The sequence below is a fragment of the Artemia sp. Qi Xiang Cuo genome, chromosome 19 (genome assembly GCF_049724085.1).
Source record: "Artemia sp. Qi Xiang Cuo chromosome 19, ASM4972408v1, whole genome shotgun sequence".
In the NCBI taxonomy this organism is placed as follows: Eukaryota; Metazoa; Arthropoda; class Branchiopoda; order Anostraca; family Artemiidae; genus Artemia; species Artemia sp. Qi Xiang Cuo.
In genome coordinates, this window is record NC_142812.1 from 32,395,227 (window position 1) to 32,539,405 (window position 144,179).

Below are 144,179 nucleotides of genomic sequence, written 5' to 3' on the forward strand. Positions count from 1 at the left end.
CTGCCTAGAGTCTCAGGCATACTACCATGTGAGCTATTTTAGAACTGGACTGGGTTCCTAAGTTAAAGTTTTGAAGAAATCCCTGTTCCCAAAATGGTGACTTTCTTTCATCAATAGATGAAAATCTTGAAAACCATTTCTGTAATTTCCTTCATAAAGTTTGTCAAGTTTATAATTAAAATGAGCCTCGCCTAGTTTTTTTTAAGAAGAATTAAAGCTAATTGTCATATTAGATTGATACTTCTCATGTTTTTTTTTGGTGATCTGTATAAACTTTTTGTGATTAATGTCACTTGACTCTCAATCAGTGAAGACATAATTGTGCTAGTTCTAATTTAATTCAGTAAAAGCTAACAAGAGCATACTAGACCACAGCTAAGCCAACCAATCCTTCTGATCAAAATAGTGAAATATCAGCTCAAATTAAAGTCAAGAAGGTTGCTATACGATTATTTAAACATGGTTCTTGTACAAAAAACAGGTTATTTTTTGTGAACTTTATTCAACAGCTTTTATTCTTTCAAGAGCGATTATTTGTTTTAAGTTTTTAAGGCATATCTGCAAATTGATGGTTCTTTTATCTAGTAAAATAAGAACAAGACTGGTATTCTCATAACCACTTACTTTTTTGATGCAACTAATATCACAAATTGGACATGTTTTGTGGTCTTTTATTGTTAATTCATTTTTGGAAGCATTAAACAGGCTAGATCTGAACTAACAAATTGTTACATTTCAGCTGAGGGATGTGCATGGTTTTTATGCAGCTTTGACCCAGGAAATGGACAAAATAGATCCAGACCTCTTCTTTGCCACTTACCGTATGACCTCAGAGCAAATTAACTTTGTGTTATTGAAAACAAAATAACTAAAGAGGACACTGTGATGCATCCAGCCATTCAGGTTAAAGCACGCCTGGCATTAACTCTAAGGTATACTTTTTATTTTTTGCATGTTGTTAACTCTAGCATTGATATTAGGTCATTTAGCAACTTTCATGCTAGGATAAATTGAACACTGATCAATTGAATGTTGGTGAAGAAAAATACAAAACACACTAAAAAAAAAAATAGGAGAATCTGGGTATATTCCCCCCTCCACCTTGTTTGAGACCTAGAATTTTATTCAATATCTTAGGTGCAAACTAAAGAATCACAACTTTAGGTTTTAGACCAACCCCTAATGAGGGAACAAGAAGTCATGCCAGTTTAGAACTTGCATTGCTGGATTTTGCAGACTAAGTAGATAATATTCCTATTTTTCTCATTGCATTGTAAGTAAGGATTCAAATATTTTTTTTTCATTGTTGGTTGTTAGGTTTCCTTAGTGGAAGACACAGTGGTACTTAATAAGCCTATTAGAAAGTTTATATTTACAAGCCATGATGTAGCCAAAGGAGGGGGAGGGCTACCAAAAAGATGTAAAGACATAACTTCCAGGAAAATTTATGCTGTATGCATTTGCATATATATGTTTGTGAAAAATTCCAAAAAAAAAATCACAAGGCTTTTTTTTTAGAAATTTTCCAATTCATTATTGTTTTGTGAACTTTATTCAACACCTTTTATTCTTTCAAGAGTGATTATTTGTTTTAAGTTTTCAAACCATATCTGCCAATTGATTATTGTTTTATCTAGTATTTTTTTTTAACAAGACTGGCATTCTCATAACCACTTCCTTTGTTGATGCAAGTAATATCACACATGGCACACGTTTTGTGGTCTTTTATTGTGAATTCATTTTTGTAGGCATTGATCAGGCTAGCTCTGTTGAGATAAATTTGACCTGCTGTAAGACCTGCTATATACATTTGACAAGGGTAAGGAAAACAATATCTGTTCTCCAAAACACTTGCTAGTTTGTAGTATGTATCAAACAATTTATGGCAATGAACTTTAAGTAAGAAGCAACTCTTGCTAATAGTAGCCAAATTTCTATTAAGGAGTTTCGATAACTGTTTGTACATCAAAAGAATTGTATTTTTACTATAATAAACACATAATATTTATAAGTTTAAAGACAACCATCAGAAGTTTAAAGCCTGATAATTTCTTTCTTAAAGCTATGTAAGGTTTAATGAAAGCTTTGCAGAAGAAACAATTAAATATGTGAATCTTTGATTACAATATGAGCAAGTGCAGAATCTTTTATTTATGCTTATTCAAAATATTAAAATTTTATTCATTTTAAAGTTGATTATCAAAAGCCATTACAAATAAGTTTTGTAACTTTAGAAAAATGGATTAAACTTTCCCTAAAAGAGTGCCAAAGGGTTGGCAACATTTTTCACAGTCCCTTAATAATAAAAGAGCTTGCTGAATACTCATTTGCTTTGAACAACATTGTAAAAAAAAAACATGGAAAGATTACGTTATTTATGATTAGAAATGCATAAAAAAGAGCACAACTTTTTATTTCTTGACCTAGCCTTCTCTCTGTCCTTAAATACTTTTTCAACTTTTCTCAATACTTTGAAAACTTTTATTAAAAATGAACTTTTACTCTCCTACTTTCCAAAATGCAATTCTAGTTATTCAGTAGCTTTTAGGCGGCTCTTTTAACATAAACTTGTATTTTTTTTAGGTATCTTGCAAGTGGTGAAAGTATGGCAAGCATTTTTTTGGCTTACAGAGTTGGATGATCAACAGTTTCTGGAATAATCAGAGAAACCTGCAAGGCAATTTGGAATCAGCTTCAGCCTTTGTACATGAAACCACCTGAGCTTGATGATTTTCAGGTCATAGCCAAAGAGTTTCAGGATCTGTGGCAGTTTCCTAATTGCATAGGGGCAGTAGATGGGAAGCATTGTGAAATCCAGTCTCCCTAATAGTGGGTCTGACTTTTTCAATTTTAATGAGTTTTTCAGTATAGTTTTGCTAGCTGTTGTTGATGCCCGCTATCGGTTTATCTATATTGATGTTGGAGCAAAGGGCAAAGAAAATGACAGCACAGTTTTTTCTCGATCTGGATTTGGCAAGGCTCTAAATCATGGTAGATTGCCTATCCCACTTCCCAAAGCATTACCTTATTCTGACACTGAAGTTCCTCATGTGTTTGTTGGAGATGAAGCATTTCCGCTGAAGGAAAATTTTACGAGGACTTTTCCACGCTATGGGGGCCTTTCATATGAACAAAAGTTTTCAATTATAGATTATCCAGAGCCAGACACATTGTGGAGAATGCATTTAACATTTTAACAGCCAGATTCCGAATTTTAAGGGGTCGTTTACAAGCCTCAGTAACAACTGTTGATGAAATTGTGAAAGCTGTTTGTGTTTTGAACAATTACTTAATTACTTCAGACCTTAGCAGAAGATATGTCTGTCAAAGAACTATTGATTGTGAGGTTAATGACTGCATAATTCAGGGGACATGGCGAAACACTCCAACGCTTCCTAGTGTTGGAAGGCTTTCGAGTAACAATGCAACAGCAAGTGCAGTAAGCATAAGAGACAAATTTAAAGACTACTTTGTTGGAAATGGCGAGTTGTCATGGCAAAGGACTTCTGTTGAAAATTGGCTTTTCTAGACTTGTTTTTTCTGGTGTTTTAATCTTATGAAAAATTAAAGGTATCTTTACAGTTCCAAAATTAAATATATGTAGAGAGATTTAAGGAAGAAGGAGAGACAGAACAGCAATTTAAGAGGAAAATTTTAAGGAGCCTGTATAAGACAAATATATTCTTGTTTTTATGTAAACAAAAAAATTAAGTTAAAACATTCACAAGTAATTTTTACGTTCTAACATATTAGTTGTAGTTGCTTTAGAAGTTTCAATTACTACAGATTTTTTCAAAACAAATAACTTCCTTTAATATTGGATAAGATTAATAATATTATTTGGATGCAATTGTGGTTTGTGGATTAAGCCTTGACTCAGTTTGGTAAGTCTTGTGTACACACACGAAAATAAAAATACTATTAAGCAAGAAATAAAGCAGTGCTTTATGTACATATTTTTTAGGTATGTAAAAACAATTGCTGGATCTACTTTTCTTATAAGAAAGGTGTTGTCATATATATATAGCTTGTTAATGACATCTCATCTTGAAAAAAAAGAGGGATAGGTAACACTTAAAAACTATATTTAAGTTTGGCATTTTAATATTACCCTAAATACACGTTTTGTTTTTATGGTTACAATATAACTAGTTGATGGAGTAACAAATTTAAATTACCAAATAAAGACTACAAGAGAGGTATTGAAACAAGTCTGACAAGTGATAAAAAATAACAATTCAAAGAATTTTTGCAAATTTAAGACTGTTGTATGGAAAGTTTTACCCTTTCACCAGACCATCCTGATTAGGAATTATTCATATTGGTTTAACAAGACGCATGACAAATATAGATATAATTTAACCTACCCATGACTCATCAGAATGCTTATTTGGATTTTCAGTAGGTCCACAACAAATATGATAATACAAACAAATGAAATATTACCTTTCTATCACTCTTTTAGTATATCAACAAATTTTAATAGGTATGTATACAATTTTTATACCAAAAATAAGTCACATAAAAATTTAAATCATCACACTGCAAGAGGTCAGAGAAGTTTCAAAATCATATGCACTGCTAAAACTAAAGTAAAAGCTCTTGATTGCTCAGACAGAAAAACTATAAAACGTCATTTTGGCAACATCTAAGAAACTATCTTTCAGATTGACATTTTTGACATTAGAGTTAGCCTTCTAGTGCGTGTGCAATCAGTCTTGAAATTTCTGCACTGAGTTTTGCTTGTTTGATCAATGGTAAAGAATCAAGGTCTTTGCACAAGGTCTCACAAAAACCGGCATTGTGGGAATCCCTACCTTTGGTGTTCTTTCCCTCTAGGATTTTATTCAGAGTACTGTTGGCTGTTTCCATCAGCTTAATTGCATTTTCTCTGGGCAATTGATCAGTAGTTCCCTTTCTTTTAACACCTGAATTAGTGGTTGACCTTGTAGGTGTAGGTGTCCTAATTATTGTAGATTCAATTGGGAAAACACTGTCAATCTGTCCTGTATGAAAATTTGGAGACAGACAAGTTGGTTGCACAGTAGCAGCTGTAGAAGTGCATGGTCCTGGAGCAAAGGTGGTGAAGTCAGGGTAAGTATTGCTGTCTTCAGCTATTAAATCTTTTTCTACTTCTATGTCAATCACATATTCTTCTTCTAAATTTCCAGAAGTCCTATAAAAGAAAGTTTATTGAAGAAAAGAAATGACCAATCAGTCAGATGGGTTTTCCAGACATAACTATTGACCACATCACTATCATGCATGAATTGGAAGAAATAGTAAGAGATTCTTGGACCATTTGAAGAAAAATGTTACTTTTAAAGGCATTTGTTTCTGTAAAATAATTATTCAAGTTGCAAATATAGGAAACAATACATATCTTGGTGACATTCAGGTGTAAAAACTCCTTTTAAAATGGTATTTTCACCATTTTTTTGCGAATTGCAAATTTTCAGCATAAATTTGGTCTTTCAAAACATTTATGTCATCCTTTCCAAAAGAAAATGGCGGGGGGGGGGGGTAAAAACATAATTCTGTTGCTACGATTATTGTTATTTTTTAATTACCTTAAATTGCAGCTAGGAGCAATGTAAGGATTTCTCATTTACTTCTATAATAATCCCCTCCTCAAACACAAATTGTGGCTACAGCATTGCTAGTCTCTTACCACCTACTATCGGCTAAGGGTGGTTTTATATTAAAATAAGTAGAAATCTATACATCAACTTTGTTTTGGAGAAAACAAACTTAGCTAAAGGGCTAGAGAATCATTCAAAATTCTAAGGGTTTCTAAGCTCATATCATAGAATTCATATCTCTTTTAATTTAGTTATTTTGATGATACAAAATGAGAGAACATAATAACATCAATCTCAAATTAAAACAAAAATTATTGAATGTGAAAATTAATTTTCAAAATTTACAATCTTATTCAAAAAAGAAAAAGTTAAAAGATGACTAAAGCAAAAAAAGAGTAAATAACAATAATAAAACAAACTCTAAGTGATTAATTTCAATAAAACAGTAGTATTACCAACAATGGGAACAGGGCAGTACTGCTGGTTGACCCATCTTACAATATATAGGTCTTTCATTTATATCCTTTCACATGTTTTAATTTCTGTCAACAATTGTAGTCCCTACCTTTTGACTTTTGTGAGTCTTTTGAGAATTTCAAACCTATTGCTAGAGTTCTCATTTAAGATAATATATTACTTACAGTCGGGGTTTATGGTACTTGATCAAAAATCGCAGTGCACTAAAATGTGGCCATTTTATGTAGATGTTGTCTCCTCCTCCATCACCACTCCTTTTTTTTTTCTGGCAGATAGTTTCTTAAAAAACTCTCTCCTCAGGTAACCCCATGTTTCTCTGCACCATTCCACTGCAAATGAAATAATTTCAAGATGACAACTCATGTGAAAAAAAAGATGTTCAAACAACCATTAGATTACAACAGTGTTAGGCTCATATCAAGGCACAAGACAAAAATTAGGGTCCATTATGAATAGAAAAAATTAGAGAGACAAATAAATAATAATTTTGTTTATAAAGAAGATCTCTATGATGTAATTTTTTAACAAGTTAAAAAAGAAATTGCAGCCTATTTAAAGCAGGTCAACAGCAAATGCAAACCCATCCTTAAAGAAGTTTAAACATACTTTGTTCCCATATTTAAGTGGCATAGCCAAGGCAAGACAATACCATTTCCATGGAAAAATATTACCAATTAAAAACATACTGTGACCTTGGATAAACAACATAAACAATTTACTGTGCTGTATGCTTTTTATATTGAACATCATTGCATTTAGTAGTGCTCCAATTTTATCCACTAATAGTAACACTGCCTCCTCTAAATGAAGCACTTTTAGCAGTTATTGCGCCTGACTATATCATATCAAGAATTCACCCCTACCTTTTAAAAACCAATATAATACAATTGTTCTAATCTGGCAACTCTTCTCTTCTTCATTTTTATACACCAAACACTAATCGAATGGCAGGAAACAAAGAGTTATGCTACAGTAAAATATTTTAAGAATATACTTTGCTGCATTGTGGGGGGGGGGGTGTATTACACTACTAAGAATGAGATAAGTAATTTATTTCTGGTTTTTTTAATGTAGTATTCACAATTATGGAAGTTTTTTTTTCAAAAGAGTCCCAGTGTTATACTGTTGTCTCTTAGACAACAGTGTTATACTGTTTCTTGATTAGAAAAAAGTAGCAATACAAAATTATGCAAACCAACAGAACAGCAAAAGTTTTGTATATAGACCATGGCTATATCTGGCAAATTAGAGGAAGAGGAAAAACAATTTTTGCAGTAACAACCATTATATTTGCAAATGATTTTGAATGGCACAACTCTTCTGTAAAACTGTAGATAAGGGGCCTTTTGTCTATCTTGGAAAGTGGTTGAGGAAGGTGGGTAAAACTACCAAGTATAAATGCAAAGCCTTTTGGATATTTCCTAGGGAGTTATTTTGACGTCCATGTCCCCCCTGTAAAGAGCACTAATCTTTGATGATGCTTTATAAATTTATTGTTATAAAAGTGAATATTGGGAGATAGATGAACTTCTCAAATAAGGCACAAGAAAAACGTTTTGAGCACAGTACCTTTGCCTAGTCCTGATTTTTATGGTTTTATAAAGTGAAAATCCATTTTGAACAAGAGGGAAAGAGCCTTGAAATGACTTTAATTTTAGGCTAAAAAATAGAAACTGCACTTTCAAAAGAAAAGCCACTAAAAAAAACAGGAAAACCAAAAGAAGATAACACTTTTTTTCAAAATTTAGAAATGGGTCCTATAGGACCTGTCATTGTACAATCTTCTATGCCCAAGAAACAAGGGAAAGGGAGAGTTGTCAGATTGGTATAACTTTCCCATAAATATTTTAGGCTCTGTATTCATTACTGAATGTATCATTTACCTAGCTCAGCTACTTCAAAAGTTAGCAAGAATCTCCTCAACTAGAACTATACCCCAGACTAAGGTATGAAGTAGTTAAACAGCTAATCACAGCTTCAATAATTAAATTACTGTTAAATCTCTTGTCAGGTGACTTTGAAATTGGATTATTTCATCATTGAATTTGTCTAAGTTCTTCTTAATAAATGTGATTAACTTGAATACCTAGTAAATTTCTAGGTGGCCCTATAATTCAGCTAGGATGAAAGTGAAAACGTCATTTGATGCCTTTTTTATGCTCCTTCATAATACAATAGTTGTTTCTGTTGTAAATTGCATCTTGAGCCCTTAAAGAGGCCCAAAAGGTATATCATTTTTGTAACCCCACAAAGAAGTTATCAACAATAGTTAAGTTATTGAAAAGTGGTTAAAAACTTGTTACTATTTTATAAATAAGTTATTCAAGAGTAATATACTTATTCATAACAATTTAAATCTCATTTATTAGGCAACTCAAATATAAAACGTTTTCCTACTGTTTCAAGTTTTTCAAATGAATCCATAAAAAGTGCTGAATTTTACAATTTTAAACTTTCCCATCAACAATTCAGGGTATATGTTTGCACATTAGGGGGCTAAAGTTCTAGGTAAATTTGCAGTGGGCCATATAATTTAGCTAGGATGAAAGTGAAAACATCATTTGATGCTTTTTCTATGCTCTTTCATAATTCATATAAAATACCTTTGGGGCCCCTCTAAGTGGTCAAGATGCAATTTGCAACAGAAGCAATTATTGTATTATGAAAGAGGATTATGAAAAAGGATCAAATCATGTTTTCACTTTCATCCTAGCTAAATTACAGTATCACCTAGAAATTTACTGAATATCTTATCAAAAGGCCTATACATTTTGGAATTTTCCATATACAGCAACAGTCAAAAGTTGAGCTTTATCTTGGACATACATTTAAAGTTAGAGCTTAAATTTGAAAAATGTTGCCAAACCTTGGACATTTAATCTTAAACTGAGAGCAAAGTAATGTAGATCAGAGACACATTCAATCTTGGATATATTTAATCAAAGATAACTGTCTTGTAAAGCTGAATAATTGTACTTAATAAATAAGTAAGGCTGTAGGTTTAACTTTTGCCATAATTTTAATTTTGAACAAAAGCATTTTCTGACAATGTGGTCAGCCAATCCCAACTTGCCTAGGCCTATCTGTCTAAATTGATAGGTCTATACATCCAATCCAAGAGCAGGAACATTTTGTCTATACTTATGAAAGCTAGATTTTATCTAAAATATACACCTGAGTTTGTGCACTACCCAAGTAGGCTACTTGGGGTTTCACCCTAGGCGCTGACTATAGCCTACTTGTTAATATTGTCTAGCTTTTAGTAAAAAAATGGGAATTTTATGGCTTCTATTTACATGAAATCTTATTTACTTTAATTTAAAAAAAAGATATGTTAAATAAGCCTAGGTCAGGGCTAGGCCTATCATGAAACTTGGGCTAGGCTATTGTTATTCTTAAATTATTTTTACTTTCAATAGACTGAACTGGAAAAAAAAAACTCGGTAAAATTCTACTTTAGCTGCTTTCGGCTACCTTGGAAAGGGGTTAGGTTAGGAAAATGAAACTTTTAGAGATGGGACTACAGGCTAAAGTTTGTCCTGGGAAGGTATTTTGAAGTACCTACCTCCACTCCTTCTCCCTCTAGAGGGTCCTAAAATTTGCCTTCATGACAGGTCTATACCTATTGAAATTTTGACAAAACAACATTTTACATTAATTTTCAGTTATCAGTTTCTTTTTCCCTGGTTTTAGCTCTGAAAATGCAATTTCAGTTATTTGAGCAGAATTTTAAGCCATATAAATAGTTTATTTCAAAAATTTAGGAAATGTATTTGCATATCTTTAAAACCATATAAATTGGGATTGAGCAAAGTTGTGAAGCTGAAAAAAAATTTGTTGTACTTCATTTAAGCAGAAGATCTATTTTGCAAGGTTTCACTTCTAAAACTCACATATTTTTAAAGGTCATCAAAGGTCAGGACCCTCTAGAGGGAGAAAGAGTAGAGGTGGGTACTTCAAAATATCTTCCCGGGACATACTTTAGCCTGTAGACCCATCTCTGAAAGTTTAATTTTCTTAACCTAACCCCTTTCCAAGATAGTCAAAAGTAGCTAAAGTAGAATTTTACCAAAAACTCAAATCCAACTTCATCAGGCAAAAAATTGTGATGACTGATAAGTCTGTGCTTCCAGCAGGAATATAACCATTTGCTTATAGCCTAGAATGTTGAGCAAACCTACCTGGTTCATTGAGAAAAGCGATATTTCCTCCCATGTCTGCTGCTTTTTCTTTATGTTTTTATACTCTTTGTGACTGGTGTCAAATAAATACGGGTAACCTTCAACCATTGCTACATGATTATGAGTCTTTGAATGGTTTATTCTTGACATTATTTTAACTTTTAAATATTTCGCCTTGAAATTCCCATTAAAGGGGTTTTTCCGCCGTCCAGTTGTTAGCTAACAATGTTAGCTAACAAAAATTTGTTTGGACGGCGGAAACAGAATTGTTAGCTAACCGAAATTGTTAGCTAACAATTCGCGGAAACATGATATTAGGCGGGAAATTCAAACGAAAATTTTGATCAAGATAGTGTTGCAGTGAGTAACTGTTTAAAGCTTTTACATAAATTATCCCATGTATGAAGGAAGTGTAACGACCTGTTTAAAAATGGTAATTTGATTGCATAAACGAAACTGTCAGTTTTTTGATCATATCAAATTGCTATGACTTTTAAGTTGTCCACATTTCTTTTTACAACTTAATTTACATCTTTTTGACCCAGTAAAACTGAGGAATGAATTTAATTAAAGAAAAATTTATCTTCACTGAAGGTGCAAATCAAAGAAAATTCCAATTTAGGAGAAAAGTATCCATTGCCAATAAATTGGGGGGACTATAATGTTGGGAGGGTTTTTTCTCATATAGAGAGAAAATCAGACCAGTTCATCAAATGACAAAAAATTTATTTTCACTGAAGGTGCAAATCAAAGGAATTTTCAATTAAGGAGAGAAGTATCCATTACCAATGAAATGGGGGGGGGGGGGGCAACTAACGTGTAAAAAAAATTAGGCAGGTGGCATTTTCGTTGTTATTTCTATTTTTTAAGTGGAAGAATGTATTTTTTTTATATAATTAGATTACCAAAAAAAATGTCTCAAAATCTAGAGGGGGAGGGAAGAAAATCTTAGATGAGTCGTTGCCCTGTGCCCTAATTGATTCCGTTGCCAGTAAGTCTTAAAAATGTCTAGAAGGAGGAGGTAAAAATTATAGATGGGTGTTCCCCTCCCTCTATTGACACCACTGCCTGTAAGTCTCAATAATTAAATTGATAAGCAAAGAGATTGAATAGAAATAGCCAAACAGTGCGTGGTAACGAACTGTAAGTAAGCTTTGTATTTTTGCCAGAAAAAGAATCAAGAATGTGTGTTTTTTTTCTTTTCCCAGGGGTGATCGTATCAAAAAAATAGTCATAGAATATCAGGAAAGGACTTATTTGAATGGAAAGTAAAAGTTCTAATGCCTTTTTTAAGTGATCAAAAGGATTGGAGGGCAAATTACCCCCCTTTTCCCCTCGAAGTCAATCGATTACAATTTTTAAAATTTTGAGATATTCATTTTGTTTGGCATTGTTGAAAAGTCAAGTAACTACGCTTTTGGGGAAAACATTTTGCTTTTGGAGAATTTCCATGGGATATATTTTCCAGAGGGAGCTTTCTGCGGGAGCAACTTTCTACTAGGATATGGAGGGGGGGGGGGGGGTTAGAGAAACCAGTTCCAATGAGAGGGGATTACCGATATGATTTTAAAAAAATAACAAATTAGTCTTTTTCAAATGAAAGTGTGCTAAGAACAATTTTTCACCCAAGATCGTCCACAAGAAATTTTCTGAGTGGAATTTTTCTCTAGAATGAAATTGTTTGGGATGAATTTTCCTGGAAGGGGGGGGGCGTTATTTCACGTGAAAATAAATTTTTCCGGTGAAAAAACAGTGCTATTTAATTAAATTATCTTACTTACAATTAAAACTAAAAAAACTTACTGAAAAGTTATTAAAAATTACAAAACGCTCCTTACAGGCAAAATGGCAGGTACAGCTGACTCAGAGATGAGATGTATTCTAGAAGAGCTTCTTTCTTCCTCTGAAAGTGATGACTCAGATGTAGTCATGGAAGAGTACTCACGGGTGACAGTGGCTGCTTTTTCTAGCTTAAACCGTGAAATTCATGTGAGACAAGAAAATTACATCAAAGACGTGATCGCAAAGTATTCAGATACAGACTTTAAAAAGCACTTTAGAATGAGCCCAGATACATTCGAAAAGCTACTAGACTTTATTAATCTGCCTGAATCAGACTATTGTGGTGGTAATATGCCTATTCAGAAACATGAAATGCTATATATTACTCTGTGGTATATGGCTAACCAAGCTTGTACCCTCAGAGAGATTGGAGATAAATTCAATCGCTCAATAAAATGTGTCTGGGCTGTTGTTGGGAGGGTTTGTTCTCATATAGAGAGAAAATCAGACCAGTTCATTAAATGGCCAAGTACATTAAGTCTAAATACAGTAACTAGAAAATTTGCTGATCTCAGTGGTTTCCCGGGAGTCCTTGGTGCCATTGACGGCTGCCATATAAGAATAGTAGCACCATCTGAGCAACAAGCTACATATCTAAATAGAAAAATGTTTCATTCTATTGTGCTTCTTGCCGTATGTCTTCCGAATAGAGAATTTTCATTCATTCATGTGGGGTTTCCTGGTAGTGTACATGATAGTAGAGTACTGAGAAATTCGGGTCTCTACCACCAAGCATCCCAGGCAAATTCAACTCTATTTACTAGTGCTGATTATCACATTATTGGTGATAGTGCCTTCCCTGCACTTACATGGTTAATAACAGCATTAAAAGAAACTGAACTTATTGATGAAAAAAGAAAAAGATTTAATAAGAAGCTCTCAAAAACTAGGGTAGTAATTGAAAATGCATTTGGTGATCTACTCAATAGATGGCGAAGATTGAGATTTATACACAGTAAGGTACCTCGAGCAATTAGTATAGTCATAACTGCATGTTGCTTGCACAACTTTTGTGCATGGCAGAGTGACAATGTAATTGAAAATGAAGAAGAGCAAAATTTACAGGATATAGAGGAAGAATATCCTCCTACAAACTCATCCGATGTTTTACATACAAATGATGGTCAAGCAAAACGACTAAGTTATATTGATATGATAGGATAGTTTTATGCATTTATAATGTTATTATACTGTGATAAACAATTATTTGATCGATAAAAGTTGTAAAACCTCAAAAGTAACAAAAATCTCAACAATCTTAATTGAAATTGGAAGGCAAAGGCTGGTATTGATGACTATATGATGGACTCTTTAGTTCACCTGGTAAATTGTAAGTGCACAAGATTTTACTTAAGCCAAATATGAAAAATATTGTACAAATCATGATATTTGAGGAAGAATTGGTCAAAAGTGCTGCATGCCCAAGCCTGCTTTCCCAAAAATTCAAACCTAAAAGAAGTGCAATTTTATTGTTTTAGGAATACTTGAAACTGAACAAAATTAAGGTGCATTGTCATAAAATAAATATACTAAGAAATACTATAAAACAAGTTTCAGATATAAACACAAGCAAATATCAAAACTATAAAAATATAAAAAACCAAAAGAAAAATAAACAGTTAAACGATTTAGAAGGCAAAATAGAAACTTTATTTATCTTCACTACTCTCTCTCTTTTTTTTCCTATTTTTGTTTTAATGAGTTCATCTATTTTTTTCTTTTTTTCATCATGTCTCATCTGTCTTCCCTGCTCTTTTTTAATCAGTGCATTTTCAAAAGACTGCCTGAATAGTCTCATCTCTTTTAAAAGTTCATCAATTTGGTGATTTTGTTTTCTTTTTTAGAACTGCTAGATGCTTCATTTACTGTAACATTGCTTTCACTTATGATACTGGTGTTCAAATTTTGCAGTGTTCCAGGTTGAGCTTCATTTCCTGTAACATCATTTTCACTCATACTGGTGTTCAAATTTTGCAATGTTTTAGGTTGATTATCACTCCCAGTACTAGAAGTTCCAGGTTGAACATTAGGACTCACAATAGAATCATATATTTTGGGGGGATTGATATTGTGTTTGTCCCCCATAATTTATCCATCTCTTCAAAAAACCTTGGAGGCTTTTTATATTCTGATCCTGTGTTTTTGCAGGAATCAATATACTTTTTATAGGTGTGCTCCAGGGACCGAGCTTGTGCCCATACTTTGTTTTTCCCCACCTCCCCTTCAATAACTTCAAATCCCTTCAGTCTCTGATTGTTTGCCACTTCTGCCCACACCATTTTTTTTTTTATTAATTTACTTTGTAATTTTGCCTTAATGGCATCAGTTGCCAATATTTCAAATAAGGCAAGTTTTGCTTGATTGTCTCTTGCTTGCTGATCAGGGTCCTTTGAGTTGCACCACAGTCTAACGGTACTGGTACCTCCTGGACTTTCTTCAGAACCATGATCAAAAATACTGAGAAACTGCTCTTCACTGATACCATAGGCCGAGTAGTTTGACTGGCTCACAATAAATTTGTCTCCAGACATGTCAGCATCTGAAATAGAATAAATCCTCATTAAACTAAATGAGGAAGCTTAGTATGGTGCCTATGCTGAACCAGTGGCTACAATAATCATGATGACAATCATCATAGCCAAGATTTCACAGAATACTATGGAAAAAATTTTCAGAGGGATAGTCATAGCAAGAACTTGAAATTACAATGTATGAAACATAAGCTATTTTATAACAGGCATGCAGTAAAAAAAGAAAAAAAAACACTTGAGCAAAAAAGTGTAGCTCTGACCTTGGATCAAGACAATAGTAACATGTACTAAATTAATTTTTTTTTAATTAATTTGACAGGTTAAAATGAACTTGATACAAAAGTAAAGGAAAAATAAACCATACAAAAACCAAATTCAATCTATAATTTTAAAATTTATTCAACTGTAAACTTTTCTGTGAATATACAATCCTTTTTAAGCAACAGGGATTTAGCCTGCATGACAGCATGAGTGAGTAGGTAGACTATTATAAAGTGACTTTTTGATAGAACAAAATATTAATTTACAAAAACCCTCAAATTCAACAACATTTTTTTGGCAGATGCATCTGATTTATGATGCTTCTTTAAGTACCAGTTGGTACTATTTGTTAAGGGGAATGAACAAATAGTTTGACTGTTCTACACACAGGTCAATTTAGCTCTCAAGTATAGAGGCCAAATAGATATGCCCCCTTTCCAGTATTTGACTGCAACAAAAAAACACACAAATTATATAACTTGAAATTAAAAATTGAAAAAAGATCAAGTTTACAACTACATGCAAATATAAAAAACATTAGATTACAATCAAAAAGACAACAATACAATTCTTTTCCAGTTGATTTCTATAACACACCATTCAACTCCTTCTGATGACTAGTTAAAAATCTTAAGTTATCTACTATTAATGTATACATGTATTCTACATAAAAAAACGAGATTAAAATAGTCTTTTTTATTTCCTTTTATATATAAAAAATTATTTTCTAAATATAAAAACTAGAATCATAGCCCACCCATAATGTATTTAGTAGGCCCTAGATAAAATATAGGCTACTAGTTCAATTTATCAAGCACTTTCCCTTTAGAAGCTTTACAACTACAGTGATACCATATTTCCTGATAAATTATTTGTTCAGCCTAGAATAGCAACAGATATATAGCTAAGTCCATGTTCCTGTCAAAGAGTTGTGGCTAACACTTGTTGCAATAATGACCATAAGGCATGTTTCTTTTAAGACAACCCTAATGCTACACTGATACCATAGGTCCTGCCAAGTTATCTGTATAACTTAGAATAGCAAGGGATACATAGTCCTTTGGTCTCACTAAAGAGTTGTGGCTCACACTTGTTGTTATAATTACCCCAAGGCATGATTCCTATGGAAGAGCTGTAAATCTACACTGTTATCATACTTCCAGCCAAGTTATTTGTATAGTCTAGAATGCCAAGGGATAAATAGTTTATGGTCCCATGAAAGAGTTGTGGCTCACAATTGTTGAAATAATGACTGTATGGCTGTATTTGGAACAATTGTTTAATTGAACAGAAATTGACTGAATCTCTTACAATTTCAGTGTTTGATTTCCATACTGCAAACAAAGAGGTAGTTCCTGATAGTTTCATCTACCCAGCTGTGCTACTATTTTCATTTGCCTCAGATACCAATGCTTTAACATAGGCTAATAAAAAACGTACCCAACATAGGCTTCTTCAGTCCTCCATAACAAAAAGTAATTTAAGAGCTTAACCTCACTGACCTTAATAAAAGTGAATTTTGCAAAAAAAGGGCTTATTGCAAACTTTTGATAAAGTAAGATTTAGAGCTTAAACTAATCGTGTGATTAACTCCACAGCCAAGTAGGAAAACCTGGCTTTTAAGGAATATAACCAAAACAATTACATACAAATTTATAAACAACAGATTAAAATCAAAAAGATACTGATAAGAATCTTTTCCAGGTGAGGTTTGTCACAAACATACCAACTCCTTCTGATCACTGGTTAAACAATCTCAAATTGTTTTAACACAGGTTTTTAAAGGTCATCAAAGGTCAGGACCCTCTAGAGGGAGGAGTGGAGGTAGGTACTTCAAAATACCTTCCCGGGACATACTTTAGCCTGTAGGTCTATCCCTGAAAGTTTCAATTTCCTAACCAAACTCCTTCCCAAGATAGCCGAAAGTAGCTAAAATAGAATTTTACCGATCTTTGAATTACCAAGTACAATTTCATGAGGATACCCCAACCATACAATATGTAGTAGGGCTATATAAAATATAGGCTACTAATTTATTTAGCATTTTTCCTTTAAAAGTTCTGTAACTATACTGTTACCATATTTCCTACAAAAGTTATTTGTTTAGCATAGAATAGCAATAGATATAAAGGCCAAGTTCTCACTAAATAGTTGTGGCTATCAATTGTTGCAACAATGACCCTAAGGCTTGTTTCTTTTAGGAGAGCTGTAACTCTACACTGTTACCATATTTGCAACCAAATAATTTGTATAGCCTAGAATAGCAAGGGATAAAAAGTCCATGGTCCCACTAAAGAGCTGTGGCTCACACTTGTTGCAATAATAACTTTAAGGCTAGCCTATATCAAGAAAAATTATTGAATTTAAAACAAAACAACTAAAACTCTCTTATGACTTCTCATTAACTCTAAGGTCAAATAGGAAACCCTGGCTTTTAAGGAAACTAACTAAAGAATATACTAACTGTGAGAAACAGTTGCTGTCCTCGATTCTTTGTCAATATTATAAGCATAAAAAGTATCCATCTTTATTGTTTTTGAATATTTCGCTTTAAATTCCCCAACAATTTCCTTCAACAAGCATTCGATTTGTTAGAGAAATCTTCTAACAATGTTAGCTAACAATTTTTAGTTGGACGGCGGAAAAATTATTGTTGGGAAAAATGTTAGCTAACAATTCTCTGTTGGACGGCGGAAAAACCCCTTAAATCGATCTGTTTACAATGTAAAAAGTTGAAAAAAATCCAACCCAAAGACATGACGGGAAAACGGTCAATCCTGTAAGGAATTCCTTTGAGGATTGATGGGAATCCCATCCGTGTGAACTAACTATTAGTTTAAAGGTCCAAACATTCATTTTGAAACTATGGACTTATTTTGGAACTTAGAACTATGGACTCTTACTCATAAATCCTTAAAAGGCTTTCAAAGGACTTTCATTTACTACATAGAAAAGTATCCTCTTCAAAAATACTTTTTATTCTTAACTGAAAAATTTTACATTGTTACATAAATACGAATATTTGAATCTAACACTTCTGTATTTTACTTCGCCAGGGCCTGTATGGTTGAGTGGATACCATGTTGGAGCTCTAATCTAAAGGTCTCAGGTTCAATTCCTACAACTGTCAAATATACAGCAATCGCTTTAAAAATATAAAAGTAATGCAATAAAATATAATAACACAGTAGAAATACAAAAACATGACGAAAATCAATATGATGGCAAGGCAGAAGACCGTCACTTCATATGCCCCAAATCTACCTAAACTTCAACAATTGTTTGGTGTATCAGCATCTATCAATTCTACCATCTGAAAAGAAATAAAAAATCTACAAATAACGGTTCAATAAGGCCAAATCTTTTTATCCTTCTATCCAGATTGCAGTATTAAGTAAAAGCCAGAAAGTTTGGCAATTATAGGAAATCATGGAATTTAATGGAGACGATAAATAGATAGCAACAAGCCTCCATATACGTATGTGGCTGCAAAGAAAAAATAAATCAAGTATACACAAAAAGAAGTCATGTTTTTGCTGGAACTTAGTAGAGCTATTGACAACCATAATATTTTCTGAAACTACCATCTTTGCAAATGTAAAAAAAAAATTATTCCCTTTTATCTTAAGACATTTTAGCTAGATGTAATTATGTGATGTGGAATAACGTCGTAGTGATTTTTTGCAAAATGGGGAGCTTGAAACCTCCAGTACAGGGTTTCCAACTATAGTGACTCTATTCGTACGCTTTTTATTTATATCTGCTGTCATTGTGAAGGAGCTACAAGCTGTCTGTTAAAATATTTGCAAATTTACATTCTCAATCAAATTTAACTTTTAAGACAGGCATTTATAATAGTTATAGGTCGTGAATCACGCTTAAGTGAATTTTTTTATTGCTAGACAACTTTTTTTTTCAAAACGTGTCTTCAAATTTTCAGCTACTAGTATGCATCTACTGCTGCAACCATGCTCATGTTCTGGGATGCATATTACAGGGGTCTTCGTCCTGCTTAATGCCTCCGAATAATCCCAATACAGCTTCTGGATATAAATAAGCAACATTGAGTACGTATGAAGTGGGAAACCATCCGTATTTTTCATCGCTGCACCATCTTTTTCTTGTTTGGATTAGCACAGAGACGCTTTCGCTTAATCTCATCACCGGATTCAAATTCTGGGCCCTAAAGTGTGTTGCTCCAGCTAAGTTTGAACTCTGATTCCCTTATTACGGAGCTGAGATCAATCCCACTGTGCCACTATAGGACATCGCTGCACCAGTAGAAATACATCTAGTTTTTCTTCTTGGTTTTAAAGTTATTCAGCCTTTTGTAGTGGACAAAACCATTGGCTCCCTTTAGTGACGGAGCTAATTGATGCGAAGAATTGTTAACGCTAGAAGTAAAAAAGTTATCTTTTCATAAATAATGGCTTATACAAGATACACTTTTAATTGGAAAACTAAATGGCCTGCAAAGTAGCGAAAAACACAAGTGGAAAATTCAACTATTTTATCATATTTTGAAAAAAAAAAGCATTTTTGCACTTAGCTCTAGAAAGCGGGATTGAACCTCACTTTTCCTACAGCCTACTGTTGGAAATACGGTCAGTATACTACTACAACTACTAACAACTCACCGCAGCACCAAGCAGCCTGAGGCCAACACAGCTATGCATGCTCCTCCTCCATCCCAATCTATTTAAAACCTCCCTTTTTACACCCGCCCACAGAGTTCCCATTTCCTTTAAATCTTTCTTTATGACGTCCTCCCACCCCAGACGAGGACAACCTGCTTTCCATTTAGCCCCAGACGGTTGGCCGAAAAGAACAATCTTCGGCAATCTGTCATCTTTCATCCGGACAACGTGCCCTAGCCACCTCAACCTTTCTTTCATTATAGCCCTAGAGAACAGTATTGAACCGCATTTTTCGTATAGCCTATTATTTGAAATACGGCCAGTCGGCTGGGTACCCAGAGCAATCCGTAGGGATTTTCTCTGGAAAACATCTAGCAAATTTTCATCTGCTTTTCGGAGTACCTATGCTTCTGAGCCATATTTGGCCTCTGTTATCACTGTAGCTTCTTATATTCTAATTTTGGTTTGCAGACTCATCGTCCTATTCTTCCAAAATTTTTTTAACTGTGAAAAAACACCCTCAGCCTTGGCTATTCTACCTCTAACATCTTCACTGCTCCCACCATCTTTACTAATAATACTACCAATGTAAGTGAAGCTGCCCACCTGATCAATCTTTTCATTATCCAACATCACCTTTTCATCTTCTTATTCCTAGCCTTAGTGACAGAGTCTTTTTAACATTAATTTTCAAACCTATTCTTGCATTCTGGACTCGCAAAACCTCTAATACTTCATTCATTTTGCTCACATCTAGGATGCATAAATCATCAGCATAATCTAAGTCCAGGAGACAGTTTCCTCCCCATTTGATTCCGTGGTCTCCCATTACCTTTCCTGTGCTCCTCAAGACAAAGTCCATCAAAATAATCCATATAAAGGGGGATAGAACACAGCCCTTCTTAACTCCTGATTTAATACAAAACCAGCTGCTAACCTCATTTCCTGTCTTAACCGCAGCAGTTTTATTCTCGTACATAGCACTTATCACTTTAATGTATTTGTCTAGTATACCATACAGGGAAAAAACCTTTGCTAAAGCTCTTCTATCAACGGAATAGAACGCTTGCTCATAATCTATAAAACTGAGGACCACAGGTGTTTGACAACTCAGGCACTTCTCAATTATTAGCCTAAAAGTGAACATTTGGTCGACACATCCTCTACCTTTTCTAAAACCGCACTGTTCTTCTCTTAAAACTTTGTCTACGGCATCCCTCAGTGTAAAAAGCATCATATTACTAAGTAATTTACTACCTACAGATACCAGACTAATGCCTTAATAATTACCACACTCACTTTTATCACCTTTCTTATAAAGTGGCTTAATTAAGGTTTTCTTAAAATCGTTAGGTACTTCCCCTTTTTCAAAAATCATATTCATAATCTTCAGTAACTTATTTCTAACCTCAGAGCCGCCGTATTTCATAAACTCATTTACCACCCTATCAGCACCTGGAGCCTTATTATTTTTTAATCCTTTTAGTACTGTCGCTAATTCTTCCTCAAAAAAACAAAAATTCCTTCACATCCAAGGTATCACAAAATTTTTCATTTTCCTTTATATCTTTTCCTGCAACTCATCTCGGTTAAGCAAATTCTCAAAATGTTCGGCCCAAGTCTCTATAGTTCTTTCCTTATCACTAATTGTGGCCCCATTCCTATCTTTACTACTCCCTCTCAATTTATTAACACGCTAGTTCAATATTTTACTATTATGACTTCTAGCTGCATCTTCCAGATCCTCGGCAATTTTATCCATGGCCTCCATTTCACACCTCCTTAGCTCATATTTTAATGCTTTCTCCACTTTCCTTACATTCCTTTTGTTTTCATATGATCTATCACTCAGATAATTCTTGTACAAGTCCTTTCTCGTTTCTATTAAACATAAAGCTTTTTCACTTATATTCTTAGCTACAGTTCTAGCTTTCTTCCCTAATTCAGCAACTTCACAAATTATTTTTCCAAAATTATTCCAACCATCTACCACATTATCAAATTTTAAACTCTCAAGTTTAGTATTCAACTGTTCCTGGAAAGTTTCTCTCAAATTTTCATCCTGGAGTCTACCAGCATCATAACTTCCCGGGAGGTATTTACCCTTCCGATATTTAAGCTTTAAAATAACCCTTGACACTAGTAGATGGTGATCTTTACTTTTAACATCAATAACAGCACTCCTATATACCCTAGTATTTTGTATTGATCCTGCCAGTCTTCGGATTACTATAACATAATCAATAAGGTTTGCTGTCTTACCATCACGTGAATACCCTGTTAACTTATGAGCCATTTTATGACCATACACCGCATTGGTTATAACTAGATTGTTATACCTACAAAATTGCAAAAGTCTGTATCCATTACTGTTTTCTTTTCGAAAACCTAATAAACCTAGGCTAGGATACCATCTATCCCTATTTCTACCGACCTGGGCATTAAAATCTCCAAGTTAAAGTATCATACTTCTACCTTGGATCCTTTCTATTTGCTCCTTTAACAGTAAGTAAAATTCATCTAAGTCGCTAGTATCTCCGTCAGTCGGTTCTAGGGGTGCAAATACTACTATAATTGATACCATGAAGTTTTTAGTCGTAAAATGAGCACTTAGTATTCTATTATTAATACCTTCCCAGCCTAAACAAGACTTGGTAGCTTCCTTATTCATCATGAGCCCTACTCCCTGGCTATCTACCCCATCCTTCCTGCCTGAGGAAACAAATTCTATATCACCTAATTTCAAGCTTCCTACCCCTGGCATATGAGTTTCTGAAACTCCAAGTCCAGTTCAAATCGTCTAAATTCTTCAGTCAAAATGTCGAAATGTTCATTTTTTAACGTCGTAACATTCCGAGTTCCAATTTCATGTTCTTTAAATCATTGAAATTATTTTCGCCTCAGGAAAAGCAATGATCCCGGATACCAGTGCAGGAAGGGGATCACATATCTTCTCAAGTGTACACCAAAGTGCTTAACCCGGCTTAGAGCCTCAACTTGATTGTGATGTTGATATATTGATCGATTGCAAAACCCTGTACAAATTCTACCTTGATTCTCGGTAAATCAGAAAGAGAATTCACTGCCGATTTTCCTTAATTTTGTCCTGTTATTACTAAAATCTGAGTAGCTCAACAGTTTCTGCCTACTCAACAGTTGCTGCAGATAATTCATCTCTGTTTCGATAGCTTTCTTTATAACCTCTGTTCTTATGGATATCATGTCTGATTTATTACAGAAAACTAGTATCGGAGGGCACGCTTCTGAAATATGGTCATTGGTTAAAACTTCATACAAATATTCTGCAATATCTTTCAGTTTCTCTGAATAGGTTCTCGAATGAACAACAGAAACGATTGAAATGGCTGATTTTTTATGAGCGTCAAATTTTTTTTACAGAATCTGATATACTCAGGTGTATCAACAATATCAAGGCGTTTCTGTTCTTCAAGGACGAGGTCACCAATATTTTCTTTGACTGATGTTACAGTAAACAATGGTTTCTTTTGGACTAGTTGACTAAAAATCAGAGTCTTTCCACTTTCTGGAAGGCACAGAAGCAAAAAATATTTTCTCTTTGGCTCTCTTCCCAAAAACTACAAAATTTCAATGGAGATAAAGCATAAACAACACAAAATCGCAATCCAAAACAACAATCCTATAATATTGGTTTTTAATGAAAATTTTTTTTTATTAAGTTATTCCGAGCTCACAAAGAAAAGCTTGGCAGATATAATATTTGTCTTTTCAAAGGGAAGGGAAAGGGTTAAACTACAATTATAAATAGCAACAAAGACCACACTGCCTTTCCATCATAAACAACAAAATACAAGTAGAACAGTCAGGAATTTTTTTTTCTATATGACAGTGGAATGCAAACTTTAAATGTGAAATAAAAGTAATTAAACACAAGCTTTCAATGTTAATCTTGCCTTTTTGGCAGCTAGCCTCAAAGGCCTTTCCATAACAGCTGAAATGGTATTATTTATTGGTTTTGCAATATAATTTGTTAAATCGTTAGATAGTTAAATTTGTGAATAAGGCATTTAGTGAGTACTCCCCCAAATCCCTATTTAAAAATATGTTATTATTGTTTAGTTTGAGTCTTATTTCAATTGCTTCTTGAACAGCCTGTTTTATGACTGAATTATTGCTAATAAGGGAAGTTTCTTCAAAAAGTATTTTATGACTAGGGTTATCAAAAATATGACTGCTTTAAGCAGAATCAAAAGAAATACTATTACTATTAGAATAAAGCTTTAGTTATATTGTCTTTGTGCTTCTGTAGACATTTTTCTAAATTTTGATGGGTTCTACCAACATAGCAGTTGCCACAGTCATATGGTATTTGATAAACCCCTCTTTGGTGAGAAACTGAGGTTTCATCTTTACCAGAGTTTAGGAAGTTCATGATTTTAAAATTATTAGTAAATACTACATAGATTATTTTGTGTGCAACCTTTTTTAAACATTGAGAGCTTGTTTTTGACTACTTTCATTTCACTCAAAAGAATTGAATTTTTTCACCTTACTGGGTGTACCAATCCTGGTTAGACTTCCCTGAAGCAATGATGCTAGGACTGTTATTTTCAAAGATATATTTGCCTTTGTCCCAAGTGTGGCACCAATGCATATTATTCTTTATAAAGAAAGACCATTGCTTTACCTTTACAAGTGTCAAAAAACATCCTGGGATTTTGGTTCCCTCCTGATAACTTTTCTGTCATACCTATGACTGATGTCAATACCCTAAAAACATATAGACAAATAGTAAAACTTTAGATTTTACAAAAGATACTACTGAACAAAAAATACATTACTCGAAATATCATACTGAGCATTATTAAACATATATACTCTGAAGCTTTTTTATGCACATAATAGGAATTTGATGTTTCTAAACACAACCAATATAGAAAATATAGTATCATACCTATAACCAAAAGAGATATGCAATATAACTTTGCATGATTTACTCCATCTTATTTCAGAGTTCTATATATACCTCCAAATTGGAATCTAATAAGTTCATTTTTATGCTTAGTTTATCCCCTATTGAACAGAAAAGAACAAGAATGAAATTAAAATGGGGATGTAATAGCAGATTTAAGATATATTCCAATTAAATACCATTTAAAAATGAAGTCTTGGTGCTGACAGTTAATAAAGAAAACTACTCCTTTTAACTTTTTATTAGGGTACCCTCACAACTCAACACCCATAATCCAACAACTGCAAAACTCAACTCGACAGAAAAGAACTATTGAATTTTTGTCATATCTCCCATCCAGAATCACAGAGGTTTTGCATCTGCTTGTTTTGAGCCAATCAGGTCTATGGTAACCTGAATTTAAAGTTTTTGTAACTCCCAAATGTTAAGAAAAACTTCTAAGCTGGAGTATCAATTGGAGACAGAGTCCACAGTATTTGATAGGAAACTTATAGTCTCTCCAAACTGGGTATCATTAAGCTATGGTAGTTATTAAAAGCTGATATAGTAGGAAGGAGGAGGTTAATCTTGTTTTAAGATTCCCCTTCTAAACCAGCTATAATAAAACATAGGTAATATTTGGTTTGTCATTCAATGCTCTATTCAAATAAACAATTTTCAATGCCTACCATGACAATTCTGTCCCAATCCCCCCTTATAATGCCCAGATCTAGCCCTAGACTACATATAATTAATTAGGATGATTTTTATTTTCTGAAGATCTTACTTAACAGATTTTCTGTTACTCTGCTCATTATTTTTTTTTTCCTTTGCTTAATCATAGTGCTTAGATCTTAAGACACAAATAGCCCTAACCAAAGGTATTTAAACCTAATTTTGACACCCAATAGAAATTGAGCAGAGGACTTTGATGGTATGTTTTTCACTTTCCTTAAACAAAAGATCAGAGCAGAATGAACTTTGATTTTCAAATGAATAGCGTGAAAGAAATAAGATCAGTCCTAGAACTTTCCTTAAAAACATGTATTCTGTGAAAAACTTTTAAGGTTTTACCAGACCAATTTTGGAACAAGTATTGAATGGGGATTGAATGGCATTGCTCTTTTATTATTATTATTGTAATCTAGCTTATTTAGATGGGACTGTTGCAACATGATTGCTGAGAAGGGTATGTAAATCTATTTTGGTGAATTTGTTGATGGTTGGATTAATTTAAAAGCCTTAGTTTGAATGCCCTCAGACTTTCTTACAAATACTATTTTGGCTCAGACAGCCAAAAATGACTGTCAACCCCTGTACTAGTTGCTACTATTGTATATCCAAATTTCAGCTCTAAAATAGGTTTCAAAGGGTCAGTGACACACAGCTCCTCATGTTCAATAGAACTTAGAAAAAAATCTACCACCAAAGTTTTTTTCTTTAATATGATTAATCACTGCCATCAAAACCCCCCCCCCAGTGGCAAAAATTGAATATAGTCTAGGGCCATATTTGACAGTATTTTTTTCTGATCAAGGTGTCACTTTAAGGGCTTAAAATGGAATTTGTAGTGGTAGCAATTTGTGTATTCAGAAAGTCTTAAAATACATGTTTAGTATGTTTACCCACTAGCTAGCAAGCTAGCTTATCCATCAAATGCTGCTGTAATCTCAAAAGAAAAGAAATTCATGATAAATTTCCCCCTACAGAAATTTCTCCCATACATTAATAACAAATGTATTTTAAAATTGAAAGGTCTTTGAAAAATTCCCCTACAGATAACCCATCCTTCACAGAAAATTCTCCCCACTTGTAAAATAGCATTTGTATTTTTAAATTTAGATATATGTAAAAAATTATTGAAGGTTACTAACTAAACCATCAGGCATTGTTAGATAATTAACATCCAGAAAATGTGAACTTTTGTGTTCAGGGATCTCTAACTTCAGTCAGTGAAAAAAGTATTTGAAATATTTAGAGAGCCTTGAATGGTAGGGAGGGGGGATATATTATACCTAAAACCTTTGTAAGAATGTAATCAACAACTTCTTAAAGTTTCATGGCAATTGGATGAACATCTACTAAGACATACAGGACACACAGACAGACATACATTTTATTTTATTTACCAAAAAATTGAAAAAAGAATAGAACAGGGCATAATTGGGTATAAAAAAATTACCTTAAGATTGTCTATTCAATTTGCTTTCCAAACCTATTAATTGCTGCTGTTGTATTAAAAAGATAAAAAACAAACACAACATTAGATTCTCCATTCAATGTTTAATGTAGCTGACAACAAGTTTTCTGATAGTATGTGTTTGGTATTATATTTTGTGCCTATTTATCATGAACAGTTGGTTTATAATGCCAAATAAACCCAATAAAAAAAAAAACTTTTTATAATACCAAATTAGGGCGACTGGAATACAATTTCAACACCAGTAATTACTAAAAGTTTCAGCAGGAACAACTACTATATTTGGAAAAAGCACTAAACAGATAATTTGATAGTATACTCTTTCAGATCAAGATGTCACTTCAAGGGCTCAAAATGGAATTTGTATTGGTAACAATTCACATTTTCAGAGTATTAAAATGCAATTTGAATGATGTGTTTTTGTTTTAGCTAGCAATATTTGATGTGTTTAGTTAGCTGACAAAAAGTTTGCTCATTTTAGTCTTTTGTCCTTATTTCTGATCAGAAGTTGGTCTATAATGCCAAATCCAGCCAATTTGAAAAAAAAACACTGCATATAGCCTATGGCTATAATTGGCCCAATTAGGGATGTCAAGATGCAATTTCACCAGCAGAAGTTATGATATTTGGACATATCATTAAAAGAAAAGTCTAATGGCATATTTTTTCAGATTGTAACGATTTGTCTCTTCAAGCATATACTTCAAAAACCCAGGTCACAAAACCTGAAATAATACAAGCATAAGCAAAGCACAAGCAATACATAACAGCAAGCATAAGCAAAGCACAAGCAATACATAACAGCACATATACACAAAATACAAGCAACGCATGGCAAGTAAGTAAGGAATATTACATCTCCCTTCTTTTCGGAAGGGCTTGTCAATCATAGGTTTATTCTTGACGGTGGCTTGACTTGTCGACCACTCCTGGTAGTTACAGAACTTCTGAGACTGTTGTCGACTTTGGCCGCGGAAGGCAGGGAGACCACAGTGTTTTCCTGGCCAACGGCGACCGGGAATTCTGGCATGCTGGCTTGGCGAAAGTGCACGTCCTCTGTTTGGGGTAAGTCCGGAGAGTGATGCCTTGAATCGTGTACTGACGAGCTGCCAGTGTTTGAATCAGAATCAGAACTCTTCTCATCTGTAGTCACGACTTTCAAGTGCTTTCCATTCCGGCGGTATTGTCTGTTTGCTTTCGTCTGTACTACATACGATCGTGGCGCATCTGCTTCTCGGAGGACTGTTGCAGGTTGCCAGGTTTGATCGTTGGACCGTACTCGAACTTGTTGGCCTATCTGCAGTGGATTAAGGCTTTTGGTATGTTGATCATAGTAGCATCTCTGTCTTTCCCTTTCTTTATTCCTTGCGGACATGAATTCCTGCATAGGTACGACTTTTGGAGATAAGTGCTCAATGGTGCAGGGCACTAGGGATCTCAAGTTTCTACTCATTAGCAGTTGGGCTGGGGAAGCTATAACCATCGACTGGTGTGTTGCGGTACTCGAGGAGAGCTAGCTCGAGGTCAGTTTTCGATTTCTGTGTTTTCATGATCATGGCCTTAGCAATACCAACTGTTTTCTCAGTGAGTCCGTTGGACTGAGGATGGTTCGGGCTAGAGATGTTGTGTTGTATTCCCCACTGTCTCATGAAATCCTTGAACGTTTCTGAAGTGAATTGTGGGCAATTATCAGATGTAATCATCAAGGGTATCCCGAATCTAGATATGTAATATTTTAGATTCTGTATTATGTGTTTCGTTTATTTATTTATTCCCAGCTCAACAGATTAAAAAAATCAACTGTAATAATCCACTATGATCAGAGATTATCTTCCGGATATGTAAAACAGATCAATGCCAACATGCTCCCATGGGTAGCTGGGAATATTGTGATGAAGCAAAGGTTTTCTTGCATTTGCTTTAGAATAATTGCAGCATGCATCACACTTATTGACAAAATTTTCTATTGTCTGTCTCATATTTGGCCAGAAAATGACTGATCTGGCTGTGTGTTTTGTCTTCTCAATACCAAGATGTGAAGCATGGATGCTTTGCATTACAGCAATTTGCATGCTGTCTGGGATGACAAGACAGTCATCTTTCATGATGATGTCATCAACAACACTGAGATTACTTTTTACTGTCCAGAATTCAGCTATAGATGACGGAACCATTGATCTTTTTTTGGGCCAACCTTCTTCTACCATTTTCCTCAGAACCCTCAGCTGTGGATTTCTGAGCATTTCTTGTTTCAACTCAGATAGCTTTTCTTGACTGATTGGTAGTAGTTTCATAACAGAGTGTACATAGTATTCAATTTCTCTGTGAAGCAATGGTTCCTCAGTTTCTAAGTGGAGCCGGGAGAGGGTATCTGGGATCGGTATTTTGGTGCCTGGTCGATATGTTATACTGAAATCATAGGGTTGTAGATGTAACAGCATTCTTTGAAGTCTTGGCGACGACTTATTGATCGGCCGATTGAGGATTGTTTCCAGGGGTTTATGGTCACTGATGACTTGGAAGTGACGCCCATAGAGATACTGATGAAAATGGCGACATCCAAAAACAATGGCATACAGCTTCTTTTCGATTTGCGAGTATCTCTGCTCTGTTTCATTCAGCGATTTCGATGCAAATGAAACAATTTTATTCTCTTGAGGCAGGACAGCACCAAGTCCTGATTTGGAAGCTTCAACTTGGATATCTATTTGATTTTTGTCGGATTGATGAGCAAAAGAGTTGTTATGATCATTGCTTGAATTTTTCTGAGTGCGTCGTTGTGTTAATTCATACAGTTGCAGTGCTTCTGCTTATCTAAGGTCCTAAGAGGGTCATTTAGGCTTGACACATTTTAGATAGAGAGTGAGAGTTCGATTAGCATCCCAAGGGTTGTTGGTAGTTCTTCCTGGGATTTGGGTGATGGCATTTTCTCTATTGCTCGGATTTTCTCGGGATCTGGATGGATTCCGTTTTCGGAAATGATGCGTCCAAAGTAAGGTATCGAAACTGATTTGAAGATGCACTTATCTTTGTTAAGCTTGACTCCCTTTTCTATAGCTCTTAAAAGGGTTTTTTGAAGATTTCTGTCATGGTCCTCTTCAGATACACCAGAGATGATCATGTCATCCGAGATTACTGAGAATCTCTTGAGGTTGCTGAATGCCTCTTCCATGTGGCGTTGGAAATCATCTTGTGCAGACTTGAGTCCAAAGGGCATACGTCTAAATTTGTATCGCCCATATGGAGTTGAGAATGTAGTCAGTTCGGAAGATTCGTCATCAAGACATAAGTTCCAATATCCTGTTCGGGCATCTAGCTTGGAGAAGTACTTAGCGCCTACATGCTTTTGCACAGCTTCCTCAAAAGTTGGAATAGGATGGTGGGGTCTCTTTATGGCTTTGTTGAGATCGTGAGGATCTATACAGACTCTCAAGGTTCCATCTGGTTTCTCAACAACCACAGCTGAGTTCACCCAATCAGTTGGATGGGTCACCTCCTCGATGACTCCTAGGTTTTCCATACGATCTAGTTCTTCCTTGAATTTGGACTGGAGACTCAAGGGGATTCATCTCGTGGGTTGAATGGATGGCTGTGCACCTTCCTTGAGGATTATTTTACATTCACCTTCCAGTTTCCCAACTCCTTCAAATAGGTCGGAAAATTCGGTGAGTATCTTATCGGTGCTGAGCTGTCCAGATTGAAGACTAAGTATCAGCTTTATCAGGTTCAGCTTACAACTCGCACTGAAGCCAAGGATAGGAGTAGGGGCTGACTGCACTACAAAAAACTCTATGGGTTGACTATCATTTGATTTGTAGGCACAGTCGATCTTACATGTCCCCAGGACGGGAATAGTCTGACCGCAAAAGCCTGTTAAAATGTGGTTTTAGGGTGGATTGCAGGTTCTGGATTCAGTCTTTCCACCGTCTGTCTGGTAATGTTACTAGCTTGTGCCCCTATGTCAATCTTGATTTTCACACTGAACTGGTTGGCGATTCTTAGTTTAGCATATGGCTGGTCATCAGCTTTATCCATCATTAGTTGATGGATGAATAGTTCGTCAGTTTGTTGAGCTTCAGAACTGATGATGTTCACAGTCTTTTTGCTACCACGGTAGACACGTGCAAAATGGTTGGGTTTTTTGCAGTTACTGCAGATCTTCCCTTTTGCAGGGCACTGGTGATTCTGTGAATAGTCTCCGCCACAGAAGTAACATTCACGGTTTTCAATTCGGTCACGATTGGGTTTCCACAGTCTATTTTGATTCTTCTTGATGATATCAACTTCTTGTTTTCCATGACTAGTTGATTCTGCTGACATTGTCTTAAGTTGTACCTGGGTTTCTGTGTAGGATCTTGCTACTTTGATAGCATCTGAGAGAGCCAATTTGGATCCCGATTGCAGTAGTCTTTCACAAATCTTCTGGGATGATGTTCCGAAGATGAGGCGATCACGGACCATTTCGTCAACAATCGTAGCTCCATATGAGCAGTCTCGCACTAAGATTTTCAGTTCAGTTGCATATTGTTCAATAGTTTCGCCTTCCCTTTGGTCACGTTTGTGGAATGTATATTGGGAGAATATGGGGTTTGATTGTGGATTAAAGTAGTCATCAAATTTGGCAAGGTATACACAAATTTTGTCTTTTTCATCAGCTGCTAGCATCCAAGTGCTGAACACATCTCGTCCTTTTTCACCAAGCCAAATTAGCAGATATGCACACTTGATTTTCTCACTTTTTCTGCTCAAGGGTCCATCAAACATTAGATTAGCATGACTTTTGAATCTAGTCCAAGCCTCTTTTAGATTGTCCGATTCCCAGTTCAGCTCAGGATATGGGACGGTGGTATCCATCTTCTACTCTGACACCATGTAACGATGTGTCTCTGCAAGCATATACTTCAAAAACCCATGTCACAAAACCTGAAATAATACAAGCATAAGCAAAGCACAAGCAATACATAACAGCAAGCATAAGCAAAAGCACAAGCAATACATAACAGCACACATACACAAAATACAAGCAAAGCATGGCAAGTAAGTAAGGAATATTACAAGATCAAGACATCACTTTCAGAGCTAAAAATAGAATTTATAGTGTTATCAATTGGTATATCCAAAAAGTCTCTGCTAGAATAAAAACGCTGTTTCTAACTTGTGTTCAACCTGATTTTGTTGAATCTGGAATCCACTAAAATACTATGCTTGAATGACACTCAGGGTTCCATAATTTATGATGCAGATTCAAAAATTCACAGTTGATAAAATCTGCCTGGACAGGACACCGACTAAAAGTCAGAAAGGATATTGAATAAAAAACTTTGTTAAAATTCTAGTTGATGAGCTTCTTGCTATTTTCAAAAGTAGTTGAGTTAGGCAAATAAATCTTTCAGGAGTGAATCTAGAGCCAAAAATACACCCTGGAAGATAAACCCTTTCCCAATTTCCAGGGCTTAAAAGATTGCACCCATAACAGGTTTACACCAATATGAATTCTGACAAAAAATATTTTACCTCAATTTTAAATTACTGTTTCATTGGCTTTAATTTTTCAAAATGCAATTCTTGTCATTTCAGCAGAATTTTAAGTCACATCAAGAGTTTCTCCTTGTATTTAAGAAAGGGATTTACTGATCTATAAAATCTTACAAATACGGATTAAGCAAAGTTATAAGTCTAAAAACACTTTACTTGTGCCTCATTTGAGTAGAACATTTATTTTGAAAGCTTTCAATTTTATGACACAAAGATTCTTAAACTTCAACATGGATTAGGGTTCTCTGGAGTGACAACGAGAAGAGGTAGGTGTATCAAAATGTCTTCTCAGGAGATCATTAAGGTTCAGAATACATTCAGTGGTTTCATTCACCTAACCCAACTAATAGTAATGATATATAGTAATGAACTAATAGCAATGATACAAATGCAATACTGGTTGCATTTATTTGGGAAGAGCATAAAAAAGGGATTGAGCAAGGTGTTCACCTTCTCCCTATGTAAGTTAAAGAATATTGTCAATTTTTAACAATTCTGGCTCTAAGACCCATTATATTGGTAAGAGACCTCTTTTAGGGAAAGATGGCTTTTTATAGCATTCTGGAAAAATAGAGATGGGTTTTTGACCCCTATTTTGCTGGAGCATGATACAATGTGAGCATAGTAACGAGATCCCCACCTTCTTGGTGAAATTTTCACCAATAGCTTGTCATTGTAAATTCAGAATGTGGTCTATGTTTTGACAGGCAATTGAAATGAAAAAATTATATTTAGTATTTGTGATTTATAGCATAAATATCAAGCAGTAAAAGTTGCATTTTTAGAATCAGAATAGACAATCAGCTTTCTGTTAATATTTGAATAAAATTGAAACACTTAAAGCATATTTACATCAAAATATGATAACTAGTATTTCTAAAGAGGTCCTTCAGGGTAAATCAATAAACTAAAAGTTTCAAGTGTCTGATCTTAAATAATTTAAATAATAAACATATTGATGCATAGCTTAGATTTTTAACTATTCATTGATATATACATACAATTCTTCTCAATTCCTATTAGGTAAAAAGATGTGAGGGTTTGAGTTTTACATAATTTTGCTTAATTGCATACAGGTGTTTGGTAAAATTCTAGTTTAGCTACTTTTTGCTATCTTGGAAAGGGGGTTAGGTTAGGAAAATGAAACTTTCAGTATTGATTCCAGGGCCAAAAACATATTCTGAGAAAGTATTGAAAAGCTTCTATGCTAACCCTCTTCTGATTGCCAAGTCTTGGAAATTTGCCTACTTGACAGTCTGTGCCTATAGAAATTAAAAAAAAAAAAAAAACCTTTTACCTTAATTTTCAGTTATCAATTTCTTTTTCTATAGTTTTAGGATACTTGTCTATTATATAATATACACCTGAGAAGTGAAGTTTGCTGACAATAAAATACAATGAAAATATAATTCTATATTCTATCCCAAACAGAAGGAAAAGTTCATTATAAAGCAATTCTTGGCCTAGTTCATTATTAATGCAATTCTTGATGACACCAGTTAGTTTGCTTTGACTAGTATTAGAACAGTGTCTCACTACGGATGTTAAAGAATCAGGTAAATGTCTTGCAGTTCATATTATTGACTTACAAATAAAAGTAAACATACCACTTGATGCCTTTTTTTATGCTCTTTTCAAATATAATAATCATTTTTGCCACAAAAGAATTTCACACCCACCCCTATATATACCCATTCAGGGTATTTATTTGAACATTAGGGGTGAGGGTAAAGTTTAAACTTTCCTCTCATTTGCATCATAAATAAATTTACCCCCCCCCCCTAATGTACAAAAATATATCCTGAATTGGTATATATATATATATACAAGGGTGGGGTAAAATTCATTTGCAGCAAAAATAATTATTATACTTGGAAAGAACATAAAAAAGGCATCAAGTGGTATGTTTACTTTATTAGTAAGTCAATAATATGAACTGCATAAAATTTACCAGGAATCATTTCAGATTGTTGAAAGGGCTACAACACAACTGAGCTGGAACAAGCAGGTTTCACTCATTTGAAAGTGAACCACAAAAATAATTTTGTTGACCCAGAAACTGGTGCCTCTACCCAAAAAGTAGAGAGAATGTGGGGTTCCCCAAAATGAAGGAACAAACAGCACCAAGGTTTATCCCATCATCATTTACATTCATATTTAGTAGAAAACATGCAGCAAGCTGCAGTAAGGACAGAATGCTGAATTCATTTTAATGTGATTCTTTAGGACATTTCTGTGTTCTGGGAGCATATTTCTAAGTTGTAGTGTTAATAATTTTGCTACTAAAGTATTCTATTTTAATTTTTTTTATTAGGTTAAATAGGTTTGGTTAGGTTGGTTTAGGATGTGCATTTAATAGATGCTATGCTTTACCCCCACCCCTAATGTGCAAATATATAGCCCAAATTTGTTTCTGAACTATTATATTCTCATCAAAATTTTGTTTTTATTTCATTTGCATTCACCAAAATTCACTTCTCCCATAAGGTTTTATATAATAGACTAGTACCAGTTTCAATTCTGAAAATACAATTCCTGTTATTAGAGTACAGTTTTAAACCATATCAATGAGGTTTTTCTTAATTATAGAAAATGCATTTCTAGATCTTTGAAACTTCAGAAAACCGTTTTGTTTTACTTCACTTATGCAGAAGATGTATGTTGCAAGGTTTCACTTTTGTAACATAAGGATTTTTAAAGGTCATTAAAGTCATTGCCCTCAAAAGGGAGAAGGAATGGAGGTATGTATTACAAAATACCTTCCCAGAACATACTTTAGTCTGCAGACCAACCCCTGAAAGTTTCACTTTCCTAACCTAACCCCTTTCAAAGTTAGCAAATTAGTAGCTAAGCTAGAATTTTACCCATGTTTTTTTCACCCCACAAGAATTCTTGCTACATTACATCAAACCTCTAATGGAATCCACTGAGACTGAAAACCAAGCTTGGTAATTTTTTGTTATTCATATTATTGACTTACAAATAAAGTAAACATAGGCTTATCACTCAATATCTCTTTTATTCTCTTTCCAAATATAATGATCATTTTGAAATGAATTTTACCCCCACCCCTATATATACCAATTCAGGGTATAGGCTATATTTGCAAATTAGGGGGATGGGGATTAATTTTATTGCTTATGTAAATGAGAGGTAAGTTTAAACATCCCCCCCTTAATGTGCAAATATATACCCTGAATTGGTATCAATAGGGGTGGGGGCAGAATTCATTTCCAACAAAATGATTATTATATTTGGAAAGAGCATAAAAAAGGCATCAAGAGGTATGTTTACTTTATTCATATGAATAAAGTAAATATGAATAACAAAAAATTTACCCAAAACTTAGGCTATGGGACAGATATAGACGGGAAGAAAAGACGAATTAAAATTGAAATAAACCAAATGTATTTAAAATTGCTATTTCCCAAGTAGGGATAGCTCTGTGCCACGGTTTGTTGATTAAATCACAAGGGGCTCTGCCCTTGGGGTCCCTGACGCCTGTACACTCGTTTTGTTGTGCATTTTTGGCCTTGGCTTGCTTTGACTGTCATTGTGCTTTGTGCAAATTTTCCCAGATTCCTGCATACTGTAACTACTAAAGTGCTGAGAGTGCTTAGCAACCCATTTTTACCCTGCTTTGAAATTTAGTGCTGAGCCTGCTTTTGATTTATTTTGCTTGCTTAATTTATTATTGACTGAGGCTCCCCCCCCTCTTCTTGTAGCTTATTTGTTTTATTTATTTGACATTTTACTTCTTTTGTGATTTTATTTTGTTGTTTTACCTGATTATTTTTAACCCATTGGGTTTTTTTTTTTTATTTGTGATGACTGACAGGACAATTAGTAGTCCTGTCATCCCTGACCCAAATAACTCTAGTGTTAGGATTTTGGCTTTAGGTATTTGAGGTCCAAATGAGTCCACTAGGTTGTTGACATTAGGTAGTAGAACAGTCATTGCCAAAAAACTTTTTGAACACCTCCATAATCATGAGTGCAGGGGCCATTATGATTCAATGTTAGAAAGACTTGGACCAGATGGCTCCATTATAATAATAGTTGCAAACCAATCAGTGGTTACTGCTATACCTTCAATTTCAGATATAACAGTAAATGGCTGTAAAGTAAAGTTTGTGCTTGGTCCTAGTTCCAACCCTGCTTTAATCAGAAATAGAAAAGGAATTGTATTCTTCCCATCTGAGGAGTTCACCCACCTGGATGACTTTGTCAGGGAGGTGCAAGTTGACAATAGAATAGAACATGTGGCATTGACCTTTAAAAACCCAAGCCCTTCAGTTATCCCCCTGGTTTGCACCTTAAATGAGGATGTTCAGTTCCCTCTGAAAATCTCTGTTTGGGGTGCAAGGTATACAGTTAAGCAGTGTATTCCCCAGGCAGTACAGTGCTTCAATTGCCAAGGTTTTGGCCACATGACTTCAAATTGCTGCAGAGGCAGAAGATGCCTATTATGTAGTGGACAACACTCATAATGAATGCCCCCAATTCAAAACAATTAAGCATGATTAGGTACTCAAGTGCCCTGACTGCAGTGGTAACCATGCTGCTAATGCTAGAGAATGCCCAGTATTCATGGAGAAGAAAGCAATTGTAACGTATTCCTTCACTAATAATATCCCCATGAGGACTGCTGCCAAGGTCCAGAAGAAGGGATTCCCAACACAAACTAAACATGTCCCTATGGCCCATAAATACTCCTTCCCTCCTTTGACACCTAACCACCATCCAGTTGAGGACCTGAACAAGATATGTAACCATGTTTGAAGGTGTTACAAAGCAGATCTCTGATCTGGCTGAGACAATAACATCACTTTGCAAACTAGTCTCTCAGATACTACCAGCTAATCTTCAAAATGCAGTCCTTAGCCTGTCCAACATTGCTGAAAATTGCTCCAACATTGCCTAAACAGAGTTGAATCAAGCCCTACAACCAGTAACAACCCATCCCAAACCAGCAGCTCAAGGGCTCCTGGAATAAAACATAAAGGGAAGGAGGCTATACCTAGCCCAGAAGGTAGTAGTAATAAGCTAGAGATCCAGGTTAACCCCCTCACACACAAATGACTAGCTCCCTTTCAGTGTTCCAACTAAATATCCAGGGATTCAACCAAGCCAAAAGAAAAGAACTCCAAAATATTTTAGTCAGGCATACTCCTGCTATTTTCCTACTTCAAGAAACTTTCTTAAAACAGGAGAATACTGTCCATGATTTCAAGGGGTACAATATTGCCTGTTGGAACAGAGTCCACAAAACAGGTGGTGGCCTACTGTCACTTGTGAAAAATGACCTAGCTTTTAGAATACATGACCCCAGTCCACAAGGGGAAATGGAGGTAGGTGTAATTGACACAAAACTACTGGGAAGCAATAAGTGGATTAGTATTGCTAACTGTTATGCCCCAAAGACAAATAATTTATCCCTGAATCAATTCAAACTGATTGTGAACGCATGTGGCCCTGTGAAAATAATTAGTGGCGACTTTAACCTACACCCCAGAATGTGGGACACTGTATCACCAGAAGATTCAATTGCAACCCCTCTAACCAATTACACCCTGGAACCCATAAATAAGTTGTCCCTTGTCACCTCCAAAGACTTAGACACAGCTGAACCCTCAGACAGGCAAGTACTCAACCATTGACCTCACTTTCACATCATCAGATATTATAAATAGTGTAGAAATTCAAAAACCCTGTGACTGTGATTCCAACCACAAGGTTCTAACATTAACACTAGAGATCAAGCCAGTAAGGTCAAGGTACCAGTGAAATTCTGGAAATTCCAAGACGAACTCTCGAACTCCTGGAAACACAACTTAGACCAAAAGGCTTCAGAAATTAAGATAAGTGATGAGTCAGTGGAATCATTATCTAATAAGATTACTTCAGCTATCATAGCTTCTTCAGAAAAAATATTTGGTTACAAACAACCTCATCCCAAGAGACAAAATTCCACTCCTGGATGGAACAATAAATGCCAGAAAGCCTACCTAGAGAAGAAAAAAGCAAAAAAATAACTTCTCTAGATGCCCCTCAATTGAGAATAAAATAGTTTTCAAGCAAAAGACAGCAGAATTCAAAAAGACACTAAAGACTGAGACACAAGATAGATGGAGAATGCTCATTGAAGAATAATTTGGCCACAACACCCCTGTTCAAGAGCTATGGAGAAATTTTCAGTTTTTTTTCAGGTAAAAAGAAGAAGAACACCCATCCCTGCAGAAATACAGATGGGAAGGACTACAGAATTTTCAACCAATGAGAAACTTAATCTCTTCTTAGAAAATTTTTTGCATGTAGATACACCATTGCTGTACACACCATATCAACTCAGTCTAAAGAATGGTACTCTTCCCTTTTCCCATTTCAGCTTTTAGGAAGTTAAAAACACTATTTCAAAGCTCCAGCCTGGTGCAACTGGCCCTGATGGAATTCACAATTGAAAAATTTGCCAGATACATTTGTTGAGCTACTGACAGAGTTATTCAATAGATCTGTCATAGAGTCATCAATACCATCTGAATGGAATAAGGCAACAGCGATCCCACTTCTCAAGGCAGGAAAAAACCCTAAGCTGGTTAATTCAAACTACCCCATATCACTCACCTCTTGTGTTACAAAACTAATTGAGAGGGTAATAAAACAAAGAATTTTAACCCCATTATCAACCCCACATCCAAATTGAACAGCTCGGATTTCTCCCTGGAAGGAGCACCACAGATGCCTTAGTTAGACTAGAGCATCTGATCAAACAAAGCTTCTAAAAAGGAAAAGCAGCTCATGTGATATTTTTAGACATGGAATCAGCATTTGATAGAGTAGATATAAGGCAACTAATCAGAAAGCTATCTGTAATGGGCTTACCAGACCTACTGGTAAATTTGATCCACCAATTTTTGATGGGTAGGGAGGTTCAGGCCTCCTCAGAGTTTAAGAGGAAAGCATTTGGCATTGGACTCCCTCAAGGGGCTGTTCTAAGTCCATTTCTCTTCTCAGTTTATTGTCATGATAAAAGCCTGGAAAATGTTCTTGGAGCAGAGCTGTTTCTGTATGCTGATGATATTGCTGTTCAGTTGTGGGGAGAGACCCTTTATGCTTACAGTAAGCCTCTCAAAAAGCTGTAGATATGCTATCAATTTGGGCAAAAAGTAATAATATGGTCTTCTCAAGCCATAAGTCAGTTAGTGTGCTTTTCCACAAAATGCATAACCTGGATGCTTTCAAACCACTGGTAAAACTGAATGGACATGGGATTGTGGTTGCAGAACATGCACGCTTTCTGGGAGTTAAATTTGACCAAAAACTGACATGGAAACCCTATCTGGATGAGCTGAATGGCAGTCTCAAACAAAGACAAAACTTCATTAATGCTCTTTCAAGCAAGCTAGTGATTACACACTGAGACACCCAAGCAAGCTACCCAAGTTAGACACCCAAGCAAGCTAGTGATTACAGAAGGCACAGAATAATCAAGTGATACAAATGCATATGACTGATTGGTCGAATGCGTCAAACCCCAAACAACAACAGATGTAGACTGTATGTCCATTTTTACGCCAAATAATCAAGATGTGGGTTCAACATGGGTAAAATTCTACTTTAGTTACTTTTCGCTATCTTGGAAAGGGGTTGGGTTAGAAAAATGAAACTTTCAGGGATGGATCTACATGCTAAGGTATGTCACGGGAAGGTACTTTGAAATACCTACCTCCACTCCTCCCCCTTCTATATAATGATAAATTACTGCACATTACTAGTTGTTTTAGCCCACATTTCATCCTATATTACTATCATAATTATAAATCACTGCTTACCTTACACAACTTCAGCTTTTAACCTTGTTCATTAAAATATATTCCAAAATCCTATTTCCTATTTCCCTTTAAACTTATTTACTATCTAGTTGACAACCTACGTCTGCTTATGGAACCCGTTTGTGGTGTCACAACTTTGCTTATCATAACCCCTTTAACAGTAGCATGCTGGTGCCATGGGGTAGAAGGCAACTCTGTGTTGATAAGCCATTTAAACTTTATTAATTAGGGAAAGATTTGACAAGAGATAGACCAGTAAAAAAATCCAAATTGTTTTTAGAGGACAAATTATGTTATGAGAAGATGTTTTTATTTTGATAGGTTCATGCGCTCATGAAGGGAAGAGGTTTTTGAAATCCCCCTTCTCCCCAAACTCAAAATTTTATAAAATTCTACTTTAGAAGCTTTTTAAATATTTCTAAAGCACAAAACTAATTGATAAGAGGGCTACAAACACCAGAATTGACTTTAGAAGACAAGTAACGTCATGAGAAGATGTTTTTGAAATCCCCCCTCCCCAAAACTCAAAAATGTCTAAAATTCTACTGAAGAAGCTTTTTAAATATTTCTAAAGCACTAATAGATAGAGCGCTACAAATATCAGAATTGACTTCAGAGGACAAATTATGTCATGGAAAGATGTCGTTGAAATCCCCTTCCCTACAAGCTCAAAATTTTCCAAAATTTTACTGCGAAAGCTTTTTATATATTTATAAAGTACCAAAAGAAAGAGCGTTATAAAAATTAGAATCAACTTTAGAGGACAAATCATATAAAGGGAAGATGTTTTTAACATCCCCCTTCCCCCCCAAGCTCAACACTTTAAAAAGTTTTACTTTAGAAACTTTTTTTAATATTTCTAAAGCGCTACAAACATCAGAATCGACTTTAGAGGACAAGTTATGTCATGTGAAGATGTTTTTGAAATCCCCCTTCCCCCCGAACTCAAAATTTTCCAAAATTCTACTTTAGAAGCTTTTTTAAATATTTCTAAAGCGCTAAGACATAGAGCGCTACAAACATCAGAATCGACTTTAGAGGACAAGTTATATCATGGGGAGATGTTTTTGAAATTCCCCTTCCCCCCAAACTCAAAATTTTCGAAAATTCTACTCTAGAAGCTTTTTAAATATTTCCCAATCACTAACAGATAGCGCGCTAAATACATCAGAATCGAATTTAGAGGCCAAATTAATTCTAAAATAATTCCCCCTTCCCCCCAAACTCAAAATTTTGTTGAAATCCCCCTTCACCCCAAACTCAAAATTTTCTAAAATTCTACTTTAGAAGCTTTTTTAAATATTTCTAATGCGCTAAGGCATAGAGCCCTTACAAACATCAGAATCAACTTTAGAGGACAAATTATGTTATGGGAAGAGGTTCTTGAAATCCCCCTTCCCCCCAAACTCAAAATTTTCCAAAATTCTACTTTAGAAGCTTTTTTAAATATTTCTATAGCACTAAGACAGAGAGGGCTACAAACATCAGAATTGACTTTAGAGGACAATTTATGTCATGGGAATATGTTTTTGAAATCCCCCTTTGTCCCATACTCAAAATTTTCCAAAATTCTACTTCAGAGACTTTTTTAAACATTTCTAAAGCGCTAAGACATAGAGGGCTACAAACATCAGAATCGACTTTAGAGGACAATTTATGTCATGCGAAGAAGTTTTTGAAATCCCCCTTTGCCCCATACTCACAATTTTCCAAAATTCTACCTTAGAAGCTTTTTTAAATATTTCTAAAGCACTAAGACATAGAACGCTACAAACATCAGAATCGACTTTAGAAAACAAGTTATGTCATGGGAGATGTTTTTGAAATTCCCCTTCCCCCCAAACTCAAAATTTTCTAAAATTCAACTCTAGAAGCTTTTTAAATATTTCCAAAGCACTAACAGATAGTGTGCTAAAAACATCAGAATCAACTTTAGAGGCCAAATTAATTCTACAATAATTCCCCCTTCCCCCCAAACTCAAAATTTTCCAAAATTCCAGATGTTTGTAGCCATCTATCAATTAGTGCTTTAGAAATATTTAAAAAGCTTCTAAAGTAGAATTTTAGAAAATTTTGAGTTTGGGGGGAAGTGGGATTTCAAAAACATCTTCCCATAACATAATTTGTCCTCTGAAGTCAATTCTGATATTTGTAGCATTCTATCTATTAGTGCTTTAGAAATATTTAAAAAACTTCTTAAGTAGAATTTTAGACATTTTTGAGTTTTGGTGAGGGGGGGATTTTAAGAACATCTTCCCATAATATAATTTTTCCTTTAAAGTTGATTCTGATGTTTGTAGCGCTCTAGGTCATAGCGCTTTAGAAATATTTAAAAAATCTTCTAAAGTAAAATTTTGAGTTTGGGGGGAAGGGGGATTTAAAAAACATCTTCCAGTGAAATAATGTGTCCACTGAAAGTTGATTCTGATGTTTGTAGCGCTCTATGCCTTAGCTCTTTAGAAATATTTAAAAAAGCTTATAAAGAAAAATTTTGGAAAATTTTGAGTTTGGGGGGAAGGGGATTTCAAAAACATCTTCCCATTAAATAATTTGTCCTCTGAAGCTGATTCTGATATTTGTAGTGCTCTATCTATTAGTGCTTTAGAAATATTTAAAAAGCTTCTAAAGCAGAATATTTGAAAATTTTTAGTTTGGGGGGAAGGGAGATTTCAAGAACATCTTCCCATAACATAATTTGTCCTCTGAAAGTTGATTCTGATGTTTGTAGTGCTCTATGTCTTAGCGCTTTAGAAATATTTAAAAAAGCTTCTAAAGTAAAATTTTGAGTTTGGGGGGAAGGGGGATTTCAAAAACATCTTTTAATAACATAATTTGTCCTATGAAAGTTGATTCTGATGTTTTTAGTGCTCTACGCCTTAGCACTTTAGAAATATTTAAAAAAGCTTCTAAAGAAAAATTTTGGAAAATTTTGAGTTTGGGGGGAAGGGGATTTCAAAAACATCTTCCCATTAAATAATTTGTCCTCTGAAGCTGATTCTGATATTTGTAGTGCTCTATCTATTAGTGCTTTAGAAATATTTAAAAAGCTTCTAAAGCAGAATATTTGAAAATTTTTAGTTTGGGGGGAAGGGAGATTTCAAGAACATCTTCCCATAACATAATTTGTCCTCTGAAAGTTGATTCTGATGATCTTAGTGCTTTAGAAATATTTAAAAAAACTTCTAAAGTAAAATTTTGAGTTTGGGGGGAAAGTGGATTTCAAAAACATCTTCCCGTAACATAATTTGTCCTCTAAAGTTGATTCTGATGTTTGTAGCACTCTATGTCTTAGCGCTTTAGAAATATTGGAAGGGGGATTTAAAGAAAAATTTTGTGTTTGGGGGGAAGGGGGATTTCAAAAACATCTTCCCATAATATAATTTGTCCTCTGAAGTCGATCCTGATATTTGTAGCGCTCTATCTATTAGTGCTTTAGAAATATTTCAAAAGCTTCTTAAGTAGAATTTTAGACAATTTTGAGTTTGGGGGAGGGGGGATTTCAAAAACATCTTCCCATGACATAACTTGTCTTCTAAAGTCAATTCGGATGTTTGTAGCCCTCTATAAATGAGTGCTTTAGAAATATTTAACAAGCTTCTAAAGTAGAATTTTAGAAAATTTTGAGTTTGGGGAGAAGGGGGATTTTAAAAACCTCGTCCCGTGATATAATGTGTCCTCTGAAGTTGATTCTGATACTTTTAGCACTCTATCTATTAGTGCTTTAGAAATATTTTAAAAGCTTCTAAAGTAAAATTTTTGAAAATTTTGAGTTTGGGGGAAGGGGGATTTCAAAAACATCTTCCCATGACACAAGTTGTCCTCTAAAGTTGATTCTGATGTTTGTAGTGCTCCATATGTCTTAGAGCTTTAGAAATATTTAAAAAAGCTTGGGGTGAAGGGGGATTTCAAGAACATCTTCCCATAACATAATTTGTCATCTAAAGTTGGTTCTGATGTTTGTAGCGCTCTATGTCTTAGTGCTTTAGAAATATTTAAAAAAGCTTCTAAGGTAAAATTTTGAGTTTGGGGGGAAGGGGGGAAGGGAAGGGGGGATTGAGTTTGGGGGGGGGGGAAGAAGTTTTAAAAAACTTCTTAAGTAGAATTTTAGACATTTTTGAGTTTTGGGGAGGGGGGGATTTCAAAAACATCTTCCCATAACATAATTTGTCCTCTGAAAGTTGATTCTGATGTTTGTAGCACTCTATGTCTTAGTGCTTTAGAAATGTTTAAAAAAGCTTCTAAAGTAAAATTTTGAGTTTGGGGGGAAGGGGGATTTCAAAAACATCTTCCCATAACATAATTTGTCCTCTGAAATCGATTCTGATATTTTTAGCGCTTTATCTATTGGTGCTTTATAAATATTTTAAAAGCTTATTAAGTAGAATTTTAGACATTTTTGAGTTTTGGGGAGGGGGGATTTTAAAAACATCTTCCCATGACATAACTTGTCTTCTAAAGTCAGTTCTGATGTTCGTAGTCCTCTATCAATTAGTGCTTTAGAAATATTTAAAAAGCTTCTAAAGTAGAATTTTAGAAAATTTTGGGTTTGGGGGGAAGGGGGATTTTAAAAACCTCTTCCCTTCATGAGCGCACGGACGGTAAGTATCTACCAAATCATATTATTGAGTTAGGAATAAAGTGAATACACCATTTGATGCCTTTTTTATGCTGATAACAAACATAATAAGCATTTCTATTGGAAATGAATTTCAGCCTCCCCCCCCCTATATAGGCTATAGGGTAAGACACCCAGTAGTCGGCCACCTGCCTATTCTCGGACAGAATCTTTGATAGGAATGAATCATCATCCTATTCATAGACAAAAGTCTCTAATTCCTGTCACCTGCAATGCATTAATCATTTTAAAAACTTTTTGACATTTAAACTACTCTATTTATTGTATTACCACCTAAAAACTTAATTTTTTTACAGTTAAAATCCTCTTTCTTTTGTGAACAAGTAGGTTACTAATTCATATAGTTTCGATTGTACAGCACTTCCTATTTTTAAATTTACTAAGAAGTGTCAAATCTTCTTATAGACGGACATATAGGAATCGCTCATGTATATAGTTATTACGCAATATTGCTTTGTTCCGTTCATTGATTTCCTGTTATCGTCTTTTGTCAACCTTCATGAGACGGGTTTTCGTCGGCTTGTTGCTAGGCTTATAGGCAGAACCTGCTAATTCATGATGGCAAACAAAACATTAAATTGTAAAAGGTTTATTAATATAAGAAATTTTTTATTAAATTTGATTTTCAGAGAAGATAATAATTCAGATTGGAATTATTGAGAAAAGTGATTATCCTTGTTATTCAATGTGGGCAGATGCGGATCAAGGATTTTTTTTTTGGGGGGGGGGGGGCAAAATAGGTGGATTCTGTAAAAAAAATTACGGGGCGCAACGTAGGTTGATCAGATAAATTTGCATCTAGAATATGTTTAATTAATGATATCTTGATTAAATTAAGTAAATTGCTCTTCTTTATGCTCTTTTTTATGCTCTTTAAGAATATAGCAATTATTTTTGTTGAACATTAATTTTATGCTCCCTCGCTATAAATACCAATTCAGGGTATATGTTTGCACATTAGGGGGGTGGGGTAATTTTATTTCTGATGTAAATGAGAGGTAAGTTTCAACTCTCCCCCCCACCCCCCTAATGTTCAAATATATACCCTGAATTGTTATATATAGGGGTGGGGGCTAAAATTCATTTTCAACAAAAATGGGTAAATATACACAAAATCATATTATTGAGTTAGGAATAAAGTGAATACACAATTTGATGCCTTTTTTTTATGCTGATACAAATATAATAATCATTTCTATCCGAAATGAATTTCAGCCCCCCCCTATATATACCAATTCAGGGTATTCATTTCTACATAAGGGGGGGGGGCAATTTTTTTTTCTGATGTAAATCGGAGGTAAGTTTAAACGTAAGTTTAAGATAAATATTCAGATTGGAATTATTGAGAAAAGTGATTTTCCTTGTTATTCAATGAGGACAGGTGCGGATCAAGGATTTTTTTTTTTTGGGGGGGGGGGGCGAAATAGGCGGATCCAATAAAAAATTTAGAGGGGCGCAAAATAGGTTGATCCGATAAACTTGCGTCAGGAGTAAGTTTAATTAACGCAAACTTGAGTAAATTAAGTAAAATACACTACTTTAGGCTACACTAGGGGGGCGTGCGCACCTTCGCCCCCTCCCCGCTGGATCTGCCACTGAATGAGGGGAACTGGTATTCCCCTGTACAATGTTTTCAACAATGCAAGATTCCAATGGTACACTTTTCATATTGATCTGACACTATTTTTGATGTGTTTTAGGCTTTTTATAGAAATCCCCATAAACTTCTTTTTGGAATAAATTTTTACTTTTAAAACAAACCAAAATAATAGTTACCATTCCTGAATCTATGTCCCATTGAAACTTTTTCTCAATAGTAATTTCTTTCAAAATGTTTTTAACTTTTGGTTACTTTGGGCTGTTGTTTGTTCTTTACTAGGTTACACCTACCTCTGCAACCCTGACAGTAGTGGATCCAGAGGGGGGAGGGGGTTCATCCCCTAGTCAGTACCTCACTCTTTAAGCCAAAGATTTTTTTGTACTTTCATAAGAGCTATTTATTCTAAATAACGGCATTTGTGATTAAGGGGTTATTTTTAAAGAACTGGAACAAAATTCGAACTTTAGCTTAAAGAGCGAGGTATTGACTAGTAGGCGAGCCCCCTAATATACATATTAAAAATATATGAATGTAGAAGTTCGTTAAGTAAGTTAATTCGTAAGTCACGTATCTTTATTACTAATAAAAACGTTCGTAAATAAAATTAAATAAGTTTCGAGAAAGCCATTTAACCAAATAAAAGTAAAATTAATATGCAAATTTTGTTTTAATTATTCATGTACGGTGACCCAAAATCAAAACTAAATCAAAAACCTAAAATTCATTTCCAACAAAAATGGGTAAATATATACCAAATCATATTATTGATTTAGGAATAAAGTGAATTCACCATTCGATGCCTTTTTTTTTGCTGATTACAAATATAATAATTATTTCTATCGGAAATGAATTTCAGCCCCCCCCCCCTATATATGCCAATTCAGGGTATTCATTTCTACATAAGGGGGGGGGGCAAATTTTTTTTCTGATGTAAATCGGAGGTAAGTTTAAGATAAATATTAAGATTGGAATTATTAAGAAAAGTGATTTTCCTTGTTATTCAATGAGGACAGATGCGGATCAAGGATTTTGTTTTGTTTTTTGGGGGGGGGGGAAATAGGCGGATCCAATAAAAAAAATTTAGGGGGCGCAAAATAGGTTGATTCGATAAACTTGCGTCAGGAGTAAGTTTAATTAACGCAAACTTGAGTTAATTAAGTAAATTACACTACTTTAGGCTACACTAGGGGGGGTGTGCGCCCCTTCGCCCCCTCCCCGCTGGATCTGCCCCTGAATGAGGGGAACTGGTATTCCCCTGTAACAATGTTTTCAACTATGCAAGATTCCAATGGTACACTTTTCACATTGATCTGACACTATTTTTGATGTGTTTTAGGCTTTTTTTAGAAATCACCATAAACTTTTTTTTGGAATAAACTTTTACTTTTAAAACTAACCAAAACAATAGATACCATTCCTGAATCAATGTCCCATGGCAACTTTTTCTTAATAGTAATTTTTTTTCAAAATGTTTTTAACTTTTGGTTACTATGGGCTGTTGTTTGTTCTTTACTAGGTTACACCTACCTCTGCAACCATGACAGTGGTGGATCCAGAGGGGGAGGGGCGGGGGTTCATCCCCTAGCAGTACCTCACTCTTTAAGCCAAAGATTTTTTAGTACTTTCATAAGAGCTATTTATTCTAAATAAAGGCCTTTGTGATTAAGGGGTCATTTTTAAAGAACTGGAACAAAATTCGAACTTTAGCTTAAAGAGCGAGGTATTGACTAGTAGGCGAGCCCCCTAATATACATATTAAAAATATATGAATGTAGAAGTTCGTTAAGTAAGTTAATTCGTAAGTTACGTATCTTTATTACTAATAAAAACGTTCGTAAATAAAATTAAATAAGTTTTGAGAAAGCCATTTAACCAAATAAAAGTAAAATTAATATGCAAATTTTGTTTTAATTATTCATGTACAGTGACCCAAAATCAAAACTAAATCAAAAACCTAAAATTCATTTCCAACAAAAATGGGTAAATATATACCAAATCATATTATTGAGTTAGGAATAAAGTGAATACACCATTCGATGCCCTTTTTTTTGCTGATTACAAATATAATAATCATTTCTATCGGAGATGAATTTCAGCCCCCCCCCCCTATATTTGCCAATTCAGGGTATAAATTTCTACATAAGGGGGGGGGGCAAAAATTTTTCTGATGTAAATCGGAGGTAAGTTTAAGATAAATATTCAGATTGGAATTATTAAGAAAAGTGATTTTCCTTGTTATTCAATGAGGACAGGTGCGGATCAAGGATTTTGTTTTGTTTTTTTTTGGGGGTGGGGGGGAGAATAGGGGGATCCAAAAAAAAATTAAAGGGGGCGAAAAAACGTTTTTTCCGAAAAAATTTCGTCAGGATTAATTTTAATTAACGCAAACTTGAGTAAATGAAGTAAATTAAACAAAATAAGGCTAAACTAGGGGGGCATATACCACATTACCCCCTCTCCGCAGGATCTGCCACAGACGGTGTTGAACGTGTAGGACACGGTACAATATTTTCAAGCCTGAACTACTCCAAGCGTGCCATGTTCACATTGATATGAGACTCTTCTTGATGTGTTTTAGGCTATTTTTAGACATAACAATAAACTTTTTTTTAAAACGAACCAAAACAATAGTTACCATTCCTGAACCAATGTCCCATGGCAACTTTTTCTTAATAGTAATTTTTTTTCAAAATGTTTTTAACTTTTGGTTACTATGGGCGGTTGTTTGTTCTTTACTAGGTTACACCTACTTCTGCAACTATGACAGTAGTGGATCCAGCAGGGGGGGGGGAGGGGGGTTCATGCCCTAGTCAGTACCACACTCGTTAAGCCAATGATTTTTTTGTAATTTTATCAGACCTATTTGTTATAAATAGCTGTATTTGCTATTATGGGATTATTTTTAAAGAACTGGACCAAAATCCGAACTCTAGGTTAAAAATCAAGGCATTAACCAATAGGCGAGCCCCCTAATGTACATAATAAAAATATATGAATGTAGAAGTTTGTTTCTACGTTCTACATTCACATACAGAAGTTGATTCGTAAGTTACGTATCTTTATTACTAATAAAAACGTCTTTAAATAAAATTAAATAAGTTTTAAGAAATCCATTTAACCAAATAAAAGTAAAATTAATATGCAAATTTTGTTTTAATTATTCATGTACGGTGACCCAAAATCAAAACTAAATCAAAAACTTAAAATTCATTTCCAACAAAAATGGGTAAATATATACCAAATCATTTTATTGAGTTAGTACTAAAGTTAATTCACCATTTGTTGCCTTTTTTTTGCTTTTTAAAAATATAATAATATTTTCTAGAGTAGTTTAATTTCAGCCCCCCCCCCCTAAATAGGCCAATTAAGGGTTTAAATTTCGACCTAAGGGGGGGGGGGCAAATTTTTTTTCTGATGTAAATCGGAGGTAAGTTTAAGATAAATATTCAGATTGGAATTATTAAGAAAAGTGATTTTCCTTGTTATTCAATGAGGACAGGTGCGGATCAAGGATTTTGTTTTGTTTTGGGGGGGGGAAAAAGGGGGTCCCAATTAAAAATTTAAGGGGGTGCAAAAGCGGTTGATATAATAAACTTGCGTCAGGAGTATGTTTAATTAACGCAAACTTTAGTAAATTAAGTAAATTAAACTAATTAAGGCTAAACTAGGGGGGCGTGCGCCCCTTTGCCCCCTCCTCACTGGATCTGCCACTGAATGAGGGGAACTGGTATTCCCCTGTACAATGTTTTCAACTATGCAAGATTCCAATGGTATACTTTTCATATTGATCTGACACTATTTTTGATGTGTTTTAGTCTTTTTTTAGAAATTACCATAAACTTTTTTTTGGAATAAACTTTTACTTTTAAAACGAACCAAAATAATAGTTACCAGTCCTGAATCAATGTCCCATGTCAATTTTTTCATAATAGTAATTTTTTTTCAAAATGTTTGTAACTTTTGGTTAATATGGGCTGGTGTTTTTTCTTTACTTACACCTAACTCTGCAACCATGACAGTGGTGGATCCAAAGGGGGGGAGGGGGTTCATCCCCTAGCAGTGCCTCACTCGTTAATCCAAAGATTTTTTAGTACTTTTATAAGAGCTATTTATTATAAATAACGGCCTGTGCGATTAAGGGGTCATTTTTAAAGAACTGGAACAAAATTCGAACTTTAGCTTAAAGAGCGAGGCATTAACTAGTAGGCGAGCCCCCTAATATACATAATAAAAATATATGAATGTAGAAGTTCGTTAAGTAAGTTAATTCGTAAGCTACGAATCTTTATTACTAATAAAAATGTTTGTAAATAAAATTGAATAAGTTTCGAGAAAGCCATTTAACCAAATAAAAGTAAAATTAATAAGAAAATTTTTTTTTAATTATTCATGTACTGTGACCCAAGATCAAAACCTGAATCAATTCAAAAACGTTCAAAAATTAAATAAAAAAAAAAGTTTTTTTTAACTGAAAGTAAGGAACAAAGTTAAAACTTAAACAGAAATTATTCTGCATATGGAAGTCGCTCTTCCCTCCTCAATGCCTTATTCTTCACGCTAAAGTTTGACTCTCTCACAACTCTTATTTGCTTTAAACAATAAAAAGTTTGTTAATACCCCACCTTGTCAGCAGCTACACCCAAAATATGATTGTTTTGAATTGTTTCTTTTTTTGCTTTGGCATTCTTCAAGACAAATATTGAGCTTTCTACCGTGAAAAGGCGCCTTTTATTATTTCTTCGCTTTCAATCTTGTATATACGTGACTGAAATATAGCCCCTTATAGAAAAAGAATACTCCGTAACCCTTCGTCCTGATGTCTTAATTTAGCTTAAATTCATTTTTATTATCGGAATTCAATCAAAATTAAGTGCACATGCCCCATCAATATTGGTCAAACATGTCACTTCAATACATGAAAAGTCTCACATCAATTTTTCTAAACTGCAAAAATAAAGAAAAAAAGGAATCAATATGCGACTTCTCAAACGAAAACAGCTTATTTCGGCTCAACGGAATTGTTGTTGTCATTTTAATGACAAAAACTATCATTTTAATAGCGGGGAACTTGATTTTAATAACCGAGTAATGGAAAAGTTTCTGCGGGAGCAAATTTGTACTAGGGGGCTGGTTATTTGTGGGGAAACTTCCATAAAGGATGGAATCTCTGTTTTTTTCTGGGGGGAGGTGGGTTAAACAAAAAAAAACTAAAACTCTTCTTTTTTTTTAAGTTTTTGCCGCAATATCAGCAATAAGTGTTTTCATCTATTGGTTCAAAGCCCGGTCCGTGGCTCTCGATCTAAAACCTATTTTGTAAAAGGTTTGATTTACTATGCTGATACAAGCCCTATTTGAGCCTGAAAATGAAGCTTAAACCAATTTTGTCTTCCAAGTTTTCTGAACAAAGTTCCATTTTGTTTTTACCCCAAAAAATCCCCGAACCTTGAAGACTTGTCCCCGAAAACTCCTCGAATTTTTAAGACTTGTCCCCGAATTTAAATTTTCGAGAGTGGAAGCCTTGTATAGTATACCCGCATGATGCGTAAACACCAAAATTTGTTTACCTACATTTTTGTTGCATTTTTACAAGCCAGACAAACATTTCGTTTTTGGGAGGGGGGGGGGAGGTGTTCAAATCCCTCCCCCCTGGGTACAGCCATGTCCAAGGCAAAAAATTTAATATTTTACAAGGAAAACAGTAACAAAAAACCTGTCAAATAGGCTATTTCCAAGAGACCTCTATGGATAAAACATTGCAAAGCTTTGGTTTCTCATGGAGATACAATATTTAAACAATTGTTTTTTGGTATTTAAGGGGGGAAAGGTACCTAGGTTAGGGTATGTATTTAACCTAAGTTTTTTTATTGTTTTAAAAGTAAAAGTTGTGTGACAGATTCAAACTTTAGCGTAATGAGTGAGGCATTGAGGATGAGACAGCCCCTTTCATATAAATAATCATTTCTGTCCGTTTTAAGTTTTGATGTCGCTCCTTACTTTCAGTTTATTTTTTTTTTATTTAATTTTCGAACATTTTTGAATTAATGCAGCTTAGAATTTGGCCCACTGTACATGAATAATTAAAACGAAATTTGCATATTAATTTTACTTTTATGGCTAAATGGCTTTCTTGAAATTTTGTTCTGATGTAACTTACGAATTAACTTATGTAATGAACTTCTATATTCGTATGTTTTATTACGTATATTAGGGAGTTTGCCCCCTAGTTGATACCTTGCTCTTTACGCTACAATTTGGGTTTTGTTCAAATCACAAACCCCTGAATCACAAAGGCCGGTTGATTAAAATAGAGAGCTCTTTTGAAACTAGTAGAAACATACTCTAGCTAAAAGAGTGAGGTATTGAATAGGGGGCAAACCGCCTCACAAACATAATCATTTATGTTTGTTTTGAGTTTTAATGTTGCTCCCTACTTTAAATTGAATAAACTATTTTTTTTTATTTAATATGTGATCGTTTTATAAATAATGCCGGGAAATCCGGTGCTCCCTTCATAGAAATGTCCCTTCCCCCAAGGAAACATCCTCCATGGAAGAATCCTCCCCCGTAACCCTTTCCTCCCCCCCCCATCAGAAAAGAATCCCTCCTGAAACGTCTTTATACTTCCCATGAACCAATACTGTATTTAAAAAATGGGCAAAGTTATGCTCCTTTCAAAAATAAAGGAGTGGTATCAACTCACAAAAATGTAGGTCAAAGTCACGAAAACTTTTAATAAAATACCAAGAAAATACTATTCTCATTGAAAATGCCAAATTAAGAATTTTTCTAAGTCTGCGCGGGGAGAGTGATGACAAAAAATATTAGAAGGGGGAATGCTTGGGGGGGAAATATTTTTAAAATCTAGGGGCAAAAAGTTTTTTTTTAGTTTTCTTGATGAAAATCTCAAGAAAAAGCCATTTCTAAATGAAAGTACCAAAAAGGATGTTTTTCCAAACATAGGAGGGGAGCAAAAACACTTAAAGAAGCAAATACCCCTGCTCCCCAATTGACAGCACTGCACATAGAATATACATGTATAAATATTTCTGGTCCTTTTATATCTTCAAAATTCTTATAAAACAAAAAATCGCGAAGAAAAAAAGAATTTTTTGTTTGTCTTGGCAGTTTTTTGTTTTATCACGGTTAGCCAGTGGGGTCTCAGAAATTATTTACAAAATTCTTATTTTACATCGTCGTGTACAAGGAAGAAAAGAGATAGGGTTGTGCTATTTGATGTTTTGCAGATTTTTTTTTATTTTTGAATATTTCATTTGTGTATTTCACCAGTTCAATATTTCAATTTGAATTAGTTCATTAAGAAATACACTGAACAAGCTATGCCAAAAGATTTAAATAACAGTAAAAACAAGTTATTTTTCAAGATGAAAGTAAAGAGTAACATTGAAAATTTATATGACTAAAACGTTCACCCCTGGGGAAAAAAAAACAAATAAACACGCATCCGTAATCTTTCTTCTGGCAAAAATGCAAAATTCCACATTTTCGTAGATAGGAGCTTAAAACATCTACAGCAGGGTTCTCTGATACGCTGAATATGATGGTGTGATTTTCATTAAGGTTCTATAACATTTAGGCTGTCTTTCCCCCTTTTTTTGAAAATCAGCCAAATTTTCTCAGGCGCTTAACTTTTGCTGGGAAGCACTAAACTTGATGAAAGATATATATTTGAATTCATCATTGAAATCTGATTCTTTTGATCTATCAACTGGTATCAAAAACCCGTTTTCTAGAGTTTCGGTTACCATTGAGCCGGGTTGCTCTTTACTTAAAGTTTGTTACCACGAACTGTTTGATACAAAGTCAAAAAGTAATCTCTACATTTGAAACAATCTAAGTTGGTCCAGCTACATTCTGATATTCCACCTCACTTAGGTATTTAGGCCTTCCATTTGGAAAGTCAATTAGATCCGCAAAACAGCTTACAATTGATTATTTGAAAGAAAAACTAAGAAAATTTTACAAGATTATCGCCTGTCTTTAGCCTATGTCTTAGATGAATGACTTTGCAGTCATTTATCTATAGTAGTCTCTTGCAAATAGCCTATTTGACAGGTTTTTTATGACCGGTTTCCTTGTACAGTAGCAAATTTGTTCCCTTGGGCAAGGCAGTACTCAGGGGGGGGGGGGTTGAACCCCTAAAACCCCCAGAGGTAAAAAAAAAAAAAGAAATTCCATCCTTTATGGAAGCGTCCCCAAAAATAACCAGCCCCCTAGTACAAATTTGCTCCCAGTTTGAACCCCCCCCCCTACGCCCATCATTTCCCCAAACGCTTCGAGTCAAAATCACGAGTTATTTTGTTCGACGTAGTTTAGAAGCTCAGAAAATATGTCATTGAGGATGAGAACCCCCTCATGGTCCGGAGGGCAAGGGTTGTGAGATATACCCTGAGGGCATTTAAGGTTTTTATGGAAACGGGGTATATACTTCGGAGGGGACTAATTGAATTGGAAATCAGAAGTTGAGGTGTCATTTTTAAAAGTCAAATTTATCGGAGGGTAGCTATACAACAAAAACACCCCCTCCCCCCCCACGTTATATTTTCCCCCAATGTATCTGATAGAAATTCTTAGATAGCCATTTGTAAAAAAATAGTCCAAAGATCTCATAACATGGCCTTTGGGATTGACTCAATCCCCCATAGTATGGGGATAAGAGTTTTAGGTTATGCCCCTGGGGGATGTTTTCATGGGATGCCCCTGGGGGATTTTTGGGCTTTCCCAGTTTGGCTTGGCAATTTAAAATAATTTCTGTTCATTTTGAGTTTCGTTTAATAGGTGATAGTCATGTATGGTAGTTTTATACTTGGAAGGATATTTGACATTTTTTCTGCCCATTTTTTGAATTAAAAGAGATCTTTACTTTTCTTTAAAAACTTATTCTGTGTAAAGTTTTTTTTTAAATTAATACAAATATATGACACCGTCATTTGGCCAGGGGTGGGAAACCATCCCTAGTCCCCCCCCCCCGCCCTTTATGGGTGCCCATGTAACAAGATAATATTTAAAAAGTACCAAAAATAATTTATTCTTATGTTATATTACCAAACAGAGATCAGGACTGCTGGATGGGCCCTAAGGGTCTAGTGCCGTTATACTTACATATACTTACTTATTTTCATTTTGGACTTGTTCTCATTATCGCTTCCACTTTTCCTCTAAAGGTGCAAACTTGGCTCTTCACTTTCATTTTGACATCTTCAGATACTCGATTTTGCATGCTTGTTAACCAGACAATCATTTACTCTTCCCTTTCATTTTTAACACGTTTTGATTCCGTTGACTTAATTATAAATTCATACTTCAAGGAATTGTCTGTGCAATTGTAAACAGTTCTTATCATCTTTGTTTGAAGTTCTCGAATGATAAATGATGGCAGGTTAAACAAGCTATTATAGTCAGATAGCAACTAGAAACAATTTATGTTTAGTAAGTTGATGTGAGACTTGTCATGTATTGAAGTGACATGTTTGACCAATATTGATGGGGCATGTGCACTTAATTTTGATTGAATTTCCGATAATAAAAATGAATTAAAGCTAAATTATTAGTCCTATCGCTAAATTATTCGTCCTATTGCTAGCAAGTGCGATTAAAGGTATCTTTAAGGTAAATTAAGACATCAGGACGAAGGGTTACGGAGTATTCTTTTCCATAAGGGGCTATATTTCAGTCACGTATATACAAGATTGAAAGCGAAGAAATAATAAAAGGCACCTTTTCTCGGTAGATAGCTCAATATTTGTCTTGAAGAATGCCAAAGCAAAACAAGCATATTTTGGGTGTAGCTGCTGACGAGGAGGGGGATTAACGAATTTTTATTGTTTAACAAAAATAAGAGTTATGAGAGAATCAAACTTTAGTGTAAAGAACGAGGCATTGAGGAGGGGAGAGCCCCTTTCATATACTGAATAATTTCTGTTCAAGTTTTAACGTTGTTCCTTTCTTTTAGTTAAAAAACTTGTTTTTTTATTTAATTTTTGAATGTTTTTGAATTGATGCAGGTTTTGATCTTGGGTCACCGTACATGAGTAATTAAAAAAAAATTTGCATATTAATTTTACTTTTATTTGGTTAAATGGCTTTCTTGAAACTTATTTAATTTTATTTACGAATGTTTTTATTAGTAATAAAGATATGTAGCTTACGAATTAACTTACTTAACGAACTTCTACATTCATATATTTTTAATATGTATATTAGGGGGCTCGCCTACTAGTCAATACCTCGCTCTTTAAGCTAAAGTTCAAATTTTGTTCCACTTCTTTAAAAATGACCCCTTAATGACAAAGGCCGTTATTTAGAATAAATAGCTCTTATGAAAGTACTAAAAAATCTTTGGCTTAAAGAGTGAGGTACTGACTAGGGGGTGAACCCCCTCCCCCTCTGAATCCACCACTGTCATGGTTGCCGAGGTAGGTGTAACCTAGTAAAGAACAAACAACAGCGCAAAGTAACCAAAAGTTAAAAACATTTTGAAAAAAATTACTATTGCGAAAAAGTTTCCATGGGATTTAGATTCAGGACTGGTAACTATTATTTTAGTTTGTTTTAAAAGTGAAAATTTATTCCAAGAAGAAGTTTATGGTGATTTCTATAAAAAGCCTAAAACACATCAAAAATAGTGTCAGATAAATATGAAAAGTGTACCATTGGAATCTTGCATAGTTGAAAACATTGTACAGGGGAATACCAGTTCCCCTCATTCAGTGGCAGATCCAGCGGGGAGGGGGCGAAGGGGCTCACACCCCCCTAGTATAGCCTAAAGTAGTGTAATTTACTTAATTAACTCAAGTTTGTGTTAATTAAACTTACTCCTGACACAAGTTTATTGGATCAACCTATTTTGCAACCCCTAAATTTTTTTATTGGATCCACCTAGTTTGCCCCCCCCCCAAAAAAAAACAAAATCCTTGATCCGCACCTGTCCTCATTGAATAACAAGGAAAATCACTTTTCTCAATAATTCCCATCTGAATATATATTTTAAACTTACGTTTAAACTTACCTCCGATTTACATCAGAAACAAAATTTGCCCCCCCTTATGTAGAAATATATACCCTGAATTGGCATATATAGGGGGGCTGAAATTCATTTCCGATAGAAATGATTATTATATTTGCAATCAGCATAAAAAAAAGCTTCGAATTGGGCATTCACTTTATTCCCAACTCAATAATATGTTTTGTTATATATTTACCGATTTTTGTTTGAAATTAATTTTAGCCCCCACCCCTATATATACCAATTCAGGGTATATATTTGCACATTAGGGGGAGGGGGGTGGGAAGTTGAAACTTACCTCTCATTTAAACAGAAATAAAATCACCCCCACCCCCCTAATGTGCAAATATATACCCTGAATTGGTATATATAGGGGTGGGGGCTAAAATTCATTTCCAACAAAAATGATTACTATATTCTTAGAGCATAAAAAAGAGCATAATTTACTTAATTAACTCAAGTTTGCATTAATTAAACTTACTCCTGATGTAAATTTATCAGATCAACCTACATTCCCCATAATTTTTTTTATTGGATCCACCTATTTTGCCCCCCCCCCCAAAAAAATCCTTGATCCGCACATGCCCATATTCAATAACAAGGATATTCACTTTTCTAAATAATTCCAATCTGAATTATTATCTTCTCTGAAAATCAAATTTGTTATACAAATTTGTAATATACCTTTAAAAATTAATTTTTCATTTGCGAAATGGTGTTTCACAAACTGCAGGTATTTTGAAATTAGCTTGGCCGAGATTACAGCGTATAGAAAACAAAACTGGGAAAACCAGTTTCTTTGCAAGTGATCAAATGGTGTATTCACTTTAGTCCTAACTCAATAATATGATTTGGTAGATATTTACCAAAACATCTTCTCATAACATAATTTGTCCTCTAAAAACAATTTGGATTTTTTTACTGGTCTATCTCTTGTCAAATCCTTTCCCTATTAATAAAGTGTAAATGGCTTATCAACACAGAGTTGCCTTCTACCCCATGGCACCCGCATGCTACTGTTAAAGGGGTTATGATAAGCAAAGTTGTGATATCACAAACAGGTTCCATAAGCAGACATAGGTTGTCAACTAGATAGTAAATAAGTTTAAAGGGAAATAGAAAATAGGATTTTGGAATATATTTTAATGAACAAGGTTAAAAGCTGAAGTTGTGTAAGGTAAGCAGTGATTTATAATTATGATAGTAATATAGAATGAAATATGAGCTAAAACAACTAGCAATGTGCAGTAATTTACCATTATATAGAGGAGGGAAGGAGTGGAGGTAGGTAGTTCAAAGTACCTTCCTGGGACATACCTTAGCATGTAGATTCATCCCTGAAAGTTTCATTTTCCTAACCCAACCCCTTTCCAAAATAGCCAAAAGTAACTAAAGTAGAATTTTACCTCAACACGTATAGAAAAATGAGTTGCCTTACTAGAGTAGCAAAGCCATGGATGGTTTTGTGACCAAAAAGAAGTTAGGCTAATTTTCATAGTGAGCTGCTAATTCCCGCAAATAGTTCCACCCAGATCTATGTTGTAAGTTAATAAAACTAATGGGCAGTTATATGACAAGCTGTTGGCTTATATCAACACACAGAGACACAGAAAAAAACAATTGAAGATTTTCGACTTGCCATTATGAATTCTTAAATAGTAATAACGTAAATCCTAGAATTGCTGCTGATCTGTAAAGTTACAAGACGCTCTTAAGATGACGCGGTCGTCACGACTTATTTCCGCAGGTAGCGTATAAGATAACTGCTACTAAGTGCCACACCTTTCTTTTCAAATTTCGTCTAATATTTAAACATTCTGGGAGATACGAAATGGCTTTAGAAGCTCCAAGGAAAATTATCCATTCTTACCCTCTAGTAAGGGTAAGTAATATAATAATTTTAAGGCGAGAAAGTTTAGTCACCATTTAAACAAGGGGATCACATTTCCAGTAAATTGTTTTTGCAGGTAGCGCTGCTATCAAGATTGACCATAAATTTGCTTTGTTCCCAAGTCTGAACACCTATCTGAAAAACACAGCGTTTGAAGAGAAAAATCAACATATGCGGGGGGAGAGGGCTCTGAATTCATAATAAGGATAATTAAGCTAGTATTTAAAACATTTTGAGACGATCTATGGTTGACTTTGTTTACTAAGGCGAGTAAAAACCGAATCGTAAATGTTGGAGAGAGGTACTTTCCCCCTTTCGTCCTGGAAAGTATCGTGATTTTCCCAATTCAATATAATTCCCGGATTTTTTGGATTTTTACATCCCCCAAAAGAGACACTTGAATCTCCCATAAAGACATAACTTTATATTCAGAAACATCAAGAATAGTTTAAAACTTGGTTGAAATGATAATCCCATTTAAAACGAAAGTAGCTCTTAAAATAGAAGTGTGCATTTACTCACATATTATTAAGCCAAGTATACATATTGGCTTAATATTATTAAGCCAAGTAATGACCTCTAAAACATTATATTATTTTATAAGGAACATATTCAATTGGTATATTACAAAAAATTGCAAGGGAAGCATGCCAGTTTAAATTTGAAAGTGGGAGTTATGAAGGCAGGTTCTGCTAAGAGTTGAAAAGTACTTCGCAAGCCGGGATTCAGATACTGACACCACTTAGTTGTTCATGCTTGACTAAATGAATGTCTTATATCAGAATTTGGCTTATGTTTCGAGCGATCGCATGCAAATTTTCATTGGTTTCATTGAGGAACATAAATAATTGTTTGCATTTTATATTTTTCCTCAGTCAAGTTTAAACATTACTGTTTCGTGCTTTTTAAAATTAAGTTTTAATTTTGATGGTGTTAGAAAATCTTCGGTTTTTAGGTTTCTTTCTTTGAAAATTGAATACCGTAAATGATTAACTGAAATTTTATGGTGATTAGATAGACATTCAAGGGATAAATGATAAGCTAACCTCATTGATCTAAAGCAATATGTTCGTATCTTGTAAGAGCATTAACATGTTTAGAAAAATAGATGATAGCTAAAGCAAAATAGTAACTAAAAAAAATATCAGGGTGGTGACAATTTTTTGTTTTGTTTATTGTCAATACAAATAAGTAGTTTAGAAGTTTCAAACAGAAAGTTCTGCCTGGCGGTGCAAGTAGAAAAAAGACCATAATTTCATATTCATATTTTTCCATTGCTTCTTCAAAAAGAACTGATCTTTACCTGACATATTGACGAACATATTCCAAACAAAGAATAGAAGAACTTTAAAACTTACTGTCAACAGAAATGATTATTAATGCAAAAAAGCTGCTCCTCGTGTGACACCCCTCGCTTAAGGCTAGGGTGTCATCTCTAATTTGTTAAAACTAGAATACTCCAAAAATAGTGAACTAGTTTTTGTGAAAACTGTATTGATTGGTTGCAGCTAGGTAAGTGTGGAGTGCACAAGGCCTCTAGACCCCTCTCACTCAATGTCTTATAATTTGTATAGTGTTCATTTTCGTTTCCTACAAGTTTATTTTAGCCTCTCATTTGCCTTTTGAATACCCCTCCTCCCTGACCTTGTAGATTCTTACTCATTTAATGCATAGTTAATCACAGTTGCTCCAGTTTTCATTGTAGTAAAACAAATACTCAGCTTTCATCACACACAGTCCTAATACAATGGCCACTGGTTTGCGAAGACTCTTGGCTATTTTTAAGCTTGTTTAGCATCCCTAAATCATCCTAATTCTTGTAAAAAAAGGGTGTAAATCGCTAGTGTTAAAAAGCATAATCTCATTCACCCCAGCATATCATACCTGATATCAAACACCGTCAGGGTGTCTTGAATTAATTTGTATAGTGTTCATTTTCCTTTCCTACAAGTTTATTTTAGCCTCTCATTTGCCTTTTGAATACCCCTCCCCCCTGACCTTGTAGATTCTTACTCATTTAATGCATAGTTAATCACAGTTGCTCCAGTTTTCATTGTAGTAAAACAAATACTCAGCTTTCGTCACACACAGTCCTAATACAATGACCACTGGTTTGCGAAGACTCTTGGCTATTTTTAAGCTTGTTTAGCATCCCTAAATCATCCTAATTCTTGTAAAAAAAAAGGATGTAAATCGCTAGTGTCAAAAAGCATAATCTCATTCACCCCAGCATATCATACCTGATATCAAACACCATCAGGGTGTCTTGAATTAAACCAATGCCAGGTATTTTTTCATTAATACCAGTACCATTATCGTAATCATCCCCAATAGCACCTCACAGGTACTATTTCCATCTACCAAATCGTCGTCACTACCACTCCATCATTAATAATTACCGCAATGCGTCATCAGATGTTTTGGGTTGTCCTGGTTCCTGAACCACTGGCAGCCCACAAAACTCCTAGGTTTGATTTCTTTAATAATTCTGTTTTTAGAAAATATATAGTTTTTCTATTTGGACAAAGAGTTTGGCGATCTGCTTGAGACAGCAGGGTCGGTATATTTCCTATCCCAGAGTTTAAAATACAAGGTTAGTCGTTTCTGTTCAAACTGAAAACGTTAAGTAAAGTAAAGATACAAAGACCTTGCTGTCAAACATATAGCAACCTTTTCTGGCACGTAACAATAAATGATATTTTAACAATTTTACAATTGTTGATTATGGTGAGAAATGAGAAAATAATCTAAACTTATCCTTTGGTTTCATCTACGGTAAATTTTACTATAATAGCTCTCGTGTGGTACTCGAACGGGACTTCTAAGCCAGTGTGTTAGTCTTGATTATTGCTGATTCCCGGATAGGAAGTAAAAAAAAAATGCGTATGCTAGAGCCAAGGATCTCTTCTGCAAATTCCGTTTTTACTTAGAGTTTTACATTAGCGTGAACGTAATAGCCACTGGGTTCAAGTCGAGGGTCCACTTGGTCTACATTTCAAATGTGTTGGCAATGCCCCAATATCTTGAACTGACTTACTTTTGGCGAAAGTTTAAAGATACAGATAAGAAAAATATCTCATTATATTTTCATTATGTGAAGATTCTGCTTTGTAGACTTTTGCGTGGACTAGTTATAAGCGCACGGTTTCAGAATAAGGGATAACTAAGGTCCTATCCCCATTCGAGCAGAATCACAGTCGTTTTATTTTTTGTTTTAAAAAGTTCTTCTTCTTCTTATTCTATTTAACAGAAAGCGGGCTTTTCAGTAAAAGTATTTAGCCCTTTTCCTTTTGCTTCACTCTGTGGGCTACAGAGCTACTGGCTTGATTGCCTCATATTTATTAGATATATTCAGATATCTTTCAGCAGATCTTTTGACTCTAGGAGTTCAAATATAAGATGATAGATGTCGATTTCTATGCTCTGTGTGCAGGTATAGTTGGCTAGGCTCTTGGCTGATAGTGGGATTTTGTGGTGTTTGAAGTATTTTAACAGTTTACAAAGCAAGGTATGTTGTGCAGACGTCAGCATATTACATTCAAATAGGCAATGGTCAATTGTTTCATTATTCATATTACAATGCCTTCAAAGAGGGGACATGGGAATTGAACCACTTGAATTAGAAAGCTTATATGAGAATGCAAGGAAATTTAGTCCATTTGTTCCAGAACGAATTCTATGATAAATTTTAGAAAGATACTCTATTGGGAAAGGGGGAAAGGATAGGATTAATCTTATTAAAATTAATATCTGATAGCCTCCATCGGTAAATATCTCTAATTGGGATTGGTCTCCCACTTGGCTGGTCAATATTTATAGCATTTTTTGCTATTTCATCAACCTGATGATTACCACTTATGCCAGAGTGGCTAGGAATGTACTGAAAGTAAGTTTTTATGCCACTTGAAGCAAGATTATCAATAATACTGAGACAATGATAAGTGTCAATGTCCAACCTATATTGAGGAGCTGAGGCCAGCAACTCAAGGCTTGATAAAGAGTCGGAATATATGATAATATTATTCGAATTTTCAATCAAAGGTTGGTTTTGCTTAAGGTGTTCTAATGCCATGATTATGGCATTTAACCCAGCAGACATTATAGATAAATTATTAAATAATCTCTCGCCCATTGCAATTTTCAGCTGAGGAAGGAAAACACCACTTGCAACCTTCTCATCCATTTTTGACCCATCAACAAATATTTGGAAGTGATTTTTATAGGTAATTGTGTTAAGTTCTGCAAATTTTTTCTGGACAAAAGCAATGGGGGTTAAATCTTTATTCTATTTTGAAAATTCAGTATTTATTATGGGAAATGACCAATTCCATGGAGGGGATTGGGGGAAAGTAGGTGCAATAGACTTTGCTGGTACAGGGAACTTCTTTTGAATATTGGCATACTCATCTGCAATACCTCTATACATGGCTGGATTTCTTAACCAATTATGTAATGTGTGTGAGCTATTTGATTCAATTTTTGTAAGATGTTTTATCAAGAGAAAGCTACGTCTCTCCCTTATTGTTGTTAATCCACTCTCCATAAGCAGAAACTTGGTGCTTGTGGGTTTCCTAAGACCAAATATGAGACGTATTATATCATTTTGTGTTGTTTCAATTTTTTGCATCTGGGTCTTTGCACATGCACCATAGACAATGAGCCCATAGTCAATATGGGGTCTTATATGTGATTTATAAAACTGGAGTAAGGTTTTCTCCTTACAACCCCAGGGTGTGGAAAGAAGTCTTTTTAGTATATTTGCTTTTCTATAACATTTTTTTATTGTGTATGAAATGTGGAGGTGGAAATTAAGTTTTTGGTCAAGCATGAGACCTAGGTAATTAATATTATTATCTTCTGGAATAGTTGTTTTATTTAGAGTTAGTTTTGCATTAACATGGTTTCGCTTCCGGTGAAATTGGATTATTTTTGACTTGGTGGGTGCAATGGGTAAATCTGAATGTTGAGAGAATTTTTCAAACTGGAAAAGTGACTTTTGCAGATTTGACTGTGCTATCTGAAAGGTGTTGCCAGATGACCATAGCACCAGATCATCAGCATATTGTAGATTCGTGTGGGGTAGGTTCATGTCCCACAGATATAGGGCGAAAAGGAGGCAACTGAGGACTGCTCCCTGAGGTAGGCCTTTGGATATTGTCTTTTGGGGTGAAGAGGCTGAACCAACACAAACAATGAAACTTCGCACTTCTATGAAGGATTTAATAAAGGATACTAGCTTAGGAGGTACTCCAAGGTTCGCAAGTTTATTTAAAAGGATTTGGTGGTTCACATTGTCATAAGCTCCTTCAAAATCTAGGAAAGCTGCCACTAGGATATTATTTTTTGAGAAAGATTCATTTATTGCATTTGTTAGCAAAATGAAAGCATCTGTTGAGGAGTGGTATTTCCTGAATCCAATTTGAGTGTGTGGGATCATGTTATTTTTCTCAACAAACCAGAGGAGTCTGTGATAAATCATTTTCTCCATTATTTTCCCCATCACAGGTGTAATCATTATGGGCCTATAAGACTCAGGGTTATCTTTTGGTTTATTTTTCTTTAGGATTGGTAGGAGGGACGAACATTTCCATATATTGGGTAACCTAGAAGATGCCCAAGCGTGATTATAACAATTTAGCAGTTCTTGTTTGTATGAAGGTGTGAGATTCTTTATCCATGTAGAGAGTATATTGTCATAGCTACTGCTAGTTTTGGACCTAATATGATGTATTGCATTATTCAATTCCTGGATTGAAAATGGATTATTAATGTACTCGGATCCTGGGCGTGGTTGGTAACTAGGATTCATAGGAATTGTCGACAGCTTGCTTTGATAATTTGATGTTAGATTATTAACAAAAAGAGTTGCAAATAGGTTAGCCTTTTCATTATCATGGTCATAATTGGTATTATTATGTATAAGCTCATACAGGAGTGGGTTGGGAGAAGTCTTTTTCCCACATATGTGGCTTATGACTTTATGTATAATTGGCTCATTTGTTTCTCTGGAGAGATTATTTGCAAAATTATTCCAGTATTTATATTTAACATCTATTATAGTCCTTTTTAGATTAGATTCTGCTTGTAATTTTTTAAAATATGTAGTAGGTGTTGTTTTTTTTTATGAATTCTGTACTACCTTCCTTTATTATCCTCCATTTATTTAGGCACTCATTTGTCCACCATGCTTTAGGAATTTGTTTAGGGACTGCTTTCTTAGGTGTTGTCCTGGGGATAGCATGATTAGCTGTATTTATTAGTAAAGATGTCAATGCTTCAGCATGTGTGTCAACTGTTGTCTTAGAAATGCATGAACTTTGGGTGAAACTTGTAATTTCCTCATTTAGCTTATTTTGGAAAATAGACCAATTTGCTTTAGTGTTGATATATTTGGATGTATGAGATACAGTTTCAGCAGGTTCATTTAGGGAGCAAACTATAGCAAAATGGTCTGTACATAGACTATCAATTTTATTTATGTAAATTTTGTTCAAAAAATTTAAAGACACAATTTGTAGGTCAATTGTGGAGAAATTGCCACTTTTGGGGTTGAAATAAGTATTCAGGTTTGGAGGGGTAGCAACAACTAATTCATTATTATTTGAAGTCATATGCTCAATAAATTTACCAGCTTTATTTGCTGGTTTATTCCCCCACAAAAGGCTGTGGGCATTGAAATCTCCACAAATAATGATATTTTTTAACATATTAGAATTATTTATATAATTAAAGAAATCCTTGGCATCTGTAGTTTGGCCATTAGGGTTATAAAAGCTTATTATGTAGTTTTTTAAATTATTCAGCCAAACACTTATACCAATTACATCAACATCATTTTCAAAATCTGGAAAATTGATGCCACAAAATTTTATATTATTATTAACTAATAAAGCTACACCACCTCCTTTTCTCTCTGAAGATCTATCCTTTCTCAGGATAGTATATCCCAGAGACTTAATTTGTTGATTTTTGGTTAAATGAGTTTCTTGGAGGCAAGCAATATTAATTGAATGATTATTCATAAATGATGTTAGTTCATTTAGCTTATTTTCTGTGAGTGATCTTACATTCCATTGGAGTATTGATAAATGTTGTGTTGTTGATTTATTCTTCATATGAATGTGTATCAATGTTCAGCTTTGTTAATAGTAAAGCAAGATCTTTTTTTGCTTGAATGAGCATATCATCTGGGATGTAAATTTTTTCAAATTCTGCAATAATTTTTGTTTTCTGTAGTTGATGTATTTTCATGGCCTGAACTGTATTACATTTTAGAATGAATAAGAATATATTTTGGGATTGCATTTTTGGTAGTGCATCCTGTTTGTTGGTTAATGGATTAATTCCTGGGAGTGTTTCTGGTTTGTTTTTTCTTGGGAGGGAGGGATAGGCTGGCCTCATCTCCCCAGGCAAGGAGGCGCTTGGGCTTAGTGAGTGCTTCTGATGGTGATGTGAGCTTGGGGGCTTATAAGATGGTGTTTGGTATTGGGTACTTGATGCATTGGGGGTAAGTGACTTTTGGGAGTTGGTTGGTTTAATTACAGGCTTTATTTGGTATTGTTGGGCAGCATTTGCTTCCATTGCTGCAAAGGGGTATGGGAGTGCCTTCTCTGTTGATATTTGGAGTGTTAGAGCTCTTTTCTTGTATGCAGGGCATAATGATTTATTTGTAGATTCATGTGGGCCTTTGCAATTGATGCATGTAGGCTGAGTGTTGTTGCAAGTTGTCAGCTCTTTAGGATGGAAAGATTTACAATTACTACACTCTTGGAGAATTTCATTGCATTTGTTTGTTGTGTGTCCCAGTTTGTAACACTTCTGACACTGAATAGGCTTAGGTTTGTATTCCTTGTGTGGTTTGATTTGCCCAAATAGGAATAATTTTTCTGGGATATCAATTTTATCCTTCAGTGTGAATAAGAAGGATCTACTAGTTTTTAGGCCATTAGAGTTGGGTTTTCCAAGTTGGGTAACATCCTCAACTGGGATTGTGTTTCCAGCCCTATCTGAAAGGCCTTCTTTTAACTCCTGAGTAGATATCTCTGGGGGAACATTATAAACTACTATTTTTGTTGGTGATTGTTTTGGGTTCCAATTAGATGCAATAATTGGGGTATTCAGAAGGGATTTAAGGTTAATTATTGTATCTGCTGATTTCTGATCTTCTACAGCTATTAGCAGAGATCCATCACGGTTAATGTTAAGAGAGAACATTGATTTTAGCAGTTTAAAAATTGCAACTCTTATTGCAGAGATTATTTTTATTTCAAAGGGGGTAGTGGGAGTAATTTTAAGGTAAATTCCTAAGTTTTTGGAGGGAGGATCCTGGGCAGGGAGAGGGGAAATGCTTTTAATTGGGGAGATTTTTTTCCTTTTTTTATAACTTCTAGAGAGGACCTCTTGAAACCCATTATCATCAGTTATGGTTACATTAGCCCCTACACTTATCATTGTCCTATTCTCCGAATTGGAGCTATCATTTGAACTTTGAGAAAGTGTGCTTGACCAGCCAAGATGGGTATCTTTCACTATGGCACATTCATTGGAATTTGATTTGGGATCTGGGGGGACATTTTTTTTGGAGGACTTCTAAACATTGCCTATTGGAAAAAGCTTTAAACAGAGAAAAACAAAACTAAAGCAAGAAGGGAAAATGGAATGATATCAAACCGTCTGCACTATACTATGAGGGGGAGAACACCACAGTATAGCCCTGAGGATTAGTTGAGCAGGATTGGTTTGGTATAACTGCTGATTAGAAGCGATAATAATTCACAAGAAAATTTGTTTTAATTTTCTTATAGAGTTGTATAAATTAGCTGTATAAATTAGGTAGGCTATGAAAGTGAAAGGCTGTGAAAGGCTGTAGCAAGTTGAATACTTTCTTATCCGTCTAGTGTTTAAGGCCCATTCACAATGAGATTTTACTGATGCCTGGATTTAGCTAGAACCAATATGAATCAATCCGATTTTCTGTAGGATTTTCAAATTGTCTGAAAAATTTTGATTGGCTCAAATTAGCGCTAGCTAAACCTTGGTATTAGTTAAATATCATTGTGAATGGGCCTTCAGTAATTTATTTATATTTGTTTAGTGTTTTTAGACTGTAGATTTTTACGTTCTCCTTGTTCAGGAGTTTTGTGTGTTCTTTTGGGTGATATACATATTGAACTGAATTACAGAAAGAAAATATTGATATATGAGCTGAGGAAGTAATTTACTGAGTTTATTTAGAAATCAAGTTAGAAACCAAACTAGTGAGATTGATTTTAGGTTTAATTCCAAATTGAACTTAGATCTTTCTGTAAAATGTCAGGTTTCACATGCTTATAGTACTTGCCTGGGCTGTAGCTAAATACACACATTTATTTCTAGGGCGCTGCAAGGCTAATAAAAGAAACCTTAGATAAAAAATTTGGGGCTGCATGGCATGTCGTCAGTGGAGAAAGCTTTTGATTTGAAGTCAGTCACGAACAAAAGAATCTAATTTTTATATTTTATAGTGGTTCTCTTGATGTTTGTACATCGAAATGATATTGAATTTATCCTCCATTTAAAGTAATAGTATGTATATGGTCCTAGAAAAATCGTGGCTCAATTTCACTGAAATGTAACCCACTCACTAATGCTCAGAACTCGTTCAATACAAAACCAAGTCAGTTTGAATCAACCTCCAGAAACTAATGTTACTATATCCTCTTCTTTTTTCTCGAGAATTTGTTTCGCATCAAAGCACCTGATTAACCATTAGCCCGTGAAAAAATTCCTAAGAATAAGGTTTAGTAAAATAGCAAAAGTTTTTTCCATTGAATAAACTCATAGAAATCTAATTCTCAGTCCACACTTTATGCATTAAAAATGTTCTCTATTCGTAAATACAGTACCAAAACCAGAAACCACATTTTCTCCTCCGAGCACTTTGTGCGTTAAAACCAAAACCAGCAAAGAATCTTCGATTTGAATTTTCTTCACTTTTTATTTATTCGCTTCGTCGAGTGGGCCTCTGAAACGGTTGAATAAAGTCAAGAACTAATTAAATTGTTGCTGTCATCAGTAGCGTCAATTAAGTAGTGAAATTAGGGAGGAAGGGCAAATGTAGTTTTTAAAATCTAAGGGGGGATTTCTTCATTGAAAATGCAAGAAATCCATAAGATATAGGGGTGGCAAAGGCAAATGCCCCCTACCCCCCCCCCCCCTATTTACATCACTGTCTGTTATTACTCCTTATTATTAATGATAGTATTATATATGAAATTTTTTTTGGAGATAATATGAATTTATCATATGCTTACTATATCCGTTTGAGATATTAGTTAATGAAAATGGGATTATATTCTCCTTGAATATACTTTCAGCTCAAGTTTATTACTTTTTAATACGGTTATGTCAACATATTCAAAGCTGAACCATATGTAATTTATACGTACTTTTGTCTTTGGACAGCATGAACTTGAATTTCTAGCGTTTTTCTCTAGGAATACATTCTTTGTGTTGTGGTTAAAATATTCGTTGCCCTTCGATTTTTCAAAGGACAATTCTTACTGCCTTTTTAGATTATATCTCTTTCATATATATTTCACGCGATATCTTTGTATAGATTTGAATGATTACTTATCTTTGTCATATTTTATATTATTTAACATCTTTTATTTTATCATTTTATTGTATCTTTATATTCAATTATTTTCCAAAAAATATCCGTTCGGAAAATATGCTTTGACAAAGAGACACTTGTGACCGTTATGAACTAAATACGCGCAGAGTCAACTGGTAGTATTTGATTGCATCTCGTTTGATTTGTACTCTTTATGGCACCAGGCATAGTTGCCCTACACGGTGGCATCTAGAAGACTTTAACCCATGATCTCCCAGTGTTTACGACCTTGTGCGAGGCTTTCACAAGATTGGCTCCAGCAATTATCTCATCCGCCAATCCAACTTGCAAAAGCCTCGAATTTGATCTATGTCACAATGCAGCGAATATAAGATTTTTTCATTTAGGAAGGATAAGGTGTATTCTTGATGTTGTGTCTTTTTGTACTATATGAATAAAGCAAACTGACAAGGAATTACTGAAAGAGATTAAGGAGCCAAGAGAAGGACCCTCAGAGCAGATCATGAATAAACCTAACAATAAACTGACCATCAATTCAACGAATGACTTGGGTCTTTCAGGCTGAAGCACTAGCTGTATTCATGAAGAGGAGGGATACAAGGTTGTTAGCATGGATAAACTACCAAACAAAATAGTAAATATCTTGATTAACGGAGTATTCAGATAGCTAAGAAACCAACTTATCTCTAAAATCAGAATTTCATCCTGAATCCAAATATGACATTTGTTTCCACCGAAAACTCAATTTTAACCTAACCTATCCTTTCTAATCGTATTCACATATATAGCAAATGCTGTATATTTTTTCGTGCATTTTTTGATTTTCAGTTTTATCATCGTCGATTTAATTTAAGGGTACACCGATTTTAACAAGATTGACGCTAATACAGGTGGATAAGCCGTATCTAATTAAAAAAACAAATGTATAATCTTTGACGGTCTTTAAAAGGCTTAAAATGGAATTTTCGGTGGAAAGGAATGTCATATTTGGATTCAGGATGAAATTCTGATACTAGAGTTAAGTTTGTTTCTTAATTATCTGAATACTCCGTTAATCAAGATATTTACCAATAAAATGATATTAATGGCAAAACTCTGAGTGGACTGAGACAGAAATAAATTTATTTAGTATTCTCTTTAAAAAAAAAAAAAAAAAAAAAAAGAATCGGCTTGACCCATGGGTGCCCATATGGGGGGGGGGGGGTAGGGCCAGTCATAAATCTTATAATTTTAAAGATTAGTAACATCTTCTTATCTTAGAGGGCAGAATTAATTTTACTTTAACAAAGAAGAAAAAAACTGATTTTGGTCTGATCAGAAAGTTATACTGTAGTTTAAACGCTCTTTCAGATAGACATGTTTTAAGACTGTTAATGTTTCTATTAATTAACTTCGTTGCTAATTGCTTTTGGTAACTCCAAAAAGCAGTGATCAAACAGAAAGCAGTGAAAAGTTTGCCTGATGTTTTGCTGTGAACGAACGATTTCAGAGGGTTAATATTGACCTGCTCTTCCAAGAAAAGAAATTCGTCCTTAGCTTCTTGAATTATGTATTTTACATGTAATACCTGACTATATTTGATCGAGAAATATTGAACCTGACCGTCATATTCTAAATTGTTTTCACTTTCCTGTCCAATTCTGCAGTAACATAACCACAAATTTTATTTGTGTTTAGGTCACGTTTCTTCAAAGTGCTTCATTCTTAGCAAAAATTGTCCATCTTCAAATCTCAAAAACTGGACGTTACTTTTTTTCCGCTTGCATTGTTAACCTGAAATAGTTGATACTGTTTTAGCCTCTTGACAGAAAAGAGTTAACCTGGAAAATTATATTTGGGAAAAACGATTATAAGCATGAGAAGATATTTATTGCAAGAGAGCTATGCTCTCAATGACTTAGCAAGCCAAAATGTTACTAATACCCCTTTTAAATTTAATATATTACCGTAGAGGAATCAAGTTCGTCCTTAAAGGGTTCTCTTTATTTACAGGACCAGCAGGAAAGATCAACACAACAAAAAGGCTTGTTAGTGGGTTGAAGAATCTTTATTATAACAGGTATGTAAATGTTGAGTTTACAATGGATTACTTTTTCAACACATTTATTGGGAAAATTTATATATATATATATATATATATATATATATATATATATATATATATATATATATATATATAATATATATATATATATATATATATATATATATATATATATATATATATATATATATATATATATATATATATATATATATATATATATATATATATATATATATAAAAAAAAAATATATATATATATATATATATATATATATATATATATATATATATATATATATATATATAACTCGTAACTCGTAGAAGCACCAAGCCACCTGAGGGTGACGCAGCTACGCACGCTCTTCCTCCATCCTAACCTATTCAAAGCCTCTCTCTTCACATCCTCCCAATAAGCTCCCATTTCTCTTAAATCCTTCCTTACGACATCCTCCTACCTTAGGGTAGGAGGATGTAAAGAGACGACCCACTTTTTTTATGACTAAGAATTGTTTTGGAGCTTCATTTGTTTGATCTTCACTCTAGCTATTCCCATGTTGCTCTCTTCAAATACAATAGTCAAGATTGGAGAAAAATAAGTGAATAACTGAAAAAAGGACTAATAGGTAAAAAGAAAACAAATTTCTAATAATAGAAAAATAGAAATAGCGGTAAAATAAATCTTTTGTGTCTGCACATATTTTTGCTTGAACAAGGCCATCTGAAAACCTTGAAAATCCAGCTAGCCTACCTGGCCTGTAGGTCATTCAGCTATTTTTTTTACGGATGATCCTAATTTTGGTCTGTGTTTATGATTCTTGTTGGATTACAATATTTATCTGACTCTCTTGTAATACTAACTGTTGAAACACAACTGTTATATTGTTTATTAATGTCTTTTCATCCATTTAATTGTCTGTACAGAATTTGTTCTAGGACTCTCGATTTTTTTTTGAGGGCTTTCGGAACATATTTCACTATTTTGTTTAAAGCTGAATCCCTTTGGATGATCCAAAACCAATAAGGTTTACTTTGACTTGTCCCATTCATATATGAAAATATGGTAGGTATATTGTTGAGCGATTCATAATTTTGATAAGAAGACGGTGCATTCTATTGCCACTTATATGTGTATGATTGCTTTAAAATCTATTTTTATGTTTTTTTTACCCCAAAATACGAATTCGGTCCAGCCGGATTTGTGATAGCTAACGTTTTGAAAACATCTTATCTCCTACACCTTTGGGCTTGAAAGAAATATAAAATAGCAGTCTTTTTTTATTAAATAAAGAGTGACATTAAAATTCGCAATTTTGATAAAAAAATACGCTGTATTGTATTTCCAGTTTTGTGTATGATTGCTTTTAAATCTATTTTTATGTTTTTTGTTTTGACCTCGAAATACAAATTTGGTCGAGTCGAGCTTTTGATAGTCATTATATTATGTTTAGAGGTAATTACTTGGCAAAAAAAAAAAAAAAAAAAAAAAAAAAAAAAAAATCCTATCTCCTACACCTTCGGGATTAAAAGGAATAAAAAGAGTATGTTTTTTTTTCTAATAAAAATTAATAGTGACATTAAAATAAAAACCAACCAAAATCAGCCTGTACATGATGATGAGCTGCTGCCCCCTTAAAACCCCACTATTTGCGCTAAAGTTTAACTACTACTATTAAAAAAAACGTTTCAGGGTGAGAAAATCATCTATTAATTTCAATTCGTTTATTTATATATTGCGTTTCACAACATTTGAACCAAAAACATTGAACGAAAGCACTTAAAGGTGATTTGAAAATCACAACAAGATTTTCCTATTGCCCTTGTTTTTTTTTTGTATAAAAATTTTCGTTTTTTTGCAATTTCTTATGCTCTCTTTTTAAAGTTTGTTTATTTCCCCGTGAAGACCAACTTAGGGTTTTTAAGTGTTAGGCTTAGTTTTGAAAGTTCTTTTTTTGACTGAAATTTAAGTCTTAGCATGAAATTTTTCTTGCGTAAACTGTGATGATAATATTTCATGTTTCCGGGTTGTTGGTAGATTAATCTTTATACACTAATTATCTTAAACTGGTTTCCTTGTTAGATTACAGGGTAGTGAATTGAATTAGTTTTTTTCAATGTCATGGGTTTTTATTTTCTAGAAATATAAGATTATTAGTTAAATCTGACAGTCCAAGTTTTTTCGGGCTCAAAGTGAATATAAGAGACGAACTTCTATTTTGCAATTATTTCTGATTCAGTCCTCATCATGTAAACGTTTATGAAGTGAGCTATAACCTATGGCTGAAATTGTGCTATATGTACAATAGATATTGTTATATTTTGTATAATATAAAAGTTAGAGATGCTAGAAACACTCTGCAGGTTGTGCCCCATATTGTTGTCCAAGGCCAGTGGCGCCATTCCCGAAAACCTCGGGGGGGGGGGGGCAAAGATCAAAATTGGGCCCCCGTCCAGACTCAAAATGTAATTACTCTGTTTGGTAGACTACTCTTCAAATTAGTCTTCGAATACACATTAAAGCAACGTAATTTATTAAGATTTTGCATTTTGCAACCTGGTTAGGGACCAACAAATCGTTACAAGATGGAACATTTACAACACAAATTAAATACTGAAAATTAATTGCAGTTGCTTAAGCAATGGATATCGCCTTGGCTTCATTTTTGCGAAGTCGTCCACAAGATTTTCAAAATCCAGCTCATTCACTGCAGCCTTTTCAGAGAACATAAGGAGCAAATGCGAAAGTCACTTGTTGGCCATTGTTGTCTGAAGGTAGTCCTTCAGAAATGTCAACACAAAGAAAAATCGTTCATTTGAGCATGTTGTGAGCGGGAGTGTGAGGACTACCCTCACGACCTCAAGAACCTCAGAATAAGCTTTTTTCAATCCTCCTAGGCTTGCAAAAAGATCTTAAGCGTTGGCCGGTTTTTGGGGAAGCTGCGATATATATGCACGAGCTGTCAAAGCTTGACTTTTCAGCTCTATAACATCGATGCCAGCCTTATCGAAGTATGTCGCAATCTCGAGAAGTAAGTATGTGCTCATGAAGTCTTTGGATTAGGGGTTAAGGAATCTTCTGGCTTCTAGTACTGTCAGTTGGACAGAAAAACACTCGTCAAACTCATTTACCGCTCTGTTCAAAACCTCGTAGAACTCTCTTCGCATTTTCTCTTCTGTTCTTGTGCCCTCAGATTCAGTGTTGTGCTTTCCAAGTGTTGATATCGTCAAATAGTCCCTGAGTCTTCTGGATATCGTCTGAACTCGTTTTGATTTTGCTGGTATGGTTGAACCAAGAGCGTTTTTTCCTGACAGATCAGCTCCGACATTAACAGCCATATCCTTGGACTTGCCGTATAGGACTCGAAAATACTCGACATCACGCATTTTCTTCAGTTGGTTTTTGTTTTGGTGATTAAAGTGTAGGCTTCTGAAATGATCAGATCTGGGGCCTGCAGTTGGTCAGAAAGAGGGTTGATCACTGCAAGAACTTCGTGAATGACATACAAACTGAATATGAAGGGAAACAACTCTAGTTGATTCTTAAGACCTGTAGCTTCTGCTGCTTTCTCCCTGTCAGAAGATTCTTGAATAACTGACAGAACTGCAAGTATGCAGTCATATCTTACCATAATTTTAGCCACTGATCTATACCAGTAAGACCAACTTGTCACAACTGTCCTTTCAAGCGTTAAATGGACACGTTGGGAGTTTTCCTGGGCCTCGACAAACAGCTGGTATCGAGTGTTGCTGTTGGAGACAAAACCATAAGCTGTTTGCAAAACTGAAAATACTGACGAAATTCTTTGTATTTTCCGCATACAATCGCCAATAACAAGGTTAAGTCAATGGGAATGACAGTGAGTGAACACAGGTGCCTTTTCTCGGGGAAGGGCCAGTACTCCTGAAAAAGGTTCGTTCATTACATTCACACCGTCATAGCACTGTCCGACACATTTTGACCAGTCAAAGCCGATACCCTTTATTTCGTTGTAAATAAGACGACCAAACTCTCAGCGTCAACCTTGCGCATGTGGTAGCAGCCTATGGCTCTCTTTGATTTTCATATCACGAACATAGCACACTAAGATCGCAAGTTGTTCCTTTTTTTAGAGGTCTTTTGTTTCGTCAGCAAGAACGGCAAAGTATTTTGCTTCTTTGACTTCTTTCGCGATAGAACTTTTAATTTTATTTCCTATGACCTCAATGTATTCGTTTTATCGTGTGACAAGCAATGGCCATAGTCCTTGCAAGACTTATCCATCAAGGCTGGGTTGATTTCTGTTAAAAGACCTACCGTCTCAACAAAATTCCCTCGATTGGCACTGGACTCTCCTTCATCATGGCCACAGAGTACAAAACCTTGCCGTCCAAGTAATGCTATATTCATTAGCAGAGCCTTTAAATGTCTTTTGTTCTCTATTATTTCCTTCCCCCGTATTTTGGACAGGCACGAGGCAAAAGAATCGGCCGTCTCCGTTTGAAAAGCTTAACATTTGGTCCAGGAAATTGTACATGCTTTGTGCCAGTCACTGCTTTCGTGCTGCCTTACCAGCTCTAAAATATCTTTCCACTTCCTCAATCCTGCGTCAATGAATGCTGTTGCGCCATATCTTTCGCATGATCTTAGCAATGATCCACTGAAGTGTCGGCAAGAGAAGCAGAATACCGAGTCCTGTTCTTTTGAATATTTTAGCCATGGAAATGACTTTACAGGCTGACCGGGTACATAAATTATTGGAGACAGTATAATTTGACAGGCTGAATCTGACGAACCCATGCCAAAGGAGATATTCTTCAAATGCGTGACTTGCTGCAAATCTTTGAGTGTCTTCAATTTTTTGTTTTCTAATGACCTGGTTTTGGTTTTTCCGGAATAAATCCAAAGCAACAAAAAATTTGGAAAAGGAAGAATAAACTAAGAGCTTCAGAGTTGAAAATTGAATCCCTCAAAAATCAAGGGAGGCCATTGATTCCCCTGCCCCCCCTCCAAAATGGTGCCACTGTCTAAGGCTACCATAAGAAGGCCTAAGACGGTAAGTAGATTAACGGACGATCAAGGAAGATATAAAAGAAGTAAACTACACGCTGAAACTTTACATTGTATAGTTTTGGTAATAATGCTCAATATAATTCATTTAATTATGCATTTTTGTGTTATCAAACCATTTTGAAATTTTTGCCAAAATATTACGTTTAAAAGTAATTCTGTCAGCGGTATTTTACACCTTTACTAACAACACTACTACATTTTTACACTGACTTCGTACTAATAAAGTGAAAGTACTGCATTCTTGTAAATTTTATCTATTTGTACTACTATTCACCACTTTGTAAAGTTTGTACTACTTGCATTTACTATCTTGTAGCGTAGTTATGCTACTATGTTTAGTGCTTATTTGTAAAGTGAATGCTTGAATGTCAGCAAAATCGCATTCTTCGGTTGTGGTTGTTTTATCCCTTCAATAGAAAAAAATACAAAATCATGTTGGGTACTAATAAAATTCTTTACGTTTGATGGTTTTAGTGATACTATCTTCAGATTGATGGATACTTAATTTAACTTATTTATTTTTTTGTTATTCATTTAAGAGTTTGTCCTTTAACCATATAGGTAAAAATGTAATATTACCTTGTTTTTCAAAAAGGTGAAAATTTATGAAAATAAGGCAGTTAAGGGGTTCTCGTTGTAACTGGTCAAACTGCTTGCTGTAATTAGCTTACTTGATGTAATTTGCTTGTTGTAAATGATGAATACACTTGTCCTCTGTGATAGCTGCTGAAAAATTAGTGTCTAATGTACTCTACCTGGTGCATATTCCCTCTTCCGACATTGGAATTTTCAGTTTGGCGCAAATCCTTTTTTATTCATGCATCATTAACTCATATAGGCTTTTTTCTTGATATATTTGAAGGATTTTCGCATGTTGAATAGTATGTTTTTTACCCCCCCCCCCTTTTTCAGGGAAAATCTGGGATATATGACTCAATTAAGATCTAATCTTTTTTTTTCTTGTTAACAATTGTCCATGTATCTAAATTTCTCGCCATATGGTATATTGTTTAAACCATTCCATATAATTTTGCTAAACCTTTATTTTTATATTACGAACAAGTTTGAAAGATTTGTTTCAATTTCCCTGTACTTAAAATTACCTCTGTTTGCAATATTTTGTATTTCTACTGAGATAACAGGCTCCAAGAAGACTGGAAGCGGGTTCTAACCCCATTTATTGCTTGTGATATATTCATTTTTTCCTATAACCTAGACATGCTAAGCTTTCTGCCAAATTGTTTTTTACCCTCTTTAATTCTATCTTACTTAAGTTTTCGATTTCCTCATATGTCAACACCAACTTATTTTCTTTATTTCTTATTCTTTTATTATGATGCTGTAAAGATTGTCGCTAGGCTTACGCAAGTTCTCGTATTTAGTCTAAAGTCTATTTTTCGTATTTAGTGTTTTATTACGTCAAGGGTATATTTTTTGGGATTTAGTGCATGTTCCACTTCAAGGGTTTATTTGGGTATATGTTGTTTTAAGTTCTTGTTTCTGCCTCCTTTTCTATTCAAGGTAGTAGGTCACCAAAACCAAAACCTGCCAGCCAATGAGAGGCTACTTTGGGGGTCATGGAACCAGAATTCTATGCTTGGGCCTTGGAATATAAGAAGGGGGAAAAGACAACTTGTGGACAGTTCAGCTTTGAGAACCAACAATGACAAGTGGTTAGAGGAACACCGCTGGGAGAGTTCGAGCAACTTCCACCTTTCTATAATATACGGTGCGCTGGGAGAGTTTACCAATAACCTTCACATCAACTGCCGTCGGAGAATTCCAGTAACCTCCACTAGCCAACTGTAGACGGCGAGCTTGGAGAGTGCAGCAGCCACCTCCAAATCAACTGTGCCAGCCGGTGCAGTTGACTATAGCTCGGATTCTCTGCAACTTCAAGAAGACTGTTCACGAGTGTACCCAAGTATTGTATTTTGTTTATTTGTTTATTAAAGTAGTTTTAGAAACGTCTTGACTAGATGCAGACTCTGCCGCCCACGCTAACGAGGGTCTTGTCCTCGTGGAGGCTTGATCACCCCCCCCCCACTGGGGACCAATAAGACGGTATTTCCTTAGAGAAATATACCATACTTCACAATGCCGAGAAGATTGCAAATGAGACAAGCGCCCTGCTTATGGCAATATTGGCAAATCATTTTTCCCCTTTTCAGAGGAGGTTTTGGAATCTTTTACTTCCCTCTTCAACTAACGTCCAATAATAAAATCAGCTTGTCCCATTCTGGATCAGCTTCAAGAAATCAGACTTCCTTAAAAAAGATTTCTTACTCTTTTTCAACTATGCAGGAATTTACAATCCCAGCCCATTAAATGTTGACAATTCACGTTCTGTACTATTTGATGATACATAAATTGCTTTATCGGATACTGATGTTTCAACTTCAGGAAAAAGGATCTTTCTTTCTCTCTCTCTCTTTTTTTTTTCGTCAAATCCGTTTCTTCTCAGAAATAGCAGCAATTCCTAAGATTTTGCCGTGATCACGTGTACCGACGAAACACAATTGTTTCTAGTCGCGGAGCATTTTCTTCCCTTATACATCTTCTCTGCCCTTGCTTGGCGTTGCGTCACGTTCAATTGGAGCTAAAAGGTATTTCTTTTTTCATCTTCCAACTTTTCAGACCAAGGAAATTTGTATATTAGCACGGGTAGAAATGTTGTGATTTTTGGTTTTGTTTTTTTCGAGATGATTGTTTGGAGATCATGTTCTTAGAATGTCTAGAGAGGGTTAACCTGAAAAGAATATTTGAACTGCTACCCCTTTCCAAGTAACGAAAGAGATCAAGACACAGCAAAGTGCCTATCTCTACCATTTTGTGTCACAAAATAGCAATTTCAGCCCAAATAGGGCTAAAATTAGACCAAAGGATATTCCGAGACAGTCGTTCGACTTTTCATGGCCTAAGACTTTAAGCTGGTCGTTCAGTCTTTCTTCACGGTCGCATCAGTATTTGCAACATAATGACCTCAATTGGATACAATTTACAGATTGACTGCTTAATACAACTTTTTGGACTAAAATTTTATTTTTAGTAAGGATTTTTCTGATTTCCGTAGTTAATGCAGAAAGTAATTTTTTGCGTAGCTATTTGCGAAAGTAATTTTGGAGAAGTTAAGTTATGGCACAATTAAGCTGTGTTTTCTTGAACCACCAATGAATCGGGTGATTATTACGACTGGAGGATATTAAAGAACATTGCGTAACTGTCAATTTTGAACGTGAGATTTTTATATATTTATTCCCGTTAACGATTTTGTGCACCTTAGTTGAATGCTCGTACCGAACCATATCAAATCTACCTGTTTTCGCATTGTGTTTGCCAGAATATTTGAACTAGGTCAAACAAGGGGATAAATCAGGAAGGAAAAATGAGTGGTGCAAGAAGAGTAGGATTGACATTTAGCATTTCTAAGGCCTTCGACAGCTGAGAAAAAAAAATGTGCAGAATTTATGGTTAAATGCTAGAAACAGCATGTTGTAGACCTTGACTCTATACAGCGGAAAATTCCCAATGCTTTTGGTTGTATGCTATTTTTGTTCGGTTTTAGAAAGGGTTGAGTATGCGTCGACCAAATTTTCACTCTTAGGTGAATAATTGAGAAGAGCCTGAGTTAACAAACACCTTTGTTCCTCAGTTTTATAGGTTTTGAGCAAGCGTTCGATTCTGTTGATAGAGGAGCTTTAGCAAAGGTCTTATCCTTGAATGGTATACCAGACGAATAAATTAAAGTGAGTAGGGTTATGTACGAGAATAGCACTGCTGTGGTTAAGGTAGGAAATGAGGCTAGCTGCTGATTTCGTATTAAATCAGGAGTTAAGCAGGGTTGTGCTCTATCCCCCTTTGTATGGATCATTTTGATAGACTTTGTCTAGTAGCACAGGAAAGGCAATGGGAGAACACGGAATCAAATGGGGAAGAAAAACTCCTGGACTTAGATTATGCTTATGATTTAAACATCCTAGATGAAGGCTTGAGTAAAATGAATAAAATTTTAGAGGCGTTTCGAGTTCAGTGTGCTAGAATAGGTTTGAAAATTAAAGTTATGAAGACTAAGTCCCTAAGGCAACGAATAAGTGGGGACGACAAGGTGACGTTGGGTAACGAAAAGATTGATCAGGTGGACAGCTTCATTTAGCTTGGTAGTATTATAAGTAAAGACGTTGGCAGCAGTGACATGTTAAAAGTAGAATAGTCAAGGCTCATGGTGTTTTTTACAGTTAAAAAAAAGTTTGGAAGAATAAGTCTGCAAACCAAGGTCAGAATATTAAAAGCTAATGACAGGCATAAAATATGGTTCTGAAGCATGGGTGCTCCGAAAAGCAGAGGAAGATTTGCTAGAGGTTTAGCAGAGAAATTGCCTACGGATTGTTCTAGGTACCCGGCTAGGTACCCGGCGATTCACGTACAGTAAGCTGTACGTAAAGTATGGTTCAATCCCACTTTCTAGGGCTATAATGAAAGGATGAGATGGCTAGGGCACGTTCTATGAATAATGACAGATTGCCAAAGAGTGTCCTTTTCGGCCAACCTTCTAGGGCTAAACGGAAAGCAGGTCGTCCACGGTTGAGGTGAGGGGATGTCATAAAGAAAGATTTAAGGGACATGGGAACTTCCCGTGAGCGTGTAAAGAGGGAGTCTTTGAAGATATTGGGATGGGTAAGGAGCGTGCGTAACTGTTTTGACCTCAGGTGGCTTGGTGCTGCGATGAGTTGTTAGTATTGGTAGTAGTAACTTTGAGGTAAGTTTTAAAAATATAACAATTTCATACCACCTACAGTTTTATGTAAAAGTTTATTATTTTTTCCCCATTTTATACATTTTCATGTATTCCATTTTTTTATTTTCTTTCTTTACTCACGTTAATCTAAATTTTAGGATTAAAATTGAAGTCTTAATTAGAACTTTTCTACTTCCGTAGTTCATGCAGATTAGCATTTATTTTTATAGAGATCAATTTGGAAAGTATTTTTGGATAAGATGAAAACATTCCGTTTGAATTTTGAGATTTAAATGTCACAAGTTGGAATAGCGACTCGTTGAATTTGGTTGAATTTGGGCTTAAGAATGTATTTTTTTTTATCTGTATAATATAAAATCAAGTGTTTGTTTTTTCATGTATGTATCAAGCAGTTCGTGGTAACGAACTTTAAGTAAGGAGCGATCCGGCTCAATAGTAACCGAAACTCTAAAAAACGGAATTTTGATACCAGTAGATACATCAAAAGAATCAAATTTTTATGCTGATTTTAAATATATCAGTTTACCCCCTAAAAGGGGTAAACTTATTAGGGGGTAAAATAACCCCCTAATAGTCATAGAACTTTAATGAAAATTACACCATCAGATTCAGCGTACCAGAGAACCCTACTAAAGAAGTTTCAAGCTCCTATCTGCAAAAATATGGAATTTTGTATTTTTTGCGAGAAAAAAGATCACGGATGCGTGTTTGTTTGTTTGTTTTTTTTTTCCCTAGGGGTGATCGTATCGAACAGTGGTCCTAGAATATCGCGGGAGGGCTCATTCGAAAAGAAATTAAAAGTTATAGTGACCTTTTTAATGGACAAAAAAATGGATGGCCACTAGGCCCCCTCCCACGCTAATTTATTTCCCAAAGTCATCCGATCAAAATTTTTAGATAACCATTTTGTTCAGCATGGTCGAAAAATACAATAGCTATGTCTTTGACGATGCCTTAATCCCCCAAAGTCCCCGGGGGAAGGTCTGTAAGCTATGAACTTTGCCCAATTTAGTATTGGTTTTTGGGAAATATACAGATGTTTTCAGAAGGGATTTTTTGGTAGTGGAGGGGGGGGGGGTCGGGTGTGACGGGGGAGGACCGTTCCATGGAGGAAGTTTTCGTGGGGGATGAACTTAGCGTAAGGAGCGAGGTAAGTTAATTCGTAAGTTACGTCAGAACAAAATTTCGAGAAAGCTATTTAGCAAAAAAAAAAGTAAAATTAATATGCAAATTTCGTTTTAATTATTCATGTACGGTGAGCCAAAATAAAAGCTGCATTATCTCAAAAACTTTCAGAAATTAAACAAAAAACAAGTTTTTTTTAACTGAAAGTAAGGAGCGACGTTAAAACTTAAAACGTACAGAAATTATTCCGTATATGAAAGGGGCTGCCCCCTCGTCAACCCCTCGCTCCTTACGCTTAAGTTTGACTCTCTCACAACTTTGTTTTAAAAAAAATAAAAAACTTTAGCGTAAAGAACGAGGGGTGGAGGAGGGGGCAGCCCCTTTCATATACGGAATAATTTCTGTTCGGTTTAAGTTTTAATGTCGCTCCTTACTTTCAGTTAAAAAAAAAACTTGTTTTTTTTTATATAAAACACTAAACGAAAGCTAAATTAGGCTACTCAAGCTAGAAACGTGAAAATTCACCCAGAATAATTTTGGAAACATGAGGAATGGTGATAGACTCCAAAATTCAAAACACAAAAAGAAAATTCTTTTTTTTAAAGAAAAGAATGTGAGTTGAAACTCTGCATTGAATTATCATTATCAGGGTTCATAAAAAAAGAAGAAAAAAATAACAAAAGCATGAGTAAAAAAAAGAAAATTAGACAGGTAAAATTTCACAGATTTGACGAATAATCGGCCTTTATCTCAGAGAAAACAAAGTCCAGTCTCATAGCGGTTTTCTCTCTCTAGGTACTCAAAGCTTAGCTACAAAAGGTCAGCCCATGCATACAATTTTGGAAGAAGATGGCCGGACAATCCTGGGATACGAAGACTACAGGAGTACTTAGCTGGGTTTCTCACAAAATAGTATGTCATGTTGAAAAAGCACCTGCAACTGCTTCAATATTTTCTGAAATATGCTTCAAAACTACACTGTTCAATGTTGCTTCCTTTAATACATATATATTTTTGAAATGTATGGTAAAATTCGAAAAAAATTGGAGATAAGATGAATTGTCGTGAAATTATAGGGAATTATAGGAGAACCCGTCAAATTTCAATGAGAGTAGTCCAGGCTAGCAGCCTCCCACGCTCCACCATTTGACCTAAAACTGAATGGTTTCCTTTATATTGTTAAAATAAATGCAGCATAACGTTGATCGTACCATGTACTTCCAGGCAGGTATAGTCAACCTGACTAGCTAAAGGTGCTAATATCAATATATTACTCAATTTTCAGAGATAATATCAGCATGGCTGAATCTAAAGGGTTTACCTTCTATCTTCTTTTTTAGTGAGTTCAAAACGAGGAACGTTTTTCTAGTGATCTTTTTCCACTGATTTGAAAACTTGGAATGATTTGTAGGTACATGAATCCTGGTTCTGAGCAAAGGTGCACTTAGTTTAGGAGTGATCAGGATCAGCCACGATTGGAACAAAAATTTCCGTACATTCGAACTATTTTATGCCCTATAAACTTAAGGCCATATTATTTACCTAGGCATTGATCTAGCGAAAATCTTAAAACATCAACTTTGCTTTTTTTCGGATTATTATGAAAATGTAAGATATCCTCTTTCGTTTCATGTATGGCGAAATAACAGAATGAGAAAAGCAAGCTCAAAGTTGTAATAAAAATATTGAAAAGGCTATTTCACTGTAGACTTTATCGAATTTGTGATGTACTATTATCTTTAAAAAAAAATAGATTATTTGTTTGAAAACAGATTTTTTTTTAAGTTTGAAAATTGAATGTTATTTTACGGATCCTTATTTTTCCAGCCTTAACACCAAAAAGTATTCCAAAACTTTAGACCTGTAATTTCATCAAACGCTATTGGGATACGACTCCAATCTGATCGACCCGATCTTGAAATTCCAAACTTCCAGAATTGCAAACCATCAAATCTTGCTATTAAAAAACACTAGGCACAGACGAGTTCTTATGACTGGTTCTCAGCAAATCCGATGGATAATCACATGCGAAGCTCTTGCAAAAAAAAGAGAATAAAATATTTCCACATTTCGCATGTCAACTGCTTCGAAGGTCAAAACAGTTCAACCCTGTGCATTGCGATCGCAAGTTTCGCGGGAGCCAAGAACAAATCGATCAATTTTACGCCTTTTTGCATAGAAATCGTGTCATAGAGTACAAGTAAGGGCCTTCTTACTGTTTATTAAATAAAAAAAACAAGTTTTTTTCAACAGAAAGTAAGGAGCGACATTAAAACTTAAAACGGATAGAAATTATTCCGTATGTGAAGGGGGTTTCCTCCTCCTTAACATCATGTTCTTTACGGTAAAGTTTCTTAGTAATATTAAAAAAGCTTCTCATTGTTCCAATTAAACGAACATAGTGTTTCAGAAGTCGTTCTTAAAGAATTGGTAGAAAATTTTAACTTTAGTGTAACGAGCGAGGTGTTGAGGAGGAGGCAAGCTCCTTCATATATATAATAATTTCTGTTCGTTTTAAGTTTTAATGTCGCTCTTTACTCCCTGTTATAAAACTTGTTTTTTTTTAATTTAATTTCTGGAAGATTTTGAATTAATGCAGGTTTTGAAATTAGCTAACCGTATATGAATAACTAAAACGAAATTTGCGTATTAATTTTTTTTTTTGGCTAAATGGCTTTCTCAAAATTTTGATCCTACAAATTTGAGAAAAACGGGCGAGGGAGGGTGCCTTCTTAAGACCATAGGCAAGCGTGTCTTGTTTGCCTCTCATTACAGTCAATCTAACGGTCTTCTGTCAATTTTAAATTCTCGGTTAGCATGCCTGAGACTCTAGGCAGACAAAACTAACAAACAAGTATGTGTCCAATAAGAGAGCCATGCATACTCCTGCCATTTACCCGTGCCCCAGCCATTTGAACATTTGCCTCTCAAATACTTGGACTATCTGTCTTGGCTTATCTCTGTCTACAATTAGCCTTGTCTTGATGCAACCTATGCAACCTACTGCAAAATACTTGATAACTTTAATTCTAATTTTTGGGTTCCTTAAAAAGGGCACTAGAACTTTTAATTTTATTTACGAACGTTTTTATTAGTAATAAATATACGTAACTTGCGAATTTTCTCCCAATTCTTTACGAACGACTTCTGAAACACTATCTTGGTTTAATTGGAACAATGAGAAGCTTTTTTCATTATAGTGTTGACTCAGCATTAAAGCCCATTCTTTTGATATATTTATTGATATCAAAATTCCGTTTTTTAAAGTTTCGATTACTATTGAGCCGTATCGCTTGTTTTTTATTAGGTATATGAGGTCTCCCCCCCTAGTCAATACCTCGCTCTTTACGCTAAAGTTTTAATTTTGTTCAAATCAAAAACCCTGAATAACAAAGGCCGTTTAATTAGAATAGATAGCTCTTTTGAAAGTACTAAGAAAACTAGCGTAAAGAGGGAAGTATTGACTAGGGGGCGAACTCCCTCATATATCATTCTTTTCTTTTAAAAAAAGAATTTTCTTTATGTGTTTTGAATTTTGGAGTCTATTACCATTCCTCATGTTTCCAAAATTATTCTGGGTGAATTTTCACGTTTCTAGCTTGAGTAGCCTAATTTAGCTTTCGTTTAGTGTTTTATATAAAAAAAACAAGTTTTTTTTTAACTGAAAGTAAGGAGCGACGTTAAAACTTAAAACGTACAGAAATTATTCCGTATATGAAAGGGGCTGCCCCCTCCTCAACCCCTCGCTCTTTACGCTAAAGTTTTTTATTGTTTTAAAAAACAAATTTGTGAGACAGAGTCAAACTTTAGCGTAAAGAGCGAGGGGTTGAGGAGGGAGCAGCCCCTTTCATATACGGAATAATTTCTGTACGTTTTAAGTTTTAACGTCGCTCCTTACTTTCAGTTAAAAAAAACTTGTTTTTTGTTTAATTTCTGAAAGTTTTTGAATTAATGCAGCTTTTATTTTGGCTCGTCCTACATTAATAACCAAAGCGAAATTTAAACATTAATTTTACTTTTTTTTGGCTAAATAGCTCACTCGAACTTTTTATATGACGTAACTTACAACTTAACTTACGAAACGAACTTCTATAGTTTCATATTTTTGTTTCGCATATTAAGATATTGGCCTCCTAGTCAATACCTCGCTCCTTACGCTAAGTTCATCCCCCACGAAAACTTCCTCCATGGAAAGGTCCTCCCCCGTCCAAACCGACCCCCCCCTCCACTACCAAAAAAATCCCTTCTGAAAACTTCTGTATAGTTCCCAATAACCAATACTAAATTGGGCAAAGTTCATAACTTACAGACCTTCCCCCGGGGACTTTGGGGGATTAAGGCATCGTCTAAGACATAGCTATTGTATTTTTCGACCATGCTGAACAAAATGGTTATCTAAAAATTTTGATCGGATGACTTTGGGAAATAAATTAGCGTGGGAGGGGGCCTAGTTGCCATCCATTTTTTTGTCCATTAAAAAGGTCACTAGAACTTTTAATTTCCGTTCGAATGAGCCCTCCCGCGATATTCTAGGACCACTCATTCGATACGATCACCCCTAGGGAAAAAAAACAAACAAACCAACACGCATCCGTGATCTTTTTTCTCGCAAAAAATACAAAACTCCACATTTTTGCAGATAGGAGCTTGAAACTTCTTTAGTAGGGTTCTCTGGTACGCTGAATCTGATGGTGTAATTTTCATTAAAGTTCTATGACTATTAGGGGGTTATTTTACCCCCTAATAAGTTTACCCCTTTTAGGGGGTAAACTGATATATTTAAAATCAGCATAAAAACTTGATTCTTTTGATGTATCTACTGGTATCAAAATTCCGTTTTTTAGAGTTTCGGTTACTATTGAGCCGGATCGCTCCTTACTTAAAGTTCGTTACCACGAACTGCTTGATACATGCATGAAAAAACAAACACTTGATTTTATATTATACAGATAAAAAAAAATACATTCTTAAGCCCAAATTCAACCAAATTCAACGAGTCGCTATTCCAACTTGTGACATTTCAATCTCAAAATTCAAACGGAATGTTTTCATGTTATCCAAAAATACTTTCCAAATTGAACTCTATAAAAATAAATGTTATTCTGCATTAACTACGGAAATTAGAAAAGTTCTAATTAAGACTTCAATTTTAATCCTAAAATTTAGATTAACGTGAGTAAAGAAAGAAAATAAAAAAATGGAATACATAAAAATGTATAAAATGGGGAAAAAATAATAAACTTTTACATAAAACTGTAGGTGGTATGAAATTGTTATATTTTTAAAACCTACCTCAAAGTTACTACTACCAATACTAACAACTCATCGCAGCACCAAGCCACCTGAGGTCAAAACAGTTACGCACGCTCCTTACCCATCCCAATTTATTCAAAGACTCCCTCTTTACACCCTCCCAGGAAGTTCCTATTTCCCTTAAATGTTTCTTTAGCCTATGACATCCTCCCACCCCAACTGTGGATGATCTGCTTTCTGTTTAGCCCTAGAAGGTTGGCCGAAAAGGACACTCTTTGGCAATCTGTCATTATTCATAGAACGTGCCCTAGCCATCTCATCCTTTCATTACAGCCCTAGAAAGTGGGATTGAACCACACTTTACGTACAGCTTACTGTTTGAAATACGGTCAATTAGCCGGGTACCTAGAACAATCCGTAGGCAATTTCTCTGCTAAACCTCTAGCAAATCTTCATCTGCTTTTCGGAGCACCCATGCTTCAGAACCATATATTATGCCTGTCATTAGCTTTTAATATTCTTACCTTGGTTTGCAGACTTATTCTTCCAAACTTTTTTTAACTGTAAAAAACACCATGAGCCTTGACTATTCTACTTTTAACATGTCACTGCTGCCAACGTCTTTACTTATAATACTACCAAGCTAAATGAAGCTGTCCACCTTATCAATCTTTTCGTTACCCACCTTCACCTTGTCGTCCCCACTTATTCGTTGCCTTAGGGAATTAGTCTTCATAACGTTATTTTTAAAACCTATTCTAGAACACTAAAATCTACACGCCTCTAAAATTTTATTCATTTTACTCAAGCCTTCATCTAGGATGTTTAAATCATAAGCATAATCTAAGTCCAGGAGTTTTTCTTCCCCATTTGATTCCGTGTTCTCCCATTGCCTTTCCTGTGCTACTAGACAAAGTCTATCAAAATGATCCATACAAAGGGGGATAGAGCACAACCCTGCTTAACTCCTGATTTAATACGAAATCAGCAGCTAGCCTCATTTCCTACCTTAACCACAGCAGTGCTATTCTCGTACATAGCCCTACTCACTTTAATTTATTCGTCTGGTATACCATTCAAGGATAAGACCTTTGCTAAAGCTCCTCTATCAACAGAATCGAACGCTTGCTCAAAACCTATAAAACTGAGGAACAAAGGTGTTTGTTAACTCAGGCTCTTTTGGTTTGTTAACTCAAACCAAACTGAGGAACAAAGGTGTTTGTTAACTCAGGCTCTTCTCAATTATTCACCTAAGAGTGAAAATTTGGCTTTACTCTCACCTAATTTGACCACAAGAAGAATCTATTTCTCAAGGAAATCATTGGCACTGTTGTTCCTCAGTAGCGTTACAAATATTAGAATCGACTCTAGGGGATAATTTATATTAGGGGGGGGGGGTGTTTTTGACCCCCCCTGTTTTTGGGTGTGTGTAAGTTTTTGTGTGGGTGTGTAAGTTTTTCTTGTGTGTGTGTGTGAGTTTTTGTGTGTGTGTGTAAGTTTTTATGTGTGTTCAAGTTTTTGTGCGTGTGTAAGTTTTTTTTGTGTGTGTGTAAGTTTTTGTGTGTAAAAGTTTTTTTTTGTGTGTGTTAAAGTTTTGGTGTAAATTTTTGTTTTTGCGTAAATTTTTATGTTTGTTTTAGTTTTTGTGTGTGTGTGTAAGTTGTTGTCAGTGTGTAAGTTTTTGTGTGTGTGTAAGTTTTTGTGTGTGTGTTAGTTTTTTTTGTGTGTGTATGTTTTGTTTGGTGTGGGTAAGTTTTTGTGTGTGTGTGTAAGTTTTTGTGTGTGTGTAAGTTTTTGTGTGTGTGTGTGTAAGTTTTTGCGAGTGTGTAAGTTTTTGTGTGTGTGTAAGTTTGTTTGTGTGTTTTAGTTTTTGTGTTTGTGTTATTTTTTGTTTGTGTGTGTTTTATTTTTTTTGTGTGTGTTTGTGTGTGTGTGTAAAGTTTTTGTGTGGGTGTGTAAGTTTTTGTGTGTGTGTGCGTAAGTTTTTTTTTTGTGTTTGTGTAAGTTTTTGTGTGTGTGTGTAAGTTTTTGTGTGTCTACAATTTTTGTTTTCGTTTTAGTTTTTGTGTGTGTGTGTGTGTGTGTGTAAGTTTTTTTGTGTGTGTGTAAGATGTTATGTGTGTGTGAGTTTTTGTTTTTGTTTGTGAAAGTTTTTGTGTCTGAGTGTAAGTTTTTGTGTGTTTGTAAGTTTTTGTTTGTTTGCAAGTTTTTTTTGGTGTGTAAGTTTTTTTTTGTGTGTGTATGTTATTGTTTGTTGTTAAGTTTTTTTGTTTGTTTAAGTTTTTTTGTGTGTGTGTATTATTTTGTTGTTTTGTAAGTTTTTGTGTGTGTGTCTTTGTGTGTAAGTTTGTGTGCGTGTGTGTAAGTTTTTGTCTGGTTGTGCCCATTTTGAAATTGGAAAATATTAAATGTGAATTTCTTATGTTTTAAGTGTGTTTCATGACATTCTAAGAGATGTAAAAAAAAGTTGAAAAAAAGTAAAAAAAAAAGCAAACTCTTTCTTGAATTCACCTCTTGGATACACAATACAGAAATTTAATTCAGGAAATTATGAAAAAAAAATTTAGACGGGGTTACGTGCGCGCACGTAACCCCGTCTAAATTTTTTTTTTTTTCATAATTTCCTGAATTCCTGAAACATAAGAAATTCACTTTTAATATTTTCCAATTTCAAAATGGGCACATACACACAAAAACTAACACACATACACACAAACTTACACACACACACAAACGCACAAACTTACACACACAGAAAAACTTACACACACACAAAAAACTTACACACACAGACAAACACACACACAAAAAACTACACACACACAAAAACTTACACACACAAAAAACACACACACACACACACAAACTTACACACACACAAACACACACACACACAAAAAATTACACACACACACAAACACTTACACACACAGACAATAATACACACACACAAAAAACTCACACACACAATAGAAATTACACACACACAATATATATAAAGCACACAAACGCATACAGGGACACACAAAATTACACACACACACACAAAAACTTACACACACAAAAAAACTAATATATAAAAAAAAAAAAACTTACACCAGAACAAAAACTTACACACACACAAAAAAACTTACACACACACACAAAAAATTACACACACACACACACACAATATCTTACACACACACAAAAACTTACACACACACAAAAAATTACACACACACACAAAAACTTAAACACACACAAAAAATTACACACACACACAAAAAAACTAAAAGACACACACAAAAAAACATAAACGAACAAACACAAAAAGCTTAAACACACACAAAAACTTACACACAAACAAAAAAAAACACACACACACAAACAAACTTACACACAAACAAAAACTTACACACACATAAAAACTTACACACACACAAAAACTTAAACACACACACAAAAAACTTACCCACACACAAAAACTTACAAACACACACCAACTTACACACACACACAAAAACTTACACACACACACAAACAACACACACAAACACATACACACACACACAAACTTATACACACATACACAAATACACACACAAAAAAACTAACACACACAAAAAACTTATCAACTAAAAAAAATTACACCCAAAACTAACTGACGAATACAAATTTAAACGTACACACAAAAAAATACACACACAAAAAAAAACAGACATACACCCACAAAAACTAACACACACACACAAACATACACACCCACAAAAACTGACACAAACACAAAAACTTACACAAAAGAACAAACTTACACACACACACAAAAACCTACGCACACACAAAAATTTACGCAAAAACTTACACACACACAAAAAAACTTACACACACACGAAAAAAAAAAAACACACACACACAAAAAAAATAACACAAAAAAAAAAACTAACACACAAATAAAAATTTAGACACACACAAAAACTTACACACACACACACAAAAATTTACATACACACAAAAAAAAAATTACACACACACAAAAACGGGGGGGGGGTTCAAAAACATCCCCCCCAAATATAAATTATCCCCTAAAGGCGATTCTGATATTTGTAACGCTATATCTATTAGCACTTTATAAATATCTAAAAAAGGTTCTAAATTAAAATTTTTTAAAATTTTGAGTTTGGGGGGAAGGGGTATTTCAAAAACATCCCCCATAATATAAATTATCCCCTAAAGTCGATTCTGATATTTGTAACGCTATATATATTAGCGCTTTAGAAATATTTAAAAAAGGTTCTAAAGTAGAATTAAGAAAATTTTGAGTTTGGGGGAAGGGGGATTTCAAAAACATTTTCTCATGATATAAATTATCCCCTAAAGTCAATTCCGAGTTTAGTGTACTATTCTTTAATTAACGATTTTAATATCAATGTTTTTTTTAGTATACCATAACGCTAGACCCTATTTTAAATTGACGACATTGTTCAAACATCACTCACGCATCGCATTTCAAAGGCTTTACTCTCACCTAATTTGACCACAAGAAGAATCTATTTCTCAAGGAAATCATTGGCACTGTCCTTAAACATGTGGTATTAATAATAATTCCAGATAATGAACATGTAAAAGGTTGTTTAGAAATTGTCACTCTGGCTAACAGGATAAGACACAAATGCCTTTAGCTAGACCAGAAAAAGACGAAATTTCTTAAACACACAATTGAGAAAAGGACCATTTTGAACGAGATAAGTAAAACTACAGAATAATGCTCGTAACCAGAGCAGTGAAGGAGGGGTTTTTGTTTTACATAATAGAAAAAAAGCGTGCTTTGTGTTTTCTAGCGAATATACTCATCATATCTTAGGGTTTGTATTGATAGAGGGGGAGGGGGGCTAAGTCCCCCTGAAATTTGAATGTACTGGTAAAATGATTTTTTATCTGGAAATAAATTAAGAAATTCAGTAAGCTATACTCACTTTGACAATTGAACTATCCATTGTTTCAAAGTTAATAATATTCAATGTACTTTCTACGATATGTTAAAACATAATGAAAATTAAATCGTAATGTATGAACATTTTATACAAAGTCTCAAGGACGAATAAAAAATGGATGTTGGCTCGAAAAACACTCTGGTTGAGTTACATAATTTCGTGCATACTCCCAAAACATGTTGGACTACTTTATATCGTGCCAGCTTTTTAAAAAAAAACCAAACTGAGGAACAAAGGTGTTTGTTAACTCAGGCTCTTCTCAATTATTCACCTAAGAGTGAAAATTTGGTCGACACATACTCAACCCTTTCTAAAACCGAACAAAAATAGCATACAACAGTAGAGGTCTAAGTTATACTTTACGTACGCCCCTAGGAATTCCCATGCTATTTGCGTACAGCACGTTCCTTAGTACCTCGCCATGCTATTTGCGTACAGCACTAGAAATTCCCATGCTATTTGCTTGCAGGTATAGGAATTCCCATGCTATTTGCGTCCAGCACGTTCCTTAGTACCTTGCCATGCTATTTTCGTCCAGCACTCGGAATTCCCATTCTATTTGCTTGCAGGTATAGGAATTCCCATGCTATTTGCGTACAGCAAGTTCCGTAGTACCTCGCCATGCTATTTGCGTACAGCACTAGGAATTCCCATGCTATTTTCTTGCAGGTATAGGAATTCCCATGCTATTTGCGTACAGCACGTTCCTTAGTACCTTGCCATGCTATTTGCGTACAGCACTAGGAATTCCCTCACACAGTTTGACCTAGAATTTTTTTTTTTAAAGTTGGCAATGTATAATGTGGTCTAACGTGTTTTGAGAGTATGAGCGAAATTATATAACTTAAGCAGACTGTTTTTTTTTTTTTAAAAAGCTGGCACGATATAAAGTAGTCCAACATGTTTTGGGAGTATGCAAGAAATTATGTAACTCAACCAGAGTGTTTTTCGAGCCAACGTCCATTTTTTATTCGTCATTGAGACTTTGTATAAAATGTTCATACATTACGATTTAATTTTCATTATGTTTTAACATATCGTAGAAAGTACATTGAATATTATTAACTTTGAAACAATGGATAGTTCAATTGTCAACGTGAGTATAGCTTACTGAATTTCTTAATTTATTTCCAGATAAAAAATCATTTTACCAGTAAACTCAAATTTCAGGGGGACTTAGCCCCCCTCCCCCTCCATCCATGCAAACCCTAAAATATGATGAGTATATTAGCTAGAAAACACAAAGCACGCTTTTTTTCTATTATGTAAAACAAAAACCCCTCCTTCACTGCTCTGGTTACGAGCATAATTCTGTAGTTTTACTTATCTCGTTCAAAATGTCCCTTTTCTCCATTGTGTGTTTAAGATATTTCGTCTATTTCCGGTCTAACTAAAGCCATTTGTGTCTTATCCTGTTAGCCAGAGTGACAATTTCCAAACAACCTTTTACATGTTCATTATCTGGAATTATTATTAATACCACATGTTTAAGGACAGTGCCAATGATTTCCTTGAGAAATAGATTCTTCTTGTGGTCAAATTAGGTGAGAGTAAAGCCTTTGAAATGCGATGCGTGAGTGATGTTTGAACAATGTCGTCAATTTAAAATAGGGTCTAGCGTTATGGTATACTAAAGAAAAATGATATTAAAGTCGTTAATTAAAGAATAGTACACTAAACTCAGAATTGACTTTAGGGGGTAATTTATATTATGGGAAGATGTTTTTGAAATCTCCCTTCCCCCCAAACTAACAATTTCCAAAATTATACTTTAGCACCTTTTTTAGTTATTTCTAAAGTGCTAATAGATATAGCGTTACAAATATCAGAATCGACTTTAGGGGATAATTTATATTATGGGGGGATGTTTTTGAAATCCTCCTTCCCCCAAACTCAAAATATTCAAAAATTTTACTTTAGAACCTTTTTTAAATATTTCTAAAGTGCTAATAGATATAGCGTTACAAATATTAGAATCGACTTTAGGGGATAATTTATATTAGGGGGGATGTTTTTGAACCCCCCCCGTTTTTGTGTGTGTGTAAGTTTTTGTTTGTATTTATTTTTTTGTTTGTGTGTTTGTTTAAGTTTTTGTGTGTGTGTGTAAGTTTTTATGTGTGTGTAAGTTTCTGTGTGTTTTTCTAAGTTTCTTTGTGTGTGTAATTTTTTGTTGTGTTTTTTTTTTTTTTATTTTTTTTGTAAGTTTTTGTGTGTGTGTAAGTTTTTGTGTGTGTGTAAGTTTTTGTGTGTGTGTAAGTTTGTGTGTGTGTGATTTTGTGCGTGTGTGTGTGTGTCTGTGTGTGTAAGTTTGTGTGCGTGTGTGTAAGTTTTTGTCTGGTTGTGCCCATTTTGAAATTGGAAAATATTAAATGTGAATTTCTTATGTTTTAAGTGTGTTTCATGAAATTCTAAGAGATGTAAAAAAAAGTTGAAAAAAGTTAAAAAACGCAAACTCTTTCTTGAATTCACCTCTTGTATACACAATACAGAAATTTATTTCAGGAAATTATGAAAAAAAATTTAGATGGGGTTACGTGCGCGCACGTAACCCCGTCTAAATTTTTTTTTCATAATTTCCTGAATTCCTGAAACATAAGAAATTCACATTTAATATTTTCCAATTTCAAAATGGGCACATACACACAAAAACTAACACACACGCACACAAACTTACACACACACACACACACACACAAACGCACAAACTTACACACACACAAAAACTTACACACACACAAAAAAAAGTAAAAAAAAGAAAAAAAATACACACACACAAAAACTTACCCACACACAAAAAAAACTTACACACACACAAAAAACTTACACACACAAAAACAAAAACTTCAAAAAAAACAAAAAAGTACACACACACACAAAATAAAACAAACAAACAAACAAAAAACTACACACACAAAAAATTAGACACACACAAAAAAACTTACACACACACACAAAAACTTAGACACACACACACACAAAAAATTACAAGCAAAAAAAAATTTAGAAACACACAAAAACTTACACACACACACAAAAAATTACACACACAAAAAAAAAACTTACATACACACACACAAAAACTTACACACACAAACACAACATAATACACACACACACAAATTCTTAACAGAACACACAAAAAATTACACACACACACAACAAATAAAGATAGAACAACCACTTAAGAACGCAAACCCTAAATTACACACACAAAAAAACTTAAATACACACAAAAACTTACAACAAAACAATCTCCTACACACACACACAAAAACTTAAAAACACACACACAAAAACTTACACACACACAAAAAATTACACACACAAAAAAAAACTTACAAACACAAAAACAAAAAATTAGACACACACACACAAAACCTAACACACAAAAAAAAATTAAGATAAACATAAAAAATTACACACACACACACAAAAAATTAAACACACAAAAAAAAAAATAACGGACTCACACAAAAAAACTTACACACACACAAAAAAAACAACTAACCCACACACACAAGAAAACTTACACACACACACACAAAAAAACACACACACACAAATACACACACAAAAAAAATTACACACACACACACACAAAAAAACTTACACACACACACACACAAAAACTTACACACACACAAAAATTTAGACAAACACAAAACTTACACACACACACAAAAACTTACACACACAAAAAAAAAACTTACGCACACACACACAAAAACTTACACAAAAAAAAAACTTACACACACACACACAAAAACTTACACAAACACACACAAAAAAAAACACACACACACACACACACACACACAAAAACTTACAAACACACACACAAAACTATACAAACACACAAAAACATCCAAAAACACACACTAATAAAAACAAACAAAATCATTCACTAGCACAATAACTTACAACCACAAATAAACTTACAAACTATCACAAACTTGAACACGAAAACTCACATACACACACACAAAATAACTTACACACACACAAAAACTGACACACACACAAAAAAACTTAAACACACACAAAAACTAACACAAACACAAAAACTTACACACACAAAAACCTACACACACAAAAAATCAAACACTCACAAAAATTTATAAAAAAATTTACACACACACAAAAAAACTTACACACACACACACAAAAACTTACACACACACAAAAAAACTTAAACAAACAAAAAAACTTACTAACACACAAAAACAAACACGCACACAAATAATCACACACACACACAAAAAAACACACACACACACAAAAACTTACACACACACAAAAACGGGGGAGGGGGTTCAAAAACATCCCCCCATAATATAAATTATCCCCTAAAGGCGATTCTGATATTTGTAACGCTATATCTATTAGCACTTTAGAAATATCTAAAAAAGGTTCTAAAGTAAAATTTTTGAAAATTTTGAGTTTGGGGGGAAGGGGGATTTCAAAAACATCCCCCCATAATATAAATTATCCCCTAAAGTCGATTATGATATTTGTAACGATATATCTATTAGCACTTTAGAAATATTTAAAAAAGGTTCTAAAGTAGAATTTTGAAAATTTTGAGTTTGGGGGGAAGGGGGATTTCAAAAACATCTTCTCATGATATAAATTACCCCCTAAAGTCAATTCTGAGTTTAGTGTATTATTCTTTAATTAACGATTTTAATATCAATTTTTTTTAGTATACCATAACGCTAGACCCTATTTTAAATTGACGACATTGTTCAAACATCACTCACGCATCGCATTTCAAAGGCTTTACTCTCGCCTAATTTGACCACAACAAGAATCTATTTCTCAAGGAAATCATTGGCACTGTCCTTAAACATGTGGTATTAATAATAATTCCAGATAATGAACATGTAAAAGGTTGTTTGGAAATTGTCACTCTTGCTAACAGGATAAGACACAAATGGCTTTAGTTAGACCGGAAATAGACGAAATATCTTAAACACACAATTGAGAAAAGGGCCATTTTGAACGAGATAAGTAAAACTACAGAATAATGCTCGTAACCAGAGCAGTGGAGGAGGGGTTTTTGTTTTACGAAATAGAAAAAAAAGCGTGCTTTGTGTTTTCTAGCTAGTATACTCATCATATTTTAGGGTTTGCATTGATAGAGGGGGAGGGGGCTAAGTCCCCCTGAAATTTGAGTTTACTGGTAAAATGTTTTTTTATCTGGAAATAAATTAAGAAATTCAGTAAGCTATACTCACGTTGACAATTGAACTATCCATTGTTTCAAAGTTAATAATATTCAATGTACTTTCTACGATATGTTAAAACATAATGAAAATTAAATCGTAATGTATGAACATTTTTTACAAAGCTTCGAGGACGAATAAAAAATGGATGTTGGCTCGAAAAACACTCTGGTTGAGTTACATAATTTCGTGCATACTCCCAAAACATGTTGGACTACTTTATATCGTGCCAGCTTTTTTTAAAAAAACCAGTCTGCTTAAGTTATATAATTTCGCTCATACTCTCAAAACACGTTAGACCACATTATACATTGCCAACTTAAAAAAAAAAATGTCTAGGCCAAACTGTGTGAGGGAATTCCCAGTGCTGTACGCAAATAGCATGCTAAGGTTCTACTGAACGTGCTGTACGCTAAGAGCATGTTAATTCCTATACCTGCAAGAAAATTGCTATGTAATTCATAGTGATGTACGAAAATATCATGGCGAGGTTCGACGGAACTTGCTGTACGCAAATAGCATGGGAATTCCTATACCTGAACGAAAAGAGCATGGGACTTTCTAGTGCTGTACGAAAATAGCATGGCGAGGTACTAAGGAACGTGCTGTACGCAAATAGCATGGGAATTCCTATAGCTGCAAGAAAATAGCATTGGAATTTCTAGTGTTGTAGGAAAATAGCATGGCAAGGTACTAAGGAACGTGCTGTACGCAAATAGCATGGGAATTCCTATACCTGCAAGCAAATAGCATGGGAATTCCTAGTGTTGTACGCAAATAGCATGGCGAGGTACTAAGGAACGTGCTGGACGCAAATAGCATGGGAAGTCCTATACCTGCAAGAAAATAGCATGGGAATTTCCAGTGTTGTACGAAAATAGCATGGCGAGGTACTAAGGAACGTGCTGTACGCAAATAGCATGGGAATTCCTAGGGGCGTACGTAAAGTATAACTTAGACCTCTACTCATGCATTGTTGTCAATCGCTGTCCACAAGTTTATGCAAGCTGTCTATTGTTCATATATAAGGTTTTTATCAAAGAGGTAATCGTATAGACTTTGAAAAAAGTTTCCTTCGATTTAAATTGAAAGTTCTAGATCCGTTTTTTAAAGTCAAGAATAATCGGACAGTAAGCACCCCCCCCCCCCATGCCATAAAAACTTGAAACTTTGCAATCAAAAACGAACAAAAATTAATTAAAAAAAAACTTTCCGAAAAATAAGTTTTTCAAAGAAAAGTAAAGGCAATTTTAAAATTAAGCTCAGGAGATACAAATACCTGTTAAAATTCAAACTCAAAACGACCAGAAATTACTATCAAAGAATAAATGAAACGCAAAACGAACAGAAATTAAATAAACAATCATAGCAAAAAACACACAACAAGTAATGATATAAATGAATAAATATATCTTAAAGCGAATAATGCTTAGATTGAATATGAAAATCAAGCTTAAAACGAAATAAAATATTTTGCTATTAAAGTATAAATGAAACTTAAAACAAACAGAAATTAAATAACAATCAATGCGAACAAACATAGAATACATATTAATGTAAATGAATAAATAAATCTTAAAACGAGTGAAACTTAAATTGAATATGCAAATCAAGTTTGAATCGAATAAAAATAACTATAAACAAGAGTTTGGGTATCGCCTCACTGCAGAAGCCTAAAACCTACTGCGTCATTGGCGCTTTACTGAAAACGAATTATACTATAAATGTTTTCTTTTGTACTTAATATTGAAAATAAATATTAAAATTACAGTAAAATTTTGAAGTGATGAGCTTTTAGCAGTTAATATCATTATGCATCAAATATTCAGTTTAATTTATTCGTTCTTTTCAAGATTAGTCATGACAAATATAGTTTCACTACAAAAAAAATTTGGATACTGTCCACTTCTTTAACTGTAAAAACCTAAAGCCTTATGCGTCATTGGTGCTTCACTGAAAACGAATTACTAGTATATTACAAATTTATTATTTTCCAGTTCTTACAGCATTGAAAATGAAAATAAAATTACAGTGAAAAAAAAAAACTTGAACTGATGGATCTTTCAACAATTAATATCATTATATATCTAATATTCAATTTGATTGTGTTTATACTTTCCAAGACTGTTCAAGACTCATATAGTTTTGCCTTTTTTTTTAACTCTGCCCTTTTTTCTAACTAATCGTGTTGGTTTGTTATATTCTATGGCTTCTAGGCATTTCTATTTGAGCGGAAAACTGCATCTCAAACTTTGTGGAACATGCATTTTATTGCATGAAACACCAAAATATAATAAAACGTCAAGTTTCGAAGTGTTCCACCACTCGCAAGCAAGTGCCATTGGTATTTTTGAACCCGCATGTTCGATTTAGGGGATGGATGGTAGGCTAATTCTCGTAGCAGCCCCATTCCGTCGTGGTATGATTCACACTTTCAACACCTAGCGTCCGGACTATCATATAATCTACCAAGCATACAACTACCCCAAATCAGTATGAATAAATAAATGAAACCCAAAACGAACAAATATTAAAATAAATATTAGAGTCAAACTCAAAACGAGCATAAATTAATAAGAGTAGGGTTCAAAACCCCTATGCTTTCTAAAAGCCAGAAAGCTTTCTAAAAACATACAATATATATCATTTACATTAATATATATTGTATGTTTGTTCGCATTGATTGTTATTTAATTTCTGTTCGTTTTAAGTTTCATTTATACTTTAATAGCAAAATATTTGTTTTCATTTTAAGCTTGATTTTCATATTCAATCGAAGCATTACTCGCTTTAAGATCTATTTATTCATTTATATTATTACTTGTTGTATGTTTTTTGCAATGATTGTTTATTTAATTTCTGTTCGTTTTGGGTTTCATTTATTCTTTAATAGTAATTTCTGGTCGTTTTGAGTTTTTATTTTAACAGGTATTTTTATCTCCTGAGCTTAAGTTTAAAAGGGCCTTTACTTTTCTTTGAAAAACTTATTTTTCGGAAAGTTTTTTTTAATTAATAATGAGAAATACTCATTTGCTTTTAGATTCAAGGTAAAAAAAAAGAAAAAAAAACTTATACTCTTTTCTTAGAATCTTGGAACCTACTGACCCTGATTGTAAAACTACTCTAGAGAAATATTCATTTCATTTACCCTTAGTGCAAATCCACATTGCTATTTTGAGATTAGTACTTAGCTGTATGTTATGGACACTTAATAAGTATATAAAGTAAGATAGACACCAATTTTGAGAGGGCTGAGAGGTGGGAATTAACCCTTAAATATTCATTGGAGATGGGAGGTTTTCCTCTGAGATAAAATTTTTTACAAGTTTCTATATGATCTACCAGGTCTTATTTTCGTTGTTGTCGTTGAGGGTAATCGTCTTAGGTAGCTAAAACGCAAGGTAGATAAGCAATCTTTGGTTGTTAAAAAAGGACTTTGGGGATTAAAATCCCAAAACTTGAAAAATAACAAAAAAAAACACAGATATCGAAAATTGGACAGATAGTAAGAAAAAAGAAGGTGAAGAAGAAAATTAGAAGGTGGAAGAGAATAGAAGATAAAGTGGGAAACATGGGTTTTAGTATAAAATACAGTCCTTATTTATGTTTATTGTACTTGGATTTAATTCAATTGAGGGTAGCTGGCCTAAATCCCGTTTATAAAATGAAAACATCTTCGTTAACCTTACTAGTAGTAAAAATTCTTTTAACTTTGCCTTCATATACAAGATTGCAAGCATACCACATGTCTTCTTTGCCTTTGGAAATTGGGGTGACTACCGAGTCTATTAGCTTCTAAACAACTCCCCTCTAAAACATCTAAAAGTGACTGCTTCATTTGCGCTTTACTGAAAAGAAAACATGTTTAAAAATTTGTTGTTCTATAATTCTATATTTTCTATGTTATATAATTCTATAATTCTGTATTTGTTCTTCTATATTTTTTTATAAATAAAAACAAACAGTCTACTTTCATTCGTTCTTTCCAGTTATCTGGATTATTGTGGTGATTTTATTTACTTTTTTGTCAATGTTTTGACAAATAGTTTGGATTTAATAAAGTTAAGATTTAATAAGTTAGGATTTTCTCTTTACTTTTGTTTCAAACACTTCTTTTTCCTTTTTATTTTTTAAATTGGTCTCAAATAAAAGCAAACAAAACATTTGCCTCCCAGAAGACCTTTTCTCATCATGTGTACTAATAAAAAAAACTACCGCCTATGTATATTTATATATATATTTTTTTCATGCTCAGATGTTACAAACGTGGATTTGGACAGCTCTGGTGATTCTCTCAGTGTTGCTGGATTAAAAATAATAAGTGCGGTAAGATCATTTTATGGAGTTGTGCATAAAAATAGTATAATATTTTGTATCACTCAGGCTATTAGAGCACGTGTAGGCTGAATAGAGGAAAAAAGAAAGTTTGATAGAAAAATAGGGAATAAAAAAGCAGAAATGAAGGCATTCAGAAGGGAAAAGTGCAAAGAGAGTAAGAGGGGAAAAAAAGCAATAGAGACAGGCGATAACTACCATAACCTCCAAGTATTTGCTTTTCTATTTCAGGGCAAGGATGATGATCTTATAAGTATGATAACGAAAAATGACGACATAAATCCTCGTAAGACCACACGGAGTTTGACGGGATTAAGAAAATCGAAGAAAAAGGTACAGCCATTCAGACCAGGTTGGTGTGTTTGACGTCTTTAAAATGTATTTCGCACAAATACTTTTACCTGGTCACTATTCTAATAAATCCTGTAATGCGATTAAATATCCCCCGAGAGTAGAGAATTTCGCTAACATATTATTGTTTATTTGTGATATGTTGAGTATTAGTGCAAGTGTTTAAAAGTCCAAAATAGATTTATCAAGATAAAAAGGTGAAAAAAACTTATTTAATCCTTTCCATGATTTAGGCATGGACTATATCTGAAACGATAAGCATTATACCGCCTTATAGCTTAGTAAAAGGAGTAGATTGTAGCTTCTGGCTCAAGGCATGATAGAAGGCTACTTTGGTACTTCCTTTTGACGTCCTAGAAACCTTCAACCAGGTTTGGCAAAAGATATTGTGAAAAGCTCAAAGTAAAAATAGTAAAAATCAAAATAGGCAAATAACCACAGGTACAACAGGCATTTTGTTGTGTTCACTGCTACATTTTCTCCCTAACCCTTCTGCTCCTGGAATGAGGTGAAATAATAAAAATAATTCCAATAATACTTTCAAAAAGTAATAACAAATTAATAGTATCAGAGGAAACGAACTGCCATAGAAAAATTAGTAAACCAAAATAATTTGTATTATAATAATTAATTTAATATGTCTTGCAGTTTCCATAAAGATCTGATGTTAACGATCTAAATAGACATATAGTAAATTTCATGTCCAATATTTTCAATTTTTTTAAAGTGATATAAATAGCACGTGTAAAATTTTTATTACTCGTGGAAGGAGGTGGGATTCTTTGACCCAGAGTGTAAAAAAAAATCTTACCTTTTTAACTGCAACTACCATCGAATATTGGTCAATATAATTCGAGGGTAACCAATTGGCATACATTTTCTCTATAAAGAATGAAGTCTCCTAAAAGATTTTCATCTAGCATTCGGAGTTATAGAAGATGTTCAGAACAACAAATTTTCTGTTTGTTTATTTGAAATTTTTCTTAAGCAATTCACGACCTGAGAGTTAAATCATCCAATTCCGTAAGAAATCACAATTTTGCAGGTCTTCGGCTCTTTAGAATATTCTTTTCGCTCTTTCAGATGATCTGTGTGGAAACTGTACGGCCCTCAGTTGCTTCATAAGAGAAAATTCAATTATATCCTAAATTACTCGTCAGCAATTTTCCTGAAAGCGAAATTATTCTACTATCGAAGTTATCCTATCCCACTTCTTTGCTTTCGCTATCATTAACGGCAAAAGAACAGATATAATTTTATTACCTGGACTATGGAACGTTCGAAAAGGAATATTTAAAATCTTTAATCAAAAGACTTTCTCGGAATAAGTTTCCGTTTCCGAAAACTCAGGTTGCGTTTTAGTCTCTGTGTTGTGTTGCACTGTGAGTACCCCACTTCAGTTACTTGAAATTCTATATCAGTTGATACACGATGTCCGTGGTTGTGGAGAGAAGTAGGATTAAGCACAACCACTGTCAGTAAAGCCAAGCTTTGGTCGAGTTTCAAACGTAGTTTTAAGGCCAATTAGAGTCAAGGATTGGTCAACAGATCTGTTCTAGAGCCTGGCCCAGGTCTGTATACCGTTAACATTAGTTTTTAAATCGTTGCTGATTATCAGATGATGCCGTTCAATAAGCATATTTTGCCTAGTCGCCAAGCCATATCTCTACCGATTTAATCTTTAGAGTATATTCGGATACAAGATAATTTTGTGATTAATTATCAGTCAAACGGCGGAATTTTTTGAAGCGAAATATAGGAAGAACCCAGTCGTTCTGAAAATCACAACGTAATAATGTTTGGTAAGATCAATAAAATCTGTAAAACAAATCGCCTGCTGATTTTCGTAGGCCTATACATTGATAGAGTCTCTTGTTTGCCGCATTTGCAACACATTGTAACTTTATATTTTTTTCCCATGAGAAAGTGTAACTCCAAGGTCTAAAATGGCCTAAACTTGTTTTTGCAGTGGATGTACTTTGACTTTTTACACCCGGGATTATACTAAGCAAAAGGGTCAATTTTGAATCGATGCTTGTGTTGCGACTTATTTGTTTTTTTCTGTTATAGATGCTTAAATTTTTTGCCCAATTTTTGGGTCTCACGCTCCTCGCTCTTTAAGACCATCAAGGACCGCGTCAGTGGAAAGACGACCACAGTGAGTTTTACTTTTATACTTTTTTAAAATTTATAATTTGAAGATTACCTGAAATAATTAAGGGGACAAGGCTGCCTATTCGTTTTTGTATTATTGAAAATGCAAACATATAAACAATGAAGATTACACAAAACAAAAAGAAACAGCAAAATCTCCGCTCTTCTGCATAAACCAGAAAAAAAAAAAAACAAGATCGAATGAAAATCTCAGCAAAACCTAACTTTTTCCTGATTGCTGTCAACTCAAAACGTACATAACATCTATATTTTGAAAAAATAGCCTTTTTTGGAAGATAAGATTGTTTTCAGCGGTAATGGAACCAAATATTAAGTTAATTTGCAATAATTTTTAGTAACTTGTAGGCCTACAAGTAATATTAAAAGTGTCGAAAGTGCGTTGACAAAAATCAAACACCATTATAGCATTTCGTCAAAATAAGATTTATACTTCATTCTCTGGAGAACCTTGGACCAACATCCAATCTGTGCGGCAGGAGGAAGAGGTGGTCAAGATACTTAGAAGTTTTTAACTTCTTACTTTTGAGAAATGAAGTTACTTTCCGTTTTTTTAAATTATTAAAATTTATGCGGAACACCACTGAAATTACCATTATAAGTGAAAATTTATTATTGAGGTATGAAAGGGTTGTGAGTGCATACATTTTTTTATATTCACAAATATTTAAGAAAATATATATAATATTATATTGTTGCAAATAAAAGCTATTGAGCTATGGTAACTAACACAAATAATGACAAATAAACGAATGTTTCACCAGCATGAATAGATTTAAATGAAACTGGCATATAATGCCCTAAAATCTTCAATGTGCTCCATAATTACCCTGAGAAATCCCCTAAGGGGATTCCTTACCATGGGGAACCCCGGCAGCCATATACTAGTATATCATTCATTCTCAATCACACTGCTCATCATTGGATTTCTCAAAACCACCGATGTTATTTCTTAAATATTTCAGTGTTTTTCACTTAGTACATATCAATTGAAACATACTTTCATTCATATACCCACAAACTGGGAATGAACTTACACACTACGCATACATCTAAATTCTGAACCTTAAGTTGCTTTAAAAGTCCTGATATATTAATTCTTTCTCCAAAGGGTAAACCGTCATCCTTTCATTCAATAGATCGCTTTAGAATCTCTCTTTTACATCCCCCTCCCCGAAAAAAAAAACAATAGATTCTCCCCAAGTCTTTTCCACCCGACCATGTTTTCTTAAACGCTTACTGTTTCCTTTTTGTTGCCATATCTGATTCACTTGGCCTCTCAAACCTTTCTTGGAATGCAATTACTAACCACTTCCAAACCTTTACCTTCAATGCAACATCCTCCAGGGCGCCACCTCTTCAAATTTTTCTAATTTGGTAAAACCAAGAATCTACCGTTCAACCCGTAACTGACTCTAGATATGCTGATGTTACAATGCTCGTTCCTGGTGGCTTAATCATTTTTCTCGAATACATTGTGTACCATATTTTTCAACCTAACTTTTGCCCTTTAAGAGATCACTTAATATGTCGTAACTGTAGCTCTTCCAATTTCGCAACCTTATCAAACCATCATAACTATGGGCAATAATCAGCCATTGTAACTGCCTTCTGTCACCCGCGTCTTCTGATGCCGGGAAGAACCAAACACCAAACATCATAGGGTAGGCGGCCCTCACCCATCCCCACCATGTGGCCCCAATAACGCCATCGGTTAGTCATAATTCTATCGATCACGAGTGGCTGTTTTGTCTTTTTATGTATAAACGCGTTAATGATCTTATAAGTCCACTGGATACCAAGGATGCGCCGAAGACAGATGTTCTCAAACCCCTAGATTCGCTTTTCCAGGTGCTTAATCAACGCCCAAAATTCGCATCCGCACATCAGAACGAAGAGGATAGTAGGAAATTAAAGTGATAGCTGTTTTCCTTTCAACTTTACGATTGTTGGCAATAAGGAATTTCCCTGTGACAGAATAAAAAAACGGACAACATTTTCTTACGTTAAAATAAAAACAAGGTAAACATCGACAGAGAATATCAAATGTTTTTGCTGCAGACCTGAAAACAAGTCAAACACAAAAATTATCCGTCACACGGGTAGCTTGCAAATCAAAGGTGTTAGCTTACGAAGCATATGCCGACGGTTCCATATCTGCTTATTTCCTGCTTCCAAAAATGTCCCTAATTAATCTTGGAAAGAACCTTAATATCTCTCAATTGACTCAATGTTCCCATAAACTTTGACCTTGAGCTTATAGATGAAAAAGAAGAACGCTGCAACTTATGCAGTTTATATAAAGTTCCAGCGAAACCCAAACAACAGTTCCAAGTTATATCTTATGAAAAATTTCCTTTTCAGAAAAAAAACAAAGGATACTAAGCCAAAAACAAGAACTGGAAGAGGAATTTCTTTATCATCAACGAAAAACCGATCTAATAAATCACAAATGGTATGCTCAGAAGTGCAGCAAAGTTCATTACAACAGCCCGTTAATTATTTATCCATCCAAAAGAAAGTGAAAACCAAAGCAAAGCAAACATCCCGGGATCAATCACCTATTTTAAGACCAACAGAATTTGTATTTGGAGTTGACATTCGATAATGACTGTAATAGCTCTAGTTTTTGAAACAAGAGCAATACAGTAGAAGTACCACTGTGCATTGCTCTTTCGGAAACGGAAAGAGTGTCAAAACCTCATCGACTAAAATTTTTTTTAGTTTAAGTCTTCAGTGTCGTATTTATTTAAAGTGCGGTATGGGTGTGTTACCCTTACCACAAAATCAAATTTTGATTAATAACTACTAAGATACACTTTAACCGCGAGTTTTATCACGTTATTTTACGTTATTTTTACGTTATTGTTTATTGTGCATCAGACTAAAATAGATGAAAATGAATGGTGGGTAACCAATTATAATTTTGGGAAACATTTATGAATTTCAATCCTTAAAATGTTACTTTAATCGTGTTTTGAATTACATGAAAGTTCTTCTCAAAAGGAAAATATTTGCAAAAAAGAGAAGAAAAAAAAATCTAGGAAATGGGATAAAATTAGCCAATTGCTGAAAACTTAACGTCAAACAATTTGTATTTTCAATTTATACTGCTCCTATATTAGCTAGGTTTTATAACACTAAAAAAAAAACATAATTACTGCATTACAAAACAATCTATTTTTGGTTTTGAATGAAACAGCCTATTTACCAGTCAATAATTGAAAACAACCAAGATTTATGAACAAAATGAGTTACACCTTGATTTTAACGTCACGCTTGTACTGCAGAAGCCAAAAAAGGAAATGAAAAGAAATGGGTTTGAATAGCTTGTATAAACACTAATTTTTCCTAATTATTGCCTACATATACTATGTCTTGCATCTTTTGGCAGATTCATCTTACAGATTGGAAAACTGCTGAAATAAGATTCAATTTTTTCTAATTTCAAAAAATTATGTCGTTAATCATAACTCTGGTCAATTACAAAATCTATTCTTTAAAATTAAACGTTTTCCAATTCAAGAAACTACGAACAGACTGCATAAGTGACACTTTAGTGCGAATTTTGATTTTATAGACAAGTTTTTTAGCTACGCTGAATACGCTAAATTTGATGGGGTGATTTTTATGAAGTTTAGCCCCTTCTTTTGGATTTTCCTTTTTTTCTAAAATATTGCAAATTTTTTCTGGCTGGTAGCGTCTACTATATAACTTTGAAATTAATAAATTGTATATGTTTGTAATGACCATGAAAAAGCAGATCCTTTAGATGCATTTAATGTAACCACAATTCTTTGTTTTGAGGTTTTATTATTTTACTATTAGCGCGGTTTTCGTTTTTCTTCCAGTTCGTTACCATGAACTGTTTGAAACCTGAGTAATATTTCATCCTTGACTCAAGTGTATACATTTACTTAAGGAAGAGAAAGGCATTAGGGTTTTTTTTAGAGCTTTATAAAAGTAGGCTTAAAATAACACGTTGTAAAAACGCCTTCCCAAAGCCCACATTTTCAAGCAAAAGATTTCAGTGATTATTCCATCATTTTGGTTATTATTATTATCACTTTAGGCTACTGATTTGACCACCTTTTATAGTTACTGGAGTAATAGAACACAGAAAAAGGAAAGCTGACAGTTGTATTCTACAAAGTTATCACATATTTAAGGTGCTTGGGTCTTGAATCCGCTTAATATTATCAATTTGTTGCAACACCTGAAAATTAAAACCTTGCTGTTCATATGAGACTCTAGATGACGGTAGAATTCCTTGAAATTGAAGTCTCGTGTCTTTTATTTGTCAATTACAAAATAACATTTAAGAAACTGCTCCTCGTGCTTATTCAGAGCGTCAATTCCACACAAAGCCACTAGACCATGGTTGCTATCAACTGGTGAATACAAAATTGTATTTCGCTGTCTAGTTAAAGCTCTTTACGAATTTTTTTTATCGTGACCTTTTTAGTTTGACATTAAGTTTAGAATAATTCAAAAAGAAAAACTGAAATTTCATCAACTGAAACCTTTTGAAAACCAGAGAATTTTTCGGCTGTTGTTTATTTGTCGATAAAGTACCTGTCCCATCTAAGACCCTCTAAACCCTTGCATAGTCCATGCTTCTTTCAGGCTGAACCGGAACATTCAAAACCTGTTAATCCGTTTTACCATTAACAATCCGTTAACAGGATGGTTGGCCCCATCCTGGCTCCCTGGCTGAACTTCCTGGCTGAAGGGTCACGAAACGGAGATCAGCACCGCCGGTTTGGACCTTAAGGGTCTAGCACCGTCATACTTTCTTTTTACTTTACTTTAATCCGTTTTACCTTACGACTTATTGGCTGCAGCGAATGAAAAAATATGTTTCTCCTGGTTTCCAGGATACCGTACAAGGAGATTTTTTGCTTGAAGATATGAAAAAGAAAAAATAAAAGCATTTGAGAATAGTTTATTGAGTGCATAGTTCAAAAACCAGCAAGGAAACATTTAACTGATGATCTGCATCACGATTTCTGAAGGTGTACGTAGTGCCATTTATCAACTAAAAAAGAAAGACTAATAAATACAGTGAATTAAAAGTTACAACAAAGCATAGAGATTCTCAAAAGAGCCCGGTGTTCAAGGAAACATTATCAATGTGACCTAGTGCATTGGAAAAATGAATTCAGAAAAATGGTACGAAAATAAGTCATTTACAACGCTGAATGCCCAAAAAAAGAATGAAATTACGACCAAGAAACTTCAATGTATAAAAAGTAAAGCCTATATTCGTTTTAAAAAGTTTAAATATAACCTATATGTACATTACTATTGTGTTAAAATACTTTTAAGCTCCCAAGGTATTTCCTACATTCATACATAGAATACAATTACATTCAGCTATTTCCTGTCCCACGTTATTTGACAAGTAAAAAACCCTTCCCGTTTGTTCGAGACATTTTTATTGAAGATAATTAACAATAATTATCTTACAAAATATTAGATACCCTTTACCTAGGTGGTTACAATTTAAATAAAAAGTACGTTTGTATTTTTTCTCAAGGTTTTTGTAGAACATCAGCAAACTCAGTTGCCACCAAGCTGCCCAACCTTTATCATTTCTATAGTAGTTTCAGCCCCCCCCCAAAAAAAAAATTGCTTAAAGGAAAAGTAAGCAAACACTAGGATCCAAGCTTTTGATTTTGCCTAGTCTTCAACCCATATCACTACTTAGATTGGAGTTTAATAATCATGGTTGTAGCAATAGGGGCTACCTAGTAAACCGCGAACCACATTCCACAGTAAGCAAAGATTGAAAGGCGCGTTTCTAAATAGATTCTCGAATATAAAAGAATCGCCCTTAGACAGTGATTCACAAATGCTAACTATTATCCATGTCAAAATTAAATGCAAAAAGTAATGACGAAAACAAACTTGTGGAAATTTCAGAAAGCTTCAAAACCCCCTGAAAACGAGGGCGAATCGAATCCCCTTTGGAATCACCATTGGAATCACTGCACACCATAGAAGTCACCATGGTCGAAAACTAGCCTTCCGTCTCAAAAGCTGAAGGAAATCACATATAGCTTGAGAATCACTGATTTGTCTTCTTTTTTTTTTCTCTGGCGTAACCATGGCACCGAAACATCGGAGAGAGCTATTTTATGTCCCATTCGAAAGCTACTGCTTTTATCTCCATGCCTTTTATAACTTCGTTTTGACAGTGTTAAAGTAAAACAGCAGTTTTCAGAAGAAAACAGTGGAGACATATTCATCTCAACCATCGAAACTGGTGGAACCGCCATAGCTGAAAACCCTTCAACAAAGGTTATCGGACCCCCCCCCCCACCCCCTGAAAATAAGAGGAAGTCAAATTTCAACCTGTTTAACTGTGTGTCCTTTTTCCAGCACTAGTCCTAGTATAGAGCGATAGATTAAAAAAAAAAAATGGTTTGTTTTTTTACTAGGTTTCAGATAAGAAAAAACCGACAAATTTTTCCTGTGTGTAATATATTACTACGTAAATACAGTAAGTAAGTAAGTATTTATTCGTGAGTAAACCAAACAAGGTATTTCACTTGTTTGGTATTATTTCAGCTGTATACGTAAATACAGCTATCATAAAATACAATACTCAAAAACTTTACTCTCTTCTACCAAACTTCGCAAACTACTTTCCAAAAATTAGTCAATCCATCCTCTACATTATCATATTATTGCGAAAAAAAATTTATGAAATTACGACTCCATAAGTAAGACCAACACTCCCTTTTATCTTAAAGCTGACTGTGGATAAGTTAACTCTAATAAACCGTAATGAAAAGGCGTTTAAATGAACTATGTATGAAACAGAACGGAAACCAGTTGGCAGTCTCAATTTCACGGACCTAAATGCAAAATCTTGTTCCTTTGTGAACCAGCATTTATCAAGGAGGCACACTTGTGCCTCTTTAAAGAGGCGACCCACCACAATGTTAAGCGATTTCCGGTCCTAGCGGTCGCAGAGAGACGGCAGTGATCGCATTTTTTAGCGTAAGCTAAAACTAAGCAACATGCGAAATTTCACCCCCCCCCCTCCGACTTCATCGTCATGGAGGAAAGTGGGCCGGATGTTTCGACCCATCCACCAGAGCCCCCCGTTAAATTTGTCCGATGGGGTTGAAATTTAGAGGGTAAGCGTTCCTAGGCCCTGGGAGCTTATCCTCAAAATTTCACTCCTTCCCTGTTTTCTAAAAACCAAATATAGCCACTTAATGTTCATCAAATTTTTTTTTATCAGCCACGCCTACAGGCCACAGTTGGCGATGGATCCGGGTGAATGAGGACTCATTCGAACCGGAATTCGACCTGCTAGGGCCTTTTGATATTTTCAGACCGAAAAAATTATCCTCCGAATTTAAATTTACGAAAAACCTCGTTTTCCCATAAGAGCCCATGTTAATTTTTGAAATTCCTAAAAGCATAGTATTTCATTATTAAATTAGATCAAAATAGTCCTCTTAATCTGACAAGACAGACTGCAAGCTTCCAAAAATTCCAGCTTTTTCCCAGAAGTTTTTTTTTGTCGAAAAACGAAAATCTTACTTTGTATTTGCTTGCGTCGAAAATAGATTGCAGAGAATTTTAAAAAAAAAAACGTTGGTTTTTTTATGTTGCCGAGCCAATAAAAATAACTAAACAAGAGTATCTGATAGTACAGTGGTCACTATTCCTGTCTGTCATGCGGAAGACCCGGGTTCGATTCCCCGTCGAGTAAATTTTTAATATATTGAATTTAAAGTAGTATCTCTTAAATTTAAAGTTTAAAACATAAACTCAGTTTCTTTTTTAAATCCAATCTATTAAATCCTTCGGCTCAACAGGCGTCTCCAGAAGAATATCACAGTCGGCCTTCAGCTTACAGGTAAGTCTCCACTGCTTTTGATAACATGCCGTATACCCGCATGCTCGAACAAAAGTTGAAAAAAGAAAATCTTACTGTGCATTTGATTTGAGTATTCAGGAATTAAAAGCCTTAACACAAGAATCTTCAAAAGCGGGGGTTTGGGGGCGGCAGCCCCCCAACTTTAACTCCTGACACGATCAGCTAACATTTAGTCAAGCAATAATAAGTAATAAACTGTACGAAAACGTGCAGGAATTATTTGAAAAAACTACGTTTTCTAAAGAGTTAAAGAGGCTGAGTCACAAGTTCGAACCTTAAAACGTACGGAGATTAGGAGGTACAGTTGGGGGCTGCCGCCCCCCCCCAAACTCCCCGCTTTCGCAGCCTCTTTTGTTAAGATTTTTTAAGTACTGTAGCCTGCAATCAGTTGGTCGTACCAACACGAATGAAACTGTTTCAATGGCATTTTTTTTAAATCTTCAGAGAATTTGGCAATGACAACTCAGTCTGTTACAGTTATAACTACAAACTTGTCTCTGTGCCAGGTATAGTTATGTATTCAGTGTGATTATGCATGATGGAAAAATAGATGAACCTGAACCTAAACTGCTTGTTTATGCTGAGCCCTTCTTCTGTTCCCTGTTTTTTCTGTTCAAAATTGTTAAGTTCATCACATTATAGCTTGTTATCGGTGAGGGAAAAATCTCCTGTACAAAATCCAGCAACCAGGCTCAGTGCTGTTTCTGATCAAAGAGATGCATTAGGATGTTCTTACGGTAAAAAATTCAAGTAGACTTCGTTCGTGTTGCAAAGCATTTCTTTGCAAGGGAAAAAGTGGGGGTTTCGGTGGGGGGCAGACCCCCAAAATAAAAATATTAACAAAAGAGGCTGCAAAAGCAGGGAGTTTGGGGGGGCGGCAGCCCCCCAACTGTACCTCCTAATCCCTGTACGTTTTAAGGTTCGAACTTGTGACTCAGCCTCTTTAACTCTTTCGAAAACGTAGTTTTTTTCAAATATTACAACTAAAGCTCGGTCCAAACATTCTTTGGCGGCAATTAGTACCTCGATGATCATTGTTCCAGCGACAGCTGCAGCCTAGTAAAGGAGGAACCATGGCCCATAGTACTCAAAACTAAAAAATGCGTTTAAAGAAACTGGTAAGTGAGAAAAAAATGTCACTTCTAGGTGATTCAGGAATGGTAACTATTATCTAAATTACACTTAGTAGTAAAACAATATTTTAAAAAAAATCAAGAGAATTTCGAAGAATAGCCTGAAATTCCTTTAAAAAAATCGCGTCCGACCGAAACAAAAAGTATATAACTGGAATTGTCATGACAGGAAACGTCTTCCAGAAACTTAGTTCTCTGGCTTGAATACAAAGGAAAATCACTTTTTTGCATGGTCAAGTTAAAAAGTGAAAATTTAAGCAGAGGGATATGGGAACCATAGTAATGAAGACAGGCAATAAAAAAGCAAAAAAAAAGAAAGAAAAAAAAACAGAAATGTAATGTCAGGTGACAATTTCGATTAATTCTCGGTTGAGTATGTTCAGTGCATAAAAAATGTAAAGATGTACAGTCGATAAAGCGGTTATCTATTTAGGTAAGAAACTTTTTGCAAAAGGGCAAGCATGTCGTCTTAAGCAGATTGCAATATTTAGAAGGATTGCGGATTGAGAAATTGGTCTGTACAAACATAAGTACAGCTTAGAGCCATCGAGACGAGTTGTGAGGTCCCTAACAGGCCTGCTGTTCGCCCCCTCTCCTTAAAAAGAAAATAATGGTAGATAAAGAGGTCCGATGTAGGGACAAAATATATAGGGTGTAACCCTAATCAGTAGTTGCGCGTTGAGTATGACAAAACCATAAAACTATATAAAACTATATATAAATATATATATATATATATATATATATATATATATATATATATATATATATATATATATATATATATATATATATATATAAATATATAAATATATATATATATATATATATATATATATATATATATATATATATATATATATATATATATATATATATATATATATATAAAGTGTAATTCATGTATTCATGTTTTGACTATCATCAAATTACATTGTAGGAAAAAAGATGAGAAAGAACAGTGGTTTTAAATACATCACGAAAAAAAGAAAAACAAGTACTGTTAAGAGCCCCCTCCCGCCAGGAATAGTCAAAAAGACCCTCCTCCTCGCTAGGTATACTGCAGCTTGAAATTACAGTTTTATTCGTGTTTAAGAAAAGAGTCCTAAATTGTAATGCAACTGGCTTTTTGAGCTTCAAAAATCTGAAATTCAATTTCTTAGTTTTTTACCAGAACAAAAAACCAATGTTTATTATTCCTTGTACTTCGAACATTTTTAAGTAAATATTTTAGTTCATAAACAATCCAACAAAATAACAGTTGAACATCTTATAATTCCAATAAAAAAAGAAATCTAGTCCGTTTGTCATTTTCTACGATTCTAGCTAGATAAGCTTGTGTACTGTCTAATAACTGATTACATCACAATCTTGGAACGTAAAACTCCTTTTTTCTTTTAACAAATTTAAATTCACTTCTTTTAATAGTGGCTATAATTCTCCTTTTTTTTCCGCTGAGAAGTATGTAAAAAAAAGTTGGATCAAATTTAAAGGCCAGACTAAGGCTGAAAAAAATTTCCAGGATTTTATGCAATTTCTTGTGGTTGACGGTGAACAATGCACATGAATACATTTCACCATAAACAAGGTTAAGTCTTTTTTTTTTAATGATTCAGCATCCAACAGCCAGAATATTTTTTGGTAATTCCGTTGAAATTTAGAATTTCATTTATTAATACCCATTTTACCTTCAGGTGAAAGGAGAGCAGGTGCCTGCTTTGTCGGCAATGTAGATACGATCTCAGCTACTTTGACTCCATCGACCTTGAATTGACTAGTTTCTACGTTGACACATGTCCTGGAAAGAATCGTGTAGTATACAAAAATAAATAACGCGATGAATATTAAATATTGACTGAAGAAAAGACAATAAAAACAAAACATAATTTATGCATGACTCACTTTATATGACCATTAGTCATGGCTATTCAACTAATGAATTAATTCGAGAAAAGTATTTCTAAATATGCATTCCCCCTGTTAAGTGACTAAAATTTAATGCCTTACTTTTGATTATGATTTTACCGCGCTTATAACAATTATAAAGACCACCTAACTCTGAGAAATACGATGGATTTCTGATATAAGTTGAGAAGAGTAAACCCAAGGGAATTATGAGATTTTTCTTTCATTTTTTTTATAATTGCCATTCTGAAGATGAAGATTCAAACAACTTAAAACATACCTGCACAAGAGAGGAGGTCCCTCTCAGATTAGTCCGAGGCACCTCCCCCTTCCCAGAAAAAAATGTGGCACAAAATTGAATTTCGGACCTCCCCAGGAACAATACTCTATTCCAACATTTTTCCATAAGGGACCCAAGGATGGTCCTGAAATTTAAATTTTGGTGACACCAAATGAAAACTTAGAAGTGTTTGAACATGACAGAGAACAGAAATATTTACCTACACAATTTTTTCTTAACGAATTCAGAATTTTTCTAATAAATATCCTAACGATGGATATTTCCTTGTGGTTTCCAACCCAGTAAATCCAAACCATGCAAATTTTATTCCAGCAAAACTCGACTATTACAAAACTCTACCCAGTAAAACGGAGTCCATAACAAACCCAATTGTCAAACAAATCATAATAAGATCAAATTTTTTGTCTCCATGGTGAATTAATCACCATGGAAACAACAAGTCATAAAATATCTTTCGTCCTGACAGATGGAGGGAGGATGAAACTATAGATTAGCCACCCTTTGAAGATGTATTTTGAAGGCATTATATGTTGATGATAATGGTCGCCATAATGATTCCGGCAACATCGTCGGAGACGTTTAACATGACAACGATAGCAAAGGTGGCGACAAAGAAAATGATAACGTTGGTAACGAAGATAATAAGCCAAAATACTTTCATCTTTGATCAGTTTGAAACTTACAACCGTAGTGTCCTTGGGCCAAGAAGAATGTAATGCACACAGCGAATTTTTCGGGGGTGCAGGCATAAGAAAAAGAGCCACAAACCTTTTTTCCCGATCTTGCCGAACCTATAGTTATTGGGATAAAAAGATTCTAACATAGAAAGAGAAATGAAAAAAAATTATTCTCCCTGAAAATATGACCGAACAAAGGCCAAAAAATAATTTTTTTAATAGTTTCCACCTGTAAGTTTCTAGGCCAATAGGACCCTAATGCACAAAACAAATAAAAAAGGGTAGAAATATTTTTCTAAAACAACTTGAAACTAAAACGAGCATGTCTGTAACCAAAACAGTTTTACTTTGGGGCACGATTCCCCCGAAAATACAGCTAAAAAAAGCGCAAACATTTTTCTTGTCGGTTTCGAACTTCTATTCTTCAGTTTAGATTTCTAGAGAATTACCGGACACAGGACAAAATCATAGTATCGTTAAAAAGAGTAATTGGCAATTGTGTATGCAGTTCGAAAAGTTGATTATTATATTTATAGGTGCACATTAAAAATTATAACGGACCATAACTCATTAAGATGGTTAAATGTCATGAAACCAGATAACAGACGTTTTGCATGGCAGGCATTAAGCCTCCAAGAATACTATTTCAAAATGAAAACGAGACCAGGCACAGCCGAGAGAATACCGATGGCATGTCCAGTCTTTAATAGCACATATTTTAAGGAGGCCGTACATTAAAGATTTAATTTGTAGATATTAGTAGAGCAAATAATCTTCTTTAGCTAATATTTGTTTTCTCTTGATAGATAGCTGTATATTGGTCAAGGCCATTGCCAAGTAAACCCGAGATACAATAGCCATGTTTAATAAAAAAAAAAATATCATCAGTGAAGTACTGGACAAAACTAGAAGATATTTGGGCCAGCACATTGTCTTGACGGAGCCACAATTCGGGTCGTTTCTTTCTTATTCTTTCACGGAGTTGAAGCTTAAGGAAGTAATGTTGGTTAAAAGTTTGACCTTCTGGAACCCAGTGAAGGTACACAATCGCATGACTAAAAACAACCATCATCGCTTTGAACCTCGATTTGCTCATTTGAGCCTTTGCAGCTCTCGGTGAAGATGGGTCTTTTTAGTACATGGACTGGCGCTTAATTTCAGGATCATAAGTGAAAAACCAAGATTCGTCATATGTTATAACTCTTTGAAATAAAACGTCGTGTGACGTTTGTGGCGTCCTTTAAAACGTCATATGAAATTTCACCACCATTCGTTGGTCTATTATTACATTTATCATTTTTCCGGTAAAACAAAACATCAGCTCTTAACCAAAGGAAGGCGAGGGGCAGATTTATTTGTTTACAGACTTGGGAGGTGTTTCATTTGAGCGAAAAGGCTTCACGCTACACAACTTTCGGTCGTTCTTTTTTGGCGAGTGCGTATTTCTTTCCAGAAGCATCAGACTCTCTTATTTTATAGCCAAACCTCGTATTTAGAAGAGTTGAAATTAGATGGCGGGTGAACCCTCCTGAGGGCAGTTTTGAAACACCTTCAACGGGTCTTGGAGATCACGTTTCTCTCATATCACCGGGTGAAAAGCCTTATCTGGGTTACATAATATCATTAAAAAATAAGTAAAGGAATGCAGCAGTGCTCCTTGGGAGAAGGAGTGCTACCGAAAACATAACCAACCGTGTTGTAGAAGAGCTAAAGCAGAGGCAAACCGAAACCACCTCTTATGGCGAACACACCAGCTATTCATTTTTTCGCTGATTGGTCCGTATCTCCTGGTCCACGTAAAGAGGCGAATGTACCTTTTTTTCACTTTGGTGTTTTGAGTTCAGTTCATAGTCTGTTCAAGTTGAGTTTGTGTTATAATCTGGTAATTAAAATTGAGTTTGTTTTCTCTATACTGCTGCAGGTTATTTCTTCACCCGGTTTTGTTTTGCCCATATGAGACCGGAAATCAAAGGCTAAGGACGTTTTGGCATTCAAATGGACAGAGTTTTAGGTGAATTCTTAATATATGTTGAAGTGCGGTGCCCACATTTACCGATCTTGGTAGCTAGAGGCTCCAAAAGTACTTAATAGATCCCCCCCCCAAAAAATAATGGTCCGTCTCCAAATGAGGCCCTGAAAAGGGCAAAATAACTTTTTCCCCTGACGACTTGAAAGTTAAAACCACAGGTCCATGACAAAGTGTACCCTAATGTGCCAAAAAATCTTTATATGTTAATTATTCCAAAGCAAATGGGGTCGTATTGACTCGTGACATCCAAAATGGGTTAAACGCTATTTTTCTCCAATCAAAAGTAGAATAAAGTCTAGTCACTGAAAAAGAAAATAGAAATTACTTTGTCCCGAACGATGTTTAAAATACAAATTGACTACTACAAAATTTTCGCAAAAATCCAAAAAATTTGAACCTTCAATCTTGTAAAACTATTAAGTCAATACCCTCCCCCTCCCGTCTTAGACTCTACAGTTTACATTTTGATTAAGGGTGGCAAAACTCATAGTGATATTTCCTGTTACTTGACATAAAAAAACTCACCGTTCCAAATTAGGGCATTGGGCCTGATTATGAATAAGCTGTTTCCAAAAAATATGAGTCTCGTGAATGACTTCGTGAGCAAAATCTTTGTTCTTTGCTTCGGCGTCAAAAGCAAACTGATTTGCAGGTTTCCCATCCGGAATCTTATATACCCTAAACCATTCAACGGTGGCTTTTAAAAAACCTGGCATATGCTTCTCAACATCATCAATATCTGAAAAAAATTACTATACTTTAAATTTTACTTTAAAAAGAGAAAGAAAAAACAAACTTACGCACTATGTATATTCCAATTTGATCAACTAATTTTTAATTTGTAGATATTAGTAACCAGTTTCTTAAGTCAAATACAAAAATTACCTTGGAAAAATTAGAGTCAAATTTGTGTTTAATAAACTCGAACCACTTGGTAGGGCTTTCGCCTAGGTCAAGGCTTAATTTCCGTGTGGAAAATCTTTGACAACAGATTTATATCCTTTTTTTTCATTTTGGCCTTGGAAAAGAAATGTCTAAAGGCATATTCATAGCATAGTTGCATAATACATCGATGTGTCCTTCTCTTAGCATCTGAAGTCTCCGGTCCACTATATGGTCCTTCGTCATTCGCTCTGTATCCCTCTTTCTTTATCTGTCTAACATATATGCACCTGTTTTGTTTTCAAAACCATGCTATTTGTTTGTATTTAATTAAGTTCCACCTTTTTTAAGGAACACTCTATCTAAAACAAATTTGTATCTTATCTAAATAAATTATTAATCCAAGCTTCACTTTTTTTATAGGACACGTTTTCCACGATGGTGATCAACTATTTGATTTTTCACAAGGCATTCGAAACGACAATATTTTGCACCCTTCTACCTACCTTTCTTGAACTCAAATCCTTTCAAAAAAGAATATACTGCGATAAAACAAAAGAAAAAAAGGCGCTAAATACACATTGCGCACGATTGATTAATTTCATTGACACCCTTATAGGGAAAAAAACCCTGAATAGAGGGTATCAATGAGCAGCCGCACATGTTCATGACATTATTATTCAGTTCTCGTTTCGGTTAATTTCTCCCCTATTAGAGGGGAAATTGAGGATGAAAAACGTAAATTTTAAACTCTTAAACGACTAAATTTACCCAATTGTGGCACCATTTTTTTCTACTTAACCTATGAGAATGTGAACATAATGAACTAACGTGGACACTTTTTATTCCCCCCCCCCCCAACAAAAAACACATACTAGATTTTATGTCCTTTCAATCCAGACCACCTTGCTACTTGTCCTTCTAAAAAGACCCAGCAACTGAAACGTTAATTCGACGCCCTATACGCCATTAATGACTCTAGAGGATCTTTATCCTTTGACTCCAGACATGTTTGACTCTGGACTCCAGTCTTTCGAAGCATACAATTAGCTAGAGCCATCTTTTTTTAATATTCACAGTGCAATAACTTAGAAAAGGTAGTTTAAAATAATTCTAAGGAGGATAGGAAGATTCTGAGTGAGATTTTAAGCGAGGAAACATGCTGGGATGGAATTCCATAGAGCTATTGAGTGTCATTAAGGGAATTCATTCTACCTGACAAAAAAAGGAGAACAACCAACAATTAAAAGTCAAAAATATCTTTGATGATAAAATAACAACATAGTTTCTTAGATCGATATACTAATTAGATAAGCTTTATAACTCTCCCTTGAGTCAAAGTTGAGGTCCACTTGCCTCCCACGTGACACTCTCTGAAAGTTTCACCTAGATCCCCCAAGCTGTCCCAGAGATATCGTCTATGTCTCAATGCTGTATTCGATATTCCGACAACACATCGTGTCATTCGAAATAACTTGTTACTTATCAGTTAATAGATTGTAAGTTCCATAAGGGCTGAAATGGGAAAGATTTTTGTTTTAGGTAGATAGGAGACAAAGTATTTTCAAAAAAGCTTACATCTATAGAAAAGAACGACTTACCATTCAATTTTTCAGCTAGGGGATCATTGACATCAATGGCAATAATTTTCCAGTCCGTTTCCCCTGGAGAAAAGACAAAACAAATAATTAATTTAGAAATCAGATATTCTCCTATACACGAATGTAAAAATCAACAAGCCTAATGGCTTAGCAAATTAAGGGACTTACACGCGATATCTAACAAGCCAAGATCAGGGAGTTGTCCCCTGACAACAAAATTACCTTATTTTCAATATTGTAAAATCAATGCTGGAAAATAAATTGCTATTTGTGAAAGCATTTATTCCTCCAATTTTAAATGCTTAGTCCAAAAAATAATCGGAATTTTTCTAGTGCTCACATTCTTGGCGCAATAACCTTTTTTGTTGGCAGCAGATAAAGGAAAATAAAAAGTCTTTTATGTAAAAACTATGGGCATTAGATAATTGTCTCACAGTGTTTTTAACTAGACACCGAAAAAAAATCTACATAGGAAAAAGTCTCCTAAATAACCAATTTTCAAAACTCAAAACAGCAAAATTTCACAAAAGAAACTTAAACGAAAAAAAATATTGACAAGACTTTAAAAAGTTTTTTCTATTAACCAATTCTTTGGTTCCATGTAACGGTGCAGGTGAATCTCATATCCAATGCACGATAGTTGAACGCAACAATGGATTGTTTCTGATATCTTTTATCTTACAATAATGATTGGGTTTAAAAAAATGGACACAGTTTCACAAAACCTAGGGGACAAAGACGCATACCACACCTACACAAAGAGGAGGAAGAGCAGTTCCCCTGAAAGCGATCCAAAGATCCCCCCCCCCTACAAAAATTAAAAAAACAGTGCCTTAAAAAATACAGTTCACTCCACTTTTGACCCACTCCCACCTCCGCCTAATAGTCGTACCGTGCACCAATGAGGAATACTATCTCCTGAAATTGTTCTAGTATCTTTCCAGTGCTATCTCACCACTTCTTGAAAGCCAAGGAGTCATCGCTTCTCTAGTCCGTCCTCAAATGACGTCTCTACTTCAGGGATAAGATAGGATCGTTTGAAATTGAACATAAGTTAATGCATTATTTCTGCACAGTTAAATATAGTGCTGAAATAATGCACTAACCTGACTTGACTTGAATTTGAATCAGACATATCCATGTTTTTCCATGTTTTTTTTTTCTTTTTTTTGGTGAATTTTTAGATTTTAATTTTGCGCCAACTATAGACCCTTATGAGGGTTTACATTTAGCAGAGTTCATTTTTATCACACTGGCCTTAGGTAACGAAATCAGAGGATATAATAGGTAACCAAATCAGAGAATACGATAGGTATATAAAGGATAAAGCTAGATAGCTCCTTAATATTATGACAAAGTTGCGCATATTTTGCGGGAAAGATTGAGAGGTGGAACCTAAAACCTGCATTCAGCGCCTAATCTTAACAAAAACTGACATTCTCTTTTTATAACTTCGCCTAAGTGTTGAAGGTATTTTTGTCATACTTAATTTGTATATAAAAAAAACCCAGAAAGATTAAAAAAATAATAAAAAAAAAAAAAATCCGATGGAAGCAAAGAGCGAAGTTGAAACTTAAAACGAAAAAAAAAATATTGCTTCGTAGCATATTCGACATATATCTATAAAATTAGCTCAAATAAACCGACTCGTGACGTTCCTATATGTTTGAAGAATCTTTAAAGAATTGCACTAACGCGTTTTTTGAAAGAATGAAAGCAGCTCACAATCTATAAGGCTCTCAATAATCTTTCACCGGCTATGATATCGATAACTTCTAGCATGAAATATTTCATACTAGAAAAAATCATATTTCATACTAAAAAAATCAAGGAAACAATACAGAAATTCATTTTCGTGACTGAAAAAGCCGTTAAGACAATTCAAAATGAAAGACTGGTATATAAGGCAACTCTTTGGTTTTATCAGCCGTATTGTCAATGAATAGCATATGATATTATTTTCTGCCTCTTTGGACCTACTAAAGCTAAATTAATACCTAAAACTCCTAATTTTCTAAGACGTTTCTTTTGGTTGTTCCAAAATTATGAATTTTACAGGGCAGCATCACATATTTGTCAGTGGTACACAATTGAACCATGAAAATTAATAAGCAAACTAATTGGTTAAATTTGACAATGATTTTCATCCGTAAAACTTCAAAAATCAACTATGTTGACCCCCAAGGACAACTGCACTTACAAAGGAAATATAAACGTTCTTCCACTGCTTGGTTCCATTTGTTTTAGCTTATAATTTGCTAGTTTTTCACCCATGTTTTTTTTTTTTTTTTTATTTGGCACCCGCTGCTACAAAAAACTGCGTAATAGTATATAAAGGTCTTTTTCATTAAGAACTGGATTGCCAATTTTTCCAAAATTTTAAAAATATATACGATTGTGTAAGTTACGACTCACTCAATACAAACAATCTAAACTGAGGAATCATTTGGAATCAAGAACAATTAAACCAAAATATAAACTCCAAAATTCTGTTTTTTTTTCTGCCTACAGCACGGAGAATTTCAAGCTATGATGCAAATTTGTTAGGTTTGTCTTTAATTTTAACACTATTCAGATATATTCGCTTCAATTTTCAAAATGATAATCTACATTCGTCTACAAAATGATAATCTACATGTCGTACCTTATTAAGCGAATACGAGTCATATAATGAATCCTAAAATACTTTAATCTTCTACTGTAAACGACATAAAAACATTTACGTTTCTAATCTACAAAAACCGCATAATGTTTCGTGTTTTAAGTAAAGCGCTAATCTCTCAAAATTCCAGAAATATAAGTAGATATCCTGAGTTGGTTTATTTGAGCGATTTTTACACAAATATAGTGCATATGCTACGAAGCATTAATATTTGCTCATTGTAAATTGCAACTTCGCTCTTTACTTCCATTAGAAAAAACTTCAGTTTTTTCTATTAATTAAGCGTAAAGAAGGATTCCTTGGCTGTCACTAAATTTTGGAGTGTGCCTCGAGAAACTAATATCAAACCAAGTATAAAATTTCCAAATGATTCTTCCTCGGGAAGAAACCCTTTCCCACAGATTTATTTTTCAATAACAACTTAAGTTTCCTTGACTGACAAGACATGATTGAAAGGAACAAATATAGCTCGTAAAATACAAAATATCTTCTTCGTTACCTTCTTCAATAACGAGGGACATTTCAGCTATACAATGAACAGCCGTCTTGAAGATTTTTTGTAAAATATTCTTAAACACCCAAGTTTTATATTGATAAATGAAATAATTACCATTTTTTCCCACAAATTCATTTCTTATAGTTAGAGCGATCAAACCAACTATAACCCCAACAGTATCTTGTGCTGGTGACAAAATATTATAACCACCGACAACAATTGTTCTGTCAATCTTAAACAGTATTCTTTCTAAGTTTTGTCAAAGCTACAAACCTTCGTCAATTAAAGCAAAACATCCAAGGACCTTGACCTCAATGACTTGGCCACGCTTTGCCACACGGTGTCCAATTTCACACACATCAATAGGATCATTATCCCCTTTACATCCAGTTCTTTCATCAACCTCCTTCGGATTCTCCCATGTCTAAAAATAATACATAGCCTATATACAGATAAGAACTCTTCTATAAAAAAAGTAATAACAACTCAAATTCGTTATTGTTAGCTAACCATGTCGGGATTACTGCCACTAAACTGTGCTTACTCATGCTCCAAAAGATAAAGACAGTGGCATGCCCAGGATATTATTCGAAAGAATGGTCATATATCGCAATGGTCTTTTAAGTCCTTCTACAGCCACAAAAAAATGCACATTTTAAGAGTTCTACTGTTCATTTTAGTGATAAGGGCTTAAACTTAGTGAGCCCATCCCTCAACCCGATACAGCCTAGTGTAAAAGTATTTTTCTTTCAGTGTCCTGCTTTTATTATTCTGGTAGATAGCAGATTCTGATCTATGGTTTAGCTCGAATTTACTTTGAACCCATACACTTTCAAATTCCAAAAATCGATTCGATGGAAAATCAAGGTGAGTATTAAAAAATTCTAGGATTTTTTATTATTACCATACTGATGTCTTTTCCTTTGCAAACCAAGCCAATTTATAATATGCAAGCTTTAGCTGTATGTTATTCCTTTTAATACCTCGTACATGGGTAATTCCAAAAACTGGCTTAACTAAAATCAAATGCGGGAGCATCAACTTTCTAGGGCAATCCATCAATAGCATTCTAATTAGGAAGGCCCCCCTCCTTCCGTAACTCCGTTCCATGCACAAGTACGAAACCGCAAGCTAAGAACCTAGAATACTATAAAATACATTTATTGTTTATCATTGTTTAAAACACCAATCGTGAATTGATACCAGATAAAAAAAACTAAATAAAACTCTCTTTAATTGATACAAAGAGCAGAAAAAAGTGCAATGAAGAAAGAGGTTGAAAAAAAAGCAAACACAGTATAGCATTAAAGAGCGAAAGGAACCCAATTCTGCTTCAAATTCATATGCAATCACTAATGCAGATTTTTAGAGGGACAATTAGCTTATGAAAAGTTTGCAAATGAGCTATGTCCTGTTTTTTAAATATTTAAATGAAGGGGTGAGTATTAATGCGGACCAAGTCCCCTCCTAACAATTTTAAAGTAAAGATACACAATTAACTAAAACTCGTACCAATTAGTGCAATGATAAAGATGTTTCCACAATCAATGCATGGCTATAGGCCTAACTTGCTTTCTCTCATAGCAGCAACTTTAATATTGAATAATTGTTTTCATTTTAAAGTGAAAAGTCATCAAACAATAATAAATGCCTTTAACATTAAGTTAGTAGTCATTTAACACAGTAGTAGGTGTGATTTTTTTCACTTCAATGGGGAAGTCTTTCCTGAAAAGACACTATTCTTTGGAATCATTTTACTTCAAAAGTGACCCCTCCAAATGTTAGCTATGACAAGCAAAATCTGGAAAACTAGACAAAATTGGGGAAAGAAATTCTTCAAAGAAGCATTAAGTCCAAAACTAGTTCATTTTATACATTCCTGAAGAAGGCTTATGCCAGCTGTGCCTCTCACTCAGGCTATCTGTCTTGGCTTTTTCTCCAATTAGTCTTTCAGGAATGTATAAAAACTGTCATTTGCACTTGTTGATAATGACAACAAGTGAAAATGACATCGTTTTTATCATCCATCCATCCACTTTGGGGCAGAACTAAGGTAGATAGTCATAGAACTTTCGGGATGATCGAGATTTCGGGGTTGAATTAGAGTAGATTGACGACAACTTCATTTTAATTCAAAAATCGACGGCCTCTGTTTTTCTTCTACTTTTCATTTTTTAGAGGGCGTTACGTTGAAAGCCCCGAACCCTTACAGACCCAAAAATCAAATGCTGCAAACAATACCAAAATTCCTAATCACATTTTAAAACAATGTGAATTCATTAAACAGGATTGAGGTAACAATATTATTTATTTTCCTACTGGTTTTCTACTTATACATGACTGATTGAAAAAAGTTTTCCAAAAAAGTTTTGCAATAAAGGAAAGAGAAATTTCAAAACCTAAAACAAGGAAAAAAGTCCTACAACAATTCGGACAACGAACGGAAACTAACACGAATGAATACATAAAACCCAAAACGAACAGTAACTAAAAAGAATAATCACATCAAACACAAACATAACACCATATGAATGAATAGATGAATCCTAAAACGAACAAAAATAAAAAATAAGAACCAATTCAAACCTAAAGTGAGCAGAAATTGTCACAAATTCGAGTGGGGCTACCTCCCCCTGTACTCTCTAACGGCCAAAGTGCGTTTTTTGCGGTTTACTGAAAATGATTTATAGTTGGAACAATTTTTTTTGGTTTATCATAAAATCAACAACGTCCCAAGGAAAAGCAAGGTTTAAAAATATAAGATACCACAAATAAGGGTAGGGATACCCCTCCCCCTTTTTAAACTTCTAGAAGGCTCAAATATAAGTTTTACTTTTGCTTACAGCTATATGTACTTCAAGCACTGAGGCTTTTATTTGTCAAAACATGAACAACAACAACAGCAATAATCACGATAATAATTAGTATTACCAGGGAAAGAAATTCCTATAGTAATTACATTTTTTATTACTATCGTAATTACAGCTTTAGTTTCTTGAAATGTAATTTTTAAGCTTAATAAGGCAACAAGAAATCAGTTGATTTTAGACCTTTGCAGAAAAGCTATTCGTCCCTTAGAAACGACTGAAAAGCGCTAATAGAACGTATCTTGATTAGATCCAATAGATGTTTTCATTACCATGTTGATTACTCAAAAAGCCCGGTTTATTCACATTAATTGTTAGCTAAACATTGCAGAAGATGTATTATCCTTTATAATTATTTTTCGCTTGGATATTAAAAAGACAAATTAGCCTAACTGAACTATAGCAATTATTAGCACTTTTGTGTTTAGATTATCATCCTTCATTCGTAAGGCGCGTCTTAATCATCTTAGTATATCTTTTGTTTTAGACCTAGACATAATTAAACACATGTTCTTAATAATTAATTTTGCTAAAAATAGGGAAAAACTGAGATTACCTGGGGCATTGCGCCATAGTTCCATATATATCCATGATGAGGAAAACAGTTAGCAACGAATCTGAGGTTTCCTTTTTTGATATCTTGCTTAATAGGATTTAGTGGCTCTTCTTTGCAGATCTAAAGAGAAATACTAAATGCCTATTTAAGGTATAAAATTTGGATATTCCTCAAAACGGCCGTTTGATCGCTCTAGTTCATAACTAAATAGTAGTTGCACAAAAAAATAATCCCTGTTTATGTCGAAGTTAGTTACGGATCGGTCAGCCTATGCAAATTTTAGGTTCAGGAAACAAAGAAATCAGGACAAAATATTTGGACAGAATTTGGTTCAGTTTTGGGGAAAAGATCTTAGTTGTAACCGGTTTAAACATAGTCTGGAGAGTTAATTACCGTCAGAGTAGCGTGTAGACATCAAACTCTGCCGGTTAATAAGTATATATATATATATATATATATATATATATATATATATATATATATATATATATATATATATATATAATAGGAAGAAGTGCTAGAAATAACTTGTACCTAATACTTTTACAATCTTTGCGTAATCTACGGACTGAAATAAGAATATTAAAGATATTAAAAACAAACCATCTAATAACTAATATGTGAGCAAAACAAATTTTCATCAGTTTACAGCAAGACTCAATGTCACGTTGTAGAAACTAATAAGTTTACATTATGATATTGAAAGGGAACAATTCATTTGTACTCACATCTAAGCCAAGCTACTCAAACCAACCAGCTCCCAACACCAACTACCTCTTTCCAAATTCTTTGCTTACCTCGTTTACAATATTGTTTTCACCTGGTACTTGTTGTTTAACATGAATCAATTCATATAAACAAAAACAACTCCAAATTTATACCAAGAAAAGTTTCAGGCCCTAGTAAATAAATCTTAGATACAATAATGAGAAATTCTTACAAAGTATTTCGTGCAAATGAGTACTTTGGAAGATATCATTGATTAAAGTTTTGAAACCTGCAATCTTAACATTTTTTTCCTTAATCAAACTTATATTATATAGCCACAAAAACATCGTGAACCCTCTCTAGAGCCCATTCAAGAAGATGCCTTTCCCATTTTACAAAAGGGATAAAATCCGTCTTCGGAGATAAAGCTCCTATAGTGACACAATTATAAACTTGAAGACTATCTCCCCCTCTTGTTAACCTTTTGATAATGCTGCTGTTATGGACCTATTTGGTTTTTTGTGGTTCGTAAAAACACATTTTGTCTTGTCTTTGAGCCTATCTCAGTTTTTCTCCATCTTCACAGCGTAATTTATTTTTCTATAAAGTGCTATAATTCACCAGATTTTATAATTTTCATCATTTTAAACACAAACTAGTACTACTTATAAAACAAACAAAAAACACTGATTGTTCAAAAATGTTGGTAGCTACAAATTAATGTTTAGCTACGCATGCGTGTAAATTGAGCTTTATAGACATGTATAATCTTCTTCCCGAGGAAAGTGAGGATTTTTTATACACATGCTTTATTTTCATTGCTGACATTAGACATATTTCTCTATTTGACTCATTTAACATTCTCGTATACGTCATCATAATCAGTGGTGCCAATAAGTTCGAAACCGACATGAAGGTGTGCTATATCTTTACGCGGGTATTTCAAAATCTTAAAGTCTGGCTACTGATAATTTTAGATGAAAAATATAATCCAAATTATTGTTTTTATCCTATAAAATTACAAAACTTATAATAAAAACCATGATGTTATTTCTCTCTCCCTTCCTCTCTCAGTGGGGTAGTTAAAACTTCATAAAATGTAGTATTCTATACAGTTAAACATTAATATTACTCTATATATTTTAATACTACTCCCATACAGAAATTGACTTGAGTTATTTTAATTTTCCTCTGGGGACAGATATTCAACTCTTCGAGAACTTCACGAAGATTTTCGTCACAATTTGTAAAAAACAGTACTTCTGTCTTTAGCCACACAATTGAAGCTCCAACACCTAGCCTGAAAAAAATTGAAGGCACGGATTTACCAATGGCTAGAATTATGGAAGATTCGATTTCAGGAGTGAGCGAATAGTCACAAGAACACCGTTGTCATTAAAAGGTGTCTTTCACTAGCACTAGCAAAACAATTTTAAACAACATAAGCCTGTAGAAACCAAAAGACGACAAAAACTAACAAAAATAAAAATTTTTAACATAAAATATTTACGTTCGAGGAGTAAATCCTTTTTTTTTCTTTTTAGCTGTTTACCAATCACTGTTCTGCTGATTAAATTTGACAGATTATTACCACAGGCACCAATTCCTGAGTTACGTATAAAATTCATTCAACATCTTCGAATTTTATCAAACGTTCTTTAGAAATCTTTTCAATGTAGCTTTGCACGTTTACAGCTGAACCTCAAATAATGCATCCTTCCAAATAAAATAAATAAATAAAACAAATGGGCAAACACTTAACAATAAAAGCAAAATTAAAATAACTTTTATAGCAATAACGACAATAGTCAGTGCTTATAATTTAGTACAATGACTAATTCATTCTTTTGAATATGATTTAAACAAAAAAAAGTGATAGATTGAAATAATATGGAAGAAAAAGAAAATGATTAGTTTACCTCCATTTTTGCGTTAGTCCATCTAGGCACTTCTACAACCATATTATAAGTCTTTTTTGACTCGTTGGCAAATAGAGGAATGTCATGGAATGGGGAAAGATAAGTTGTTTCATTTTCTGAAAGAAATGTTTCTGATTAATTTTTCAATTGAAATAAAAGTATAGAAAAAGAATTTCTCCTTTAAATATCACAATAACTCTCCATTACAGGATTGCGCACGCAAAACACGCCGATTCACTTGGTATCGGCGCAATCTACCTGTTACCAGCATTACCAGCTACCTGTTACCAGCATGCTACCTTTTCATCAGTAGTATCTTATCAGCTGGGTATCTACCCCCAGATCTCTGTTTCCTTAGCGAAATATTAATGCCCGTGCCACATCATAGTCACATCTATCGATAAAGAAAGCCAAATATCATGAATGACATGGCAATTTATTTTCTTGATTTTAGCGTCACATTTGTATTTAAAAAGCAGAAAATTAAAATTGCAAGAAATTAGTAATTTGTGTCCAACTGTTCTCTAATAATGCTAAGTCTTCTTAACTTTTGCCACATTCCTTTCCCAGATAGAAAAACCACTGTTCTAAGTTTCCATCTTTTCTATTTTCAAAAAGTATGCCTTAATCGTTGACTCTGATTGGTCAGTCAATTTATGCTCGAAAGTTGAACAATGTTCAACTCGAGAAATTACGAACAGCGAACGTAATTGGTGCTGTAGTCGCGCGTAGTTTTGATTTTATCGACAAGTGTGACTATAATGTGGCATGGGCATAAGCGTGCAGTAGTTTCTGTATTTGTCAGTAAGTGGTTCACTGATAATGACTACTTTGGGCTGATAAAATTAGATGGCGATATTGTTAGTATAGAGGTATTAAATTACCAAAATATCAACTGCACCACACTTTACAGTGCTACGTATTTCTTGAATTTTAGTAGACAGCAAGTAAAACTGAATTCATTTAAAAAGTCAAAATCATGCGTTTAGTTGCCGGGAGCCAGTACATTACTTTATTCAATAAAAAGTACCAAACCGAGGAGAAAAAAAACTGACTATCTTCTTTAATGAATTTTATCCTGGGAATCGCCTAGTTCCCAGCTTCCTAATTTGACATTTAACTTGCACTTATTTTATACTATACTCTTTTTATTCAATGTCATCTAGTTTTATTTTTAACGTGTATACCCGTAGACATTAATTAAAGCATTTTATGCACAAACAGTTAATGGAGAGTTATATGTCCTAAGATTTTTTTTTCCAGTCTCTGCCAGAGCTCAGCCGAATTCATTTCTTGTTCGAGACACATCAAAAGCAATGTCAGAATTAAAAGACTTACTTTCAAACTATTTATGAAATATATTCTGAAGCTGTTTCTGAAAACTGCAACATATAAGTATTAGAGAAGAATAAAAATAGAGAAAACTGTAATAGAGAAGCCAGTGAAAAAAAAACTCAAGCCTGATAAAATCGGTGGCCGGCGTTTACCCCCCCCCCCGTGCGATGGCCCCCCGCGGAAAACACCCCCTCCCCCCCCCCGTAGAAAATAAGGCTTTTCAAATTTGAGAATTTTATTTGAGTTTTTTTTTCCGTAGGGGGAAGGAATTTTGGTACTTGTGTATTATGCGCCACTGACTCAAATTTACGCTGTGTAAAACTCGAGAACAAACCAATTTCTTCGTTAGTTTCTTTCATCTTAGTATAAGACAAGACAAAGACAAGTGACAGAATAGATGGAAAATAAATAGTTTGGGCTATATATTTGCAAATAAGGGGGGGGGGTGGTAAAGTATTTGGACAGTTTGAAGTCAGAAAATAATTCCTTCTAGGTATGGCCACTAAAAAATTACAGAAGAATAGCGAGGTATCTAGAAATTTTGTTAACTAAAAAAAAAAAAAAAAAAGTATCAAGTAAATACAATGTTTCATTTAAGTATTTTTTCCAAATGTTGAGTGTTTTTTTTCAATGACCGATTTTCCAAGTATTAAGTACTATTATTAGGTTAATGTAATGTTTCATTTAAGTGTTTTACTGATCAAAGTTTATGTTATTTGTGCCTTTCATTTATGTTATTTTATTACGTTCATGGCTTTAAAATAGACTTCTGTATCTATCTATCTAATATGCAGAATAATTTTACCAAACAAATTTTGCATGAAGACACTCTATATTTTACCCCCCCCCCCCCAATAAGAAAAAAAATATACCATATTTATTTCTAAATTAACTAAAAAAATAACAAAAAAACTGGTTTGTTAACGACTTTTAAAAAGCGTAAACTTGAGTGTTTGGCGCAAAATACAAACGTGCCAAAATTCCTTCCCCCTACGGAAAAAAATTCAAATAAAATCCTCAAATTTGGAAAGCCTTAATTTCCACGGCAGGGGGGGGGGTAATTTCCGGGGGGTATTTTCCGCAGGGGGGTATTTTCCGTGGGGATAATCACCGGGGGGGGGGGGGTAAACGTGTAAAACCGATAAAATCGTAGGGTGTATGCAGCTACAGTGCAGAACAAGGGGCTAGAAAAGCAGCAAAGAATATTAGCGAAAATGCCTTCTGCCTGGTACGAGAGAGAAGAGTTCCGCATAGGGAGTTCTTAGTAACATATCTTACGAGAATAAGGGAAAAATGGAGAATGTAAAGAAGATATTAAATTGTAAATCAAGAGGCTGTGAAACTGGAGACTGTGAACAAAACTGATGATGATCTTAAAATATGCGGCCAGAAAGCATAATAGCAAAATATTGTACAGGCAAGTTAAGAAATGACGAGGATGTAGTCAGTCTGGACTAATCGCAGTCAAAGGTAGGAACAGAATTTCAATTCTCAATCAGTAATAAAGAGAAAGTCAAGAAGGACAGAACAATTCTAAAATGCTTTAAACTGGGATAAAAGTTACAAGAAGTCCTGTAGAGAATAACGCAAAAAAAATTCCATAATTTTGAAGCGAAGGAAGACTTATTTAGTATGAGATGGACGAGTTTGAGATGGTGCAAAAAGATTTGAGACAAAATAAAGCTTCCCGTGCTGATAGTACAATAAATGAATTTGAAATATGGCGATTACGACAGATAACTTCAATTAAGTCCCTTTATAAAGAAAAAGTGAAAACAGCCAATTTAGTAATTATAGAAGTGAGTTACGCCATTAAAAAAAACATAGAAGTAATTACATTGTAAATTGCTTTCTATGATAATACTTATTACACTAAGATATGCTATTCAGTCTCTGACCTATTAAGACCAACTTGTTCCTTCAAAAGAACAAAATTCCAGTTTTGAACAAGTGTTGAAAAAGGATTATATCCGGAATCAATTAGAGTCCGTAGCTAACTCAGTGACTGTTATTTCGTAACATTTTGCTGTGGGTTAAAGTGACCTTGATTCAGGATATTCATTTAGATTTTGGATAATTCTTACATCCAACACCCAATTGTGAATGGTGGCTGGTGTTTAACCCCCCTGCCTCCGTGGTGACGTAAAAATCGAGTGAATACCTGTTTTGGTTTATATATTAGCTGGCTGGCGCTGGAATTTTTGAATATTTATTTGGAATAATTTGTTTGGCCTCACGTAAAGATAAGTCTTTTACTTCTTTTTTTTATCTTGCTACTAATAATCATGGCTTTTAAACAGTTTGATCTTGCTCTTGCGAAATTCAAGGATTATCCCCTCTGGCCAGTAAGAATAATCAAAGCTGGTAAAGTTAGACGAGGCAAGCCAGTTTATACGGCATTTTGCTATGGATCGCATGATGAATTTCGACTCGTGGATGCAAATATCCAAGTTTATGATTCTACCATTGTTAATTTGTCCGCTCCTGCTTCAAAAAAAGCTTTTGAAGAGCTTGCTACTACGCCTGATATTTACATGAGAGTAGAAGGGCCCCTATTGATCCCACGCCCACCACGTGGTTTATGGTTTTCTCAGTGAGAATGAAAAAACAGGAATTTTCTCACTTGAAAAAACATGAATTTTCTCACTTTTATTGTTTTTTTCTTGGAAGGTTATGTGTGTTGGTCAATTTATTTGATGTTTTTAATTAATGTCAACAACAATTCATGTCTGTTTTTGTCAGTGAGAATGAAAAAACAGGAACTTTCTCACATTTATGTCTGTTTTCTTGGATGGTTATGTGTGCTGGTCAATTTATTTGATGTTTTTCATGGATGTCAACAGCAGTTCATATCTGTTTTATGGCTTTTGTCAGTGAGAATGAAAAAACAGAAACTTTCTCACTTTGATGGATGTTAACAGCAATTTATGCTTGTTTTATGGTTTTTGTCAGTGAGAATGAAAAAACAGGAACTTTCTCACATTCATATCTGTTTTATGGCTTTTGTCAGTGAGAATGGAAAAACAGGAACTTTCTCACTTTAATGGATTATTGAGTCTAATGGGAGCAGGTCAATGACACTTCCTTCTTGTTATTGTTCGATGCAAATGTTATGATCCAGAAATAGTATTTCTTGTTATTGCTCGACGCGAATGTTATGAGTTTCCAGGAAACAGTTAGATCACGTGTTTCCTTCTCAGCCAATCAGCAAGTCGGATACATATCCTTTCTCAGCCAATCAGAGGGCTGGTTACATATTAGCAACGGAGGGAATATAAGGAAAGGTTTTTTGATATAGTTTTATTAGCCAGTGAATAGAATTCAAATGAGTGAGAAGAAGATCAGCTTGACTTTACTTATTTGGATATATATTTGTGTTGATGTCGATGAGTGGAATGTTTACCCTCTTAGAAGTTGAGAATGGAGTTGATGGTAATAGTACAAGAGCACCAAGCATTGCAGTGGAAATTACGAAAGGATCGCGGCTTTGTCTGGAATGGGATGCAGTATATGCAAGATATGTGATATCCTTGAGCAAATTTAAAATGGAAGATCAATTATGTTTTGCCGCTAAAGTTGATATAGCACATGTGAATAGACTTCAATCTGCTTTAAGTGCATTGGTGAAACATATTGAACACAATAAACAGTATCGCTAATTGTACATGCTCTGTATTATTGATATTGTTGTAATTATTCAATAAAATTGTTTCGAAATCGAAAATGTTTTCTTTCTTTTCTGGTTAGGACTAACGAATCAGGGTCAGTCTAGAGTCAGCAGTCGGAGTGAAAGGATTGAAAAATGGATAAATTTGAGAAAAAGAGAATTAGATCAAATCTAGTGTTTATGGAAAAACATTTGATTTCGGATGATGATTTTCTCGAGTTATCTCTTAAACTTAGGATATTCTCTTGTCAGGGAAAACTTAACAATATAATGAAGATTGATTCTCCCCCATTGGACTATTATATGAAACTTTTAAAATGTGACTCAAGAGCTTATAGTCAATTTATTGATATATTAATTGGAACAAAGCACAATCATATTGTGGATATACTTTTGAAAACATTGCCAATGGATTGGCAATGACGGGGGAGTCAATGGACTCCCCCGTCATTCGAAAGAGGTAACGTTACAGAGCTACTCCTCTCTCCCATTTCCCCTCATTGAATTTATGGAGCGAGGACGATCAGTTTCGTTTTAGCTGTGAGAGAGTTGACAACAGAAAACAAAAATGTTCTATATTTGCCCATTGTGCTTGTACAGTCTTGGCAGTTGGAATCAATTTGAGACTTGTACAATTACTGATGACTATGGTGAAAAGTGCAAATTATGTAATCATTGTAAATTACATAGAGGTTATGCAGTACAAATTAAAGGATGTAATTTATGTCTTGAGGAGGTGTGTGACTCTCACCCTAGAGGGCACCTGTGCTCCAATTGTCACAATGATAAATGTGATCAGTGGGAGAATACTTACCCTGCGATGATTGGAAAGAATCCGAAACGTGATTTTAGTTTATTTCTACGAGATTGGTATCGTCGTGGATTTAAATTATTCTGGGAAGAGGAATCTGGTCTACGATTCAACTGTTGGACTAACAAGACAATTTGGTTTCTACGTCATCGCTGTGACGACACTGCCTACTATGACTATAAACCAAGTGATTTTTATTTGGCAGTTACTGAATGTGATTCACCTTTTGAAAGCACTGTATATGATATTGCTTAAAATAGATAAATTGAAACTTTTAAATTTCATAATATGAATGCAAATACTATAATTGACTATACAAAGAGATATGACAAGAGTGAAGTTACATTATACTGTAGAAAATGTGATCCTGGCTTTGCAGTCAATCAAGATCAATATACAGTGAATCCAAAGGATTTAACGACATTAGTGGTTCACGACAGTTGCCCATACATTGAAGAAGAAATCTAAAGGGAAGATTTAAAGACATTGTTGTCTATATATGAATTTTATTAATAAACCAATTCACAAACATTTTTTAAACACTTTACTCTTAGGGCACTGAAATCAATACTATATAGGTCTGAGAGGATATTTTCCACTAGAAAGTCGTTCAGACGTGGATTGTCAACATAAATGTGGAGAAACTGCTTGTAAGTATAACCGCGACATCGGAACACAAAATATAGTAGTGCACGGAAGCCACAGCTTTTAGTCGTTAGATCATGCACCCTCTTTCGATTTTGAATAATAGTTTTCCCACTGTTCTCAATATAGATGCTGATGTGAGGCGTGTAGAATGTATAGGGTAGACCAAGAGGATCACAAAATTCAATCGTCTTCATTTTATGAAAGATGCACAGCCAATGACCCGTCAGCACAGTTGAAGAACTGCTTTTAATAATGATTAAGGTACTGTTGACACTTTGGATTTTTCCAAGATAGTCTAAGGGTATAAAATAGTATTTTTATTAGAACATGTAGGGGTCAATATTAAATACATTGATTATTTGACTGGTGTTCATGGAGCCAAGTCTAGTAGAACACTGCATTTGGGTGTTATTTCCCAATAGGTTTTATATTGATTTAGTGAGATTAGGGCAATACCCTCAGCCAATGGGTCGGCAAATGTACACGCTAAACGCACAGTCCCCGTACGTACTATACTCATATCCTGTGTGCCAGACGAATCTAGTACAATGATACCATGTGTTTTAGCAAACATATCTTCGGTTATACCATTTTCAAATAGTTGAGAGTCATGATCTAGGGTTTGCATGGTCAACTCATACAATGTTCTATAGGATTTATCAAAAGATAGATTTTAGAGTGGGATACTATTTACTTTACAAACAAGAGATGAAAGTCCGAACATCTCAAATTTATGTGGACATTCATTCCAAAATCCTATTGCACTGGCACTCTTCAGAAATTCCAAAGCAAGTTTTGATGTATTTTCACCATTGATAAAGGATGAATTTGTGAAGGTGCGTGAGCCCATTGCAATATGACGTTGATTGGTGATTGTATGAGGAACAAATAGTTTAATATTGTTGCCATTGGCTCTCAGTTTTTCCACTGCAAAAGCAACAGAACTCAGGACCTGTTGTTTGCGTACATGAAGTATTGCCGAGGTGAGGGAGAGACTTACATCAGGATTGGCAGCAAGCTCTTTTCTCAATATGAAATTGGAGGGTTCAAGCGTTACTTTTATATTCACTTTAACACTGAGTGGCAGCCATTGGGGTATATGAAAAATTCCACGATATATTTTTCCAAATAGATGTATTTCACTACTTGCAGCATTTTTAAGTGAATCTTCACTTTTAGTTTTAGTAATATATTCATATCCATTGGAGGTACCTCTCAATTCCTTGTATAACTTGGGTGTCATCAGAATAAATTGCATATAGCTTGTATAATTTGAGAGATTGTTGCTTGTGCTCACCAGCGTGTCATTGATGTAGACACTGATTTGGCGAATTAAATTATGTAGTATACAATTTTACATAAGATAGTCCATCAGCCCGAATTGTCATTGTATTATCGGATTTCCGAACTTTCATTTGCAAATCTATAAATGTTGAAGACATGTCCATGAAGTAGTTTTCATTGGAATAAATTTGAAAGTGGATATTATCGAAGAGGGGTTGTTGAGGATAAAATTCTTCATAGTATCCATGCTTGACACTCACATCAACATTTTCAGCATTGATTAGATTCAATGAGGCGGTGATTGAAGATTGAGAATCCTTATGCGGTAGGTAGGACATTTTAGGAGAAGAAATCTAGTTTCGATCTAACAATTTTCTTCCTGGGACTTCTTCTTCTGTTTACAGCACGTGTCGGCTTTTTCCTTCTTTTCTTTGACAAGAGGGATGATGTCTTTCGTTTCCAACCTGAGTGGAGACTGATGAGTGATGCATTGTTTCTCAACCTTTTTAAGCCTTTACCATTTTGTTTTAATCTCTAGCCAAGGGTTTGCGCACTGGACCTAAGATTTTCTGAAGTACTTTTTTTTAAATACTCGCCAGAGCCTCTCTTTTATAATGTAGAGAATGCAAAATATGTCACAGCCGGTACAAGATATTTTCTAGACAGTGGTAGTGAAGAGCAAAACAGCTTAGCAAACCAACTGCCAAGACCATAGCCAGACATTGGCGAGTGACCTTTGTAATAGTCCATACCACTGCCCATTTGTCTTGGATCAAGAGTATTAACATAGCAGTCAATATCAGGACAAGTGAATACCAGTTTTTTATTAGACATCTTGCTGTTGAACAATGGGTCAAAAATGCCATATAATCACAGCCAAACCTTTTGAAATTGCTATTTGATTACCCATTTCATTTCTTAGTGTTAAGTGACAAAGTTCCAAATAGGAAGTGTTTACGGGAATATACTGAAGATGCTTTATATTGTAGTGGTGAATATGGTTTTGATTGGTTTTTCGTTCCAGAACTCGTGCAAGGGGAACATTTGAATTACCAACCCGAGATGTTTCAAAAAATGATGCGTAAAGAAATATACAGGTGTATGTGGTGAAAGCAGGCGGATAGTAATCAAAAATGAAATTAGTGTTTCCGGCACTTTTGCCATTTAATATATTGAGCTTAAAGCCAAGAACATCCTGTACATTATCGTTGAGAATAGCCTTTTCATTGGCAATAGGTGAACTAATGTAGATCTTGCCCTCCTCCTTTGAATAGTTGAAATGAAAAGCTCCTTTTTTACGACTGGAAATTCTTTTATTAATAGAACGACATAAATCATTTATACAGGTGATTTCCCCGTAGGGTAATTCGATAAATGGATAATCCATCCAATTGATTTTTTTAATTTGTTCTTGATTACTTGAGGATGGTGGTGACGGCCAATCATAGGGTCTAATTTTTTTTTCATATTTACGATCCTTTCTCAGGATTTCATAAATATTTTTGAGAATACAGTCGACAAGAGCCACTTCATGCGTTCCGTCGTTGTCTAATTTGATGGTGGGGGAGTTTTGTCCAAAAATCACTTGTTCTATTCAAGTCATTGTAGAGAGGATCAGAAAAATTGAACATGAAAGTCACGTAGAAACTATTATGCATTGTCAATATCTTCAGAACTAACCCAATAATCTTAATCTGAGTTGTGTCCTATCCCGTAAACAAGCAGCTGTTTCTTGCCCCTACGAATACAACTCTAATCTAATTTGAATATGATATATTTTATTATTGTTTCTAACTTTTTACTGTTTATTTTCATAAAAACCATAGATAATCTCGTTATCTTTTGTATCACGAAGGCGATAAGTTATGGGTTTGGTGTCTAAGATTTTGGACACTTTAAAAAGTTCAGTACTCCATAAATAATTCCCCTTTTCAAAAATATTGGTGGTTCTATTAATTCGAACAGTATCACCAATATTGAATTTCTTCTTTTTCTTCTCATTGCCATTGCAGTATTGATTTAGAAAAGCATCAAATCTATTTTTATTGTAGTGAACATCCAGAGGGCTTGAGTTGGACAGAGATCGATGGGGTCGATGGTTGTATATCTGCCTGATTTTATCTAAATCATGAATAAAAATCGATGTATTTTTCAGGCTACAATATCTTGAAATTAATAGACGAATCGTTCTTATTAATCGTTCAGCCAATGCAGCCTTTATCGGACTGTGACTATAATAAAGTGTTGTATTATATTTCAAAAGATTCCTTTGCACATGGGGATTAACAAATTCACTGCCACGATCAGATTGAATTTTTTCTATACGAATCCTGTTCAAGAATACTTTCAATGGCCCGAGCAATTTCAACACCTCTCTTTGAACATATTAGAATGGCATAGGCATAGCAACTAAAGACACTGAGTGCCATCAAAATATATTTATAGGGTACATTTTGACTTTGTTGAAGTGCGTCTAAAGTTAAAAGATCCGCTAGCATAATATGCAGAGGGACAAAGGCTTTAGTTTGTCGATATCGTTTGCTGCGCAGCCTGTGATTCCGATGCAGTGTGTAACTCGGTTCAATCTCTAGATACTCTTCTGCTTTTTTCAATGTGGTGGTGCCGGGGACAGCTTTAGAAAGCGTGTTGGGAGAACTTAAACTTCCCGCCTCACCAATATTTTGATAGACACCTTTTACAACTTCATCCATTTTGAGCGTAGACATTTAGTGTTATGTACACTCCCCTTTTGCACACTACAAGATGAATAAATTCGTCGTCACTTTTAAATAGTAGCCACATGTGTTGTAAAATCAGTGGTGCTAGTACTTTCAAATATTGAATCTTCTTCTTCTTTTTTAAATGATGTTGGTGTTGGAGGAGGACTATATTCTCTTAGTTTCTTTAGAATTTGCTTATTGCCAATAAGACTTTTGGGGAAGTTTGATACATATAGAAAGGTGTATAGATTATAGTCAAAGGATAAAAGTCCTCTACGATTCGTCACCATATCACAAATTAAATCAACTAGATTGTAACTTTTTCCCTGAATTATAATTCGTTTCCCTATGCCATCGACTTGAACTTGATGTTCATCAGCAGTTTCCAACATGAGATAAGATAATACTCTTTTACTCTGTTCTCGATAGGTCAGTGGCAATAGGTTCCCAGTTTTCGATACACTTGAATTTAAGTCCTTCTCCTTTGATGCTGCGCAGAATCATGAGGAGATTTTTTCAGTTTATAGGGATCAGTGGCGGCAACGACAGTGGCTCTCTCACGATAAGGTGTATGTTTCTCCACACATCACAATGAATCTTAGAGTATAAGCCATTGTTTATCAGCGGCAATATTCTCGTCATTAATCCATTTGTTTAGATTGTCTTAGAAATGTTCGACAGGTAAGAGGACAAATTTAAATGTTATCAATTTATATGGTTTAGCCATTCTCTAGAGAAAACTGTTTACATGTCCTGCAATTATTGGTAGTAAAAGTGTGAAAAAACTACCACCTGCTTGAAGGAGCCGTGTTCTTTTAAAATTATTAATCTTTTTTTTACAAGACAAGGCGCGTACAGTGGAACGATGTTGCTTTGTCTGTTTTCTAACACCTTCTGGCAGTTGAACATTGCCCTCAGTTAAATTTAAACAAAGTTCAGATATTAGATTAATGAAAACATTGTCAACCCCATGTTTGAGTATAGCCTTCCTAAGCGGAGGTTTTGAAATGCTTAAAACGGAAAATAAATGCCGTTGTTCGTGTAGTTTTTTCAATGCCATAATGGCAACTAATAGTCTTTTCTACTGTTCACAAGAAGATATACTCTATTTTCATTGTCGAAAATGTCGATGACTACGCTTAGATCCTCGGGTGTGCTCTTATGTAGATCAACAAATATGTAACTTTAGGGCTGTCTAGTCACATGTGTTCCCACTTAAACAATAATTTTGGGCGTGCGGGGTTATTTCGCATTTCTGAGATTTTGTCGCGAGATGTAATCCCGAACGACTTGATAGATAATATAGACGGTACAATTCAAAGCAAGGGTTCGCATACATTTGCTCTGATGAAACAGACTGTGTAGAACCAGAGTTATGGAAATGTGTTCATGATGGGAGCAAACGGTGAACAGTTGTAGCATTTCCTGTGAGAACTGTTCAATGGATTCAGCCAAATCATCAATAATCAGCCACGAGTACGGTTCAATACTATTGAAAACATCAAATCCCCGTATAAATTGTAGTGGTATGGATGTGTCAATAGCTTTTATTTTATCATAGGACTCCTGCCAAATACTATAGCAATAGTAGATTTTTTTCGGCTTCTCCAAAAACATTTTATCGCAATTTTTAATTATTCTAGCTAAAAGCGTTGTTTTCTCTGACATTGAGGGCCCACAAAGAAAAGATTTGAAGGGTGTTTTAAATCGATACATACTGCTGCTGAAAGCAGTCGGACTACAGCTAGCTGTAAATCATGCGTGTCCAATGAATAAGCAGCAACAATTTTACCATTGATCTATCTATTCAAGAACAACAAAAAAAAACAATATTTCATGGCAGCATTTATTTGAAACAATATGAAAACAAATATTTGTTCAACATGAACTGCAACGATAAAAATAACACTTGTTCAACAAGAACAGTTGACAAAATTTCATGGTCAACATGAAAACTCTATTTGTTCAACATGAACTGCAATGATAACACTTTATAAATAAACGCTTTTGTCCATCAATAACAATAACACTTTTCTGTACAACACTTTTGTCCATCAGCAGCACTTATTGTCTTGAAACACATTTCTGTACAATAACACTTTTCTATACAACAACAAAAACAGAAAACACACTTGAAAATCACGGGACTAGCACAGTTGAACTTGATTACAGTGAATTTAAAGGTGTGATCCCCCCCAGGGCCGTGGGGCCGACGGCCGGCCATCCGCGGGCGGGACCCCCCCCCCCACCCCCGGGAGCCGGCCGCGGGAAGGACCCCACACCCCCGGGAACCGCGGGGCGAAAAACTGTACACAATAGTTGTCGTCACTGCTGCTACAGGTTAGGTTGGGTTAGTTGGGGTCAGAGGTGGTTAGTTAATTTATGAACGGGTTGGTGATGGCTAGTTACTTTATGAACGGGTTGGTGGTGGTTAGTGCTTGGGTTAGTTAGTCAGATTAGGTTAATTTATCCAGACCAAGTTGATTGCGATAGTCTATGCATTCAACTCGGTCTGAAGTACGGTAGTGGCCATGAGGTAGGACACTCACACCATTCTCGAGCACATAGACTTTGTCGGATATACACGACATTGCATTCTTTTCCACTCTCACAGTATAATTTCTATACTGTAGAGAGCGAATTGCAAGCACTTGTGCTCTCGGCACTAGTCTACTTTCTACACAGTCTCTGTACACGCTCATGTTGAAATTGCTCTTTACAAAGTGTGTAGGCACCCCTTTACACGCCTTCTTTTCATCCCCACTATGAGTTTCAACGCAATAAACTCTGGGGCCCGTGAACACCCCCCTGGATATCAAATCACTCCCCGTCTCTGATTTTAACATTAATAGTTGGTTGGGGGCTTGACGTTTCACCAACTCGGGGTAGAGTGATGAATTCCAGTTGGTGAAAGCTATCCGCGAGCTGATGTGTTTCATCTTTTCTAAATCCCCCTATATATCTTCAGTCCCATGTACCTTCATACGCAGTGAATCCGTAACCCCATAGTAAACTTGAGCC

At 34.6% G+C, this 144,179-nt stretch overlaps 2 protein-coding genes and 2 long non-coding RNA genes across 13 annotated transcripts; 1 reads left to right on the top strand and 3 right to left on the bottom strand.

Moving 5' to 3' along the window:
* Window positions 1-4,358: 4,358 nt before the first annotated feature.
* Window positions 4,359-10,357, bottom strand: LOC148940741 (uncharacterized). Its single transcript, XR_016143343.1, has 3 exons — window positions 10,241-10,357; window positions 6,224-6,388; window positions 4,359-5,176 (listed from the first exon to the last, which is right to left on the bottom strand). It is a non-coding gene; the product is annotated as an uncharacterized LOC148940741 (long non-coding RNA).
* A 3,570-nt stretch (window positions 10,358-13,927) lies between these two features.
* On the bottom strand, window positions 13,928-71,542 carry LOC148940742 (uncharacterized). 10 transcript variants are annotated; one of them, XM_089105229.1, is made up of 3 exons: window positions 71,341-71,542; window positions 24,178-24,260; window positions 13,928-14,621 (listed from the first exon to the last, which is right to left on the bottom strand). In XM_089105229.1, the coding sequence occupies exons 1-3, from the start codon at window positions 71,379-71,381 to the stop codon at window positions 14,116-14,118; spliced, it is 630 nt and encodes a 209-aa protein (XP_088961355.1). In that variant the 5' UTR covers window positions 71,382-71,542; the 3' UTR covers window positions 13,928-14,115. The 10 variants fall into 10 exon arrangements, 7 of the variants coding, with proteins under 7 accessions (XP_088961355.1, XP_088961357.1, XP_088961361.1 ...); XM_089105231.1 differs by lacking the exon at window positions 71,341-71,542 and adding an exon at window positions 58,907-58,929; XM_089105235.1 differs by lacking the exon at window positions 71,341-71,542 and adding an exon at window positions 58,706-58,872.
* A 30,911-nt stretch (window positions 71,543-102,453) lies between these two features.
* On the top strand, window positions 102,454-105,043 carry LOC148940743 (uncharacterized). Its single transcript, XR_016143365.1, has 3 exons — window positions 102,454-102,525; window positions 102,766-102,886; window positions 104,956-105,043. It is a non-coding gene; the product is annotated as an uncharacterized LOC148940743 (long non-coding RNA).
* Window positions 105,044-109,988: 4,945 nt separating this feature from the next.
* On the bottom strand, window positions 109,989-130,819 carry Nurf-38 (Inorganic pyrophosphatase Nurf-38). Its single transcript, XM_089105615.1, has 7 exons — window positions 130,694-130,819; window positions 128,067-128,186; window positions 124,917-125,067; window positions 121,486-121,548; window positions 119,528-119,741; window positions 115,779-115,888; window positions 109,989-110,095 (listed from the first exon to the last, which is right to left on the bottom strand). Exons 1-7 carry the CDS (start codon window positions 130,733-130,735, stop codon window positions 110,058-110,060), a joined length of 738 nt encoding a protein of 245 aa, XP_088961741.1. The 5' UTR covers window positions 130,736-130,819; the 3' UTR covers window positions 109,989-110,057.
* Between the last annotated feature and the right edge of the window lie 13,360 nt (window positions 130,820-144,179).

Coding starts and splice junctions, on each gene's coding strand:
- LOC148940742 (XM_089105229.1), bottom strand. CDS start 71,381: ATGACGGTCAGGTTCAATATTTCTCGATCAAATATAGTCAG. Junction 24,261..71,340: donor TCTCGATCAAATATAGTCAG/GTATTACATGTA, acceptor ATATGTTTTTAG/GGTATTGACATCAGTCATAG. Junction 14,622..24,177: donor GTTTTTTGACACTTGTAAAG/GTAAAGCAATGG, acceptor ATTCTATTTCAG/ATGCTGACATGTCTGGAGAC.
- Nurf-38 (XM_089105615.1), bottom strand. CDS start 130,735: ATGGTTGTAGAAGTGCCTAGATGGACTAACGCAAAAATGGAG. Junction 121,549..124,916: donor TTTTGCTTTAATTGACGAAG/GTTTGTAGCTTT, acceptor TCTTTTCTCCAG/GGGAAACGGACTGGAAAATT. Junction 110,096..115,778: donor TGCTCTCCTTTCACCTGAAG/GTAAAATGGGTA, acceptor TTTCTTTTTTAG/TTGATAAATGGCACTACGTA.